General features: G+C 41.8%; 1 protein-coding gene and 1 long non-coding RNA gene across 9 annotated transcripts; both read right to left on the reverse strand.

Annotated features, from left to right (window-relative positions):
• Positions 1-4,722: 4,722 nt before the first annotated feature.
• LOC118967629 (uncharacterized) lies at positions 4,723-20,625 on the reverse strand. 3 transcript variants are annotated; one of them, XR_005054838.2, is made up of 6 exons: positions 20,450-20,625; positions 14,474-14,524; positions 13,584-13,746; positions 7,972-8,099; positions 5,112-5,268; positions 4,723-4,886 (listed from the first exon to the last, which is right to left on the reverse strand). It is a non-coding gene; the product is annotated as an uncharacterized lncRNA (long non-coding RNA). The 3 variants fall into 3 exon arrangements; XR_005054837.2 differs by lacking the exons at positions 13,584-13,746; positions 14,474-14,524 and having other exon boundaries at positions 20,450-20,623; XR_012124245.1 differs by lacking the exons at positions 13,584-13,746; positions 14,474-14,524; positions 20,450-20,625 and adding an exon at positions 11,039-11,377.
• An 8,283-nt stretch (positions 20,626-28,908) lies between these two features.
• On the reverse strand, positions 28,909-120,932 carry ALDH8A1 (aldehyde dehydrogenase 8 family member A1). Of its 6 annotated transcripts, none has more exons than XM_073219640.1 (8): positions 120,000-120,926; positions 116,347-116,494; positions 114,817-114,972; positions 113,159-113,308; positions 109,025-109,281; positions 108,468-108,507; positions 104,842-105,089; positions 28,909-29,412 (listed from the first exon to the last, which is right to left on the reverse strand). In XM_073219640.1, the coding sequence occupies exons 1-8, from the start codon at positions 120,135-120,137 to the stop codon at positions 29,320-29,322; spliced, it is 1,230 nt and encodes a 409-aa protein (XP_073075741.1). In that variant the 5' UTR covers positions 120,138-120,926; the 3' UTR covers positions 28,909-29,319. The 6 variants fall into 6 exon arrangements, with proteins under 6 accessions (XP_073075741.1, XP_073075737.1, XP_073075740.1 ...); XM_073219636.1 differs by lacking the exon at positions 28,909-29,412 and adding an exon at positions 97,193-98,383 and having other exon boundaries at positions 120,000-120,526; XM_073219639.1 differs by lacking the exon at positions 28,909-29,412 and adding an exon at positions 97,193-98,383 and having other exon boundaries at positions 116,347-116,526; positions 120,000-120,134.
• Between the last annotated feature and the right edge of the window lie 964 nt (positions 120,933-121,896).

Consider the following 121,896-nt stretch of genomic DNA (forward strand, 5'->3'; position numbering starts at 1 on the left):
CTATTTGCCAGTTGATGTCACACTGTCTGGGGTGTGGGATGGGAAGTGGTAGGGTGGGAGGGCTACTCAAGGTTGAACACAGACCTCCACAAGTGCGGAGTGGGCCGCCTGGGGTTTGTCATGTGCCAGTGTGCTGCTTCATCCAGTGTACTTTTCGTTGTCGTTGTTCTTCATGTTATAAAACCTGGAATTCTACATACAGATTGTGTGAAACTATGAAAACAACTCTGATCTTCCTTTCAGACAAAACATACTTTTTGAATTAGGTTACCTGTAGAGATAAGAAAATAAAATAACCCTAAAACTTCCAAGGTTTTGCACCACAAAAAAAGTCTTTTTGTTTCCCTTTAGATAGATGGCCTCTTTCAAACCTGAACCCCTTTATTTCCAAGAGAAGGCAAGACTGAGAATCCTGGCAGTTTGGCTCAGAAACAAATGAGCCATCCTTTTAAATAGTGGGAGGTATCAAGAGAAGCCAGAGAAATCAGAGTTATGACATAAACTCTGAGATTTAAAGAAAATATTGTCACTTTTATGTATTGAAAACTTAACATTTACCATAAAATTGGGATTCTAATTTCCTGAGAATTTATTGAAGACATTTTTTAAATTCCCACTGAACAGTTAGGTATGTGTTTATACCTTGTTTTAATTAGATTCTTTTAATTTTGTCTGTTACAGTAGTTATTATTTTAATTAAATTTTTTACTACTAGTGCTCATTTTAATGCATTAAATGTTATTATGTTATTCCTAATGAAAGGAAAGCAGTTTAATATCAGCTGAAATTCAGTAGAGCCTTTGTAAAGTTAATTTTTCTCCAAGGATAGATCTTAAAAATGCCTCAACTTCAAAGATTTGGAGTCAAAGTCGTATCAGGTTAACTTGAGTGCTCAGTGACCCAACAAGGGAATTACTAGCAGCCTTACTGGGCAAAGGAATATTACGCTGAGTCCAGTAAAACTCTTACTGTGCAATCAAGTCTTCAGCAATTGAGTCCCTCATTCTCCTCTTTCCAACTTCAGCAGAAAGAATAACCTTTAGATGTAAGTCACCACGGAGCCCAACTTGTGCAACACATGGCCTGGCACTGCTATGAAATCACACCCTGTGTCTATACTTTTCAGGGAAATATGTCAGTGTGTATAACACCTTCCCTTCACAGCAAACATCGCAGTTTGTAATCATACCTGGTGTGATTATTTAATTACTATCTGTTTGTCCAACCTAATATATAACCCAAAGGGTGAGCACAGTGTCAGTCTGCACACCACTGTGCCCTGCAGTGTGCCAGGGACTCACCAAGCATACACTGAATATTTGTTGATTGACTAGATGACAAATCAAGCTGGGAGCAGTATGGCTAGCTAGCTTCATTGGGTCTGCCTCATCCTTAATCCAAATGGTGGAAATTGAGAGAGATTGCAGTCCTGATTCTCATGTGCACTTTAAACTTTTTTAGTTATATTTTATGGAATATTTTAGTTAGAAAATTATACTTTGATTTTGTAAGCAGTGAGTGTGTTTATACTATTGGGTAAACAATGGATATGAGCAAGCCACTGCATAATTCTAAGGAGTGCATTAGCTAAAAAAATAATAACAATAAAGTAGGACACCGAGGCCTGCCTCAGAGTTGCTGAGGGACTTTACAGGACAACAGGTTTCACAACCAAATGATATCCAATATTGGGAGAACTGCAGTTTCACTCTGGGATTGTGCACCCTGGAGAACACCGTCTGATATTTTTTATTCACCTAAATCTTCTCTCTCATTATCCACCTCTTTGCACCCAGAACTATGGAGTGCTAAGGGAAAGCAAGAAATATTCCTTAAGATAAAAAAGTTCACATTTTCCTGTTTCCTGCCTTAATCTCTTAACAGGTGATCTTGACATTTTCCCCCTTTGGATTCTTTTTCCATATCGGTAAGTGAAGATTCCCCTCAATCTTCAATTTTTTAAGTAACATATATTTTTAAAAGATCAGGTTATCAAAGGCATTACATTTTTCTCACTATAGGAGAGGGACAGTCCAGCTAGGCAGTCAGAAAATGCTCATTTCACACTCCTACCCTTAAGGTGAAAGGCAGTTCTAGAGGGAATTGGGGAAAGGGTCACCTCTCTCTGCCTGGCCCACGTTTCCCCTCTCAGGGCTCCTTGGCCAGGCTCTCGGGTATTTCTGGCACTTAGTTCTCATGCTGATCACAGCACATCTGCCTATTTTGCCCTGCACTTTCCCGGTGAGTAATTCCAGATGCCCAAACTACCTTTCCCTTCCCATTCACCCCCACCCATTCTCTCTGCACACAGATCTGGGGTATCCAGAAAGCTAATTTGCAGAGGTGATAAACTGATAGGACCTAAGGGAGCTGGTCACTGAAAGTATTTGCGTTGGAAACCAAATGTGATGCCTTAAGCACAGAGAAGCAAATCTCTAAGGATGACATTTCAGGGAGTGCAGGTAGGAAGGTGTGCTTTGTCAGTGAAGGTGGGAGTATACAAAGGCTAACAGTGGTGACTGTGGGATGGGGGCCTGCACTCCTAGGAATGCACAAATGCATATAGGAAGGCCAGTTTACTGGGAAGTACACATAAAACTGGTGAGACAAAAATCAAGCAGAAACAAGCATTTGGGAAACACGACAGAAGCAAGCAAAGGAAAACTGTTCTGGCTGCTGGCATTCCCTACACTTTATTTATGTCAAGGAGTGAAAGGGGACAGTCCCCACCCAATGGACACACTGTTCATACTCCAACTGCCAAGTACTCACCACTCAGCCCCTCAGGTACTGCTCCCTTAAATCCAGGACACTGAAGCCTTACATTCCCCCCCAATTTATGCCTTTTCTTAAGCTTAGATCTTAGTGTAGGTGGTTTGAACTTTAGTAACTAAAGCTACAGAGAAATTTAATTTTCCATTCCTTGAGAGCATATTAACTTATCTTCCCTCTCCCCTTTACCTTTCCTCAGCGAATTTCCCAGTAACCTATGGGGAGAGGTAAGGAGGATTACTTTAAATAGCCTAAGAATTAGTTGAGTTTTCATCTCTCAGTGATCTTTAGCCATGAAGTTAATCATTACTATTAAAGAAGGTCACTGTAACTTGGAGTTGACAATAGACCTGAACTTTCTCTCAAAAGAAACTAAACTCTTCAATGCTAGCCAAGTTTTGCAGCAATCAAAAAAGCATTACCCTTTGTATTTTTCTCCCTATAGAAGAAGTCAGCAGTGGGAAGCAGGTGACAGGAATGGGCAGGCCCAGGTGAGGTCCCAATGAGCTAATTATAGGCCAAGAAATATGGAAAAATCTACGCCATTATTTTCCAGAACAGGCCCCTTTTGGTCTTAAAGCCAAATGACGGTGGAGCAGCAGCTTTGTATTTCCCCCTCCATGGCTCCTCTAGCTCACCACTTCTTATTCCTCAACCTTTTATTCAGAAGAAAAACCAGTAAGGAATGATCACATATCATCTTATGCTCAATACTTAGTTTACAAAACATGTATGATGCTGAGTCCACATTCCTCATGGCACATCTCTTCCCCTCTCTTCAGTTTGATCTTCCCCCCAAGTCCACCCAGCTTCTCTCCCTCTCCTGCTCCTTATCTTCTCTTCTCCCCACCATAGATATTTATTTTCCAGAACTTATCACCTGGCCACCAGGCCCTTCTTGGTCCCTATGCAGTTCACTCTCGGAGGGCCACATCAAATAGTCAGTTTTTAATAAATAACATTTGAGGAAATCTCTAAAACAAGTCTTTTTGATGCAAACAGGAAGAATTTTATACAGAAATGTGTTTATGGAGACAGAGAAGTCAAATAGTTCTAGCTTTAGGCATCAGTTTGGGCAGAAGAGAAATCCAGGTTTGTGAGCAAATGGCTAACAGAGTATTAATAATCCCCCTAGAATTGTAATGAGCCCCAGAAAGAACAAAGATAGAAAGGGACCACCCACATAGGCCACACATGCACCAGGTATGTTACATGCACTAATTCAGTTCCATCCCACAAATATCAGAGCTAACAATGTGCCCGAGTGCTATGATGTATACCAGATAAACAGGACTTATTTGTTTCCTGTCCTCAGAGAGCTTGTGGTTTAATATCATGGTGTGATATGGCATGAAAAGAGGTGTGAAGCTCATAGAATAAAAAGTTGCTGGTCCACCATCATTTGGCCTAAGCTACCCAGAAGAAATCAAAGAAGACTTCTGGAGGAAGTGACATCTCAGCTGTGGACTGAAGTCTGTGCAGGACTTATCTAAACAAAATCAGGTTTGGGCAGGAAGGAGAGAATTTAAATCACGATCACAACCCTGTGAGGTGTGTCTGACTGGCTCTGTTCTCCCAGTAGAATAACAGAGCCTCACAGGAGTTACAAAAACATTTCCTCGAGGTCTTAGCTGAGTCAGTATTTGATGCGGGCTTGGTGCTCAGGACAATTGAAGCTCAAGGCTGAGCTGGTTCTTTGTGCCAGACCAGGCTTCTGGCTACATCTCACCTCTTTACCTGTTTCACACCCTTGGAGAAGCATGAATGGAAATGTCTGGCCAGAAAGGAGGGTGGGACAATGTGGGGATGTTATTGCTAAGCAGCAAGGACCCCAACAAGGGTATGCTTTGAATCACCTCAGAGTTCCTAGACACTTTCTCACCTCAGGGCAAGCTCTAGTGTCCAAGTCACACACAGTTACTGAAAAAATGCATGCAAATGACTTTTAAACACAAAAGAGAAGCTTTATTTAGAGCAAACTTGTTACGAGTATATGAGTACCTGCAAAGCAAAGTCTTTTGTAAATGCTGTAACATCTCCTTTCTCTTACAATGAGGTGCAGCTGGATTACTAGGAGTGGGCTTTCCATATCACAGCAAATCTCACATCAGGGGCTGTCAGAGAAAATGGAAGAAAAAAAGACCTTGATAAAACAGTTGGCTTTCTGACCCCATTCATAGGTTGGAAATACCCTGACAAGAAAATTAAGTTACTGATGTAAACGTTCATCACTAAGTATATTTATTTAAAACCTGAATGACAAAAGGCAAACATTGCAGATATTAATGAAGAAAGAAAACAAACATTTGACTTTTTTTTCTTTACTCAGTGATACTAACCTTTTCAGAAGTCTGCTTGCCAGATTGGGAGAAAGCTTCTTGCCGGTCACACGAAGGCCTTTCCAGGCAATGAAAATTTCCTTTTTACGGGAATAGAAATGATGCAGATAATATGTCCAGGACACAGATGTAGGGAAGTCCTCTCTACTGGAAGTACCTTTGCAGTTTAGGTAACAAAATTAACACATTTAAAGCTTCACTTTTCACTCAGAGCCCAGAATGTCAACTTACAACCCAGCTGTACAGACAAGGCAATGAAGACCTCAGAAGGTGCCCATGCTTTTGAAGGGTATTAATGTAATGTGTGTGATATGTGCAAAGCTCATATACCTGCTGACTGGCATGGGTATTTCTAGAAGCCGCAAGAAAGCCTCATTTTGGTGAAGCACTTTTCTTTCTCATCTCCCTTGACTTCTTTGCACGGCAAAGGTTAATAAGCCCTCTGTTGGGGGATTCATTTCTGGCTGTGGCGTTTTGGGTCATTAGCAGGTTGCTGATGCAAACTTGGCTCCAGACAAACCAAACTACCTGATCTCTCTCCTTCCCAACATCCACCCTCACCTAATGCTCCTTACACACACTCCTATTCCCACAGAAATGGGAGTTATTTCAAGCCTCACCAAAGATTGGTTCCAACTCCCTTAAGTGTGAAAAAAGACATTCTTTAGTTCTACCATTCTACCTGCATTTCCCATATCTTTCTGTTCTTGCACATACCTGATCTTCATTCACCCCCCATCAGTTCTCTCCTTCCTTCTTTCTCTTTCTCTCTTTCCCCAGCACCCCCCAGAAAATGCCCCCCATGCCACTACCACCACCACGGTAAACTCTGAGGTCAGTCATGGTAAGTTAATGAGCTTAGAATGACGCCTGCTATTTATTGAATCAAGAGGAGTCTCATTCGTATTATCACCTTCTGGGGTCCTCATCTGGCCTAAATAGCTTCCTGTTTTCTACCTCCACCCTCTCTCCCACAACCCCCAACACATTCACACACTAGAGAGCCCTTGACTACAGAATAAAAAGAGTACTGTGTGCCACTTTAGGTCTTACATTTTAGTTTTAATTTACTTCTCATTCTCAGTGAGACAGAGATGGTGAGTAGCGAAAATTCAAAGCGTGAGCATAAGAAGGGACACTCTCCCATAATGATGACCTGTTTTGCCCCTGCTGCCTGTCCTAGGCTAGGGTAGTGGTCAAGAGCAGGTCACCCAAGTTCATTTGCCATAGCTGTGCCTTCCAACACTGACACCTGGGCCACTTTACTGGATCTCTGTACCTCTATGCCCTCATCTGCACAGTAAGGAAAGAAAGAGTGCCAATCCCCATGGTTGTGTGAAGGATTAAATGACTTCATATGCGTGAAGCACTTACACATGGAAGCCACAATAAACACTGGCTATTTTTACCCGAGGCAAGACAAGCTCTGATCTCAGCCAGCTGTTTTCCAAATTAAAAAAAAAAATCACAATTTAAACAATTCTTTGTTTTTTCTTGACACCACTTTCAAGTTTTCTTTTAGTTTAATGTTGCTTTGGAGGCATGGGAAGCATCGTGCAGGTTTATGCTCTAGAAAAGCTATGCATGGTTGAGAGACGTTTGCAAAGTGAACATAAAAGAAGGAGGATGGATCCTCCTTCTGTGGATGTGAAGAGACTAGAAATCAAGCAGATTCTCCTAGACATTTCTTTGTGAAAAGACAAATTTTTCCAGCCAGATGCTGAGCCCTGGTAACCTATAAATAAATCTCTTTCTTCAAATCACAATGTTGGAAGAGAGCCTTTCATATTGTGTCTTTTCATAGAAATAATTGATGTTGTTACATTTCTAGAATCCCTCATCCTAAGAAGAGAAGGCTTCCTCTTTAACTTGCCCCCACATTTACATTCTGTCCTTGTCTAAATGGTATTAAATGTCCAGATGCAGGAAAATCAGTGTAAATCTAATCTGCAAGTACATGAAAGCACCATGCCTACTAGATAGTGAGCACTCAGATTAAATGTTAAATGGATTGTTGAGTGGATGAATTTTTGAGTAAATGAATGAAATAGTTCAATGGTGCAGCAATGAGCTATTGTAGCCGAAAACATATTTCACTTTGGAATAATAAGAGATGATTTTCCAGACAATGCCTAACCTAAGAGTTATTATTTCCACATAAAGCCAGAAAGTTATGGAAAACCTCTCCCTGCTAAAACCATAGTACAATTTCACAGACATTCACAGGCATTTTATAGCCAACATCTGAGCAAAAGGCACCCACGGCACCAATCTGTATTGCAAAGTGTTGCATTTGCAGTGTCCCCAGTTTCACGTCAAGTGGTAGGACAGCCATAGTTTTATTTAATCAGTAATTCCATTTTCCTGAAATCAAGAAAATTAAGCCCTGAATTTTCCAAGCCAATGAGTACCTAAAAGCAGACTCTAGGACCTGTTCTTCAACATGATTTCTTTCTTCTACCTCCAACATATGCCGTCAACCTTTGGGATGTGGATCAGATGCAAGGGTCCCAGCCTCCCCATTTTTCATGTCTGAGCCTGACCTTAAAAAGCTCTCTGCTACTGCTATTCTGGCTCCTGGCCAGATCAACAGTTCACCTCAACAAACATTTATTTTATTACCTTATGATGGGCTCAGGCTCCCTCATGTACTCTTCTTCATACGCTCTCTAAAAAGCACTGACTTTCCCACCTAATGATAAACATCAGGCCACCTGGTCAACCACGGAGCCCCACCCTTGATTCCACAGGGTCAAAGTCTTCAACAATCAACTTTATCCCCTAAATAGTCTAGCTGAAATATATATATACCTTACTTTAGTCCATTTCATCTCAGACCTAGCCTCATGTTGATTATTACCTTCTTCTGGGGTGAAAATTCCCATCTTCGGCATTGCTGATAACTGGCATGATCCTGCTCTAGACTCTAGGCCCTCGTAACCTGCTTGACTCTTCTCAGCATATTTAGAGGTGCTTCTTTTCTTGCCCCTGTGGGTTTAGAAAGAAACCTTTGCTTCAGTTCAGAATCTCCTTACAAAGATTGTCTGCTCCTTTCTCTGTGTTTTTTTTCCCCATTTCCTTTACAAAAATTCTCCCTTTGCTTTTGTATGCCACTGGGGAAAAAAAGCCACCCAGACTGTCTCTAGCTGGAGAAACACCTAATGACACATTTAATAATGACATAGTGCTGTCACATCCATTGTCATGGATGGGATGTCATAAGAAGATGGGGAAGTGACCTCAAATGCACAGTAGAGCCATCCAAGAAAAATGGAAGGTTCCACAGTATGTGAAGTTTACCAGTTGAATTATAATTAATTTATAATCAATAATGGAATAGTTTGCTAGTCCATGTCCTAGGGAGGCTTCACGCTTGTTTTGGGTGGTCTTATACAAGAATGTAGATACCTCAAGAGACAGAGAAATCTTCTAAAAGAGGCTTTGAAACAGAAACAAGTGCTAACATCTGCCATTAATGTATATAGAAGGAAACTGAAATGGAAGAGATTTTCTTGGAATCTCAAATGTGTGTCTGAACTAATCTGGAAAGAGTAAATTCAGCAACTAAAGGGTTGATGCTCTATTTCTAAGACCCAAGCAATTTAAACTTTGCATTTGCCTCTGTTTTCCATTATTTTCTTCCCAACTTTGAGAATTCTTTGTATACCAATGACATTGTTGGAAGACCAATTACATGAAGATTCTAAAAAGGAAAGACCAGCCATTCATTAATAATGGCGACTCATTAAAAGCCAGATGCTTACTTAAAACATTCCACAAAAATGCTATGGAGACTTCTTCCACATGCTGTTCAAAGTTTAATGCTTAACCACATTACGGTCCAGTACCTTCAGCCCTATCTGCCCTGCAGCATGTACCCAAGCTTCTCATAAATTAATGGGTCATTCATCACACTGGGTTTTCTTGGTCACCCACTACCCTAGAATTCAAGATTTACTGCCAACATTCCCACTCATCCACAAAATTAATATATCACTATTTGGACCTAGTGCACCCTGAAAGCACCCAGCAATCATAATTCCATGTTTAAGCCTTTGAATCCAAGAAATATTAATATAAAAGGATAAATGGCTGTGCAAAAGGGAAGGCTGTATATAGTTCTAGCTCACCTGTTATAACTATTTCCCACTTTCAAAAGTTAAGAGATTGTTGACTCAAAATAAATCAAAGCATTAGAAGACTAGAAAAGAAATGACCTTTTAATGAAGACTTGTTTCATTCCAGTGTCATTTAATTCTCCCAAGAACCCTGCAAGGTAGGATTATTATCCTCATTTTAAAAATAATGAAACTGAAACTCAGGGAAGTTACTTTACTTGTCCCAATTTACATCTACTAAACAGATATATATATAAATATATGTGTGTGTGTGTGTGTGTATATTATACATTTTAATACCTTATAATGTATATATACATTAAAAGCTGTATATAGAATCAGAATTCAAGTCCAGGAACACCTAACCCAGAACTTTCTGTGAAACACATAAAATCAATTGATAGTGCCTTTATTGGAACCACCAATCAGTAGTTTCCCTTTCACAGGAATAGTCAAGTTAAATATATGTTATTGACAATGTTCACTCTTAACAGAGAAATTTCCAAGATCAGTAATTCCAAACCTGTTAACAACCACAATTACCTGGAGAGCACTTCAGATATATCCTAGGTGTAACTGCAGAGCTACTGAGTCAGAACCTCTGAAGATCTGGGCCCAGGAATCTCCATAAATACAAAGCGCTTAGGGCAATTATCATAATCAACCCATTAGGGAACCACTGACTCTTATGAAAGTAGTGACAAAAAAAAAACTTTGCCACTTGGAGACACAAAGGATTTCATCTAATCCTCAAATATATTTGCTGGGCAGGATGCGGGGTAGATATTCTTACCGTCCTTAGATGCAAGCAGAAACCCAAGTTCAATGAGGAAAAGAAACCTGAACTATATTCTAACTTCTTAGGCAAAAATGGATCACTTTGGGAAACCAAACTGACTTGGGATATACAGCATTAAGAATGTAAATGTCAGTAGATTTCCCTCTATCTTTTTCTTTTCTCTGGGATCACTGGTTGAGTAGTATTAGGGGTGAACTGTATTCTCACAAAACGTTTATGTGGTTTCCTAACCCCAGAATGCGACTTTACTTGGATGTAGGAGTGTTGCAGGTGTAGTTAGTTAAAGTGAAGTCATACTGGAATAAGGTGGGCCTCTAACTGAATACGACTAATGTCTTTCTGAGAAGGGGAAATCAGGACACTTAAGCACATACAAAGAATGTGATATGAAAATGAAGACAGAGATCGAGGTGATCCTATAAATCAAGAAATAACAAAAATTGCCAGTAAATCAACAGAAACAAAGAGAGAGGCTTGGAGCAGATTCTCCTTTACAGCCCTCAAATGAAATCAACACTTCCAACACCTTAATCTCAGACACCCAGCCCCCAGAACTAGAAGACAGTGAATTTCTGTTGTTTAAACCACCCAGTGTGTGGTACTTTGTTACAGGAGCCCCAGCAGACTCACAGATAGGAAATACCTCCCCCACGGGATGATTAGATCACTAGCTACCATTTCCATCAGAGGAAAAAATTTCAATAAGTAAGTTTACTTATCAATAGGTTTCTGAAAGACAGTTGTGACAGTCATAGTGCTTAGAAGATACAAATATCTCTGCAATAATTAGTTCAGGAAAATAGCATGCTCAGCCCTCTTTTTTTTTTTAAGTTTTGGAAAAGAAAATACTAGCAAAAGAAAGAAGTGGAAAAATATCCTTACACATTCTACCCTTAGCCCTTTTCTTCCTACTACATAATAGAAAAACATCAATTTGTATGTCTCTTAAGTTGCAATCAAGGGAGTTGTATCATACAGGTAATCATGAACCAAAGCTTCATTCCACTTACCCCTAATGTCACACCCAGGCTTCTGGGATTGAGGGACTTCACATCCATTCTCATTTCCAACTCTGGGGTGGAGAAGTAGTTACCCTTCAGTTATATGGTAAACATCATATGATGGGTCCCAAAATTCATGTAGATATTTCAGAAAGAATTTTGCCTCAAGGTGCAAATTATTTAATAAAATAAATTGACCTTCACATTTCTTGGTCTTCCAAACAAAAATACTCCAGAGTAAGAGCTTGAAGGGTTTGCCAGGCATTTGCCAAGTTCTTTCTCTCTCAGATAGCTCTGTGTGGCATTCTTGCAACCACACTGTTCTGGCTGACAAGTCCTCTGGACTGATTTCCCTTCAAATAATAAGCATACTTCCTAATGTTTAGTAGAATTTTTGTAAAACCAGCATTTTATGCATATTTTGATAACTCCCATAACATGAGTTGCTTTGGGGGCACATCTTAGAAGTGACTTTAATGGTACAAGTGATTTTTATTGACAAGCTATGTGACCAGCTAAAAACACCTGTAAATTTATAGTGATTATGTCACCATAACTAGTTTTCAGTCAGTTATGTAACGTTTCCAAATATATGAATGTCTGGCATTGTATTAACTAAATATACATGTGTATTTTCTCTTCATTTGATATATCACTGTCATGCTCTGTCTCAAAGGAACCCCACATGCATTACTAAACAAAAACACAGTTTACCCAATTCAGTGTTTGGTCTTAAATGGTGGCACCTGGGGAGAATGCACAGGCGACTCAGAGCCTGGCTTCGAAGTCCAAAGCCACTCCCATAACATCACTTCAATCACTTCAACCCAAAGTGCACTGATGGTGTTTCATGCTTTACACTTGACCTGTGTAATAAGCGATCAAGCCCGAATTAGGAGAACACACACAGAGGAAAAAGCCAGGTAAATCATCTGGAACTAGGCCACAGATTTAACATGCAGTCCACTGAACAAAGTAAAACTTTCCCATGGAGGAACCCCAGCTATGTGTATACAAATGCAGTTAAATCAAACAGAATTCCATTTTTTTGGTTCTGGATGATTCACTGCTGCTTATCTACAAAGCCACAGGATGGCAATAGAGAAATTCCTGTTGTGCAACTCTTGGCCAAATGGTTTCATGGAAATTTAAAAAAAGGTGGGGAGGGAAGACAAATGTTTTGGTTCTAGTCCAGTTTGCCTGTGATCTGGGCAGATTCATGCTTTCGGGAAGCCCTTGTTAACGCTGGCTACAAGCAGGTATAGCCAAGGTCCTCTCTTGTCAGCCTCTCTATCAGCCAACTCTTATCTTTTCGGCTTCCACTCCCACTCCTTCAATCAACAGCTTGTTAAAAATAATTAATAAAAACAAATACTCATTGGGGATCTACCAGGAACCGGGAACTGTGAACCAGGAAGTGTTCTATGTCCTGGAATTATAAGAGGGATAGAAACAGAAAAAGATCACTTCTCTACGGAGTTTACATTCTAATATAGGAACACTGTTACTGGACAAGTCAATGTGCAGTGTGTGTGGCAGAGGTGGCCTTCTGTCCACCAGCATTTCCAGAGTGAAGCTGTCACTGGCAAACAAAGGCCATGGTCCCTAGATTGCCAGCCTCCTTTGCATCCAACTGCATCCACAAGACTAAATCTTGCCAATGTAACATAAGCAGAGGTGATATGTGCCATTTCCAGAACAGGGTTTTAAGAACATGCTGTGCCTCCTTCTTGTATATTCTTCTTCCTTAATTCCTGCTGGATCCAAAAGACTATGAGGCCCTGGAAGGGCCTTCAGGTAGAAGGATCTGAATGTCTGAATCCCAGGGGAAGGAAAGTCACCAACAACTAGAGCATTAGCTTTGAGCCGGTAAGGGAGTATGTGATGTATCTGAAATATGTTAAACCACAGAAATGTCAAGACTAATATTTAGAGGCTCTTATCATTAATCTAACTAACATAGTATGCCAGGTAGCCATATCCTATTGAGAAAAATAAAGCACAGATGGAGAATGAGAGATGTAAAAGGTAAAGAATTGCTCATCTAAGAGTGGCCAAGGAAGACCTCACTGATGAAGTGACAGGAGCAGATACTAGAAGGAAGTGAGGGAGCAGTCAGGTGAAGCTCTTGGGAAAGGCTTTGCAAGAAGAAGGGCTGAGAAGCGAGCATGCCTGCTGTGTCCAAAGAACATCCAGGAAGCCAGGAGCCCTGAGTAGAGTGAACAATGGGGTGGCTGGAAAGAGTTGAGTTCAGGGAGGAAAACAGGAGGCCCACTCTTATGGTACTTCACAGGCCATTAGAGGTCGTTGGTGTTATTCTGAATGATATGGAATGTTGCTGGGGATTTTTAGCAGAGGAGTGACAAGATATTATTTACACTGTAGGAAGATCACTCCAGATATTGAGTTGAGATTATACATGCAGGGTAGGAGAGAGCAAAAGTCGAAGCAATTAGGAGCATGCAAGAATCCATGAGGGAGGTACTGGTGACTTAGACTGGAGTCATGGCAGTGGAAGTGGTAAGAAATGGTCAGATCTCTGCTATTTACTTACTAGTTAAGAGGAATCATAATGGGTTAGAAAGGAGGTGGAGGGAAAAGTGAGGAGCAGACTCAGGGGAATAGAATAGCAGTCCTCAGTTTGAGGACCTTCTTGATGATACAAATGTAAACACTGAGTGGAGAGTTGAGCCTGGAGTTTGGTGGAGACGTTCAGGCTGAAGAGAAAAACAAAGAAAGTTATCAGTGTATTATGGTATTAAGTCCATGAGACTATACAAGCTCTTTACTAGATAAGCTCTTTATTTTTTTTATGCATTCATCTAAGAAATGAATGTAAATAGAGAAAAGAAAAGGTCCAGGGACTGAGCCCTGTGGCCCTTCATCATGTCAACTTTGAAAAAGAAGATTTGGGTCTTAGGAGGAGACAAAGAAAGTGTTTCAAGGAAGAAGGATTATCAATTATATCAAATGTTGCCGCTCATAGTTACATCAAATAAAGAGGGAGTCTTCATATGGGATTTAGCAACATGCAGATTTTGGTTGGTGACAAATGGAGTGATTTCAGGGAAGTAATTGGAGTGAGAGAGAGGACAGCTGATTAGAGTGGGTTTAAGGAAATGGAAATTAGAGAAACTAGAATTAGCAAATTTAGTAGACCTTTGAGCAAAGTAAGAGGTCAGTCTCCAGGGATATGGAGTGGAGAGTTCATTTTTTTAAGGTGGGAAATTACACTGTGTTTCATGTTAGTGGAGGTGATTCAGTAGAGAAGGGGAAATTAATGAGGTAGTAAAGGAGCAGAAAAATTGCTGGAGCCATGTCCTTGGTGATGGTGGAGGAAATGTGCACAGGTAAGGGAGCAGCCTTTTGATAGGAGCAGGGTTGACAGTTCTTGTGCAGCAGATGGAAAGAAGTCTATGAGCTCAGATGTGAGCTTGTACTCACATGTGATGTAAGAGCATGTGGAAGTCTCTTCTGACTGCTTCTATTTTCTCACTAAAACAAGAGATAAGTCCTCAACTGAGACTAAAGATGGAGGTATTGCTATTTTCAGGAGAGAGTAGAAGGTGAACAACTGTTGTTTAGGAGCATGGGGGATGGGGGTAGTCAACAGACTAGGAAAATGCAACAGGAGACCCTGGCTACTGGAGAGCTCCCTTGAGTTCAGTGGTCCCAAATGAGACCAGAGCCTGTGAACATGAATTTTTCTCCAGCCACAGGTAGCTATTCAAGCCTAGAGTGAAGTAGGCAGAGTTGCAACAAGCCAGGGCTAAGGGTCATTGGATCTTTAAGACAAAGCTACGGAAGGGCAGGGGAACTGAAAGTTTTGACGAGGAAATGATGCTAATGACGCTTCATGGGATTTAGTTAGGGTAACTGAGGACATTCGAGGTTAAGGTGCAGTGAAGAGCTGGGGGATAGGATGGATTCCTGGCCCTGGTGTGACAAAAAATTACTGAATTCCAGGACCTAGAGGCAGCAGTCTGGAAGCATCTGATCTGGGCTGAAGGCAGTGTGGTTTACTGGCCAGGAGAAAACCACATCAGATGCTTCTCATTCCCTTAAGTTCAGGGCATTTCAAACTACCTTTAAATTTGCTCTTGCTGTTATTTCTCATTGGAATAATTCTGAACCTCCTCTTTGGCCTCTACTCATTCCTCAGGGCCCAGATGAGAAGATACCTCCTGGCACAGCTTCCCCTGGTCCTCCAAGGCAAAATTAATCGCCTCATCTACTGTGCTCTCATAACGGGGTTCACTCACCTTTTATGCAAAGCTCATCACAATGGATCATCATCATGTGTTTACAAGTCTGACTCCCCACAGCTTGTGTTCTTGAAGAGGATGGGATACTATTCTGCTGCTCACCTCCACATTCCCAGTTTATGGCCGAAAGGCTGGCCCAATGGTCTAATAGCCTCCATCTCCCCAGGGGCTGCAGGCCCTAGGGCCCTAACTCTAATCCATTTTCCAGACTCCAGTTAAAGTGACTTCCTGAAATGTGTAAATCAGATCATGTTGCTCCCACCCTCACTTAGAACCCTTAATAGACTTTCCACTTGCTCTTAAGATAATGACCAAATTCTTTCCATGGCGTACATGGCCCTGCAGGATTCAGCGCAAGCTCACCTTGCTAGCTTTGTTGCCCACCATTCTTCCTCTGCCCTTTACACTCCAGTTATCCTGGCCTATCAGTACTTCCAAAGTGCCATGCTTCTCCATGAATTCAGGGCTTCTCACGTCCACTTCTGTCAGTGTGGTGCTCTTCCTACCCTTCAGAGATGAGTTCAAACATCACCTCCTCAGGGATGCCATCCCTGATCGCAAGCTAGGTGAGGATGACTTATAAAAAAGCACCCTGTGCTTTTCTGATAGCACCTAGGAGCATTCATAATTGCATTGTCACATGGGTGCCTATTTAACGTTTACTCCCATTCTGGTCTGGAAGGCCCGTGAAGACAGTGACCACCTGGCTTTGCTCTTCACTACATTCACAGCACCCACAACAGCACCTGATGCATAAAAGTACTTCATAAACATTTCTTCACTGAATGCATGTATTAAATTAATAAATTAATAGAGCTTAAGTTTTCCTTACTATTCTATAAAATATACCCAATTCAACTCTCCAAGTACTTGTATTTCTTGCACCAAAAGAGAACATGTCCAGACACACACATGTACACATACATGCCCAACCAGACTGAATGAGTTTTCACACAGCTCTTTAAATTATACAACAAGTTGTATCAAGTTGTAGTTTGAAACTTACATGTTACACCCAATTGTTCAAACGAAGATGATGGGTATGTGGCTAAACCAAGAGAAATCCCCTCTTGAATATGAGTTACAAGGAAATCTTGCTGCACTGATGGGTTCAGAGAGCCCCTCAGGGCTAGAACCCATGCTCAGTGGAGGTTTCCTAAATAAGAGGCAGCTGTTGTAATGAAGTGTGCATACTTGTGAGTGTGTAGATTCAATCAACAGTCATTTCTCAAGCCTATCCCATAAAGTGGAAAGTGGACTCTAGTTCCTACTTTTCATTTTTAATGGAATTTTTCAGACTATAAACACAAGTGTGGTAAGAAAAAATATACAGTATCTTTAGGGAAAATACTCATTTGTTCACTTTCTCTTTCTTACACACTAGAAACAAAATAATAGGCATATATAAATGTGCAGAAATAGGCAAAATAACAGGTATATACAACTGAAATGTGTATTTCTTTTCTCTTAAAAGTTGGTTCTCAATCAAGAAAACCAATGTGAATATAAGAATTCCCTTAAATTTTCTTTTTATTAAAAACAATGGAACTACTTTGGAGAAATATTTTGGAGAGGTATTTTAACTTTTACAATAGAAAGTTATACTTTGGAGAAATATTTTAATTTTTGTAATGGAAAATTTTAAACAAAAGTAAAGATGGTATAGTGAACTCCATTTACCTGCCACCAAGCTTCAATAATTGTCAACATTTTGCTACTATGCTCTCCTCTGAAAAAATTTAAGGAGGGTGAACTACAAATCGAATTCAGAGTTGTTCAGTAGAGTTGTGCAAAACTGTGTCCTCACCATTTTTCTTCACCTCCACCCCTAGCACCTCTCTGGCCCAACTGGAGGCAGCATGTCACCAGCATGTCATGTGACCTGCTCCAGAAGCTCATCTAGTTAGAACATCTCCAAAATGATCCCACTCTTTAGCATAAGACTCATAGCAAAAGCATCTTGAGTTGCTCTGGCATGAATATATTCAAGATCAATGTTAGAGATTGATGTGCTACTCACAGTCTGACACAGACATGTTCGTGACTCATGATCCCTTTTTTTGCACAGGCTGCTTTACGAATCCATGCAAAATATAGTTCACATGCGCTGTTAAAATTCACAATTGTTCTTCTTTCTTGTGATGCTGGGTTTGAGCTTACATTGGTAATGTTACTTGTTTTTATGTCCAAGGAACAGTCTCATAATTTTTATACTTTGTTTTGTATTTTAGAAATTCCGTTGAATCCTGGCTATTACCTGATTTTTAAATAGCTTCTGGCCACCAATTGAAAAATTTGGCTTGACTAAAGGAAGAAAGATATGAATATTTGAATCACTCAGCATTAAAGTAACTCAGGGAGTAAATAGCCTTTCTGCCTTGTTCGGAGGAAGAAGAGAGGTCATTGGACCTTATCTTGAACTTGTTCTAGTTCAACCTTGATAAAATTAGTTCCCCTCTGACCTTGGAGTCTACAGCCACCAATGACTGGGCTTTGCACCCTGTACCCAGTCTCCTAATGACTAAGCTTGCTGGCAGGCACCCAGTCTGTCAGCCGCTGAAGACTGAGAGTTGTCCCTCAGATCCTACACACTCCCAGCTGCGTACTGCCTCCTTTTGATTAAACGCATCTACAGAGAAGACCCACAGTGATTCCCACTTGGATATACCTTGATTTAGGGCTGTTATATTCACTTTGCTTAAGGTATTCATGTCCTTACCAATTAGAAAGTGCTGGTCTACCTTCTTGAGCTGCTGTTTAAATTTTCTTCTTGTTTAAATACCTACCGTTACCCATACTTGAGCCTTCATCACCTCTTGAAGTCTCCTCAGATATGCAAATAGGGTCCATCCCACCAGCACCTTAGTCTTGAATAATATGAGGCTTAGGGAGTTCTTACTAGTACTCTTCCAACCTCTGCTCATTTATCTATACAGTTAGTGGTAAGATATGCGAAGTACTAGATGTTAGCTGGCCTCCAGCTGACTTTGCATTGATGACACAGCCTCTTGCTCATAGACCTGCCCTTGACACCTACCTCTGGCATCCATTCAGTGACCTTGAGAGTAAATATTTTGCTACTATGCTTCACCCAGAAGGCAACCTTTCAAAGAGCTGACTATTCCTCTTTACATACATTTCTACTCATCAAGTACAATGCTTCAAAGGTGGCAGGTCTTTCCCCCAAGCATCCCCTGGGAATGTCCTAGCACCCCTTCCCTCCCCCTGTGAATCTCTGCTCTCAGAGGTTCCAATGCCTGTTTAGTCCTAGTATTCTCAGGAACACTCCTTGTTTCTCTGAACCTCAGGAAGCCAATGCATTTTCCAGCAGACATGGGAGCATGGGGTGCAATGAATGGAACAGCTGGTGCAGGGCACCTACCATGTTTCAGAGGCACGGGGAGCCTGCCTGCCTGACCAGAGCCCATGTCCTAGGGTGACTGGAGCACCGACGAAAATCAAAGATAGATTCTGAATAGCACCATTCTTTATTCTTTCCTCAAGGTTAGTGCAAGCAACGCACTAACCCCGGTAAACTCTGCATCTGGAATGTGAGCCAAAGACCAGCCACAAAACGCCCTCCTCTCCCAGGCTGTGGAAGCGTGGCAGCAATAGTCCCCAACCTCTCGGTGCCTGGCGAGGGAGGGAGCCGGACAACAAGGCAGGTTGCTGGTTTTCTGCAGCTCCCTGATCCCCGGCTGAAACAATCTGTCACCTTAAGAGCTCTCTCTAGCTCCCACCCTGAGAAAGCATCGCTAAATACACACACATTTCTTGGATCATTTTCAGTTACTTAGGGAAGGTACCAATTGTTAAAGAAAACTGAAAAATAGCCAAAATGACTGTGAAGTCTTTTCATTCCCCACTCTTTAGGTAATTTGTTCTGATTGCAACTATTTCAGAAGACAAGATTACACACCAGGGAAGCAAAAAGATTTAAAAAAGGGCAATCTGTTCCCTGCTGAGGCCCTATCAGAGCTCAGCCCATGTTTGGAAGCAAAGGCAAGTTTTTTTCAGCCTTAATGAAATCTTGTTAACTACGAACACCAAGGCTGAACTGGGCTAGTGAGAGGTCTTGCTGGGTCACTGGGGAATCTCAAGGGGGGTGGTTGGTACATCCAGGGATCACTGCCATTCTTGTTTTCCTTCTTAAGCAAGAAGAAATGTTTCAGATAGAAATGTGTATTTGTAAGATATAGACTGAGTTTTCAAACTTTGCTCCTTTTTTCCTATTTTGCCAGTTCACTTTCACAGCCAGCAACTCTCTTGTCCTCCTGGAATAATATTTTAACAGTGATATGTAGGTTAAAGGTATGCTGCCATGTTTACAAGGAATAAATCATTGTTACAATAATGGTAAGAAACAGCAGACAAATGACCTTCAGGACTCACTGGGAAAAGTGATGAACTCTTCTCTGTGTTGAAATGGTCTGGATTCCCCGAATGATAAGCAGGAGGAAGAGACACGGAGCTGAATGCGTCCTCTGGGCTGGGGGAGGGGATGGATTTGGTAATAGTATTTGATGTACCACCATGTGCTTGCCTTGGGGCTCAGCTCCCACAGAACTGAAAATACTCAGAGCAAATGCGGAGCAAAGCCATGCTTTACTCACCCCTGTCCAAGAGTAGGCAAGAAAATAGCTCAACACAATAGCTAGGTGTTCTACGCCACTCATGTATTCAATGATCCAGTAAGTCTTAACAAAGCTTTCAGAATTATGGGTCATAGCTAATAGCTTGCTTAAGACAAAGCAGGACAGAGCTGACCTGTAGCATAAATACATAGTTCTAGAACTACAGCCCCTACAAAGGAGTGATAACTGGAAAAAATACGGTTTTCCCTCAGGACAAGCTTATGCTTGGCTATTAGGTAGGAAAAGTAAGGAATAGAACTGTACAACCTTTAAGATTCTTTCCAGTTCTACAATCCTTTGGGTAGAGAAATAAGATTTCACTTCAGATTGTTGTTCGGGCCCAGGAAGGATGCCAGTACACACAGGTGTGCCATTGTTCATTTGATACTTGCCTCATATCTTTCACAGGGTTAAATAATCTAAATGATATTTGGTTGAATAAAAATTGATATTTTTTCTACAAAGAGTATGTCTGCACAAAAGGCATCTCTAAGGTTTAAATTTAAAAACTATAAACTTACCCAAAAAATAACTGGAGAGGCTTCAGAAATCACCCAGTCCAGGGTTTCTTTGTTTAACAAATGAAGAATACTTGGGAGACTTAGAGGTCTGCTCCTTCCCAGACTCATTCTAGTGAAGGACAGAGCTAGAAGCAGGTCCCCGGCTAAGGCAGCCTCTTGCCTCTGTGATGTGGGGCGTCCGGGGTGCAAGTCGCATCTGCCTAATGAGGAAACAGCGTCATCTAGTGGCAATTTATCAGAGTTGTCTCCATGAGCCGTGATCTGACTCAAAAGAGGAGCTGAAAACCATCTTATGCTTCTCTCTGCTGCTCCCGATCACCCAAGACAACATTTCTGGACCATTTTCCCTTCCCTAGATTTTCCAAAGCCTAAGAGCTTCCCGCTGGGACACCCACCAACAATCCCCTTTTTCCTGGCATTTTTCAGTCTCTTCACACCAAACTTTCAACATGGCATCAGGAATCACTCACCTCAAGAGCCATTCTCGTGGGGACTGTTGTCCTTTGAGAGTTGCTTGATTCAAACTCTCATCAAAATACCATTCTTAACCATGATTTCAGGCCTTTTGCCAATTTATGTGTTTAACCAAAGAAATTTCCTCCTGGATTATGCTTTTCATTTAGCCATGCTGATACAACGCTTGTGTTTTCTCTCTTGCCAACAGATCAAGACACCTTTCATGCCAGTGAAATAATTCTGGGTATCTCCCAGGACAGTTCTGTAAACAAGTGTGTGGAGTCATTTCAGTCACGTACATCTCATCTATTCATTCACTTTTGAGGTTCTCCATCGTTTACCAATCTCTTACTCTGTTCCAGAGGCCGGACATATATCCCCACCCCTAGGACCCTAACTTTGGAGGTGGAAAAAAAATTATATTAACACATAAATGTCCTATATGATAATTGCTCCATTTCAAGTAAATTCAAAGGAAAGGAGAAAAATCATTCTGCTGAAGTGAGAAAAGTTACTCAAAAAGGAAAATATTGGATTTGAGTTTTACAGGTAGGTAGACTTTTGTTTTTTGAAGAAGGAGAGGTGGGAATGGCATGCTAGGCAAGGGGAACAGTATGGACAAGGGTCCATTGTCAGGAAAGTATATGGTATAATAAAGGGTCAGCAAATAGTCTGCTGTCTTCACCAAAAAGGAGACAAATAGGAAGTGATATGGAAAGGCAAGTTTAGAATTAGAATATAAAAATGCTTAGATGCCATCCTGAAGAACTTGGACTTAATATGTAGTGATATACCATTCCATTATGTGTCACAGAAGGATTGTATTTTGAGGTCTCTAGGAAATAAAGTCCATTATTCATTCCGGCCATTTTAAAGTTGCTCTTTCATAAAATGGCACCCTCATTGAATAGCTGGTAAAATGGAGGGCCTGAGCATGAACTGCCTGTCAGTGTTGGGGCTCAGACCTGTGGCTCCCAATCCATGTCTTTGTAATAAAGAGCAAGCCAAGAGCATGAAATATTTATTAGAAGAACAAAATAATTTTAAATAAGAAACTTTCTGGGTTTCTTTCCAATTTTCTTCCTGTATAAATCCTCTGAAAGTACATTTAAATATCCACAGTTGTCCTGTTAATCACATCATACTCATTCAGCATCTGCTTTATGAATGAGAAAATCACTTGACAGGCATTCTATTTAGAAGAGTCAGAAACCTTTCAGACTAAAAGATGTGATAAAGGAAAATAAGGCAAATGTAAACCATCATGGGCTAAAGAATAAAGAAGCAAGAAAGGTCATCTTAAGCAGCAGAAAAGCACAGCTGTGTAAAAATTTTTAGAAAAGTCTGTTTCCATTGTCTTAAGGAAGACATCAGTCCTACTGATGTCAGAGGAAAAGAGAGAACCATAGTAGGTGTCATTAAAAGACAGTCTTGGCAACCAATTCTAACTTGGTAATCAAGAGCCCTGTGTTTCTTTTCAAGAATTTTCTGTTTCTGAACTTGGGCCAGTGTTTTCTATTTCTGCTTTGCTTATACAAGTAGAGAATCAACCTACTAAAATCTTGACTCCAAAGACAGCCCCGCCACTCCTGCCATTGTTTCTCTGATTAACTATGTTCATTCAAGTGTCGGGTCCTATTCCATTTTCCACGCCATTGCAATAGATAATACAGGATATGTGTCTGAGCTGACATTTCTTTCCAAATGAATGCCAGACATTTCACATAGAGCTAAAAGCTACATTCAGATGATATAGTGCCTTGGCCAAAGTAGTTACAATAGTGTTTTATGTTGAGGCTGACATTCCACTCATCAAGTGAACACCCAGTGGGATAGGAAACAATGTGGACTGTCATGTTTCTGAAGCTGCCAAGCCACAAAGAGTAACCGGATGTACACAGCTTCTCCGTGGCCAAGCTTAAGAGTCAATGCATAGATTCGGGTGTATCATTTCTAAACTCTCCCCCTAGAAAAGTAGTAGCTGGGTGGACCACAGGGAAGTGGGACTCACCTGCGGCCAGGCTGCCTCCCCAGCTTCCCACCATAATCGAGCCAGCTCCCTTGGCACTCCACCTCTCAGATCTGCCTCAGGGGCCCGAAGCCCAGGTACATAGGTGTCTGCCAGCAGCCATGTTGGGTCACCTCTGTCTGTTGCAAGCAGAGCCAGATGACCAAGGAAGCCCCAGCTGGAGAATTTCTTCTCCATACTTGGCCTTCTGAGATAGGGTGTCTGCTCTGTGGTTTTCACTACCTAACAAGTAACAAATGAAAACCCTCAGCATTCAAAAAAGAGGGTGGGACTGAGTAGAGGAAGACTGTCTGTCAAGAGCCCTGGCCTAGATATCAGCACACTACAGGGCAGTTTCCAGACCTCAAGGGCAAGTAGAACAGCTGCTAAGCAGACTAGTCCACATACACAGGGGCCACCTTCTGTGAGATACATGCATGGAGAATGCGTTCAAACTGAAGAACTGCAAAAAACAAAAACCTTCCATGAGCCCAGCACTATGCCAGATGGTGATCCTGGTCCCATTACTGTGGAACTCACATATAACATCGAGCAAAAATAGCTAGTCTGGTGTAGAGTCTGAATCAGCAGGGGCCTCCCAGAGGAGCTGGTATTCAAAGAGAGACCAAGAGAAAGGGGTAGAGGGAACCAGGGTCATTAAGGAACAGAAATAAAGGGGCAAATTCCAGAAATTATTTGACGTCTTTGATTGACCTAGCCAGGGCTGCCATTCTAGATCAGCTGACATTCTGTCTGTCTGCCATTATATGGCCTGCTTAACCATACAAGATACCATCCCAAAACTCCACTCAAGTCTGACTAGCACATTTTTCAAGGGCAACCTGGAAAGGGTATGGTTGTATCTCAGGTATCTGCAAACCATGGCTCACCACCTGATTCCATAAACAAGTCTTGGGAGAATACAGCCATGACCATCCATTTACAGAATCTCTGTGGCTGCTTTTGCTCTACAATATCAGAACTGAGTAGTTACAATTTTGAAAGAAAGTATGGCCCATAAAAACTAAAATATTTACTATCTGGCTCTGTATAACAATGTCTGCCAACCCCTACAATGGCTGATAGAGACTATGTGAACCAAGTTCATGGAATATTCAGGAGTTCCCAGGTATGCCACAGTCCTTCAGACTAGGAGGGGATATGCCAAACATTAGGTGCTTAAGATAGTAAAAGGCAAGCAACCTGACAGGCTGCCTGCCGGCTCTAAGACATGGGGAGCATAATGACCCCCCTCTGTGAGCTGTAATCCACATATTTGTGGAAGGCATCAATATCACACTCTGAAGAGTATAACCTCCACTTAGCAGAAAAAGAGGCCATAGTACCAGCGTGATTTCACAATCGCACTCAGGACAATGGGCCAATTTTTTTTCCCTCTACAACTGGAAATGCCTTCCTATGAGGGACTTGCTTGACCAGAATTCCCAGCATGATAGTTTCAGTTGGGGTGAAAGCTATCTGGTCACAGAAGCATCATTGATGGAAGGAGGTGAGGGTAGGGCTGCCCTTAGGATAGCTGGCTCCTTGGAGGGATCAGAGGAGCATGGGCCGCTGTGTAGAACACTGCAATGAGTCTTTCCCCAGCCCACTGGTTTCCTCAAGCAGGAGGCAAGGGGCCTGCCTGCCAGGAGGTGGAAAGCAGTCTGACTGAGCAGCCCTTGGCTGATGAAGTCACCTGAGTTTAGCACTCCAGGACAATGGGACACAACTTTCCCCAACACTGAGAACTGGCATGTGATCAGCACAGGAACGAGTCTGACAGGGAAACCTTCATGGGCTGAGCAATGGAAAAGGGATCCCTACCTGGCAGAGGCGGGCCATCCAGTGTAGCAAGGGGTCCCTACTCTGGGTTCAGAAGGCACTGGGCAATTAGAGACACTGAGAAAACCCTGTGTGAGAAGAGCAGGAACCATACCCACAGAGGTGGGAAAAGAAGTCAAGAAGAACTTTTACTCTCATGAATTTTTGATATGAGCTTTAGAAAAGCTGGGAAGATCAGGGCTTGCGCCACTCCATCCAAAGTTTTTAGGAGGCCTTCCTGGCCTTTACTTATGGTCCCAGTTTTCATTCTATTTTTATTTCAGACTTCAAGGCATGGCAGGGCATCTATGCACCCCCAGTGGAGCTTCTGGTTGGTATTGTTGGCTATCTCTTGCCAAGTTATAAGATGTGGTATTTGTGGTCCTAAGAAGTAGTTGGCTGCCATGTAACTGGAAGGTGCTGGTAAACCCCTGGCAGCATAGGGTCCGGACCTCATCTCTGACTGGTAGTGACTGCAATCTAGCACAGTAGCGTAGCTACCACACCCCTTGTGTTCCCTTGAGCTTAGCGCACTCAGCTATATGAGGGACCAGCCCAAGGTGAAGGTGGATACCAGGCAAAGAATGCCACCATACATTTTTTTTGCAGCCACAGCCGCAGCCACAACCCCTGGCAGTAAGGTACAATAAATCCACACAACTGACAATTCAGAGATTGAATATCTGAACTCCCCTCCTAGAAAAATGAGAGTCTGGGTTGCCAGACACAGGCCAGGTTGAGCCAGTAGTGATTTGGCATTGGCCCACAAATCATGTAGCTGAGGATGATGGGGGCTAAACTGAGCATCAAATAGGCAGTCTGCATGAAACAGCAATTGTGATGGGCAAGGTAGAAACATGATCCTAAAATATCCAAGGCAAGAAGTTAGAAATCAGAAATGCCAGGCACTAGAGGACGGAGCTGGGAAGGGGCCCCAGGACTACAGGACCTTACCTGTAGCCTTCTCTGTAGGTGAGTAGCCAGGCTGTTGGGGACAGAACAAGACAGAAATCTGGGTGAATCCTGATCTGCTAATCCTACCTGACATCCTAGGTCTTAGTGAGTAGAACACTATGGATTCCAGGTGAGTATGCTGTGCAATGTTGCATAGAGTTCTGGACTGTGCACAGGGCTACCTGAAACTTTCCCATACTTACAAGGGACTGTGCATATCTCACTGAACAAACAATTTCTGAACCCAGTCTTCCTACTCTCTGACATGGAGATTCAGCCTCATAGGGAAGCTTTATGGAAGATGCAATCAAGAGTGTCTAAAGGCTACCTGTAGTGAACTGCTTGCAGAAATGTTTTCTATTTTTAAGCTGTCAGTTTTTATATCTGTATCCAAGGTTCAGATTCTGTGGATGAAAGATTCCACATACGTTTAGTGTAAAAGGCTTTGCAAAAGGAATCAGAAAACCTGACTCTGGCTGTTCCACTGTTTAAGTCTCCCTATTTCCGATCTGTGCTCCCTTCCAGAACTAATATCCTCCAGTTATTCATAAATCAAACTGTATATTATGTTGAAGCATGCTGGCAAAAGACAGGTCCATGTGGGCTTGTACAATCCCCCTAAAATCAATTATTAATGAACTCTTTGGCTTACAGATGCTGTGTACAAGAATTGGTCTGGTGCCCGCAATGTAATCTCCTATTCCCATGAACAAATCAAGGCTATTGTGATCAATAAAGCCTTGTTAAACATTAGTAAGGGAGTGGGCAAATGGCACTGACTTAATAACCTATTACCCATTGTTTTCCCCTTGAGCTTAAATGTCCCTTTCTCCCTCTGCAAGATCACACCTGCAGTACATGCTTGCATTAAACGTGCTGTAATCCATTTAGGCACTATTTTTTTTATGTTAAAATTCTGGGAGGGTCATTTCACACTGATTTCCTGAACTGGCCTGTTTTGTTACTAGAATACTAATTGGGACTTTAGCCAGCATAAGTAAATTGGAAAACTTGATATTTTAGATGGGACCTAGAAGTGTTAACTGAAGTGTTTATTGGCTCATTGTGAAAGCAATTATACTTGAACAAGAGTACCACACATTTTGGTGTTTGGTTAGTCAGAAAAATCATTGTCCACTAGTGGCACAAAATAGTCTCTAACTCAGCAGTCTGTAATTCAGTCACAAACAACTAAGGATTAACTTGGACCAGCCTTTGCCATAGAATTTCATTCATCAGAACTCCACAGCCTGAATGTGGGGTTACTTGAATTTGGTTAAGATGCAGTATTAACTTAGTACATCCCAGATGATTATAACAGCTAACCAATAGAGAAGGCTTACTTGTGTCAGGCCCTAGCCTAACATCTTTACATATATTGCCTTGTTCAGTCCTTACAACAAACTTTTAGCATGTTCTTCTACTACCTCACTTTATACATGTGGAAATTGAGAAATTAAATGTATTGTCTCATAAGAAGTAAACCCAGCAAGCCTAGTTCCAGAATCCAGGAACTTAGCCGAGTTCCTTCCTAATGTGCATTTCCACTTTGTCTTTGTAGAGAACCTCTTATAGGTGGTGGATCTTCAGATATTTAGAGACAAAGAAGACTGATGTTAATGAACAGAATCAGAGGATCTTTGTGTTGACAATTTTCACAGAAACCATCCAGTCCAGTCCCTACCACATGCCCCCAAGGGGAACAGCCACCCACTTCTTGCCCACCCTCAGTGACAGGGACTCTGGCGATGCTGTACCTAGCACTCTGCTCCCACTTCAGAGAGCTCAGACCATTCAAAGTGGCTTCTTTTCCTCAAGATGAAAGATAGCGTTTCTATAATTGTACCTGCTGCCAAAATTATGCTCTCAGAAGCCAAAGTAAAGATGTGTAACCCTTCTTTCTCAGTTCCTCTCAAACATTTGGAAGAGCAATTATGCACCATACTAAATTATATTCTTCCTCATTACTCAAGTGATACTATTTCAAAGTCCAAATATCTGGGCACTCTTCACTGGACTTCCTAAATTTTGGTTAAGTCCCATCTGAAATGTAGGGCTTGGAAATAAAGCCAGTTGTCAGAAGGTCTGAAGATGCCACAAGGATTGCCCCCATGGCTGTAGGGTACTTCCCTCAGGGCACCCGAAGACCACCCCATAGGACTGACAGCTGAAGTCCACTGCTCGCTCACCTCTGCCTGCCAGCTCGCCACTAGCATGGAAGGATCTTTTTTTATGTTAAACTGATCACTCAAATATTCCCCCATTGTATATATTTTTAAGTTATTCTTTTAAATATAGTGTAGGATTTAATATTGTCACTAATGAATGAATCTCTCATGAAACCCTCAGAGAGAGACAAAGAGAGAAACAGAGATATAGATATTATTCTGTGTTCATTCCACCCCATAAGTTTTTCCTATGGACAGTAAAGAAATTCAACTGACCTGTCAATTAGCTCACAGATATAATGAGTTATTTTAGAAGAGAAAAGCAAAAAAAGGCCAAGAGCAAAGCTGGACCCTAAAATATGAAAAAGCCAACCAGCCAAAGTTCCAACAGCTTTCAGAGCCTCGGGCTATTTTCCTACACTGCTTCCCTTGTGGAAAAGTGATCAATTCAGTGTGCTATAATTTTAGACATTTACTGAAACAAGACTCAGCCCAAACATCATAGAGGCCAACCTGAAGTTTGTGGAATGCGGGTCATTGTTTTGTCACATGTGACACTGTTTTTCCATGAACAGCAGGGTTGAGTTTGGAGAAAGTGGCTCATTGAGGCTGCCAAGCTTAGCCACAATTCTAAGCAAAAAGCAAGCAGAGCACTAGGCTTGTGGAGAATAAAGCTTCCCTTATATGACATCAGCAGCATAGATGCATTTACCACACAAAAGAAGAAAATGATATTCATATTTTCAGACAATTGTTCTTTATGTTGCATAAACTTTGTTTAAATAATTCATAACTACATAATCAAGATCCCACACACAAGCTACGGTAGATTTTGTCTGCACATACCAAAAGGATTTAAAATGTTTGGAGCCATATATTCAGAGATGTTTCTTTTTCTTTCCAAATCTTTTCGTGTTCCTTGTATCACAAAACAGGTTTCAAGTTTAAAAACCAACAAAGAAAAAAATGGAACACAGATTTTTGATAATAATAAACTGCCTAATATTTAGAACAACCCTCCCTCCCCATACTTTTTTGGTTCAGGTTGGAACTGGTGTTAGCAATTTTTATTAGATCTTTTCAAATTCAGTGAGATAATATGAAATCTAAACAGGACATAATGGAAAAGATCCTACTTTCTGTTGACTATTCAAGGTATCGAAGGCATCTAGGCATCTAGGTAGACCTACTATCCCCAAGCAAGAGGGAAACTGAGTCAAATAAATAGCATTTTCCAAAGATATTTAAGAGATTTGCAGAAAATTATAATGTGAAGCTCTCATTTGCTTGACCCCCATTGTTTTTCTTCAAGGACATTTTGAATAAGGATTTAGGAAAGCTTAACATTCCTTTGCTGTAGTAAAGAAAGGAACAAGATGACAGCCACTGGTGAGCTGATAATCAGGAAGCAGTTGTGGGCAGGGGAGAGGCAGCCTTTCCCAGGTGTCCCACAGTGATATTGACTAAGTCATCAATCTCCCTGGCAAAGATGGACAATCTCTGCTTTCTGTTTCCCTGGAGCACAGCCCGCATCTGTATCTATGCCATTCTGTTAGCTGCAGGAATAAAAGAAAGAAAAATGAGATTAGTACTTAACACACATAATTCATTATAACCAATTTTAATACAGTGTTCATAAATGTAAGCAGGAAAAAGGAAAACTGTCTTGCTATTATCTAGAGAATTTAATGATAATTACATGAGGAAAAAGACATATGGAAATTCACAGTATTCAACAAAAGGGATACACAGAAGAGTTCTTCCAAGAATAGTCTGTCCATAGGCAGTAAAAAAGAAAATACACACACACACACACACACACACACACACACACACATCAGGGAAACAGCAATGTGTGTATATTTCTACTTTCTAGTTAAGGTTACCCAAGGTTTCTATCCTTTCCAATTCTACATATCTTTTCCTCACCACCTATACCTACTAATTCCACAAGGGTGTGATTTTCATTTTAGACACATTTTGAGTGTCTGAACACTACCCTAAAATTGCAAATCCAAAGCAGATTGCAGATTCAGTTAGCAAAGGTCTTATTTTTAAAAATCGAATTTGTGAACTCTGAAGTGGTCAAAATATGTATGCAAGTCATCTCCTTATATTAAACAAGCTTATCTCCTCGAGATTAATGACCTATGAGAAGTTTTGTTTGCTGTCCAGATGATTGAGGAACCCAGGAAGGAATGCTGTTGGGGGAGATCTTGGCAGGGGGGTTTGAGTACAAAAGTACAAAACAAAAAAAACACGCAAGAGGAGTAGGAAAATATTTAGAAAACTCAAAAACAACAGCTTGTGTTAATTCTCAGCTGGTTTGTAGTTAGCTTTCACTTTTCACCTCATTGAGACTGATGGCAAAAAAGCAACACAGCAGACCCTGTGGCCTGCTCTGGTTACAGATGTTTTATTGTAATTCCATTGTTAAGAGAAACATGGGCCATTGTGGGTGAGATGTATGTTGATTAGGAAATAGAAATATGTAGCAATTAAAACAATCTGATCTGCACTTAAGAACAGACAAGTGCAACAGACTAGATTTATGAATTTGGATCCTCTGACATGATCTACATTTTCCAAGGTTAAAAAAAAATAAACACAGAGAAACACCCTATAACATACAACTGCAGCCAAATACTTACATTTAAGAAAACACTGCATGTGTTACTGATATTTGAACTAGTGATTTCAGAGATAATGAGGCTCTAGAGCTCTTTCTGAAATTCCGGGTGTAGGTCAGTGTTAGAACAAATCAGGGTAGTGCTGTTGTGGTTCACCCAGCAGAGAGGTGGCCGGGTCTCTGTCTGCAGGATTGACACAACCGTTGGGGGAAAGGTGAAGAGGGAACAGATGTGGCGATGTTAAAGTAGGACCAGCAGGACTTAGTCACCTACGGTTGGTGGGTAAAAAGGAAGATAGGGTTGAAGTGACGAAAGTGGGGAAATCATCAACCAAGAAAGGAGATAGGAAGTAGAACCAACTGGAGGGGAAATAGGAGTTTCATTTTAAATGGTGAGTTTCTCAGGCTGTGGAATGTCCGAATGGAGATGCCCAGTAGGTTATTGGTAGAAGAGGCTGCTGTGGGCTGGACTTACAGAAATAGAAAGCAATAGCATAGCATTTATTGTCACTTGAAGCTGTAGAAATAGATCTGTTCAGCTGGGAAAACAAGTAAAGTTGAAAGGTAGGAGAATTGAAATAAAAGAGGAGGAACTTCTAAGGGATAGGGAAAGGGAATTTACCATGGACGGTCCCCAACTTATGTTGGTTCAATTTAGGATTTTTTGACTTTACAGTGGTGCAAAAGCAATAAGCATTCAGTAGAAATACTGAATTGTGAATTTTTGTATTTTGTTCTTTTCCCAGCCAGTAACATATAGTACAATATCTCATGTGAAAGCTCCATCAGCCATGCAATCACAATGGTAAACAACCAATATACTTACAACCATTTTGTACCCATGAAGCTATTCTGTTTTTCACTTCCAGTACAGTATTCAATAAATTACATGAGACACTGAACACTTTGTTATAAAATGGGCTTTTTGTTAGATGGCTTTGCCCAACTATAGACTACTGTAAGTGTGCTGAGCATGTTCAAGGTAGGCTGCGCTAAGCTTACCTTGTGGTGTTTGGTAGATTCAATGTATTAAACGCATTCTTGCCACAATTTTTTAACTTGCAGTGGGTTTATTGTGACATAACCCCATCATAAGTCGAGGAAGGTCTGTGTGTGTTTACGTGACTAAGTCATTGGCATAAATATCTTAATAATAAACCCTCTAAAGAAGAGACATTGAGTTAATTGCAAAGACGGCTGGAAGGTATCCATCCTGCAGTTCTACATCCAGTTCCACTGAGAAAAGGCCTTACAAGGACTATTGTGTTTGGAATCATTTACAAAATAGTTTAAAGATTGTCCTGGTATCAGAGAATATATCTGAATAGGCTAACTTTGAGACTTCATTTTAGGAGAGTGAAAGTCACCACGTTTCTGTGTAAACATCTCCGGATAATTCTGTAAATAAACGAATGCCTTAGACCATAGTATTAAGCATACTTCACTTAGTTGGAGATCACAGAAAGTGGTGGAGTGCTGAAATGGTTCAAGTAAGTGAAGTATATTCTAAATTACTTTAAATAGGTGATAACCATAAATATTCAAGTTGGGAAGGCAGGGGCAATGAAGAGGAGAAGATTGGTGTCATCGATAGGGAGACAGTAAGATAGAGGGAAATGTACAAAATAATCCAGCAATTTTCTTCATACTCTCTCAAGTAGAAACTAATTGACTGAATTTTTATGAACATATTCTGATATATTAAAGAAGTTCTAGAACTACAAGCATACATGATGTGTAATAAATAAGTATAATATTTATTGTACATTTGTATGTTAAAGTTATCTGTAGATTTTAATTCTGCCTTACAACTCACCCACTTCCCCTGTCCTACACCCCCCAAAAATCACTTTCCTCTCAGATTCCTCAATTTTATCATCTATTCCCTTGATACATTTAGACTATATGAAGTTACCTTGCTTACTTTTTGTTTATATGTTTGTTTCTACCCTACCCCTAAAAAAGGAAAGCTCTGTAAAAAGGAGAGAATTTGTCAGTATTGCCCAATATTATCATCCTTTCTCGCCACAAACTACCTGACACATAGTAAGTACTCAGTAGTGTTTAATGAAATGAATAAATCAAGTGATTTTTTTTAACCCTGTTGTTATCAAAGAGAACTTCCCTATCTGAAAGACTACCCCTCAGTGCTCCCTGTACCTTCATTTTCCTCTTGACATTCATTACCTGATATATTCTGTATTTCTGTATTGGCTTCTGTCCATCTCCCCTCATCAGCAAAAGCTCACTGGCAGTAGGCTGTGAGGGTCACTGCTCTGTGTAACCCCCGCCATGCCTGTCACGGAGCATGTTCTCAAAAGAAGTGCACAAATAAGTGGATTTAAATCAATATCTGGATGAGACATACCAAGTTCTTGTCATGCATGCAGCACATTATTTTTCTCCTGCCTTCCTTGTGATTGAAATAGTGACATTATCACCCGCATTCTATGAATTGTAGTACACACACATCACTTAGGCATTTTGAAACACCTGAGGAATAGTGTCAGTGACATTTGTGTCTGGTGTCCTTTTCCCTTGTCCTGTGTTCCCCCCCCTGCCCTCTCCCAACGCTCTTCGCCTGCTCACCGTTCAGGCACCCGCGGCCTCGTGCTGCCTCCTGGCTTCCAGAGCTTCCCATCCAGGCAGGAGCCCCTACTCTGGACTTTTGCCTTCTTCTGTCATATTTTACCTCTCCATTTCTCAAGGAGAGAACAACTCTGACAGGCAATTCTGTATTCCCTACCTCAAAACCATCACATAATTTAATCCTCATGCCAACTCCATGGACTAGCCTATTAAAATCAGCCCTCATTATAAATAAGTAAACAAGCCCCAGTAATGTGAATCATTTGTAGAGACAATACAATTTTTTAAAGGCCCAGTTTTAAGCCCAGGTATCTCTGACTTTCCACAATCCCCGTTGCCAGTGTCCAAGACAACCTTAGGTGACTGTAGCTAGGATTGGCTGAATGTCCTCTTTCTCTTTGGGGGATGGGGAGGGAAATGTGCATTTCAACCTGGCATTGCCAGAGACCTTAAACCTTGACACAAAGGAGGGTGTCTCTAATGGTGGGCTTTGTAGGCACTGCAGCAGATATGTGAGACATAATCTTGAGCAGTGACACCTTTAGGCATCTCTCTTTTAATCTCACTGTGTAAGAAACCACTTTACAAGCATCTTGCCAGGCCTAGTGGAAAATAGAGCAGAAAGCACGTAATGAATGATGTTGCTCTACCTCTGCAGCTGAGCCAAATAATGCTCCAGGCACACGACAGTCTATATAGAAAAAACTGGCCAATATAAGCTTGAGCATTTCCCAAATTATGAACATTTCCATTGCTTTTTATATCTCTTAAGTATTTTTCTATTTGCTATAAAATACTAAATTTCAGAGTGAGGAAGAGGCCTCAGTGAGATCTAGCCAAACATTGTAAGGCTATCAGCTCTGCTTTCCTTATTCATGAAGAGTCTTGTTTTATTGAAACATTTTTTTTTCAGTGAGGCTTAATTAAAGAAGATTTGTTGAACAACCCAAATATTAGTAGGTGCTAGACCTAGTTTGTTTCCTCTCAGATTACGACAATTATTACTCGTTAAGAAGTGTCATTCTTAACCAGCTCTTTAAAGTCATATAGACACAAACTCGTTCAAAAAAAAAAAAACGTAACTCCTGGGAGAGTGTTATGCAAGCACTACATGCTCAGAAGCTCTCTTAAGTGTTACAATACATTTCTGAGGGAGGTTTTTTTCTTTTTAACCCTTCATTTTACAAACAAGGAAACTGAGGCCCAGTGAGGTTAAGTAAATTGCCCAAGGTCACACAGCTAGTGAATGGCATGACTGTGACTTGAACCTAAATATTCTGATAACATCAAAGTTTCATTTTTTTTAATTAAGGTATCATTAATATACAATCTTATGAAGGTTTCATAAGAGCAACATTGTGGTTTCAACATTCACCTTTATTATCAAGTCTCCTAACGCCAACCCCATTGCAATCACTGTCCATCAGCATAGTAAGATGCTACAGTCATTGTCATCTCCATGCTATACTGCCTTCCCTGGAACCTACCTATACTGTGAGTGCTAATTATAATGCCCCTCAATCCCCTTCTCCCTCCCTCCCCACCCGCCATTCCCCACCCTCCCCTTTGGTAACCGCTAGTCCCTTCTTGGAGTCTGTGAGTCTGCTGCTCTTTTGTTCCTTCAGTTTTGTTTTGTTGTTATACTCCCCAAAGAGTGAAGTCATTTGGTAGTTATCTATCTCCACCTGGCTTATTTCACTGAGGATAATACCCTCTAGCTCTATCTATGTTGTTGCAAATGGTAGGATTTTTCTTTGTATGGCTAAATAATACTCCGTTGTGTATATGTACCACCTCTTCTTTATCCATTTGTTTACTGATGGACACTTAGGTTGCTTCCGTATCTTGGCTATTGTAAATAGCACTGCAATAAACATAGGGGGGCATATGACTTTTTGAATCAGGGATCTTGTTTCCTTTGGGTAAATTTCTAGGAGTGGAATTCCTGGGTCAAATGGTATTTATGTTTTTAGTTTTTTGAGGAACCTCCATATTGCTTTCCAAGGTGATGAAACTAATTTACATTCCCACCAGCAGTGTGGGAGGGTTCCCCTTTTCTCCTCATCCTCCCCAGCATTTGTTGTTGCTTGTCTTTTGGATGTTGGCCATCCTAACTGATGTGAGGTGATATCTCATTGTGGTTTAATTTGCATTTCTCTGATGATTAGCGATATGGAGCATCTTTTCATGCATCTGTTGGCCATCTGAATTTCTTCTTTGGAGAAGTATCTGTTCAGATCCTCCACCCATTTTTTAATCTGGTTATTTGTTTCTTGGGGTGTTAAGGCATGTGAGCTTTTTCTATATTTTGGATGTTAACCCACTGTTGGATATATCATTTACAAATATATTCTCCCATACTGTAGGATGCCTTTTCGTTCTGCTGATGGTGTTCTTTGCTGTACAACAGCTTTTTAGATTGATGTAGTCTCATTTGTTCATTTTTTATTTTGTTTCCCTTGCCCGAGGAGATGCATTCAGGAGAAAGTTGCTCATGTTTATATTCAAGGGAGTTTTTACCTATGTTTTCTTCTATGCATTTTATGATTTCATGACTTACATTCAGGTCTTTGATCCATTTCAAGTTTACTTTTGTATATGGAGTTAGACAATAATCCAGTTTCATTCTCTTACATGTAGTTGTCCAGTTATGCCAACACCATTTGTTGAAGAGGCTGTCATTTCCCCATTGTATATCTATGGCTCCTTTATCATATATTAATGACCATATATGGTTTATGTGTGGGTTTATGTCTGGGCTCTCTCTTCTGTTCCATTGATCTATGGGTCTGTTCTTGTACCAGTACCAAATTATTTTGATTACTGTGGCTTTGTAGTAGAGCTTGAAGTTGGGAAGCATAATCCCCCCAGCTTTATTCTTCCTTCTCAGGATTCCTTTGGCTATATGGGGTCTTTTGTGATTCCATATGAATTTTAGAACTATTTCTCTAGTTTGTTGAAGAATGCCATTGGTATTTTGATAGGGATTGCATTGAATCTGTAGATTGCTTTAGGCAGGATGGCCATTTTGACAATATTAATTCTTCCTATCCATGAGCACAGGATGTATTTCCATTTATTGCTGTCTTTAATTTCTCTCATGAGTGTCTTGTAGTTTTCAGGGTATAGGCCCTTCACCTCCTTGGCTTAGTTTATTCCTAGGTATTTTATTCTTGTTGATGCGATTGTGAGTGGAGTTCTTCTCCTGACTTCTCTTTCTGCTAGTTCATCATTAGTATATAGGAATGCAACAGATTTCTGTGTATTAATTTTGTATCCTGCAACTTCGCTGAATTCAATTATTAGTTCTAGTAGTTTTGGGTGGATTCTTTAGGGTTCTTTATGTGCACTATCATGTCATCTGCAAACAGTGACAGTGTAACTTTTTTCTTACCGATCTGGATGCCTTTTATTTCTTTGTGTTGTGTGATTGGCATGGCGAGGACCTCCAGTACTAAGTTGAATAAGAGTAGTGAGAGTGAGCATCCTTGTCTTGTTCCTGATCTTAGAGGAAAAGCTTTCAGCTTCTCACTGTTAAATATAATGTTGGCTGTGGGTTTGTCATAAATGGCCTTTCTGATGTTGAGGTACTTGCCCTCTGTACCCACTTTGTTGAGAGTTTTTATCATGAATGAATGCTGAATTTTGTCAAATGCTTTTTCAGCATCTATTGAGATGATCGTGTGATTTTTGTCCTTTTTGTTGATATGGTGGATGATGTTGATGGATTTTTGAATATTGCACCATCCTTGCCTCCCTGGAATTAAATCCCACTTGATCATGATGGATGATATTTTTGATGCATTTTTTAATTTGGTTTGCTAATACTTTGTTGAGGATTTTTGTGTTTATGTTCACCAGGGATATCGATCTGTAATTTTATTTTTTTGTGGTATCTTTGTCTGGTTTTGGTATTAGACTGATACTGGCCTCACAGAATTAGTTTGGAAGTATTCATCTTCTTCTACCTTTTGGAAAACTTTAATAAGGTTGGGTATTAGGTCTTCTCTAAATGTCTGATAAAATTTAGCAGTGAAGCCATCTGAGGTAGATTTTTTATTACCAATTCAATTTCAGTGCTGATAATTGGTCTGTTCAGATTTTCTGTTTCTTCCTGGGTCAGTCTTGGAAAGTTGTATTTTTCTAGAAAGTTGTCTATTTCTTCTAGATTATCCAATTTGTTACCATAAAATTTTCATAGTATTCTCTAATAATTCTTTGTATTTCTGTGGTGTCCACACTGATTTTTCCTTTCTCATTTCTGAATCTGTTCATGTGTATAGACTCTCTTTTTTTCTTGATAAGTCTGGCTAGGGGTTTATCTATTTTGTTTATTTTCTCAAAGAACAAGCTCTTGGTTTCATTCATTTTTTCTGTTGTTTTATTCTTCTCAGTTTTATTTATTTCTGCTCTGATTTTATTATGTCCCTCCTTCTACTGACTTTGGGCCTCATTTTTTCTTCTTTTTCTAATTTCATTAATTGTGAGTTTAGACTGTTCATTTGGGATTGTTCTTCTTTCTGGAGATTAGCCTGTATGCTATATACTTTCCTCTTAGAACTCTCTTCATTGCATCCCACAGATTTTGGGATGTTGAGTTGTTGTTTTCATTTGTTAGGGTTCCAAATCTGAACCACTACAGTTAACAGTATACACATACTATTAATGTTAATTAATTAGTAAGCATTTGCCTCGTTCTCATAATTCATTTTATTTATAGCCCCATGTGTGTATTTTATTTATTGGTGGAAATACTGGGAGGATGGGAAGGGAGAAGATAGCATATGAAGCAATTCAGTAAATCTACCAGCTTTCCAGCTCCTGAATTTCAGATAAGAACTTGCACAATCCTGTATATTTGCAAATGCAAAGGGTCCCCTTACCTGAGTAATTGGCTCACCACATTACCAACTGCCCTACTTTTAAAATGCATTTATCTGAAAATGGCCAGTAAAGATGAAATCTCCTTAATGAGTCTAAGATAAAATTCAGAGTCACTCAGCTCTATAGAGACAGAAGGTAACTGCACCCAGGAACAGAGTCAGGGGAGAATGGTCAGATGAATTCACACACTTTGAACAAGAAACACATCTCAGCAATGAGACAGGGAATAGTCAGCTTTCTTCCCTAGAGAGACCTTGAATGACATTCTAATCTCTGCTCCATCCCGGTGGCAGAGAATAAGATCTATCTGGGACTATAAGGATGTGAACATTTGAAACTGCTGGGCTGGTTGCCATTGACACATGAGACCAGCCAGGCAGCCCTTTAGTGCATCCAAATGCATTCCCTTCTAAGCACCCAGTGCTGTACTCAGAGTTGGGGGTTCCATGTGAGCAAACACAGATAAGGGCTTTCCCTCCAAGAGTTTAACATTTTGTGTTGGAGACAGAATTTAATCAAATAATCTCACACATGAGCATATCATTACAAAACCAAGTAAGTGCTATGAGGCAAAGAGACAAGGCTCCGTGAGAAAATCGAGCAAAGTCCTCATGGAAGAAGTGACAATTTAATAGAAACAAGAGCAGATGTTGGCCAAGGAGAAATAAACTACCAGCCATAGGGAACAGCATGTACAAAAGCCCTGTTGAAGTAAAGTCACCACTGGCTGAGAAGCATCTTTGGGCAAATTGGAAAAATGGCACCACCTCCTCGAGACCCTTTGATTCTGTTAGACAATTGTCATAACTTAATGATTTTGTTAGAACAAGACACTTTACTGTCAACTTCCAGAAAACGAGTTTATTCAACTTTACATTGTCCTGAATGTCAGTACACAACCACATGCTGCCCAGTGTCACAGTGACTAGTCACATTTGACCACTGAGCACATAAAACATGGCTAGTCTAAGTCGAGATGTGTTATAAATATTTAATACACTCTGGATTTCAAAGATTTAGTGTGAAAAAAAAACAACACTAATAATTTTTATATTTATTGATTACATGTTGAAATGGCACTATTTGGATATATTTCAGATACAATAATTTATTGCTTTCACTTTCTTCTTTTTACTTTTTTTTAACATAGCTATAAAAAATTTTAAATTACATATGAGGCTCAGGTCTGTCTGTGGCTTGCATGGCATTTCTGGAATAGGACAATATTGGCACCCCCTTCAGTGGGGTGGCCTTTGTACAGCACGACCTGGCAAACCAAGTACTTGCCCTGGGTGGTAGGAATGGGCATGGCAAGCAAGGGGAAATGAAAGGAGACTGGTGTCATTGCAGCGCACAGGGCAAGAAGGAGAGCGGGTCATGAGAACATGAGGCCAGGCCCAGCCAAGTCCTGTCTTATAAGCCCGGGAAGTTCAATGACATTCATCTTTGCCTTCATGATCACGGATGCTTCCCTTGCTTTGAAGTTTGTCTAATCAATGACTTACTTTTAAAGCATTTACTGAGCACCTTCTGTGTGCTGGCCACTGTGCTGGGAGCTATAGATGCAAAGATGAACCAGATATCTCTCCTGATAAGGGGCCTATGATCTGTGGGAGTCCCAAGCAAGTCAGGGAACCACTCAATACAGGGTGGTAAATCCTATGATGGCATGAGACCTACATGAGAGACCAGTGTGTGCTGTTGATGACAGAGAGGCTGGCAAGAGAATATGGAGAAAGAAAGACCTGCACATACTTCCTAAGAAAAGGCAGAGCGCAGCACACTGGGTGGGTGTGGCCAAAGAAGACAGGACCTACCTAGCCACCAATCCTGGAGACCACTCAATATCCACAGGTGGATGCTTCTTTTCAGTAGGAGGCATGCACAGTTCTCTTTAGCATTCTGGCTGAGTACACTGTATGTCTCTTCTCATATCTTCTTATCAGATAAGAAAACAAACCAGTAACTTTTGGGATTCAGCAAAAAGATGTTAGTTAACCACATATGAACCACACCTAAGTATATGCGAGATATGCTAGGTCATAATAGTTTTTTTGGTTTTGGGGGGGAGGGTTTTGGTATCATTAATATGCAATTACATGAGCAACATTATGGTTACTAGACTCCCCCCATTATCAAGTCTCCACCATATACCCCATTACAGTCACTGTCCATCAGCATAGTAAGATGCTATAGAATCACTACTTGTCTTCTCTGTGTTGTACTGCCTTCCCTGTGCCGCCCCCCCCGCTTTATGTATGCTGATCATAATGCCCCTTTTCCCTCCCTTATCCTTCCCTTCCCACCCATCCTCCCCAGTCCCTTTCCCTTTGGTAACTGTTAGTCCATTCTTGGGTTCTGTGAGTCTGCTGCTGTTTTGCTTCTTCAGTTTTTTCTTTGTTCTTATACTCCACAGATGAGTTGAAATTATTTGATACTTGTTTTTCTCCGCCTGGCTTATTTCACTGAGCATAATACCCTCTAGCTCCATTCATGTTGTTGCAAATGGTAAGACTTGTTTTACTCTTATGGCTGAATAATATTCCATTGTGTGTATGTACCACATCTTCTTTATCCATTCTTCTCCTGATGGACACTTAAGTTGCTTCCATTTCTTGGCTATTGTAAATATTGCTGCAATAAACATAGGGGTGCATGTATCTTTTTCAAACTGGGCTACTGCATTCTTAGGGTAAATTCCTAGGAGTGGAATTCCTGGGTCAAATGGTATTTCTATTTTTAGTTTTTTGAGGAACCTCCATACTGCTTTCCACAATGGTTGAACTAATTTATATTCCCACCAGCAGCATAGGAGGGTTCCCCTTTCTCCACATCCTCGCCAACATTTGTTGTTGTTTGTCTTTTGGATGGTGGCCATCCTAACTGGTGTGAGGTGATATAGGTCATAATAGTTTTATTAGCTCATTTCACCACCTTACAAACCTCATGAGATGAGTGGAATTGCACTTATTTTACAAGTGGGAAAACTTATTTACATCACCAAACATGCTAGTAAATGGCAGAGAAGATGCTGCAGGGATGCAGGAGAGAGAAGTCTCTGTAACGACTGTGTGCATGAAGATGAGCCTCAGTCTTCAAAAAGCATTGCAGGCAGACCCTGTGCAGCCTGCAGCCCCTCCCCTGGAGAGGACCTCATCACTGGGAGCTGAAGTGGGGCAGGGAGGGGGCCCAGGAAGAAACAGGGAGGCTGGCACGGCAGCTGTTGCCTGGTTCTGACACAAGCAAAGTGAGCTCTTTACCCATGAGAGGCAATGTGTTCAACAGGAAGGATACCAGACTTGGAACTAGACCAGCATGTTGGATTTTGGGTTTTATATTTGTTTTTTGGTCTCAATAAAGTCATAACAGCTTTTTGGAAATGTTTCTTGACCCATAAAATGAAAGGTTCATATTGATTATCCCTACTACCTCAAAAATCTACAATCCACAAACAAGCACAACAGAACAGAAGCTCTGACTTTAAAAAGAAGCTATAGTTCTAGACTCAGGTTCTGTCTCTCAAACAATGCACTTTGTTGTTTAATTTTTAATTATTTTTGATATTTGAAACACACCTTCATTTTTTTTAAATCCCTAAGAAATTAGTGACAAATTATATACAGAAATTTATTTTCAAAAACAAATAAAACTAATTTAAAAATAAGGAGAATTGAGTTATGGGCCCAGTAAACACATTAATTCCTTGTGTGATCTTGAACAGACCCTTGTCACCCTTTCCATTTCCCCATGCATCAAATGGGAATCATATTAGACTCTAATGAGATAATGAAGGAAATGTTCTGAAGTATATGAAGTTTGGTACAAATATATGACATACTATTGCTTTTTTAACTGTTAATTTATCATATTGAAGTATCCAGATTTAATGTGGGTAACAGGCGTATTGTACTCTCAATGCATAAGGCTAGCTCCTAGAGGCCCTTCAAGCCTCACACCACTGCTCTGAGGTAGGCATTATGATTGTCCCATTTTACACTCAGGGAACAGGAACACGAAGAAGCTCAATAAACCTGCCCCAGCGCACATGGCTGCCAAGTGGCCTGGCATAGCTTCAAACCCAGTCAATGGGTTCTTCCCCATGACTCTGCGTTGGCCTCTCAATCCATATGGCTTATAGCTCCAGGTGCTAAATAAGCACCTATGTTTCACTAGTTAGGAAAAAGAAGAGATTCTAAAGATAAACTAGAACATTGGAAATTACACTTTTTAAGTATTCATCAAAATGGAAAGTAGCAAGATCCTTATTTCTACATATCGTTGACTTGAAGTGGGGATCATTTTAAAATGTCCAAGATGATTCATTTTTCCTTCCTTCACAGATCCGTATGTTTGATATTAAAAGCATAAAACGGTATACAAAATTGCTTTAAAGCTTCTTACCAAAGACCTAAATCAGATGGTGTTATTGTAACACATTAACTGACTAGTGCCTATGCATTGAGACAGCTTCCAGTATTGCCTCAGAAGGGAGCGCCCAGCTTCCTCCACCCCACCCAGTGAGAGGTATCTGGTAGAGGTAGAGGCGTGTCCGCACAGACCAATCCGCAGCCAGGGACGGCTTGAACAAACAGGGGCCGGAGTAGGCTGATGTCAACTACGGGTTGGCACGTCAGCTCGGTGGGCTAATCTGTTCGGGCAGATAACCTTTGCTACAGGGAGCTCCTGTGCCAACGTCCAGACTGGGCCACCCTGAGCTGCACTCATGTAGCCTCTCTGGATTTTTTTTTCTTTTTCAGTATCCTGCAGTAACCTTACTAGAATCCAGATGGGAGCATAGCACCCAGGTCCAGATACAGACTCTGGAGCCAAGCTGGCTGGTGGGGAGCCTGGCTCTGCCCTGCCCCAGCTGTGTGACCTTGAATAGGTCCCCCGACTCTCTGTGCCTCAGTTCCTTCCTCTGCAAACTGTGGATGACAATCCTGATTGTGAGGATTAAACAGGTGAACAGGTGTCAGGCCCTTAGAACACTGGCAGAGGCACAGCAAGCCTGAGCTGCTGTTATCATGCAGAGCATTTCAGGACCTGCCACCCCCAAGGCCAATTTTCCACAGTCATCATCTTAAGATGACACACTATATGGTAATTTGTTTACTGAGGTATTCACATAACATAAAATTCACCATTTCCAACTAGACCATTCAGTGCTCGTGGTATATTTGCTATGCTGTGCATATCTTCACCATATCAAAAACAATCCTGCCCAACAGCAGTCACTCCCCCTTCCCCCAGCTCCTCTCACACTCACAAATCCACCCTCTGCCTCTGCAGATCTTCCTACTGGGGACATTTCCCATAAATAAAATCTTAAAATATGTGGCCTTTTGTGAAGATGAAACACTATAAAAGAAGCTTTTACACCTCAGAAGTGAAATAACAGGACCACCTCCCCCCCCACCCCCTGCAAAAATAATAAAGTGTCAGCTGCATTTGCTCGCAGTTACAGCCTCTCAGTGGGCTGCCAAGAGGGGGCTCAGCTTGATCTGGAGTTTGAACCGGTTTAAGCTTTGAAGCTCATTTTCCACCCCACATCACACGACAGAGATGCAGGGCAGCAGGCCTACTGGTCACCGTCCATCCTCCTTCTTCCCCAGTTCGCCTGCAAAGATAAGCTCTCATTACCAACCAATTATCTCCCCTGGCAGGAGGCTTACACCTCCAGAGCTGACCTATAGGAGGAGACTTAAGACAAAGCTTCACAAAATGACAAACAGTTCCCCAAGCTCACAGAAACCCCAGGCTAGGAACCCCCTTGGGCTTAAGTCACACCAGCAGTGGCTCTTGCTTTAAAATACACTAAGGCTGTCCTTTGGCCTGCGGGGTGCTGTTTAATTGCTTAAGGAGAAGAGAATCCCAACGTTGCTCTTAGAAACAAATAATGCAGAATAAAGGATGTCTCATACTACTTCCGAGTTTGAGAAGAAAACTGGTACATTTTATTGGTTTCTCAAATCCTTGAGATCTTGCGGCAGACACTGCTGGCAGAGCATCACAGGACAGAGGGGAGGAAATGCTACTGGCATGCCCAGCCACGAGCTCAGAGAAGACAGCATCACCCGCTGGGCTCCGGGTCTAACAGGGACTGCTGGGCTACTTCTATTTCACTGTCCTGAACTTTCTCAAACATAAAACAATGATGATCCAAAACCCCTCCCACCCCAAGAACCTACCAGAGTTCTCTCACTCACTAATTACTGTGGGAATGTAGCACCAACATGCGGTCTCTCTGGGCTAAGCCCTTCCACACAGTCCAGACTGACGTCCAAGGGAGGGAAAGTTAAGTGGTAACTTTGGCCTCCTGAGCTCTGCTCATCTGTAAGGGGTTTGAGAATTGAATTAAAAAACTCCAGAATGCCACTGGTGCTCAGTCAAATGAGGATATGATTAAAATGGAAAGGATTTTATCAAATCATGGTGGGAATAGAGAACAAAGCTGTACTCATCACCCCTGCTTTTTCATTGTTGTCACTGGGGTAGGTGTGTTCTAACATCTCTTTGGGAAAACCAGCATCCTTCTGAAGATGTTAAGCCCCAAGCTGGCTGATGGTCGAGCAGCAGGAAGGAGCATGGCGCATAAGCTGTGAAACTCCTCTCTGAGTAACAGAGAGCTAATCACATAAGGGGCCTAGGGCTGGGCCCCATTGTCAGGGCTCACTTACTGCCTTTCCCTGGTGGGTGACCTGGTAAAGGTTGCTTTGTTACCCGAGTGGACCCTGCCTTGCATGCCAGTGGCCAAGAGTCCCACAGCCTGTGTGGTTCCTCTGATGATGTGATTCCTCAGGTTGACTGGGATTTCTTTCTTCCACATCAGCCCTTTTTATCAAAGGCCCCGGTGATGACCTCTGGACATTCATTTCTTCGCTGTCCCAAGGCTCTCAGTAGTGGTAAGGTCACATTACATTCTGGCCCAGGCAGAAGAGGTGTAAAAGGCCCCCCGTGTGTACTGCATCTACTTCTAAGGCTGGGAGTTAGCCCTTCTGTAACTTTTCTGGAACTGAGACTCCCAAGCACACTGTAAAAACTCAGAAACAGATCTGTAAATCCCACACGTGTTTCAACTACCTTTTGGGATTAAGTGCAGCTGGCATATCCAATTTATAACTGGTGACCTACATCAGTAGAACTCATGACTTAAAAGCAAACCCTAATCCATTTGGGCTTCTTTTCTATCCCCAAGATTTTTCACATGGTTTTGTTTCCCAATCCATTTGAGCAAAACAAGATCAGCTTTCACTGTAGTCAAAATATTTTGCAGGAGCTGACAAAAAATTCTCATCATGAGGCAGATAAGAGGATACACATGATGTCAAAACAAGGTCAAGTAAACTTGAATTTAAACAAATAGTTCTCAGTGGGATGTTTTGAACATCCCTTCCCTTTAATTGTAAGAAACACAGTTTTTAATTTTGTTAGCATTCTCTTACTTGCAAATGCTCAAAAATGAAAATCTCACTCTTCGCTTATGTTTGTAAGCTTATCTCTATGGAGCAGCCCAGGTGGTCTGGGGGAAAGTGTTGATCATTTCCAGAGTAAAAGGAATTAGAGAAGAAATTCACCCCTGGTCTAGGGTCGGTCCGTCACCAGTATTTACTGAGTACCCACTGCCTGACACCCAATTTGCCATCTGTGGGGAGGCTGCAGCCGCTGGAAACAAAACACAAAGGTTCTCCTTGAATCCTGTAAGGACATGGCTGCGGGTGGGTGTTGTCATTTACACTGAAGCAGGTGCTTGGAATTTTATGTAAACTGTTCTCTGCTTTTCAAAGAATCAGGGTGATCACTTTTACTAAGTATCAGATGAGAACTGTCAACAATCCTACAGTAAAGGTCAAAAGAGGAAAAGTGTGAGGCACCAAATTGCCTTTTAATGTGGTATCCATGATTGCTACTTATGAATTCCTTAATCAGTATTATCCCTCTCTGGGGGGAAAAGGGCCTCTGTTAATGTTACTTGCAAGTTCTGGAGTGATTTGGTTTCATTTTAAGAGTACTTACAAGAGGGGCAGCATTTATAATCTGAAACTAGGCTAAATACTTGCACTCATGTTTTTCTGCTGAGAACACAGATGCTGCCTTTTATTTTTAAAAGCAAAGAGTGAATTAAGAATGGACAACTAACCAGACATCTAATACAAGTGAGACTTGATACATCTACTTAGACCAGCATTTCTCAATTTTGGAACTATTATTATTAGGGACCAAATAATTCTTTGAAGAGAACTCCCCTGTGCCCTGTAGCTTCAGATCTCACCTGAAGACTTTTCTGAGTATTTCTCTCTGAAATGAGCTCTGCCTCTCTTTAAGACCCCTTGAAATCTTTGCATTGACCGGAACTGAATCATTACTTTGCCTTTGAATTCTCCTCCCATTATTCCGATGAGTAGCTTAGTCACAGGATTACACCTAAAGGACAAATTCCCTAAGAACTTATTTTTCCCCTTTATACCCTACAGTTTGGTTATAGGACTCACAATAATGTTTCGAATAATGCTTGCTAAAATATGATTACATATACAATTTTAAAAAATGGATTGTGATAAACCCAGATATAAATAGGCCAGTCATGGAAATAATAGCTCACTTAGTAGGTAAAGTGTTATGGTTAGTTTTATGTGTCAAAATTGAATACCTACAGGAAGTTCATATATGTGGCCAGACATTATTCTGCAAGTTTCTGTGAGGGGGTTTGGAAAAGAGATTAATATTTAAATAGGTGTACTGATTAAAGTCAATTTCCCTCCATGTGGGTGGGCCTCATCCAATCAGCTTAAGGCCTGAGTAGAATAAAAGTCTGACTTTCAGGTTACAGAGAATTCTCCTACCTGACAGCCTTTAAACGTATCAGCTTTGCAGACTGAAGATCTGCCAGGCATCATAACAGTATAGGCCAATTCCCAATAACAAGTAAATGAATAAATGAATAAAATATCAAGGTATATATCCTACTGGTTCTGTTTCTCTAGAGAATCCTGAGTAACACACGAAGGAAACTAAAGAATTGTTAATAGCTATTACAGGGTCCTGTCTGAGCATGAGATCTGTCAACCTAACCAGGCCCTGAGGAAGGAGCAACAGAAACAGAATGTATGGCCAACCTCAGCTTCCTAAGCCAGGAGAGGCTGCCTGCATTACAGGAAGGAAAACAACACACAGGTCTAGAGGCCACACACATAGCTACAGGGGCAGCGATAGACTCAGGTTTTATGGGACTTGAAGCTTAGACTATTGTGTATGGTGGGAGTGGCCACTTTTTAAGAAAGAATGTGAAAATACAAAATTTGTCACAACAATAAAAATTCAGATAAACACATTTGAGTACCTTTCACAGCCTTGCAAAGAGTTCATCTAAGTGATGGGCTCTGGAGTTTTAGGTTTCATTCACTTTGTGATAACACCAGTTCTGCACAGGAAAATTCAGCTGAATGACCCAGAATCCTTTCACTGAAGATCCTGGTTCAATGCTTACCCAACTTCAAGAGCGCTGAGGAAGAAAGACAGAAGGGAGAATGAGGGCTGCTGATGAATTTTGACAGCTAACTTTTGAAATTATTTCTAGACTTAACATGAAGTAGCAGATGCCCTCCTAAAATAAAAACAAGTCACAAGTAAAAAGGATATATGTATTTTTACCAAGAAAAAATTCCCTTAATAAATAAAATATGGTTAGTAGATACAAATGAAATGGCAGCTGCTTACAATCCTGGAAAATTGTCAATTTCCAGTCAAAGAAAGGCTAGGGGCATATAGAGTATCTGCATCCCAAATTTGAGACAAGGGCACCAAAATTGGCTCTTTTTCAAGCTACTCAAGCAAACATAAACATTTATGCTCTATATGTGTTGATAAATGCAAGCTGGGGTACAGAATATTTCTTGTTTTTAATGCTTGCAATGAACAGAATGGGCTGGTTTTCTAGAAAGTATTGAGAACTAAAAAATTTTATGTTTATGCAAAAAAAAGGCAGTTTGAATGTTTGGTTTACCTGAGAGTGGGGGTTAATTTTGGTTAAAATTGACCATATTTCTTTTGAATTTTACTTAAACTATGGTAGGAAAATAGCTATTTTGTTCTCTGCTACAGCGATATGGATTCCATTTCTTCATTTCCATCATCAGAATCTTAATTGATGAATGAAGTATTCACTACGATCAAAACTTGTCACAGCTCTTGTCTTTATTCCTGTCAGAGATGAGGTGTTCTGGAGCAGATGGAACTGACAACATGGCTTATTCCAAGGGACCTGGTTTCCCTGTTCTTGCTGATCAGCTAGAACAGGACTGAAGACTACCAGGTCCTCATCTCATCTGCCATTGACCATCACAGTCTCGGTTACCAAAAGAAGCACAGGCGTGTCCTTCTTCTCCCCAGAGGAATGTAAAGATAGTGGACACTATGGTGGGAAAGATGATACCATTAACGAGTGATATGTTTATCTTTGTTGAAAACCTATTGGGATAAGCATGGTGAACACTGAATTGGTGAATTCTAAGGAGAATTGCTCCTAAGGAAGAATTCAGGGTATATACAGAGTTAGGTTGCTGTGAGCCTCTGGTCACATATTCATTAACCGATCAATATATAATCTTGTTTCATGCATGTATTTGTTTATAAATAAGATACCTTATTTATATATGGTTGACTCATTAACACTGAACTCACAGCCAGCAACACTGTAACTCATGACTGAGTAGAGCTTATCTAAAACATGTATTTTCTCTGTAAGCCTTCTTGTACTTCGAAATGCAAGACAGCACTACACCATCAAGTTTGGGGGCTGTTTGAAGTAGCAAAATCATCAATGAAAAGCACAAAAATTCAAAAAATGGCAATTAATAGATCATTGCAAAGAACACTTGTTTACAACATGACAGCTGAAATAAGAAAGCAGAATGTCACCCTGTTCTTCTTCAGTTGAGAATGTGCACAATGGATGACTCCAATTTGTCACCACCCTGCGTGTGCCCATCAGACAGTGAAAACACTGTGAGTGTTAATTTGGGGGTTACAAATAAATTTTGGTGAGTAGGTAAATTCTCAAATACAGCATCCCTAAGTAAGGATTAACTATAAATGTGTATGTATTTATAAAATAGGTGTCACCACTTTATAGTTAGATTGTGATTCAATCAATATTTATTGTTGCTCCAAGACTTCAAAAAATATATGCAAAACATGATGTCAAATGTATGTCAAAGCATTTGTATGTAAAATGGCAAAGCCAGGAGAAGAACAGTGGTTGATTGAGTGATAGAGATAATACATGTTATATAAAAGGTACACAGACTTCATTTCCTATTACAGATATTTCATGAATTATTTTCTCCATAGACTTGGGAGGGAAAAATAAATTAAGAGTTTAGATCTTCACTGTTCAATTATGGTAGATGCTAGCCACATGTGGCTACTTAAATTAAAATAAAATCAGTTAAAAATTCAGTTCTTCAGTCCCACAAGCCACATTTCAAGTACTTAATAGTAACATGTGGCTAGTGGTTACTGTACTGGACAGTGTAGATATAAAACATTTCCATCAATACAGAGAGTTCTACTGGACAGTGTTGATTTAGAGTCTCTAATTTATATGTGTGCAAACCAATGGGGAAAAATCACAAAAGGCAAAATATTTCCCTTTGGGAATTATTAAAGCTATAAATTATATGGAATATTTTAGATTTTTAGACTTACACATTTTGAAGGGGAGAGTTTTAAGCTTGTAATTTGTTGTATGCCAACAATGTTTTATGCCAACAGCCTAGAAACACCACAACCTTTCCACAAGGTCTTTATATAATAATGAAATATCTACAATAAATAGCCATCTCCAGACACTGTACTCAATGAAGGTTTAGTACACATCAAAAATAAACATATTCCATTTTTTGACTGTTTCTCCCTCCTTTGTTAGCTAATTCTCTTGGAGAGGCACTAAAAGTTTCCCCTGTCCTGTATGAACCCTACAGAATGAAGCAGAAGACAGAAGTTTGATCACAATTCTGTCAATCACTTACTAGGTAAACTTTATAATACAAGGATCAAGAACCTGGGTATGAGCTGTGCTGTCACTCACTTTTCTGCAGCTGCCCAATTGCTCCAGAAATCTGTCCAAATGTCGTTTCACTCACTCAGGGTCTCTGGGAACCTGGGTAGCTTCTCCGACTCAGATGCCCCCAGCTCTCTGCACCGCAGCCAGTCTGTGAGGGAGTGGTGGGGGGGAGTTCCCACGGGACCCTCTGTGCTTGGGCTTTAACAGGAAGAAAGGCACAGATACCTACTCAATCTTCAGAACCCCAAATAGGAAAGAGTACTCCATGTTACAGTTCACATCTCCCCCTTTCATTTCCAAGCTCTCTTTTCACTCCCATCCCAGCTTAGGCAGTATTTCTCCTGTCTGCGGGAGATGGAGAAATAAACAACTCCAGGTTGACACAACAGTGTGCTTAAGATAACTTTCTATCTTGTACTTGGATCTGCAGCTTTTAAGTTTAAAAGATTAAGAACTCGTGGTCTTGCTCTCAGGACATTCCCGACAGCCTCCCCGCATCTTCCAGCCCAAAAGGGGTATGGTCACAGGAAGAAAAGAGTATCCAGGTTGATTTCTCAACTTCATTATCTGACCACAGCACCATCCTGAAGAGTGAATGTAAAAGATTAGTTATCCATTTTACCTGACCCAGTATGTCAGCTTGTCCCAGTATCCACCCCATTATCATGTAGCCATAAAAGATATAAAGAAGGAACTGACTTGGAGCCAGAAATGCATTTGATCAGATCAACATCATTTATATAGCCCTGTGGTCAAGCAGTGGGCCTTGGGATAGTTCTTTCATGCCCTGGTCTATATTATATTTCTTTTTGAAAAGATGACGTGGTTTAGTCCTGAACTTCTAAATTTACATTCAGAGAATGCTTAGGAAAAGAAATTAGAAAAATGGAGATAATACTCCCTGAAACTTGTGAAATGTTCCTGTCTTCCACCCCCTGCTTTAAAAAATAATCTGACACACCAAAGAGTTCATTTTTTTTCTTAAGCTCCGTCATTCAAGGAATGTTGCCAACCTCTGATAGATTAAATTTTTGGAAAGAAATAATACAGATTCCATATGTGATTAAACTAAAACATATTAAATTGGGAACTCAAGGAACCTGCCTCAACTAGTACTAGGAATTGAACATACTGCCCTAGAAACAAACGTTCTTCAAAAGAAAGAGAAACACATAAAAGATTTTATATTAAGTCCTGAGTGTGCAATTTTTCTGAATATGCAATTTTTTTGTTATGAAAAATGCTTTTCAGCACCACTAACATTTTCCAGTGACTGAATACAATTGCACCATTGCCTGCCCTTACCTAAAACATGAAAAGTGATTTTCATTCAAAACTATAAGACAACACACAGAGTAGGAAAATATGAAATAGAACAATAGCAACATTTTCATTTTGCTGGTTTCTGGTAAGAGACTCCAAGGATGAACTCCATCTCCAGGTATTATATTTCACAGGAAACAATAAATTGAGGTTTGATCAGTAGTTTCATGGGTGAGATGGTCCAATTCCTCATATCACTCATTTGTGATTTACAGATGGGCAGAGTTCAATATGGGTGACAATACTGTCAAAGGAGGAAAAGATGCCATCTTCCCAAAATACGATTGTTATGTGCATGTGTGTGCATACACATATGAGTGCATGTGTGTGGCTCAGCAGTTGGCCCAGAAGGACGTTTTCATGTGCCTCTTTTTCTCTCGGCCTCTGACGGTGTAGCACTGGAGTCACGATCTTTGAGGGACATTCAGCCTCTGAGCCTGCAGTGACCACTGTGTGAGGGACAGGGAACGGGGCTGTGCTCTGCCCTCTCTTCCCCTACCAGCTCCTGGGAGCAGATCTCATTTCTATTTGTGTCACTTTACAGGAGCCCACCTTGCATCCTCTAAAGTAGGGTCTTCATGCTTATTATGGAGGATTTTCTTTCAAGGAATGTATGAAGCATTATAGTAAAAAGCAGGCATAATAGGAGGTAATTATACAACTTGTACAAGTCTCATATGCACCCAGCATATTTACTTGCGTAGTTCACACTCATAACATAGCATTTTTCACTCCCCTCCTCTATGTGACAAAATTACTTTTAAGGCAAATGTGAAATAAAATAAATAATAATAGATAGAAAATAAATGCAGTTTTTGTAAGAAAACATATACAAGAAGTACCAGAAGAGGTAAACAGTGGTTGCCTGTAGAAGCTGGGATTGTGGGTGTTTAAATGTTTCTTTGTTTTTCTGTTTTCTCATTCGTTTTATAATGAAGAAAAATCTAAGTTACTTAAAAATAACATTAGAAAACTGTATCTCTAAAAAAGGAAAAGAAATGTAGTTGCATTTTTCTTCTACTCAACTTTATATATATAATCATGACAATAAAATCTAATATGAAGTGATTTTAATAAAGCTGAAACGTCCACAAAAGTTAAAATTTAGCTGACTTCTAAATCATACCCTTAATTTCATGTTTTATTGCCTTTGTTTTTTTCCTCAGTTTTAAAGTAATTAACAACTAAAAAGAAGAAAATTATCTTTTAAAGATATTAGTCAAATTTTGAAAACTATACCAGGTAAGAATTAAAACTCTACTAATCAAAAAAAATATTATACTTTACAGCAAGCACTGGTTCACTGTTTCTAATTTTAAACACAAATACAAAGCAGTTACAAAGAATGAAAAATTGAAGGAACTCGAGTTCTGTTTCTTCTTCTTTATAATCTCTGTACTATCATTGTTCATTTCAAATTACCACTTAAATTCCAGCATATATAGTACCCTAGGGGCTAGGGACACCAACTTTGTCAGCAGCAAGTTCAAACAATTCCAAACTGTTATGAACTTAATCTGGAAAGAAGCATGTGTAACTAAATTCACATGTGTTGGGGGCCAACAAGATAGCTGGTAATTCCTCAGACTAGCTTCCATATAACATATATATATAATTAAACTTATTAGTAACCGTAAAAATTGTTTGGAACTTAAACCAACAACAGATTTTTTTCAAGGAGAATTCCATCACAGACACTGTTTAGAATTGCTACCATATGGGATGATAAAAAGCAGACTGACCTAGAGTCAGTTTTATCATTGTTTTAAATTCTCTACAGACAATGCACTTCCATGTTGCTGCCCAGAGGGCTAACTGTTCCCAGTGCCTCACCCTCAGAACACCACTGAGTTCTACTGGTGGGTTTAAAATAGCACCTAACTGTAGAAACCCAATTTGCGCACAAGTTAAAAAATATTGAAATAAATTCCTAGTGATCTATCCAGTCCTCCACCAAATTTTTGACAGTCTCGTTTGTGGATAAAGTGAAGGTTCCTGTGGCCAGGATTCTCACCTGGCCCTGGTTGGCTAGCTCACTACACACGTGTGGGCAATACGTTGTTACTGACTCTATATAAAGAGCTCCACCCAGTGGTCTGGGCGACACTGTGGCACAGCTGCAGGGCTGCAAGGCTGTAGGAGAGCAGAGATGAGACTGCAGTGGTGGCAGCGCCAAGGACAGAGACTGAGACGGCTGCAGGCGTAGAGAGGCCCAGAGGCAGAGACCGGCTTGCTGCATGCAGACTTGCTCTGAGTGGGCAGGATTCTTGTGATTGACCTGCCACAGTGGGAATAAAGTTGGGTATAAACCCTTTCACCCCAAGAACGTTCTCCTGTTGTTTCTTTGGTCACATTGGATCCATAATGAACTTGCCCAGGGCTGAAACCCTTTGGCAAGATATTATTCAACAATATAATGTGTAGGGATGGCTGAAACTTATTCCACTTCAAGAGTTTGGTTATTAACTTAAAATTTAACTAGTTTTCTATTATAACTTATGCTACTCCCTTCATTCCAGAATTTCTCTAAGCATTTTCTTTACATTTTTACTATGGCCCACATTAAAGGGTTATAAATACTGTACCTTTAATATCTGCTCTTTATGACTTCTACTCATTCTCTTTGAACTTTGGTCTTTTGAGCTTAAGAGTTATCTCACCGGCTGTGGAGTCCAACATTTGGCTAAATAATTTTGGTCATATTTCAGGACTACATTCAGGGACCATGAAATGAAACCACTATAGTAGCTCCACCATTTTTAGATTTTTTTTTTTACCACTAGCACATGTTTCTAATTAGACATAAAATTGAATTGAGAGAGGAGAAAAGTAAACCTTTAGTCTATAACTGAAGCTTTGAAATTACATGGCAGCACACTCAATAGTTTACACTGTGACATGTTCCAGGATACTAGAACCATGAGGCTGCCTTTGATTTGCATTTGAAACCTGGAATGATTGAACAGCAGTTGTATCCCCCACTGAGAACACAAACACAGCTGTGCTTCCTATTTATGTTCACCTGCTAACTGATTAATACCCCCATTTTGTCCCATAATGACTTTCCCAACAAACTACTCTACTATAAATGTTTTAAACTATTAAATTCCCACTGTAATATAAATATGTTCATCCTAATCTGTCTATAACTGGATAGAATCAGTGGAATGTGGGGCCAGCTTGTACCAGCTCACAAGAGCTGGTCGTTAGATAGCATCTCTTCCCAATTTATGTTCAATAATGACCCACTTGTGCTTTGAAATTGGCCGTGGTGGAAATATTTACACCACAGAAAATGCCAAATGCCATAGATCAGGGCCCCCCATTCATAACAGAGCTGTGTTGGGTTTTTTTAACACTTACCAGGGCACCAGTGGATCTATATACATCCACTATTACTTCACATGGGGAACTTCATCCTCACTCCTTCCTAGGATGGCTCATGTGTGCCCAGTGAAAACCACAAGCATGTATATGCATGAATGGTTAGAAAGGTGTAAGAATTCACTCAGAGATTAGTGATGGCACCTACTCTGTATCACCTCTCCATAAAATATGCAGTAGGAAAAATCCCAGACTATATGGTTCTTCTATAGGTAGCTAATAGAAGAAGGCAAATGTCCCCTGAGTCATGAGTCTGTGTCCATCATGGTCCCACTACTGACATTCTTAAAGGTTTGTCTTTAATGAAAAGACTGTCTTGCAGAGTGGTGGGTAGTGTTGAAGGAAATGACAAGTTACAGTGAAGCACCCAGGGACAAGCATCAGAAGAGACAGGAGCCAATACTACTCCTGAACCTGAAAAGGCAAAGGGAGAGGAAACTCTTCCTGGAACCAGCCAACAGAAGCTCTACCCGCAAGTAGAGAAACTTCCAGAACTGTGGCAAGGCCTGCAGAGATAGGGAAGGGTAAATGCCCAAACCTCTCTCTATGCGTCCCTCTTCCTCCTCGTAGATTCCATTGGCCAGGCCAGCCAGAAAACAGAGGCCAAGAGTTCAGGGGACCCAGTCCACTGAGGTGCTCTCCCAGGGCTCAGAGCAGGGCTCACAAAGGCAGAGGAAGGAGCTGGGGAATGGAGTCAAAGGCAAGTAACCCACTGAGGCTCAAGCGCCCTTCTTCCCCTTCATTCTGCCCCTTCTTCTACTTCCATGCAGTCCCAACACTAGCAGGGAATTGAATCACTTAGCTCTGCTGTCACATGTTTTGAAAAATTTAAGACTTTCTTTTTATTCTGATGAAAAGGAGAACTCCTGAGAGAGCAAGATCTGGAGGTAGTCAGCCTGCGGTGGCTAATCTTTCAAACAGAACTTAGATTGCAAAGCATTTTTCATATTTTACGTAGAAAAGCTATATAGATTTAAAAGCACAGAATAAAAGAATAGTGTAATTGTACTCTGGAACCATCTTTAATGGGTGACATGAAGATAAGACATACCCTTCTTCTGACACAGAACAGCAGAGTCATTCCAACAATTAGGGGACAGTTAAGCCGGACGACTCAGGGCCACTGAGCTTGACTGTGTTGAGGATACTTCCTTCAGGCTGGCCCCCCAAAGTACCTGCTGAAAAGGCACCACCCCTTTCCCTTCCCTCCTGCAGGCATGGACATAAAGGGAATGCATTTTAAGATCAGGAAGTTGTTACAATGTCCTAGCCTAAGAATATTCAGTAAGTTTATAACAGCGACAAACTCAGGCCCAGACGCATAACAAGTGACATAATAAGCAACACTTCCGCTCATGCTTTCAGTTACTGTGAGTGTGTTAGGGCTGCTTTAACAAAATACCACAGACCAGGTGGCTTAAACAGCAGAAGTCAGTTTCCTCACAGTTCTGGAGGGTTGAAGTCCAAGGTCAAGTGTCAGTGGTGTCGGTTTCCTCTGCAGCCTTTCCCTGGCTTGCAGGTGCCTCCTTCCCCCTCTGTGTGCATCTGGGTCCTCGTCTCCTCTTCCTAAAAGGGCACCGGCCATATTGGATTATGGCCACTCTGAATTCCTCAATTTTTGCCTCTTAAAAGACCCTGTCTCCAAATACCATCACAGTCTGAGGTATTGTGGGGTAGGACTTGCGTATGTAAATCTGCAGGGGGACACAACACAGCCCCTGACAGTTAATGTTCATTGCTTTTCGCCCACATTATTCATGCCATAGCTTCCTCCAGGGACAGCATTTCTGGCCTGGTCATCCTTACTTCATGCACTCAAAATGCATGATTCCACGGTCCCTGTCTTGAAGTCCATGCTTTCCAACTTCAAGTATTATAGGCAAATTATCTGACAAATTAAAAATCACAAGCATTGATTCCTTCAATTTGTTAAGTATATCATCTCTCAGGTAACAGAAGTCTTTGGGAGATAATGCCTGAAAAACAGGACTAGAATGGCAAGAATTTTGGGACTCTTTAAAGCTGGAATATGACTGTTTGAAGGAGAGTGGAGATTTGCACTTGGCATCATTTAAAGAGCTGGAAGGTCCTAGCGCAGGACCTGGTACACAGTGGGGTCTGAATCCTTACGCGTTCTCTTCTGTGCCGAGGCAGATGTCCTTAGATCCAAGAGCCACCTTCGTCCAGCCCACCCTGGTCCTTCTGGACCACTGCTCCAGCCTAATATGCCTCTCCATGTTCACTCATGGCCACCTATAACCACTCTCCAAATACACTCCAAAGTAGTCCTAGAATGAAACGGTGCCATAAACACCTCCCCACACCCCTTTAAACCCTCAACAAATTCCTATTGCTTGGAGGAAAAACTTGACTTCTCATCACGATATTCAAGCAGGGATCAACAAACGAAAGCCCACAGACCAGAGCTGGCTCACCGCCTGTTTCCACACAGCCCATGACATGAGATGAATTTTCCATTTTTGAGTGGTTGGAAAAACTCAAAAGATTTCATGACCAAGAAAATTATATGAAATTCGAATTACAGAGCTGAGAAACAAAGTTTATTGAAACAAAACCACACTCGTTTATTTACATATTGTCTGTGGCTGCTTCTTATATGTACAATGGCAGAGTTTAATAGTTACCATGAGATCATCTGGCCTGCAAAGCCTAAAATGTTAGTGTCTTGCCCTTCACAGAAAAATTTTGCTGACCTCATCTTAGAAAAAAGGTGATCTGACATCTTCTGCTTTCCCTCCTCATCTCTGATGCCCCTCCAGGACTCACTGCATTTCAGCCACAGGAACCACCTGCCTGTTTCTCAGACAAGCAGAGCACACTTGCAACTCCAGAGCCTTTGAACTCCTAGTTACCTTTGCCTGGAATCTTCTGGCTCAGCTCTTTATTGGCTGGTTTCTCTTTCTGTAGGACTTGGTAAAAAAATATCATTTCTTCCCAGCAGTTTTCCCTGAAGACACTATCTAAAGTAGCTCCTCAAACCATCTTCCATGTTCTATTTGAAATTAAATAATTTACCTCCTTTTATACCAAGGCATTAAAGTAAGTTTTAACTTTTCAGCAGTTGAAATATACAATAGCATATTGGTTCTAAGTTTTAAACAAAAATTCAAGGAAAATTTAAGTCAGAGCATCATAATGGTTTATTATTTTCTCAAAGTGATTTGTGCCTATTGAGATGATTTTGGGAACTAGAAAAGTGTAAAGAAGGAAATTTAAAAATCACTCCAGAAGACCAGATTATTACCTTTATTATTTGATACATATCCTTTGATTTCACCATATAGCTTTGTTATTTAAACTAAGGCAACATAACTATGCTGGGACTAGATTTGCCTAAGTCTAGAATATGCATGTTTATTTGGTGCTGTAGTACATATTAGAGAATAACGTTTTATCAATACAGGAATTAAGATACTGTTTATGTGTATTGTAAGTAAGGATTATGACTAGACACATATAAAGCATCTGAATTTGATTCTGTGTTATGAAATGCTTCTACTACATGCTTAGGGAGTCCAAAGTGGGAGGCAGGGAGGGAAGGAAGGAAGGAAGAAAAGAAAGAAGGAAGGGAGGGAGAGAGGGAAAGGAGAAAAAGAAAAAAGAATAGAGAAAGAGGGAGTTATTTTTCCTGAGTTTAATTTTATCTCTACAGGAAATTGCATGCCATTCTCATTTCTGTGTATTCTCTTTAAAGATTTATACTAATTAGCCTTTGAACAAACATTGTGGAACACACAAATTGCAGTGTGCCCTTGACCTGGCGTTTGCTGCGGCCTCGTGTTTTACTTCCCCTCCTGCACTAGCAGGATTAGATTCGTTTTTGCCTGGAGTGTCCCCCGCAGGAGGCGTCTGCTGGGAGGCATGGTTCAAGTGCCTGTCACTCTGAGTGACACCAACAATGCTGGGCAGAAACGTACTGTATTATTTCTGAGGCAAGGCCAGAAAAGGCCAGGAAGCTTCCTTCTAGTGCTCAGGATGTGCCGGGATGTAGTCAACCACATGTGGAAAGTGCAGCTACTCCCAGGCCACCACATGAGGCACTCGGGTCAACGATTCAGCTGAGCTTCTAGCGGACAATCGACCTCAACCACCAGCCACATGAGTGAGCCATCCTACACATTCAGCCTTGACCAGCCATTTATGTGTTGAAGCTTGTCCCCCAGAAAGATTTGTTCAAGTCCTAACTTCTGGAACCCGTGAATCTGACCTTATCTGGAAATCGGGTCTTTGTGGATATAATCAAATTAAGGTGAAGTCATCCTAGATTAGAGTGGTCCTTAATCTAATGACTGGAGTCTTTGTAAAAAGAGAACAGTTTGGATGCAATGACACACAAAGCGAGAAGATGATCCTGTGAAGAGGCGGGCAGGGAAGAGAGCCAAGTGAGGACAAAGGCAGAGACTGATGGAGTCCATCTGATAGTCAAGGATTGCAGGCAACCCCCAGAAGCTGGACGGATGCAAAGAGTGATTCTCCCCTAGACTCTTCAGAGAGAGCATGGCCTTCATGACACCTTGATTTTAGATTTCTCCTTGCCAGATCTGTGACAAAATACAGGTCTGTTGTTTTAAACCACTCAGTTTGTGGTACTTTGTGATGGCAGCCCTAGAAAACACACACACACACTGGCCCTCAGGAGACAGCAGTCCATCGTCATCTGGCTGCCAACATGAGAGACCCCAAATGCAAACTGCCCAGCCAAGGGCCTCTTAGTTTCCTGGTCCCCCAGATTGTGAGCAAAATGAAGTGGTTGTTCTAAGACTCTAAGCTTTGGGTAATTTGTTACAGAGCAATAATATCTGCAATACCCGGATAAGTTGCATTCATTCTTCTTCAGGTTTCTACTTAGCTGTCGGTTCTAGGAGGACTTCCCTGATGTACTCAAACCCTCTCTGTCTCTTCAATGTCCGTAGAACCCATATGTCAGCTGTCTACCCAGGATAGCTTTTCCTTTTGCCATATCCCAACAGCTCTTCACAAGCACCCCAACACACTGATCTACCCTCTTTACCTCAAAGCATGTGAGTACATAGTTGATTTTTACTACTGCTTTTGCAGAGGAGTAGAAGAGAAAGATTATAATACACACTCACAAAGCAGATAACTGAAATACTCAGCAGTAGACATTTTTTGGTTTAGCCTGAAGTCCTCCAAGGGGTTCTTTACTGCAGAAATTCTGAGGACCCTTCAGATATCAATGATGCTCCATAAAGAGAGGAAACTAAAGGTTTCTCCATAAAGAGGACTTCCCAAGCTGATGAAATTACTGAATTAATTTTCATGGAATAGCTTCAAAGGCATGGGAATTTCCTAAATTTGGTGCAATCATAAATGCCAATCAGTATTAATTCCTTCTAATATATTGCATTATTTCCCCCAAAGCTATGGACTCTCTGAAGAAGGGGCAGGACCCCAGGCATTTTACCTTGGCCTCTCTATTATCATTAATAAGTTCTGCAGTGAATTTCCAGAGAGACCCTTGAAGAGTCTTATTCTGACTCACATTTGATGCTTCCCATACTGAGAGTATTAGAGAAAAGCCAGAAAATTCCCACAGTTCCTCTCCACCACCCAGAGCAAGTATTCAGTTTTCCTGCCCACTATTTCTTTTTTTTTAGATTGAGGCATAATTTTAGTAGACTATTAGAAAGTTGATGGCTCCTAGATACATTGCACAGGGAAGGCTGAATCAAAACAGAAGGAGTTTCTGCTGGTGCACCAGCATTTTTAAGTACAGTTCAGTCACCTCCCAAATGACCATCAGCACTGAGGAAATGTTTGGCCAGGAATGCTGTAGGGTCTTGCAAATAAGCTTTGTTTGTAGATAATAAAGCAAGTGATGTCATTTTCTAGCCCCTGGAAAGCATGTACCATGTGTGCACGACAACAACCCATTTGTGAGCCCTGGCCCTGCGCTGGGTGATGCCCATGGCGACGAAGCCTCCCACAGGACCTGTCTCACGGTTCCTGTTACCCTGTGGGCTCTGTGTGGGCTAGTTCTCCTCAGTCCCAGTCTGTGCGGTTTTCCTTTATTATAAGAGCTTGAAATGCAAAAACCGTGCATATTTGGCCTCCTATAGGATGAAGAGAAAACTAAGCATGGCCTTTTAATAATTGAAATCTTATGACTATGATAAAGATTGCGATGTGTACTGTATTCCTGGTTGCTAACAGTGAGAGCTCTTGTGGCTTTCCTTTCTTCAGGCTCAAAGTCATTAATTCCCTGTACTGAAAATATACCATCTCCAGTTCCCAACGCACTCACAGTTTCTCATACACAGACACACTTTTGTGTGACCTTATCATAGGTTCCCCCTGTAACTAAACTCCCTAGTACTCTTCATTCTACCTACCTGGTTTCCAAAAGAAAACAGAAGCCACCCTTGATTCTTTTCTTTCCCTCTCATCAGCAGTAGGCAGCTCTACTTGCTGCACTCCACCTCTTCAGGGACCCTGAAGTCTATCCCCCTTCTCTCCACCTGCAGCACCCTGAACAATACATTATAATCACCAAAACTCTTGCCTGTCTTTTTCTTAAAGGCACAGACCCACCTTCACATAGTATTTGAGCCTTAGGCCCTGACAACACAGTGCCTGGCAATAGCAGGTCCTCAATCATATTTGCTACACGAATGATTTTCTCATGCCACCTCTTCACACATTTGCCAGAACATAGGGCTGCCCAGGTGGTGTGACCGGCAGGCAACCAAATGGAGTGCAAAAACAATTCAAACCCAGCTCCCTCCCAACAGGATGTAATGCCAGAAATCGACACTGGCCAAACAGATGTAATTCCTAGGCTAGAGCCGTGTGGTTCCAAGAGGCCTGTGTTAGAAAATCAAACATGTCCTCCAAGATAAGAATGACCCCTTCAGATCAATGAATTTGTCCAGTTAGCAAGATTCTGAATGAGGTGAATTCTGATGGGTGACTAGGTCAAGTCTGATCCATGGCATGAGACTTTGCCTCATGGAAGGATGGGGTCTGAAGGGAAATCACAGAACTAAAACTCAGGGCACTTGGGCTTGCCTCTAGGAACAAAAAGCCAATAATTCATGTTTGAGTCAGAAATAGGGAAGTGGTACTTCCTGTTTTGGGCCACAGCCTCTACGCTTGGCTTCCACTTAGAGCGATAATTCTCACTCTAGACATGAATCTAATAAAACCAGGTGTTTGGATTTCCCAGAAATTTTCCGACTCTGCATATGGACTTGTTGCCCAAACTTCCACGTTCCGTCTGCCTCAGGAGCAGGCACTTTCCACGATGACACGCAGGCAGCTGCCTGATGCCTGATCACTGCTGCCAGACTTGACGCAAGTGGCAGGTCAAGATTTATCTTCACAGAGATAAACTAGCTGCTGAATTCACCTTTTTATTTATTGCATGTGCCAAAACAGGATGAAATGAGAGCTAATAAAAAAGCAGAAAGTGGTGTACATCTTATTTCTAGAGTGCTCCAAACTAGGTTGAATCATCTCACGATCTACCAGATGTCACTGGTGATTAGAGCTGTGATCAGTTCATTGGCTTCCTCCTTCCTTCTCTCCTCCTCCGCTGCTCCTCCTCCATGTTTTCTTTCCCTTCCTTCCCTTCTGTTCCTCCTTCCCTCGATTCCTTCTTTCCTTCCTTCCTCTCTCCCTATCCTTCCATCCTTTGTTCATACTTGCTGACAGCTTACCTCAAGCCAGATGCTTCAAAGAGGAATGAGACAGATACATACATGTACAAATCCCTATTACACACATACACACACACACACACACACACACACACACACACACACACTCCTGTTTTGGGACTCCCCAGGACATCTTCTCATACTGAGACAGACACTGGCTTTTGTCACATCACAGTTACTCGCACAGCACATCTGATGCTAACAGGCACGCCGAAGGCCAACACAGGATGAGACAATGCAGGCGACTGACAGGAGATTAGGGTTTGACTCCTGGCTCTGCCTTTGATTTCATGAATGACCTTAACCAGGGATCTTGGCTCTAAGATCCTCACCTGAAGGAAGGACGGGTGGGCCTCAATTCCTACTCAGGTTCTCTCGGTCCCAGCTGACTGTAAGATCTGAAAAAGCCTCTCAATGTGTGAAGGGCTCAGGGATGACAGAGATGAACCTGGTCTTCCAAGATCAGAAATGTGAAAATGAAAGGCATAAATAAAGAAAAAATAAAAACCTGACTCTATGAAAACCTTGTCTGTCAAGGAATATATAATAATTTTAAGCACCTCTTATTTCCACTAATGTAAGATACTCAGATTGCTCTTCGGGGTCTGGCCTTTGTAGAAGCAATGGGAAGGAGAGTCAGGGTGCCTGCAGAGTAGAACAAGAACAATTTCTTCGGAGAAGCAGCGCCACCTGCTGGAATGCAGTAGTGCTACATGTTGTAAATATAAACCGTGATGAATCGCCAGTCTGGGGTTTCACTGAATACCCACTAAGGAGCATCAGTCTCAAGAAGACGCTGAGCCTTTAAATTTTGACAAGACCATTAAACTGTGGAAAGATTTCTCCACAGGTTAATTTTAGCTATGCTTTAGATTTATTTTTGCATCAAATTGCTCATCCATACTATGCATCTTTCTTTATAAATCAACTTCAATAATAAGTACTAATAAAAACCACTTAGTCAAAATCTGTTATTTTGAGTACATAGCTAGACACAAAGTGCTCAATAGTCTTTTGGTTCAGCTTCTATTAATCAATCAACCAGCTCTCCAGATCTCCAATCTCCTTTCAGGTCTAGAGAACTCGGCCACCTGGAGAACACATATATTTGTTGAGTTCTGTTAAACACGGGGCATTTTATATACTGAGGGGTAGAGACAGAGAAGATGCATTCTTGATCTCTCATTGTGCAGAACTGGCATGAAATCATACAAACATAAATTGTATTTATAAAGAGTAACTAATCTTGCCAATCAACAAATAGAATACGTCCCAGGGTGGAATGGACCATACCTGCTTTGAGAACCAGTGCTTCAGGCAGGGGGCCAGAGGAGGCTTTATAAAGGAAGGGCTCCTTGAGCTGCACTGGGCAAGATTATTAGGATTTCAACATCCTTCAGGGATGATGGACACAATGGAGGAAGCACCAAAAATGAATGCAGAAAACATGTTGAAAGTTTTTGACTTAAAAAAAAAAAGAATGAAATGTGCTTGAGAAACACCAGGAAGATCAACTTAACCTGAGTCAGACTTTTTAAGAGAATGGAATGAGATAAGGCAGGAAAAGGAAATTGAGACACGATTAGGTGATTCTGTAAATCTGAGGATAAGGAGTTTGAGCTTGTTCCTGTAAGCAATTGAAAAGTATTAGAGATTTCTGGGAAAGAAAATCAGTCAGAACTGTGTTTTAAGAAGACTCACCTGGCAAGCAGATATGGGATGAAATGATTCTCAGATGTAAAAAATGCCCTATGTAAAAGACACAGAGGTTAAAAAAAAAAAAAAGAGGGCTTTCATGGTCACAAATATGTAGGTAAAAGCAGAAAAGGCATCTGACTCAGTGATGCTTTTCTGTATCAAGGAACATGTAACTTAAATTATTTGGGATGTTAACCTTATAATACAGGAAAGAAAAAGGAAAGAAGCCACACAAACACACACACACAGCAAGTCAAAAAGGAGCTACTATAAAGGAAAAAGGATCATGACCAAAGGCTGAGAGAGGCCATAACAGTATTAGGGCCCCAGAGATGAGTAAAAATAGGAACTGGGAATTGAAATAGACATGGTTACACATTGTAGCTATTGCATAAATAATGAATAACTAACTGATTGGTTAACTGTTAATATTTTTTCATGATAAGAGGTTTGGACAGGAAAGGGAATTTAGAAATCATCTCCCTCTCAATGCAAAAACAGGTCATGCAACATCCTTATAAGCAGCCTTCCAGTATCAGGGTTGTACCCAATGACATGAGCTCACTCCTGTTCTAGGTGGACCATCAAGAAATCTGCGAGCTCTCAGAGGCAGACATCAGACCTCACCCCCACATTTCCCAACACCTGTTCTTTTCCCTAAGGCTAGATAGATCATGACAGTCATTCCAGATAGCCTCTTTTGCCAATGTCCTTCTAAAAATGACAGGCCAGCCGTGAGCACATTGCTCTAGAAATGTCCTAAAAATCAGAGTGTCGGACAAAACATCTTCCTGCTCTGGTTCATAGAGCAGAGCCTGTGATTATACTCGGTGTGGGCTTGTGCTGGGCTCAAAATGGCTGGGACTCTTTTTATTAGGTACTTGAATGAGCCAGGTCATATCAGTCCTATCCTTCTATACTTGGTTGTGTTGAACCTTGTGGAGTATTTTTTATGTTACTCTCTATACAGTTTTATTTTTCTGACAGCATTTCAACCCAGACCTGGCACTGGATCTGGTAAATATGTAGTGTTCCCATTTAAAACTTTAAATTTGGTCACTTTGGCATTCCACATCATTTCACTTCTCCCCCTTTTCATTTCTCCCCCTTGTGTCTAGGCCTATTCCCCCTCTAAAAATATGAATTGGTTTAGGGCAATGATCATGTCCTATGCATGCCTATTTCACCAAAACCTAGCACAACACTTAGTGTGAGCAAATGAATTTCTTTTAAAAAATGATATAAGTTATACCTTTTTTATTACTGGATATATTATAAAAGGACTATTATTACTGGATAGAATATAAGTCATATGGATTAGAGAGAGTATTATAAAATAAAGGTTCAATTTTGATTATAAGGGTTATCTCGGAAATACATTTTTATGGTGCCACTAAAATTTCAGCAGGTTGATTTTATTCTTGTGTGTACTATTTATTGAAACTATATGCATTAGAGTCAATTTACCTATCAACCATAAGTGGAATATGATTCAGCAATTAGGAAAAAAGAACAAACTACAGATATGTGCTGTGACATGAATGAACTTCAAAAATATGCTCAGAGAAAGAAGACAGACACAAGACACTGCATGTTAGGTGATTCTATTTATATGCAATATCCACAAAAGGCAAAGCTAGGAAGACAAAAAGTAGATTCATGGTTGCTAGGAGTAGGGGGTGGAGGGAACAATGGAGATTAGCAATAATTGTGCATGTTGGGAGAGATGAAAATGCTCTAAAACAGATTTATGGTGAGGGTTGCACAACTTGGTAAATTTATAAAATATAACTTGACCGAGATGAATTATAGGATATGCAAAATAAGCCCTGACAATATTTTTTTTTAAGTCAATTTAGGTGTCTGGAAAGTTTCCAGCATTCTTGAGAAGGACCAGCAGCCATCTGCGAGGTTCCAGGTAGACATGCACACCTCTCGGGGGCAGGGCAGTTTTGAATGCAGAGAGCGCAGGGGCATCGGAGGAGCACATCACCCCTCACATCATCCTGAATGGACTCTTGGTCATACCTAGATTGAAGTTTCCAACACCAGCCTTGGCAAAACTATAAAGACTGTCTCCACAAGACCCACAAAAACTGTGCTCTGGGTTTCTGCACCCTCCCCGACCTCAGACCCTCCTGTGCGCACATACTGGACCCTCTCCCCACCCAACCCCTGCCACCCTGTGTCAGAGTCACCTCTTAACGCTGTGGGCCCTGAGGGAACGAGAGATGTAAAGTTCTGCCTTGTTTTGATTAATGGTAATCAACATCTACACACACACATGCACGCACGCACTGTAAAAAGAGAGCTCTTACTTTGTCCAGTGTGACCACCTCTCAGCATGATTCTTACCTGTTACTTGTCAGTGGGCTTGTCCCGTCCGGTCTCCATCTCCCCCTCCCCCTCCTTCCTTTCTCTCTTCCTACTTTGAGTTAAGGACTCCCTTCTATTAATCTTTGTAGGTGCCCAGCCTGTCAGGGGAGAGAGAAGTACTTTCAGGAAGGGAAAATGGGAGGAAAAACCAAAACCATCATGCCACTTAGAGTGTTCACACTGATTCACCGCTTTTTTTTAAATTTTTCCACATTATACCACAAACATTCCTTGAATTAAAATTCATGTTTTGTTTTGGCAGGAGCTCTGCATCTAGAATTCACCCGTTGGCTCGTCGGCTTGGAGAAGGGTGTGAGATGCTTGGGTCCCCCACCCTCAGCCTCCCTGAGATGGTTGCATGAGACCCCTGGGCTGTAGGCAACACCGTTGGAGAGGTGGTGATCACAGCATCCATTTTAATGACTGATCAGCATTCTATTTATGGATGATCCATGATTTTCCAAACATACTTCTTTTGTGGACATAGAGCTTATATCCAAGTTTTCATTATGTTAAATAAGACTGTAGTAAGCAACTTGCAGCTAACTAACTCATTATGCATGTCTAGGATATTGTCTGGAATAAACTCCTAAAAGTGTTATTGCTGGTTCAAATTTTTGCATATATGCACACAGATGGAAAAATTAAACTCTAAAAACTGTTCTGATGAACTCTTAAGTGGCAGTATTTTAAAGTGTTTGATTCCTTGGTCATCAGATATCAGATGCCTTTTACTTGTCAGTCTGATAGGTGGAAAATTATATTCATTGTTTAAATTTACAATTCTTTGCATAGTCATGAGGATGGATGACTTTGCTTATTAGCTCTGTATGCTGTTATGTTTGTTTAGTTCTTGCTTTTTTTAACTGACAGTTCAGTTAAATTTTTTTAGAAGAAAAAGCTTTAGTTCACCTTCAGCTTTCCCAGAGCACAAAGTAACGTTTGGAAAGCAAGTACCAGCCAGCAGAACAGGCTCCAGGGTTTTATTTCAGGTCAGAAGCCATGTAGATCTGGATCACTGTCCCTCACTTTCAAGCACTTGACCAACTCTTGAGGCTCAATCAAATTTCTTCTGCACAGATTGACCTTGGACATGTAATTTAAAAGAAAAACTTCAAAGAGTTCTCTCTGGGCCACCTTGCTCTGGGGAGCAAGAACCAGAGGAGGCAGTAATCAGATAAGTACCTCCTTGTGGAACTGAGTATCCCGCTTGCAATAGAATCTTTGCAAGATAAATTTACCCAACAATGAACTCTTTTGTGTGAAGGTGAAGAGGAGTCTTGGGAACACGACAGCCCAGCTCACCTCTGTGCCATCCTGTGGCAATGGTGGGTCTATTCCCTTCCTCATACGCTTCCCTCCCTCCCTTCTTTCCTCGCTTCCCTCCTTCCTTTCCTTCTGCCTTTAGCAAGTCCTATGTGGGAAGATCTCTACAAAGTACTGTGGGATTTCATGAAAGAAAGTAAGATAATAGAGTCTATTCCAAGGGTGTGCACAGGAAAGGCATTCAGAAATAATTTCAAAATTAGCCCTTTCCTTTTGAAAGAAAAATTTTTCAATATTTTGATGCTTTTACTTTGTACAATCTTCTAAAAAGGAGATTCCCAAAGGTGAATTTTTCACAATTAAATTTTTGTATATACTAAAGTAACAAATGCTTGCTTAAAAATATAAGCAATAGAAAGCTGTATAAAGCCAAGAGTAAAAGTAACCCCACACATGCACAATAACGCAGGGACGAAGGCGCAGATGGTCCATCCCCCAGCGGAAGAGCAGGAGTGTTCCCTTGCCCTTGCGGACAGTCTCCCAAAGACACGTGCAGCGTATATGCAGCAAAGTGCTGCATGGGCTTTCTTTACTCTTGAGATCCCGGCAAAGCTCCAAAGCTGAGGCCAGTAGTCTTAACAAAGCCACATGTACATACAGAGTCAAGGAGCTGCCCCAACTCCCTTCAGTTTTATAAAGAGTTGGCCAAACTGGCCCTTCTACCCTCACCCTACCACCCTACCAACTCCCCAGAAAAAGAGGTCAGCCTACGGAAAGAGAGAAGGAGTCACCCAGATAGTGAAGTGCAAGCTTGGGCGCAGGTGCTTCCGCAAGAGCGGGCATGCTCCCCTTGGATCCTCCAGCCCACTCCATTTGGAGGGCTTCAAGAGCAGCAATCTAGAGAAGGAGGGGATAAACCTGCATGTTTCCTCAGTCATGGGACTTTGTAAAATAGCCTGCAATGCGTCCCTTAACATGTGAGCACATAAAGACTGGCTCCTGCTTTACACCCGGAACTTTAGAAGGCACTGCTTGTGATGGCAGAGCTGAGAGAGAGGCAGCAGCCAGACAGAGGGACAGCCCCCATTCAGCACAGCAATACTGAGTGATCTGAGTCCCTGGTGACTAGAAAACACTCACAGAGGCATTGAAACACCATGGTCTGATGGGTAGGCAAAAATTTTAAAGACTGACAAAATCTTGTGTTAGCAAGAATAGGTGAGAGAGGGCACTTTCAGACATTATATATAGGACTAAAAATTTAAATATTTGTAGAGGAAAATCGGCAGTATCTATCAAAATAGTAAAGACATATGCCTCTTCACTGAATAACTCCACTTCCAGTGCTCTAGCGTATGGAAAAAAAATTAAAAACCGTAATCTCCCAAGGTTTTGGGGAGATGGGAGCAGAACTGTTGGGAGGCTTTGAACACCCCCAGATAAGGACTTGAGCTGAGAGAATGGCAGTGAGGATGAAGAGGAGGAGGACTTGAGAGACAGTTAATAGGTAGCATTAACAGGACACTGTAACGCACTGAGTTTTATCCCTCAGAAAGGTATATGATATCTCAATACCCGGTACCCATGAATGTGACCCTCATTGGAAATAAGGTCTTTGCAGATGTAATCAACTTGAGATAAGGTCACACCCAGGGTGAGTCCTAAATCCAATATGACTGGTGTCCATATAAGAGGAAAGAAGACACAGAAACACAGGGGACAGTGTCACATGGTGGCACAGACAGACATTGGAATCTTGAACTACAAACCAAGGAATACCAAGATTACCAGAAACTAAGAGAAAGACATGGAACAGATTCTCCCCTAGAGCCTTGAGAGAGAGCACGACCCTGCCGACATCTTGATTTGGGACCTCCGGCCTCCAGATCTGTTAGGGAATAAATTTATATTTCTTTAAGCCACACTGTTTGTGGTACTCCTAGGAAGCTGATATGGGGGCTAATTGGTGTTAGTGGTCAATGAAGGCAAATGCTGGCACGCTAAGACCCCCACCCCTAAGATCTAATCACCAATGCAGAACACACCCTACCCCAACCCTACTCCTTAAAAACATACTTACTCACCCACAAGCTGCTGTTCCCTCTCTCTGGGCACAGTCATTTTCTCTTTCAGATAATAAAATCTCTTGCGTGGGGTCATTCTGGGGTAAGGATGGTCGTGGTGAGATACCCTTTCATTGGTGCCGTGACTTTGGATGAGGCTCTCCCATTGACTTGCTCTTCCTCCGGGAACCTGAGCTGCTCTGGGAACCCTCACTGCCCGATCCTCCTCCATGGGCTCACCGTCCATTTCTCCAGTCACTCGTCTTCTCACCCAACACCAGCTTTCAATTTGGTAAGTCTCCCCTTCACAGTCAACTTAAATGTCCCTTTGGAACCTGGGAAGAGACCTTTGAGTGTCCAGCACCCCCAAGGGCTCCTCTGAGACAGGGGCACCCCCAACCACGACTTTCAGAGTCACGGTTGATCCCCATAGTTGACCCTCCTCTGCCTCCTCATGGTGAGAATCCTCATTCACTGAGGCCCGGTCTCCCTTCATCTACTCATAAACTCCTGGTACCAGATACTGAGCCTCCTCGGCATTTTTGCCTCAACCACTCATTTAGAGATGGTGACGACCCCCTAACTGTGTCTGGTCTTCTCCGCAACCTTCTCAATCGCTCTGGGATGCCTCAGTGACTTGTGAATGGTCTCATTCTCACCATGGGATCTGGCCCCTCCATTCCCACAGATTCACTGCTAGGGTGCTTACTCAATAATCTAAAACCCCTCCACCTCATTCCAGACCTCAGGCCTTTTAAGCTTATTTGCTCCTGTAATGAGATCTGGCCACAATATTCCTTGGACAATCAGTCTAAATGGCCTCCCAATGGCTCTTTAGATCCTAAAATTCTCCATGACTTATGCAACTTCTGTGAGCACATGGGCAAATGGAAAGAGATCCCATATATCCAGGCTTCCTCCTACCTCCAAACCAAGCCCACTCCCTGTCTCCCTTGAAATTCTAAACATCTTCTCCTCGCTCTAGAAAACTTCACCCCACCACCCACCAATTCCCACCATGACCTCTGACTTTGACCCTGCTGTTGAATCTCCTCCCTACTGATCTCAAACCCCTACAGCTCCCCGTCAACCACCAGTTCCTCTCCCGCCCCAACCTCCTTCTCTGCAAGATCAAAATCCCAACCCTCCCAGCTCCCCTAGTGCCGTTGCAGAAGCTGCAGCACCTCCTCCTCCTTCTCCTCCACAACCAGTTCCCCTTCCCTCACCCAGTCCTGCTCCAAGCCCTCCAGTCACTCATTCTCAAACCCAGATCCTAGCCCCACTATGGGAAGTAGCCGGTACAGAGGGCATTGTCCGGGTCCATGTCCCTTTCTCTCTCCAACCTATCTCATATTGAGAAAAGATTAGGCTCTTTCACCTCCTACCCAGCTACTTACATAAAAGAGTTCTAGTACCTAACTCAGTCATATGATCTTATCTTTCATGATATTCACATGATCCTATCCAATACACTTTTGCCCAAGGAGCATAGGCAAGTCTGAGAAGAGGCTAGAACTCATGCCGATGAGGTTCACCAAACTACTCCAGCTCATCCAATAGGTGCTGAGGCGGTTCCTGACAGAGACCCTAACTGGGACTATAATACGGCAGGGGGAGTCACCAGTCAAGATCAATTCATCAGCTGCCTCATGGCGGGTCTCAGGAAGTCAGCCAATAAAGCCATTAACTATGAAAAACTCCAAGAGGTTATACAGGATAAAAATGAGAATCCCTCTATGCTCCTAGACCACCTCACCAAAGATCTTTACAATATGCAAACCTAGACCCTGAGACCCCAGATGGGAGACAATTATTAATGACCTACTTCTTCACCCAGAGTTTCCCTTACATTAAGGCTAAACTTAAATGTCTAGAGAAAGGACCCTTAACTCCTCAGGCAGAAGTCCTGGCAGTGGCCTTCAAAGTATATAATGGAAGAGATGAAAAGGCCTGTAAACAAAAATATCAAATGCTGGCTAAGGCCTCTCAACCTACCCCAACCACTGGTGCTCGGGTATCCTCACTTCCTAAGCAGCAGCCAGGAGGACCTCCTGATCCATGCTTCAAATGTGGTCAAAGGGTCATTGGGCTAGAGCCTGCCCAAATCCCCAGAAGCCCCCCGGTCCATGCCCTAAGTGCCATCAGGAGGGACACTGGGCTGTTGACTGTCCTCACACACCGAGAGGTGCCAGGCCGTCCAGCTCTAACACTCCACATATAGATCTTCTGGGTCAGGCAACTGATGATTGAGGGGGCCTGGGACTCCTCCACCCAACCACTACCATCACTGTACAGGAGCCCAGGGTAACCACTGTGGTAGCGGGTAGCCCCATCTCTTTCCTTTTGGACACTGGGGCCACCTACTCAGTACTGCAGGAGTTTTAGGGACCTATCTCCCTCTCACAGTCCTCTGTAGTCGGGTAGAGACCACACCTTATCAACCTTTACAAACTCCCATGCTTCACTGCATCCTTAGAGGCATTGCCCTCTCTCACTCCTTTTTAGTGATCCCCCATTGTCCCATCCCCCTTACGCGAAGAGACCTATTACACAAGATTGGAGCTTCCATTACTTTCACTTCCGGATTGTGCCTCAACCCTGACTCACCTTCAATCCCACTTTTACTCATCCTCCAACCCGCTGCAAACCCACCTACCTCTCCCTTTCCTCTGCCACCCCATCTGATCAACCCTATAGTCTGGGATACCCTCAGCCCCTCTATCACCACCTGCCCCCCAGTAATTATCAGACTTAAAGACCCTGCCTCTTTTCCCTCTCAACCTCAGTACCTGCTACCCCTCAAGAGTTTACTGGGCCTGCAGCCAATTATCTGGGAACTTTTATACAAATGGCTACTATGACCAGCTGATTCCCCTTACAATACCCTGATCCTGGCTATCAAAAAACCTAATGGCTCTTACAGGCTAGTTCAAGATTTAAGAATTATCAGTGCAGCTGTTATTCCAATTCATCTAGTAGTCCCTAACACCTATACTTTATTATCCACTATCCCCAACTCTTCTACTTACTTCTCCATCCTTGACCTCAAAAATGCATTCTTCACAATTCTCCCCCATCCCAATGGGACCACTTACACCTTCAACTAGAGTACAAATCCTCCAGTAACCTACTCTACAACCCAAACAGGACCTCCTTGCAGCAGCATAAGGCGGCATGTGCCCTACTTCAAGACCAATGCTGCTTCTAAACCAACACATCCAGTCTCATCCGGGATGGCGCAAAATACCTCCATGAGCAAGCCTCCAAACCCCTAGAAAACTCCCCTAACAATCCTTTCCCTTACCCCTTCAATTGGCTCCTGCCCCTCCTAGCCCCTATTACCTTTATTATTCTTCTCCTTTTCCTTCCCTGCTTCATTAACCTATTCCAAAAATTCATTCAAAATCAAATTTTAAAAATTTCTGACCATACTGTCAATCAGTTACTCCTCCAGGGCTATCAAGGCCTTCTCATGAAGAATAACAAAACCAGCTAGATGACATCATGAATCATCTCAAGATGCCTGCCCTTCCCCAACTCTACAGCAATGACCTCGCTGTATGGCCAGAATCTGCACCTCCTTCCAGCAGGAAGCAGCTAGAGAATGAGATTCTATGCCCAGTTCCCCAGAAGCCCAATTAAGAAAAGAAAAAGATGGGAATGAAGGCAAATTCTGGCGGGCTAAGACCCCCACCACTTAATATCCAATCACCACCAACCAGATGGTTGCCCACCCCTTAAGATCCAATCACTAATGCAGAACACACCCTACCCCTACTCCTTAAACACGCGCTTCCTCACCCACGAGCTGCTGCTCCCTCTTTCCAGGGGCAGCCATTTTCTCTCTCAGATAATGAAATCTCTTGCGTGGGCCCGTGTCTCCTGAGTCATTCTGGGGTGAGGAGAGTCGCGGCGAGATACCCTTTCAGTCAAGAAGAGGGAGGAATCAAAGATGAACTGGATGTGACTGGCTTGGGCCACTGGTTAGAAGCTAGTGCCAGGAACTATGATAATGGATATATAAAACATACAAGGAGGAGGACTTGGGTTGGGACGTGGCACGAGTAACAGCAATGCCAGACATGGTAAATCACTGCCCAGTGGCTTGCCTATTTGAATACGTCCAGTCGGCATTTAGAAGGAGAAACTGAGGGGATAAAAAAAAGCCTGGAGGTGTAAGAGAGATGTCAAATTTGTTTGAGAAGTGTGCGGATTAGAATGAAAAGCCTTCCTTCTCTCCAAAGTGAGAGGGACTCTACTCTGGCAGAGACATTAGCCTCTTGGTAGAAATAGAGAACCATTTCCCACCCAATCTTGAACTGACTCTCTAGAGCTGATGTGGGTCTGCTCTGGCTCTCTGGGCCCCCATGTGAGCACGTCAGCATGACACTCCAAAGTATGTGAACATACTACAGGAAAAGCAGGAGGTGGGGACTGGACTGGACCTTTCACTAACTAAGGGGACAGCCCTAGCCAGGACACTTATCCTTCAGAGCCCATGTGAAACAACAGTAGGACGATACAAAAAGGAGTGTGAGAACTGAAGTAACCTCGAGTCAGTTCAAGCATTTTATTTCACAGAGGAGGAAAATCAGATGCAGAGAAGTTAAGTGGTTTATTCAAGGTCACGAACAATCGGGTTTCAGAGCTGGAACTGGAAAGAGCTCCTCTCATTACAGCATTTCTAAGGTCTCTTTCAGCCTTTATATCCTATGCTTATAAAAGCAGTTTATAAATAGAATGGGTGCTGAAAGTGTCTAAATAGCACCACACACCAAACATTGCTATTTAAAGAGAGAACTAATTGGGATTCATCAATCTCACAATTCAGAGGTCCCACTTTAATTTTGTGCTCTGGAGCAAAACCTTTTTGGCAGATCATTTGAATACAGGAGGTCAGACAGATAGTTTCTTCAGATCTTCGAGAACATTCAAGAATGTTGTCAAAATCCTTTCATTTATAAATGTTCTCATGTGGGATATTCACTGATGTTCCCTACTTCACAGCAAAGAGGTTGGCTGAAAATTTTCCTCAGAATGCCACCACCCCATGTCAAAAAGGAAATCAGATGTGCTGATAGCAGCCTTGTCCTAAAGTCAGTATCGAGAGCCTGAGAAGAACAGCACCTGGCCGCTTTCCCAGGTGATGTATTCACTGAAAATGAGCTTCCCTCAGGCCAAACCAGAGCGGGCTCCAAGGCCAGGCTTGGACTCTGAGCATGCTGACAAATGAAGGGAGCGGTCCGGAGAGGACATGCCTGAGGGCGCATCCGCCTGCCAGCTGCCACCTCCAGATGCGATCACGGACCAAGGCCCTGCTGCTGCTGCTGAAAACTGCCAGCTGTAGGACAGAAGGCTTATTCCTGGCCGAGGGAGCGGAAGACCGGAAGGCAGCATGCTCACTACCCCACCCACTCTTTTCCACTTACTCTTTTTTCCCTCTTGGGCATCCAGTTTCCCCCTCCTTACCCTTTTGTCTTCATTCTTACTCGTCCCTCTCTGCCCTTCTTTCTCTATCTTTCATACTTTCCACTTTACCATGCTTCTCCTCCCTAACCTTAATCCCGACCCTGGTTTGTCTATTACTGGATATATGGATACTTTAAGTCAGTGCACATCAATTGTTTCAATGCCTTAAAATGACTAGTCCTATGGTAATGATGTCCTTTCCTCCTAAAAGGCTGCCCTGAGGAAAAACGGTGATGGGCTGGCCCCTGTGAGATCGTCAGCTCCAGGAGGACACACCAAGCTCCGTAAAGGCAGCCCCATCGCGGCTCCCTGGTCCCCTGGATGTCCAAGCATCAAAATCAGAATTTAACAATACCTATTCCAAATTCCATTCTCAAGCTGATGGTACATTGAGAATATATAAAAAGTACCCCTTCTGCTCCCAACCTACAGAATGTGTTTAGTATTTAGTAAAAATACTAAATAAAATACATAAATGTATATCATAACCAAATTCAAGAGAAAGAAATAAAACCTTGTGAATAAGACCTTCGAGGACATAGCTGTGCGAAGGTATTGAAGCCAGGTGGCCATCAAGTGTGTTGGGAGGACATACTTGCTTTAGAACCTAGAGTTCAGAAGTTCCAGATTTGAAGCCCCAAACACCTGCTCAGGAGGAGGTTGGAACAGGGCTCCCTGTGTGTGGCCAAGTGCCAACCTGATGAGTGAATAGAGAACTCTACCCAAAAGCTGTAAAGCTATTAGCATCGCTTCTAATAGCTTTTGAAGTTGATCAAACTATAATGCTAATGGATCCTCTCTATGGTTTTAATCTAGGCAGATGACAACCAGGGTAGTCTTGCATTCAAACCAGCTTTCATCCTGTAATTGTGCATCTTATGTTAGCAAATAAGCAGTTAGCAGAGACATAGACCATTGGTTTCTAAAACCAAATATTTGGAATTTTGCCTGGAATCAATCAATTTTGTATTTGTTCAAACCCTATACCAGATATAGATCATATGTATCCAATAGGCACTCCTTATTGGTTTCTATGGATGTTAATTAAACACTCCATTGTTGGCAGGCCATTTAAAGATATTCATCTAGAAATACAGACTGCTTCACTGAAGTTATAGATATTTCTGTGCCTTCCCCTGAGGCACTGAGGGTTATAAAAACTTCATGGAGCAGCAGCTCAGGAGGGCACGTCAGGTCCATTTCGATTTTGTAGCATGTGTATGACCATCTCCCATCTTGCTCTTGTTTTTAGTCTACCCCTTTCCATCTGCCTGAGGCAGCCACCTGCAGAATACTGACCTAAGAAAGTGCCAGTCTCCACTTAATCATCCAGATTACTGAAATAATGATTTACATAGGGCTTCTTCATTCCCTCAGGCAGTAATGCCTTCATTTGTGGCATTACTGAATCTTACAGTTTACAAAATCCTTTCACAGATAACCCAGTTCTTATGAGGAAGATAATGGGACCAGGGTGTCTTTCCACACATGAGGAAAAGAAGTTCAGGGAAGTTTGGTAATTTACTCAAGGTTACACAGAAGAACTGTGGCCTGAGGACAGGTTTCTTGTCTCTACACATGCCCGGTGGCCTCTCCTTTCTCATTATCCCTATCGTGACACTGATTGAGTTTGGTTATTCTGCATTCTTTCTTTCTATTGTGGTAAAATACACATAACATAGATTGCCATTTTAACCATTTCTAAATGTATAATTCAGTGGCATTAACTATATACACCTTGTTGTGCATCAGTCAATGCCATCCATCTCTGGATTTTTTTTCCCATCCCAAACTGCACCTCTGTACCCACAAACAATAACTCCCATTTCCCCTGCCCCCAGCCCATAGTAACCCTAACCAACTTTCTGTGTCTATAAAGTTGATTACTCTCACTGCCTTATATAAGTGGAATCATGCAATATTTGCCCTTTTGCATCTGGCTTATTTCACATAGCATAGTGTTCTCAAGGTTCCAGAATTTCAATCATTTTTAAGATTTTTTTTAAATCTGAATAATTTTTTGAAGCTGAATAATATTCCATAATATGTAGACACTACATTCTGTTGACTCATTCATCTGTTGACAGTTCCCTGAACACTTACTTCCTTTTTGGGAAAATAGCACTTCAATTTCCCTTCAAAAACATTACATCTTCCCACTGGGAAGTCTGGTGGAGGTATTAATGAAGATGCTCTGGGCTGGAAGCAACCCAAGCACGTGCTTTCTCCTAGACTTTGAAACCCGGACAACATGACAAATAGAATAAAAATGAAACAGGCTTCTAAAAACACAGCTACAAGAAGGCAGAACTGAGTAGTAGCTTTGGCTACATAGAGATGTTCCAGTTCTTATTAATTGTCAAGCCTGGTCTTGAGCCTTCTAGTTGATTATGTGACTTACATCACAGCCAACACTAGATTCTGATGCTGGAAGCCAAAGAGGACTAATGTTCATGGAAACCAGCTGAGGGATATCCTATGGGCATGACTTATTTCCCCCTAAAGAATCTGTTCGATGTTTATTTTTATTATATTTATCTACATAGATGTATGGGGACAGGATTCAGAATGTAGGGGGTAAGAAGAAGGAAAAATCGGGTAGGAGTTTGTCCCCATGTACTTGCCCTATAAATTTCCTTAAAGAACCTACTTATCTTCATTTTTGCATATTTTTATGTCAAACCTGGGCCTAACATATAAAGATTAAATTGTTAGAATCTGGAGATCCTTTATAACTCCCTCCAATCTGGTTTCCTAAGTCCCTTGGGGGTCTTTGAAATGTGTTTACAGAATGACTGATTTTCATAAGGGCTCTACAATCCTGAGTATGACCATCATGCTCCTATTCACATCTACAAAAAAGTCCAATTTCTCTCAAAATATTCAGTCATTCAACAAATCATTATTGAACCCCTGAATTATATACCAGGCACTGGGCCAAGTTCTAGGGAACCAGCAGCAAACAGGACAGATATGATCTCTCCTTTGTGAAGTCTACCCTCCAGTGGAAGGGATCAAAGATAATTAATTGATCAGGCAAAACCGTGTGTCATTCTAACTCAGCTGAGTGCTCTGAGAAACTCTGAAGGAGGGTGTCACCAGATCAGGAGTGCAGAAAAGCTTTCCCAGGAGAGGGGGATTGGAATGAGTTTTGAAAGATAATTAGAATACAAAGGGGTTACCTAAAGGAATCGTGGGCAGGGAGCAAGGGTGTGTGTGTGTGTGGTTGTGGCCGAAGAACAGACAGCACAGGAAAAGGTTCCAAGGTTGAAGACAGCCCCGCATCTCTCTCACGAAATTTTAGTTCTCCCATTCTTATTTTACCTACTTGTTTTCATTTGTATTTTCTTTTTGAAATGCTTTAATCTATCATGTCTAATGCTGAACTCACAACAGCCCTGTTAGACTAAGAATTATCAGGTTAGGGTGAGGTCCCAGCTTCTGCAGCCCAGTTCTCACTCCACCTCCTCCCCTTCCTCCCCACGCACAGCATCTGCTTGAACTCAGTGAACAGGTCCAGCCCCACTGGGCTGAGCACCCTTGGGCTGAGGAGAAAAAGGTTAAAGGAGCTCCAGGCTCAAGTCAATGCAGTGACTTGTTTAACCCTGATTTTGTACCTCAGTTCAGAAACGCAGACCACTATGATAAGACTCTATTTTGCCTCCAGGCCTGGTGACAGCACCCTCTCCGGGGAACCTTCCTAGCTCCCCAGCACTGCCTAGCATTAGGGTTCTATCTTGCTTTCTCCTATCTCCCTGCTGGGAATCAGAGCCCCACTTCTTAATTTCAGCAGAGCCCTTCTGTCAACAACCACGTGGCCTAAGGCTACCCTCTGCTTGCCATAATTTGGGAACCTCTTTGCTTGGTATTTCCAGTTGTAATATCTGCAGCTGCCAAAACAATGCCCTTCTGCTTCCAGCTGTTTGCAGTGACCAACCCCTGGTGGCCAGTGGCACAGGCGAGCTCTCAGTTCCTAGCCCAGCTCTACTGGGCATCTAGCCCTTCAGTACCTTCCCACTCCTTGGGGAATACCCAGTGCAGGGTCCTGGCTCTTTCTAGCCTACAATTAATCAAGCCATGCTCCAGTCATAACAGACCCTACAGCAGAACCACCTCTCCTAACCCCCCGGGCCAGGGCTTTTCACACCCCATCCGAGTCCTGTAACTAGTAAATAAAACTAGCTATGTTAACCAGGATTTGTGAGCTCCAATTCAAATAGAAAAAATAATTAGTGGTTAGAGGGATATTTTATTTTCACTACTTGAGGAGACTGTCATCCTTAGTATGTATATCCTTGGCTGATCAAAAAACATTTGTAATTTCTAAGCCATCTCCGACCCGATGAAATTATCACTGTCCACAGATTGAGAGAGACCAGGAGCCATCAGCCAGAAGGCCAGGATGTATGATGATTAGATTAGGGTACACAGATAGATCTCACCGGGTCTCACCCACCTTCCCTCCCTGAAGTCAACCAGGATTCCTGTGAGAACAGCTTCCCATGGCTACATCTCTGCCCAGCTCACAGGGCACCTCTCTGCAGCCCAAGGCTCTCCCACCCCAGGGCACTCAAGGCAGCAGGGGAAGAAAAAGCATCAATTCTTCCCAATACTGAGCAGCCTTGCGTATGGAAACACCTGGCCGCAAAGAGACCCCCGTGTCCCCACCCCTCTTAGCAATTATGCTACCAGGAGACCTTTCCGTCTACATTAGCTCATGTGCCAGGCCAATGCTAAGGCTGGCTAGCCAGGCTGGACTTCTCTTTTTCTCTGTTCCTGCTCTTGGCACCAAATGAAGAGGAGATAAGGTGACTGTCCCCTAATATGTCCCCATTCCCTGCCACTTGACCAGAACAAAACCACTCAGCCATTTCTTTGAAAATTGCACAGGTTGCAGAAAGACCAAGCTTGGAAAACTGTGCCAGGGAACATCAGCTGTCATGCCACCTCACTTAACGTCCCAGAATCTGTAACCTAATATAAATCCTCATAATCTTAACATTTCATCTTACTTAGCAATACTCAGTGACATAAATGCGTGCACGGATTGCTGCAGAGCCCATGAGGTGGGTTCTGAGGACAGGCTGTTCCGACGGTATCTGAGGAACACCTAAGGGACACGGAGTGGGTAGAGAATGTTTGAGGATGCAGATTTTTTTTAAAACCCAGAGATCAGCACACTAATAAAGTTACTGTATAAAACGTGCCAAAAAATAAAAAGAAGGAGCAGGACGGAAAAGGAAAAAGACGAAGAGGTGGAGGGAAAGGAATGCAAAATGGGAGAAGGCAACAAGGCCTACCCCATTCCCACGTGCGGACAAGGGGCCCACGCAGGCATCACACACCATGACGGCTACTACTGCAGGCCACCTGTCAGCTTCTAGAGAGTTTAATAATGTTTTTTAAAGTATCCACCTCCACCCACTCAACTCTGGTAAGCAGATGTCACCAGGATTTTCTGCCATCACAATGAAGCTCTGGATGCAAAGCTCACGGGAGCTGCTCGCATGGCCCCAGAGTTGCAGAACGCATTTCATGAATGTCATTCTGACTGAGCAAAATTTGGACTTGGGAATAACTAGTTCAGTTCAGGCTTCTATTTCCCATTGGCTAAAGCTGCTTGCCAGTTGCTTCAGCACTGCCCAGACCTTGGTCAACCAACTCTGTCTGAGCCTGCCAAGGATACTGTCTGGGAGCCTCTCAGGGTCAGTATTTTCCATCTGCAGAGACAGCGCCGGGAGCTGAGTGAGTCTGCAGTGAGTCAGGTCAAACAGAATTCAGGCTTGGGTGTCCCTTAATCTGGCTAGTTCAGAGACATCATTTCACATCTTGAATAGTGGGTGGTAGCTATGGAAATATTTGCATTTTAAAATCCTATGCTGACATTTTTAAGGTAAACCCTGCTGGATAAATTTAACAGTTTGCAAATTTAAACGATGAAGGACTTGAGAAGTTGTTAAATGAAAGTAAGTTTTTCCTATAAAGCTTGCTTTCAAGGATGTGATTGCTTAATCAAGGAAAGTTATGTTCATTTAAAAATCAGGTCAAGAATAATACCAAAACGGGGAAACTCCACACAATAAAATAAATTTCTAACAGGGGAAGCAAAAGTTAGCAGGAGATTAGAAATTCCTGGAGCAAAGAAAATGAAGCTGTGAAATTCACCATGAACCACGGCTCCACAGAAGAGAGCGAGAGTTCCCAAATTAAATAAGAAACTCCAGGACCTGCTTCAGTCACCCTGCCTCAATGTGCTTGGCTTCTTTAAGGAAACACACGGGACACAATTCACTCACAACTACCTCAGGCTGGGCAAAGAGATACATCTGTTTAGAAGCACTTGTCTTCTTTAAGCACCAGAAAATACACCTATTCCTTACAAATGGAATCACCCTCCAGAAAAGGGTAACATAATCACAAAAACATTTTAGTAAAATTGTTTCCATGCTTATAAATGCACACGTCTCCATAAATGCAATTCTTTTTCTAGAATTCCAGGCTGCCTCTTTGCCAGCAGTCAACTAAACCCTGTGCTTCTTCAGATCTTCCTGACATTTTCCCATAAAGGAAATAACAAACCACGATAATTTCCACCTTGCTTGATAGTTTTATTCATGAGTTTACATTATTTGATTTTGCTTCTATTTCTTAGTCATTTTTCCTTCATTTTCCCTCATTTAGCTCTGTCCAGAGTCTGCTTTTCTTCTGTGTGCCATTGTAAAATTCTGTAAATGTAATGGACATTCACAATGTTCTTATTGAATATGGAAAGTTTATCATTTAAAACTAAACATTTGATGAAATCTTTGTTCTGTCATTGTTGAAAAGACTCCTTTCAGATATAACGTCTTGAGAAAAACTGAAAAATGTCCCCTTCCAATTCTGCACTCATGGCTTGAGCTTCCTGTCCACTTTATCATGATAGACTAATGAAAGTTAGAGTTGTGTGAGCCCTTGCAGGTAAGTTCAGCTCCTTAACTCATAGACCTTCTTAAAATGATGACTCTACCTGCTAAAACCCACGTCTTCGTTTCTGTTCTAGAATAAGCATGGAACCGAAAAGTGAGGAATTCATACTCCCACTTGCATTTTATCCTTGTAACAGGCTGCTTTCTGAGCACATAGGCTCTTGAGGGTCTCCCTGGGGTTTAGAATCCTCAAATACCGACAGCATCCACACTATTCACCCTCCAACTGGGTGATCGTTTCTCCTAGAGTATGCTCACCCAAACACAGCATCCAAATATGTCTTCACTTAGACTGTAGTGGTTTTATTTCCTTTAAGAGGTGGAAAATATATGAAAAGAAGAGGATCAGAATATGCCACCCCACAAAAGATCATTTTGGCATAAGGATTATTTTGAACTGAAAGCAACCGGGAAGAGTAGATGCAGGAAGATCTCCCTCTGCCCTCCTCCTAACTACTAAAAGCAGAGCCTAAGTTCCCCTTTAAAAGTGTCCCCCATTCTCTCCCACACCAGGAAGAGGAGAGCAATCCTCATCCCTGGGAATGGAGACAGCGTCTAGATGATTCTGCATTACAAACCTTACTACATAACCCTTACCTGCCCATATGTTTACCTTCCCACAATTTACCATTCCTAGAGCCCTAAACCCCCTTTCCCTCCTTTAATTATACTTCCACAATTGATTACCCTCTGTTAAAATGGTACCTAAGCATACACTTCCTCAAGTCTAACTGCTACTTTTGTTTTCATTCTTTTCTGTGGAGTCACCATGCTTATACAATTTAAAAATAAAAAATTTGTGCTTTTTCTCTTGTTAAACTGTCTTTTGTCAGTTTAATTTACAGGCCACAGGCACAGAAAATTCAGGAAGGTAGAGGAAAGGTTTTTCTCCCCTACATAAACAAGATTAAAGATGTTTTTCACTTAATTTTTTGTTTCTCAGGCCAAGATCAAATTCAAAACTCTGCATTTTCCATACTAACAAAACTAACACAGGAATCAAGATAAAATGGCTTTGGGTCTTTAGGTACTAAAAGTAGAAGTTGTAGATGACATGTCCAACACTGACCCCAGAGAATTTTCTGGAGATGTCACCTCTTTATTAAATGGTCAGATCATCTCATTAGAAGGCTTCATTTTATAAGATATGAATTTCATTGCTTTAGTGAGTTTAATTCCAAACATTTGAGTGAGTATATTTCTGATTTTAAATTCCCATGAAAATGCTAGTTTGTGATCCCAATTTGACTTTATTCTTATTATATTAATTTATTGGTACCTACTCATTCTGCTAAGTGTTCAACTGCAGTGTTTTACACTCTTTCAGATCACAGTGTATACTTTGGAAAACATTCAAGAAATTCTAAGATTCATTCTAGGAGTTATAAGGCAGTGGCGACACCACCACAGCCTTTCAGTCACACATGGAACATAGGTCCCCAGGGAGTGGTGCTAAGGGGTTACATTTATGAGCTCTGAATACAATGCACTTGAACAACAGACTGGGCCAGACCATGCCTGTCTGAGTGGTGATCTGAGGGCCCTGGCTCTGGTCCCCACTACTTGGGCCACATCCCTTGGCCAAGAAACAAGAATCTGGCATCAGATTTGCATGACACCTGGCTTCTGGATTCTTCCATGTGGGATGAGCAGGCCTACTCAGGAATTAGTAGAGACTAACATTATTATTATCACAATTTGGTTTTAGCCTCATCATAAACAAGTGTGTTATTTCTCCAAGACATAAGACAATTCATAGTCATATAATGATTTTAATTTTTATTAAATTCAGTACAGCAAACTTAGTCTCCACGCTTAGGCACTGATCTAGGATCTATAGGGATAAAGAAATCTTGGCATGTGGCTAATATGAAACACAACCCCTGACTTCAAGGAGCTTGCACTCCATGGAGAATGGAAGAGTATTGGAAATATTTCCAGAGCACTTTATGTGAAGTGGAGAGACGATGATTATGTATGTCTCAAAGTATATACATCACTAAAAAAAAACAATTGCAGGGCCACCTTAAGATCCTTCACAGCTTGAAAATTAAGTATTTCTTTCATAGATTGCCTTCTTAAGGCAATCAAAATAGGATATAAAAATCTACCTATTGCTGCCAAGACTTAAATCATTCTTTTTCAAAATGGGTTTGCCAAGACAAAAGAGGTGTTGTCTGCAGTAAAGGAGAGGTGAATGAGAGGGTGAGCGTGTTGAGTATTTCCAAGAAATCATTGCATTTTTTTTAGGTTTCTGCAGCTATCTGGCCCTTTGCTTATGATAATAGCGAAGCATAATGAACAAGTCCAAAGGCAGAAATAGCAACACTCACTTTATCATACCATGGGATGTTACATTCTTTCTATGAACAATATGGTGCAAAGGTTCAGGAAGAGTGAGAAGTCTGACCTGAAGAAATTTTTCCACCACTCATCATTTTGGATAGTTACAAGAAATCAAGAAAAGGGATTTTCTTGTCTAATTATTTCTAACCTTAAAGTTCAAGGACTTAGTCTTTCTCAAGATTAGAATGCACTGAATACATCCTCAGGAAAGGGTGCAGTACATTTTTTGTGACTACTATCCTGGAGATGTGAACTCTCTCTCTCCCTTTATTTAGGATGTCAGCGGGAGGGGAAGGAAACTCAGGCATCTCAGCTCAGAATAAGTGCTTCAGAAATCACTTTAGATCACTTCCACGGGGAAGCAGGCAGCATCCGTGCTGATGATGGGACTCAGTCTGCCCTCAGAACACTAACTCACTCTGTCCAAGTCTGAGCCAGTGGCCCGCAGGATCCCAGAGTTATAAATAACCCCTCGGAACTGCTTTCTGGTGATTTATTGCTGCTAAGTGAGAGAGTGCATTTCCCAAAGACACCTAAAATGAATGAGAAAAAGCATGTATTTTGCTGCACTTTCTCAAGGCTGTTGTATAAAAATCAGACTTCTCCTATTTAGAAATCTGTGCGCTTCTGCTGCGCATTTCTCAGTGGCACACCTTGTGATCTGATAACGCCAACACCTTGACGAAATGCAGTAGCAAGAGCGTTTGATGCCACACAGAAATCTGCTCCCACGCAGGCAATCCGCAGCTGGTGCAGGAGCGCCCCCCGCCTCGTGCTGTCACAGAAACTACACAGCCTCAGAGACTGCTCCCCCACCCTGTCCGCAGCAGCTCCAGCACCCTGATGGGAGCACCACCTGTGCTTAGAGAGCCCCCGAAAAGTCCACCCTCTTCCACCACTCACTCTTTCTGAGCTCAGACATTAAAATAAAGTACTTCTAATTTTATATAGAAACTCAAACTGTAATTAAGAACCTTTTTTCTCCCATATCTTGTCCTCAGTGGAGACAGAGGCCAGCTGCTTACCATATGTGGGAGGGAACTCCAAAATACTTACCAGAATTTGCAATTATTTTTCATTGTCCTCAGAATACCTCTACTCCTTGATGCTTATATATTTCTGTCCCTCCAGTTCCAGTTAGAAGGGCTACTTACTATAAGGCCTTTGGTAAGTCACTTAACCTCTTTGTGACTCAGTTGTCCTTCTGAGGGTGGGAAGCTACCCAGGGTGATCCCGAGATCCCTGGCAAATGTACCTCACTATGATTCAGTGACTCCACCAGTCATTGATTTTTTTTTTGTAACAAAGAGTACATTTCGATGCTTTGCTGAAAATTGAGTCACAGTGGAATGGCAATTATAAGATGAGGTCGGAGTATCATGCTATCTCCTGAAGTAAGGTGGGACCGAGGAATGTGATGAGGAACACAAGGAGGTGTGGGATGGGGAAGTGCAATCAGAGTGGGGATGGCACATCCTCGGCCAACAGACAAGACGAGGCAAATTCCCGAGGCCTGAAGGACGGCCAGCTGCAATTGAAAATCTGACTCTTCCCAGAAGGGCTGTTTATCGTTTGTTTGGCACGAACTACAGGGTAGTGACTCTGATGGTTGGCGAGGCTGTGGGGTGAGTCAGCACTGACTCCGGTTCTGATGAGAGTGGCAGCGAGGTTGCCAACGTGAACACTAGAGACTGTTAGGCTGATGAACACGGGGCACCCTCAGAACATTGCCTTAGAGACCCACGAACAAAATGGTTCTTATAGCTGCCCTCTGAAAGCCCAACTGCAAAGCCCGAAGTGACTAGTCCCTGAAATACCCTAGGGTGGACCCAGCGGCGCTGATGGGGTCACAGGCAGCCACAGGCACCTCCAAGAAAAGGACACCAGAAATTCCCAGGAGATAAGCAAATCCAAAGCAAAGAAGGAACCTAAGCTGAGCTTCGGAGTTTTCTTTTGAAAGACTTAACTCAGGTTTAGGAAACCCAATATGGGTGGCCAGAAGCAGGTGAATTACGCTGGACCATCATCCTCCATGTGTGGGCTGCAGAGAAAGAACAGGTGCAGTGGGAGGAGGTGTCCTGGGATCTGCCTCCCTAGGTCCCACTGCTGAGCAGACTGGCAGTGCAAGGAAGAGAAGTCTTCCTCCTTTGACCTCACCTGCAGCAGGTTTCAGGTTCTGTCCAATCAGCTTGAGTTCCCCAAGACACCAGGGGACCTCAGCTTTCTTAAGGCAACCAGGGGTCAGAGGACTAGGGACCTGGAATAACCCTGGATAACACGGAGCACATCCTTTCCAATTACCACACGTGTGCAAAGGCATCACTAAGAGAGCTTTAAAATACATATGTAATTATAAAAGGCTGTTCACAACATGTTAGAAAAATTGTGAACTCCAAGAGGACCAAATAATTCAAATGAGAGTGTGCTATGCTAAACACCTCCTCTGCATCTTTAGTTCTGCTTCTCAGAAGTAACCTTTTTAAAATACTTCTCATTTTAATTCTTCTGTACCATTGAACTAACCCGTATGTGTGTGCGTCTGCATTTCTGGCCTTATCAACTTCAAATAATATTTATCGGTTTCCTACAATGAAAGCTGTATGAATTCAGTACATTTAGTAATCTCAGCCCATCTGCATTTCACTTTCCAATTTCTACCAGTCACATTAACATTTTAAGATCTTCAAGAGCTACAAGTGTAACTTTAAATAATACACATAAGTCCCTATTTTTAATTCATCAGCTTCTGACGTTACGGCCCTACTCCCTGTTCCATAAGATGAGTGTAGTACTTCCCTGGATCCCCATCCTCTCGTCTTCCCAACGTGTCAGCCAATTAACAATATTCTCCAGGCTTGAAACCTTTGCACTCTGTTCTGAATTTTAATTTTCTGTACTTTGTCTATAGCTTAACTTTTTAAATTGAAAACCAATAAGAGACATTCATAATATTAAGATTATATAAATACTAATTGCTACATCAAGTAGTATGTAAGGCCCATAAAGATGGAAATGGGATTTTATCTTACCCAACATATCCATCCAAAAAATAATGGAAAAGTAGACTCATCTTACTTACACCTCTTCTTTTTTTTTGAGTTACATCACAGTTTTGTTTGCTTCCTCTTATCATGACTTCTGAATAGTATATTTTGTTTCCTTTTTTTTAATGGATAGGATATTTTTACATATCTAAGATCTCTCATATTATTAAACATTTTTTCTAATTACTGTTCTTCAATCACTACCTCCTGTCTTCCTTCCAACTTCTTTTTAGGCCTGTTTTACAGTTGACAATTTGAAATTTCTTCTCCTTTCATTCCTTGTGCAGTTCTGTTTGTTGGACTAATTTTTCCTTGTTCTGCATTATATCCCCAAGTCACACCAGGAAGAGTAGATAAGAGAAATTTTCATTAGACTGTTTATTTTGCCTTACTTCTTAAATAAAAGTTAGGCTAGCTATAAAATTTAGGTTCAAAATAATCTTCTCTGAGAACTTTGAAGTCTTGTTCTATTATCTTCCAGCATCAATATTATGAATGCAAAACAAAGTACGATGACAATCTTAGGCTCATTTTTTGTAGACAACTGAGTATTTCTTTCTGCAAGCATTATACTAGGAATTTTTAAATTTCAACAGATTAGTTCTTCCCATATGGTGCCTATTTTCCATCTGTAAATCTTTTTTTTTAGTTTGGGCAAATCGCTTTTATTATTTATTTGATTATTCATCTTTGTTCCCTCTACTTAGATGAGTTACATATTAATATCTTCCTAGATCTATCCTCCATGTCAACTTGTATTTGATATTTTCCTTCTCTGTCATTCCCTGTATTCTCAACTATTTGCTCAACTTTATCTTCCAATGACTAATTTAGTTCACAGTCATACCAATAATTCAATTCTACAGATTTTTGAGCTTTATTTGGGGAACCAATGTTGAATCTTTCAAGGCCTCTTTCACATTCCTTTCTTGCTCCTTCTTCAAAGTAGTTAATTCTTAGGTATGAACACTCTCTCCTCCCAAAGCTCTCTGAGAAGAGTCATTCAATTTTTTTAAGTCTTTTCTTTTAATTTATTTTGTTGTCATTAATTTACAATTACATGAAGAACATTATGTTTACTAGGGTCTCCCCTACCCCAAATGCCCCCCCCACAAACCCCATTACAGTCACTGTCCATCAGCATAGTAAGATGTTGTAGAATCACTACGTGTCTTCTCTGTGTTGCACAGCCCTCCCTTTTCCTCCACATTATACATGCTAATCATAATACCCCCTTTCTTCTTCCCCGCCCCCATCCCTCCCTACCCTCCTATTCTCCCCAGTCTCTTTCCCTTTGGTAACTGTTAGTCCATTCTTGGTTTCTGTGATTCTGCTGCTGTTTTGTTCCTTCAGTTTTCCCTTCATTCTTATACTCCACAGATGAGTGAAATCATTTGGCATTTGTCTTTCTCTGCTTGGCTTATTTCACTGAGCAAAATACCCTCTAGCTCCATCCATGTTGTTGCAAATTATAGGATTTGTTTTCTTCTTATGGCTGAATAATATTCCACTGTGTATATGTACTACATCTTCTTTATCCATTCATCTACTGATGGACACTTAGGTTGCTTCCATTTCTTGGCTATTGTAAATAGTGCTGCAAGAAACATAGGGGTGCATCTGTCTTTTTCAAACTGGAGTGCTACATTCTTAGGGTAAATTCCTAGAAGTGGAATTCCTGGGTCAAATGGTAAGTCTATTTTAAGCATTTTGAGAAACCTCCGTACTGCTTTCACAATGGTTGAACTAATTTACATTCCCACCAGCAGTGTAGGAGGGTTCCCCTTTCTCCACAACCTCGTCAACATTTGTTGTTGTTTGTCTTTTCGATGGTAGCCATCCTTACTGGTGTGAGGTAATATCTCATTGTGGTTTTAATTTGCATTTCTCTGATAACTAGTGATGTAGAGCATCTTTTCATGTGTCTGTTGGCCATCTGAATTTCTTCTTTGGAGAATGGTCTGTTCAGCTCCTCTGCCCACTTTTTAATTGGATTATTTGCTTTTTGTTTGTTGAGGTGGGTGAGCTCTTTATATATTTTGGATGTCAAGCCTTTATCGGATCTGTCATTTACGAATATATTCTCCCATATAGTAGGGTACGTTTTTGTTCTATTGATGGTGTCCTTTGCTGTACAGAAGCTTTTCAGCTTGATATAGTCCCACTTGTTCATTTTTGCTTTTGTTTTCCTTGCCCAGGGAGATTTGTTCATAAAGAAGTCACTAATGTTTATGTACAAGAGATTTTTGCCTATGTTTTTTTCTAAGAGTTTTATGGTTTCATGATGTACATTCAGGTCTTTGATCCATTTTGAATTTACTTTAGTGTATGGGGTTAGACAGTGATCCAGTTTCATTCTCTTACATGTAGCTGTCCAGTTTTGCCAGCACCATCTGTGGAAGAGACTGTCATTTTCCCATTGTATGTCCATTGCTCCTTTATCAAATATTAATTGACCATACATGTTTGGGTTAATGTCTGGAGTCTCTATTCTGTTCCACTGGCCTGTGGCTCTGTTCTTGTGCCAGTACCAAATTGTCTTGATTACTGTGGCTTTGTAGTAGAGCTTGAAGTTGAGGAGTGAGATACCCCCCAACTTTATTCTTCTTTCTCAGGATTGCTTTGGCTATTCGGGATCTTTGGTGTTTCCATATAAATTTTTGAACTATTTGTTCCAGTTCATTGAAGAATGTTGTTGGTAATTTGATAGGGATTGCATCAAATCTGTATATTGCTTTGGGCAGGATGGCCATTTTGACGATATTAATTCTTCCTAGCTAAGAGCATGGGATGACTTTCCATTTGTTAGTGTCCTCTTTAATTTCTCTTAAGAGTGTCTTATAGTTTTCAGGGTACAGGTCTTTCACTTCTTTGGTTAGGTTTATTCCTAGGTATTTTATTGTTTTTGATGCTATTGTGAATGGAATTGTTTTCCTGATTTCTCTTTCTATTGATTCATTGTTAGTGTATAGGAAAGCCATAGATTTCTGTGTGTTAATTTTGTAGCCTGCAACTTTGCTGTATTCCGATATCAGTTCTAATAGTTTTGGAGTGGAGTCTTAGGGTTTTTTATGTACAATATCATGTCATCTGCAAATAGTGACAGTTTAACTTCTTCTTTACCAATCTGGATTCCTTGTATTTCTTTGTTTTGTCTGATTGCTGTGGCTAGGACCTCCAGTACTATGTTAAATAACAGTGGGGAGAGTGGGCATCCCTGTCTAGTTCCCGATCTCAGAGGAAAAGCTTTCAGCTTCTCACTGTTCAGTATAATGTTGGCTGTGGGTTTATCATATATGGCCTTTATTATGTTGAGGTACTTGCCCTCTATTCCCATTTTGCTGAGAGTTTTATCATGAATGAATGTTGAATTTTGTCAAATGCTTTTTCAGCATCTATGGAGATAATCATGTGGTTTTTGTCTTTCTTTTTGTTGATGTGGTGGATGATGTTGATGGATTTTTGAACGTTGTACCATCCTTGCATCCCTGGGATGAATCCCACTTGGTCATGGTGTATGATCCTTTTGATATACTTTTGAATTCGGTTTGCTAATATTTTATTGAGTATTTTTGCATCTAAATTCATCAGGGATATTGGTCTGTAATTTTCTTTTTTGGTGGGGTCTTTCCCTGGTTTTGGTATTAGGGTGATGTTGGCTTCATACAATGAGTTTGGGAGTATTCCCTCCTCTTCTAGTTTTTGGAAAACTTGAAGGAGAATAGGTATTATGTCTTCTCTGTGTGTCTGATAAAATTCGGAGGTAAATCCGTCCGGCCCCGGGTTTTGTTCTTGGGTAATTTTTTGATTACCGTTTGAATTTCTTTGCTCGTAATTGGTTTGTTTAACTTTTGTGTTTCTTCCTTGGTCAGTCTTGGGAAGTTGTATTTTTCTAGGAAGTTGTCCATTTCTTCTAGGTTTTCCAGCTTGTTGGCATATAGGTTTTCATAGTAGTCTTTAATAATTCTTTGTATTTCTGTGGAATCTGTCATGATTTTTCCATTCTTATTTCTGATTCTGTTGATTTGTGTTGATTCTCTTTTTCTCTTAATAAGTTTGGCTAGAGGCTTATCTATTTTGTTTATTTTCTTGAAGAACCAGCTCTTGGTTTCGTTGATTTTTGCTATTGTTTTATTCTTCTCAATTTTGTTTATTTCTTCTCTGATCTTTATTATGTCCCTCCTTCTGCTGACTTTAGGCCTCATTTGTTCTTCTTTTCCAGTTTCGATAATTGTGATGTTAAACTATTCATTTGGGATTGTTCTTCCTTCTTCAAGTGTGCCTGGATCGCTATATACTTTCCTCTTAAGACTGCTTTTGCTGCGTCCCACAGAAGTTGGGGCTTTGTGTTGTTGTTGTTGTCATTTATTTCCATATATTGCTGGATCTCCATTTTAATTTGGTCATTGGTCCATTGACTATTTAGAAGTGCGTTGTTAAGCCTCCATGTGTTTGTGAGCCTTTTTGCTTTCTTTGTACAATTTATTTCTAGTTTTATACCTTTGTGGTCTGAAAAGTTTGTTGGTAGGATTTCAATCTTTTTGAATTTACTGAGATTCTTTTTGTGGCCTAGTATGTGGTCTATTCTGGAGAATGTTCCATGTGCAGTTGAGAAGAATGTGTATCCTGTTGCTTTTGGGTGTAGAGCTCTATAGATGTCTATTAGGTCCATCTGTTCTAGTGTGTTGTTCAGTGCCTCTGTGTCCTTAGTTATTTTCTGTCTGGTGGATCTGTCCTTTGAAGTGAATGATGTGTTGAAGTCTCCTAAAATGAATGCATTGCATTCTATTTCCTCCTTTAGTCCTGTTAGTATTTGTTTCACATATGCTGGTGCTCCTGTGTTGGATGCATATATATTTATAATGGTTATATCCTCTTGTTGGACTAAGCCTTTATCATTATGTAATGTCCTTCTTTATCTCTTGTTACTTTCTTTGTTTTGAAGTCTATTTTGTCTGATACTAGTACTGCAACACCTGCTTTTTTCTCCGTATTGTTTGCCTGAAATATGTTTTTCCATCCATTGACTTTTAGTCTGTGCATGTCTTTGGGTTTGAGGTGAGTCTCTTGTAAGAAGCATATAGATGGGTCTTGTTTTTTTATCCATTCAGTGACTTTGTCTTTTGATCGGTGCATTCAGTCCATTGACATTTAGGTTGATTACAAACACAATCTAAGGGTTCTTTTCTATTTCTCCTCCTTTTTCTTCCTCCTTCATTCTTTATATATTAGGTAACAAATTCTGTACTTTTTGTCTATCCCTTGATTGATTTGGGGGATAGTCAATTTAATTTTGCATTTGCTTCGCAATCAGCTGCTCCACCCTCCCTACCGTGGTTTTACTACCTCTGGTGACAGCTATCCAACCCTAGGAACACTTCCATCTATAGCAGTCACTCCTAAATAGACTGCAGAGATGGTTTGTGGGAGGTAAACTCTCTCAGCTTTTGCTTATCTGGAAATTGTTTAATCCCTCCTTCAAATTTAAATGATAATCTCACCAGATAAAGTAATCTTGGTTCCAGGTCCTTCTGCTTCATGGCATTAAATACATCATGCCACTCTCTTCTGGCCTGTAAAGTTTCTGCTGAGAAATCTGACGTTAGCCTGATGGGCTTCCCTTTGTATGTGATCTTATTTCTGCCTCTGGCTGCTTTTAACAGTCTGTCCTTGTCCTTGATCTTTTCCATTTTAATTACTATGTTTCTTGGTGTTGTCTTCCTTGGGTCCCTTGTGTTGGGAGATCTGTGGATCTCTATGGCCTGAGAGACTATGTCCTTCCCCAGATTGGGGAATTTTTCAGCAACTACCTCCTCAAAGACACTTTCTATCCCTTTCTCTCTCTCTTCTTCTTCTGGTATCCCTATAATGCGAATATTGTTCCGCTTGGATTAGTCACACAGTTCTCTCAATATTCTTTCATTTTTAGAGATCCTTTTTTCTCTCTGTGCCTCACCTTCTTTGTATTCCTCTTCTCTAGTTTCTATTTCATTTATTGTCTCCTCCACCGCATCCAACCTGCTTTTAACACCCTCCATTGTGTTCTTCAATGATTGGATCTCTGACCTGAATTCATTCCTGAGTTCTTGGATCTCTTTCCGTACCTCCATTAGAATGTTGATTATTTTTATTTTGAACTCCCTTTCAGGAAGAGTCACGAGGTCCATATTTAAATCTTTCTTGGGAGTTGTATTAACAATTTTACTCTGGACAAGGTTCCTTTGGTGTTTCATGTTTGTATATGGCACCCTCTAGTGTCCAGAAGCTCTATTCTGGAGCTGCTCAGCCCCTGAAGCAATGTCGGGGGTAGCAGAGGAGCGTTACTGGTGCCTGGGGGGAGGAAAGAGCTGTTCCCTGCCTCCTGGCTCCTGTGCCTGTCTCCACTGCCTGAGCCAGTGGGCAGGTCACACAGGTATAAGTTTTTGTGCCAGAGCAGCCAGCTATGGATACCTGCTTTCCACAAGCAGCCGGAATCCCAGTCTCCCCAGGAACTCTTGCCTGTATTAACGTTCCAGCCCGGTAGTCATGCAAGTCTCATGAAAGCACCATGAAATGTAGGTTTGTGCTCCCAGAGCAGATCTCCAGAGCTAGGTATTCAGCAGTCCCAAGCCTTCCACTCCCTCCCTGCTCCGTTTGTCTTCCTCCCGCTGGTGAGCTGGGGTGGGGGAGGGGCTCGGGTCCTGCAGAGCCACAGCTCTGGTACGTTACCCCGTTCACTGAGGTATGCTCTTTTCTCCAGGTGTGTGCAGTCTGATCCTGTGCTGTCCTCTTTCCTGTTCCTCTCTCAGGATTAGTTGCACCAATTAAATTTTCTAATTGTATCCAGTGTTAGGAGGAAGCCTCTGTCTCTCCTCTTACACCACCATCTTTAATCCCATCTGAGTCATTCAATTTTGAAAGTTTTCTTTCTTTCTCTTACCTGTTTCTCCCGTGGTTAGATGCTCTTTCACATATCTTAGTATTCCTCTTTTACCAAATATTTGATGATCCTTGATTGATCATTAATTTTTTAATAGAGACCATACTGACAAATTATTATAGGTAGTTAGCAAATCATTTTTTATGGTTTGGAAGAACAGTTTACCCATGAGACCCATCACTGAATGGGGGACTAACTGTACATTTCTGTGTGTTAGTGGATCACAGACAGGCTTCTTTTTAGGACAGGTGGACAGTTCATAACTATCAAAGGGAAGAGGTCTTTACCTTGGGTGGTGAAAATTTTTAGTGGATTTCTAAAGGTGGAGTTGCCTTTCCATCCATCTCCTCTGAGTTGCATGTGAAGATCCTGAGTTATCTCAGGCTTTGTGCCAACTACAACACTGGAGTGTGGTGTATAAATAACACACTAGCCCAAACCAGCTAGTTTCAACATAGGGGAGAAATTGACCCAAACTTCACCCCACTCCATTAGCATAGTAAAAATCACACTACCCCATGCCTTGCCAGTTCCAATGGCGACTGAATATAGTCATATCCCTCCACCCCACATGAGGGTGGAGAAAGCCCAAACTCCAGGAATAGTCCACCTGTCCCCTGTGAAGCCTGATCTCATTTGCTAAATATTTATCTCCCTTCATATAAAAAAAGCTCCCTATTGTTCTCTGCATAACCCCTTCTGAGTATGCCCTCTCCCCGACTGTGGATTGTACTCTCTTCTTTCTTTTAAACTCTTAATTCCCAAATAAAATCTTAATACTCAACAGCTTTTCTGCATCTGGTTTTGAATTCCTTCTTGCAGTGAGACCAGGACCAATCTCCAGTAACATTTCCACTCATGAAGTAGTAGTATGAACACACAAGTGCCCATCATTCAGCTTAGAAATAAAATTTTACAAATTGCAAATTGTAATTGTAATACTGTCCTTTCCCACCCTACACAATCCCATTGCTCAGCTGGTAGAATCAGTAGCTATAATGTCTCAGCACCCAGTTGGACCTTTCCTCATTTGTTATAGCCTAACCAAATAGGAGAGTATAGTTACAAGAAGTCACCCCTCCAAGGCCATCCTAGGCTGTCTCAGGCCCCAAATCAATTTACAATTGTAAATTGTAATACTTGTGACCATTCCCCCTGATTTTCTTCATCATCAGTTCTAAACACAGAATGCGTGGCTGGGGCCCCAGCAGCCCTGGAGCTGTGGAGACAGTGCTCTGGTGAGACTCTGTCATGATGCAAGCACAAACCCAAATGGCACCCTTAGCTGATGTGGGGCCTGAGACAGTCTGGGATGGCCTGGGAGGAGTGACTTCTTGGAACTAAACTCACCTGCTTGGATAGGCTATAATAAATAAGGAAAGGTCCAACTGGGTGCTGAGACATTATAGCCACTGATTCTACCAGCTGAGCAATGGGATTGTGCTTAGGGTGGGAAAGGATGGTATTTGGCCAAATATGCATTAATGAAACTGCCTTGTGAGCCCAGGAGGAGCTTCTAGAGACCCAGAGAAATGGCAACAGGAAGCAGGCCCCTCCCCAAGTCAGGAGCCCAGACAAGAAGTGACAGAGCAGGGCTGGCTCCAAGTCCTAGAGAGAACAGTCTCCCAGGCAAGCAAGTAGGGAGGGAGATGGGTATTCAGGCACAGGCAGCAAAGACATTCAGTAGCCAGAATTTGGTATCAAATCTAGTTTAGGTCTCAGAAGTGAGGATGAACTTGGGCCTGGATTCTTAGAAACTGGAGCTGCTGACATTTCTCCTGCTGACACTCAGAACTGGTCTGAGACTTAACTGATCAAGGTCCAGGGGCATTGGTGAGGAAAGAGGGAAGATGAGAAAAGGAGAGGGAAGGGGAGATAGAAGCTAAGAACCATATATGATCTGACACCATCACTTGACCTCAAATGGGCTTCTATTTTTCAGCATTTGTGATCAAGCCAATATAGCCAAAACCCTGAACAAAGTGATAAAGATTATTCTGTATGCCTCAACCCAATCCCTCTGTATACTATGCAACAAGTACCCCAGGACACCAGGAAGACCTCACTCTATTCCTAGGAATCATTTTTGAGCACCTTCTGTGTGCTGTGAATCAAGACTTCAGAGGGGAGTAACACCTGCCTTGACCAGCAGCAATTCCTGTCCAGTCACAGAGTCAGACCTGCAATCAGATCCCTGTGGTCACTGTGGAAAGGGCCATGCCAGAGTTACTGGGTTGCATGGCTTAGTGGAATGGGGCAGGAGTGAGGAGGGGAGAGGCAAAGCAGGAGGGAGACACAGGAGGGACCCAACATGATGTGTTCCATGAACCCTAAGTACATGGCTGCTTCCGGAGCACAACCCAAAGCACGGATGAAGTGATCAGAGATCGTGGCTCTGGAGTCTGACAGTCCTGGGTTTGAACCCTATCTCTGCTGCATAGCATTTGTGTGACAGTGATCATGCCACTTAATCTCTATAAACTTCAGTTCTCTCCTCTAATCACTGGGGGAATCCAGAGAAAAGGGTGCTGGAAATCCTTTGTTGCATTGTATAAAGACCATAGTCCTAAAAGAATGGGGATAAGGAAGAATAAAGGACAATTCAAGAAGGTGTATATCATACTGGTTACTAAAACTGCTTAATATTTATTCATTCAGGATTAGGAAATTGTACACCTGCTGGGATACATACACTAAGAATTTGAATTGCTTAGATTCCACAATAGGAATGGATCAAACTATTTCCTCTTCTTGTTCCAAGTTTCCTCCAGTAGTAGTTATTTTATTTTTCTTTTTCCTTATACAGATACATTTAGTGGGATCTGCCATATGTGCCTTCTCACGACAAATTCCATATTATGTTTGTCCATAGTATTTATGGCCCTCTTACAAATGAGGTACAATTAATTACCAATTAGCCATGCTAGTGGCTGGTAATGGGAAAGCCATCTCAACAACCCACCAAAGGAAAGAAACTATGATTATTTGTTCCTCTTTGGCTTTGTAGATTTTTTTTCTATAAACTCACAAATTAAAAAAACTAAGTATCTCTGAATTCAATCACAATGATGAAAAAAACAACATACTATTAAGACACAACATAGTTGGAACCTGATCATTATTCTGCTTCCTTTGTGCCTTCCTTTTCACAAGTCCTCTCTTCCTTGATTCCACATTTTAAATAGAATCTCTTCCACAGCAGGTGAAAGTACTAACTACTGAGGATAAGCTAGAGATAACCTTCAGCTGAGTCAAGATGTGGCTGGAAATTATGCCAGGATTTCTGTTCACTACTTTGGACGACCAATTCTCTGCAGCCGGACAGCGACCACAACAGCTTCTCCTTCAGCCAAGGTCAGTGCTTAACAGTGATGGTTTTGATTTCAGTGAAGAACCTGTAAGAGTCCTTGGCTCCTTCCCTACCTACCCCAGAACTCTTCATCCCCCCAAAAGGAAGGTTCAGCTCTCTAATAAGCCAGCAGTTGGTCCAGACCAAGCCTGACTGCAACTTCTTAGCCACCCGGTGAACACGGCCCACGTTGCTTGACCACACTGTGGCTGCCAGCCCATATTTAACACTGTTGGCTCTTTGAATCACTTCCTCTTCACTATCAAAGGGGACAACACACGTCACCGGACCAAATATCTCTTCCTTCATGCAACAAGATTCATCTTTAATGTCTGTTATCACTGTGGGAAGCATAAAGTAGCCTGCCTGGTTCCTGGGGGGAAGATTTAACTTATCCACCCCCTCACCACACAGAATTTGAGCCCCTTCAGTTCGAGCTTTCTTGATGTAACTTCTGACCTGCGTGGATGAAAACCTTGATTAGCAACATCTTGCCATTTGGTTTCACACAAAGCAGAGAAAATTCAGTATTTTCAAATCATCTAGGAAACTGTAAGGTCATTGTTAAAAATCTACACACAAAGCAGAGAAAATTCAGTGTTTTCAGATCATCTAGGAAAGCTGTATAATGTTATTGCTAAAAAACCTAAGGTTGATTATTTTATCACTCAGCTGCTAAGGCTGGGGGCACAAGTGCACTCACCATCATTTGGGCATTCAGCTCTCCTACATAAGAAGGGAGTGATTTATTTAATGTCTAAGTGCCAGGCACTTCAGATACATGCTTTTCATACAGTCTCACTTAATTCTCTCAAAACTCTATTAGCGCTGTACTGTTATCCCCTATTTGCTGATGACATAATGGAACCTCAGAAAGAATAAATGTCTCATACAATTAACAAACAGTGAAGCTAGAATTTACACTCAGTATATTCAGTAGTTAAATATACAAAATAATATTTTCTCACTTTTCAGGAGAGCCATGTCTCTTGCAGGAAATGAGAAGTTGAATGTTGTATGAGATTCAGTTAAAGGCCATGAAACCTGTCAACATCTAAGCTTCCAGAACAAATCATTTCTCATTTCTAGTATCATTGCTGATTACATTGAGGATATATGTAGCTAATATAGTATAGCCAACTAAAATGGGAAGTAAATTATATAATAAGTTAACCCAGTGACTTGGAGATAAGGCAGAGACTTATTAATAATAGTTGTAGAAGGGACTCATTATAATATGATATATATATTTACATATGGAAATGTTGAGGTCACAATGATACATTATTCTACCCCCTATTATAAGCATAAGAGAAGTAGAAAAATAATTCCCAAAATTAAAAGTATGGAACAACAGTCACCTAGTAATCAAAAGCAGGGTAAAACTTTGATGACATTTTGGATTCCTACTTATCATGTATCTATCTGAATCCTCTTCGGGCCCAGTATTAGATTGGTATTTGAAAGTAAAACCATATTCAATGTAGATCTATATGCTTGCCATGTAAAATAAAGGTAATGTTATTTTATTATTAAATCTGTTATATTTAACTAAGCCAAAGATTTTTAAAAGTCAATGATTTTTTTTAAATAGAACATTTGGTACAGCTTTATATTCCCCTCTGTTACACTTCCTCCCCCAGCATGCACAAGGCTCTCAGAAGTTTCCCTAGTCTAGGTTGTGGGCAAAAGCTAAACTGGGTCTGGACCCCTCTTCTACTCTCTGGCTCTTTTTGGAAGAACCCACTCAGATTAACTAAAAGATGCCAAAGGTGGCATCCGGTATGAATAGAAGTCAAGGTCAGGGGAAATCCAGAGGTTCCTTCCGGAGGCAGCACCAGAACTTCACCAGTGATTCAGACAGTGTAAGGAGTGCCCTGGCTTTAGGTTATCATTTCGAAACAGAATTACATGATTATCTCTTAGAAGCTCTCAGGATAATAAAATATGAAGAGACATGTCAGTTTTCAAATCATTAAGTTATCAAAATATTGGCTGTGCAGGTGACTCACACTAAACTGAATTTATTTTCCAGAGAAGGTATCACTGGATGAGAGAATGATATCTACACTACTAGCTCAGGAACTGAGATTTTTAGTAAAATCTGAAAAGAAAATTAAAGCCCTTGTGACTGGTAACATGTTATAAAATGTAATGGAAAAAATTTTTTTGAGAGGATAGAGCTGTAGGTAGTCAGAAGCTTTGCCCATAAAATCAGAGCAAAGAGGTTAGAAGAGTGGGCCAAAGAGCCCAATTGTGTTCAAATCCCAGTCACTCTGCTTACTAGCTGAGGGATTTTAAATGCTCTGTGCCCATTTCCTCATCTGAAGAATACGATTAACACTGTCACCTTTTCATAGGATTAAATAAAATACTGTGTGTGAAATATTCAGTGTAACGCTTGCTGTGTAGTAAGTCTTTGGAATGTCAGCTGCTCTTGTGACTATTGCTGAAGATGATGATACAATCCATGATCCATCACTTACTGCCCAGGACACTTCAGGGAGGCCCCCCACTCTGCATGTCAACTTTTTTATCTAAAGGGGACAGGAAACCGCAAAAGTGGACCTTGGTCAGACCCAAAGCCTGGCCCTTTTGGGGGATGCACCTGCGGGCCTCCTCGGCATTTCCCCCAGACTCACTGTAAATACCCAAGACGTCTCTCTCTTCAGTGACTTGGATCTTTGGGAAGGCTGGCATTGCGCCAGATTCTCCAGACAGTTGGGTAGGGAAGGACTCAGGAGGGTAAAGAAAAACAAAAATAAAAAACACAAGCACCCCGTAAAACAGGTGAGCCGTCTTTTCATCATTCCCTGAGGACAGAAGCGTCCGCAGTTCACTGCGCGACCCCCGCCGCCCCAGGGAACCTGGGAGGTCACGTGTCCACCGAGGACCCTGCCGTATCTCCTTGCCTTCTCTCGGAGCCCCTTGTCAGTACAGAATAACGCTCACCTGTCCTACTAGGATTCTTCTGGCAACCATCTGTTGTGACAACCATACAGAAGTAAGATGGAGGCCAGGGCCCAGGCTCTGCAAGGCTCGTGTGACTGGGGAAGAGGACTGATGGGACGGCTAAGATAGCAGCCGCACCTTCCCGGGCGCGCAGTCCCCAGGCGCTCTGCTGAAAGGCGAGCAAAGATGACCAGCATGGAGCTGCCTGCTGCCTCCATGAGCCCAGGCGGTTGGGCACTGAACGAAAAACAGTCGCCATCTGAAAAGGCCCACGTACCCTTCCCAGCTGCCTCCATTAGCTCTCCCGAAGGGCAGCGACGCCCAGGCTTCCTCCCAAGAACGGAGATGAAAGCCTCCCTCCCACCGAGGGCCCCCTGGTGGGAGCCTCAGAGGGAGGAGCTGTGAGCGCTTACGTCCGGCACACACGCTCCGGGCTGGGGAGTGAGGCTGGCAGGAGCCCAGCGACCCTGGAAGCCTCAGTAGGATTGTTCCGAGGCTTTCCATGGGGGAGGAAATGGGAGAGGGCCGAGGGCAGCTACTCCAGGTAGGTGGGACCCAAGCCACGGGGCCAGCCATGTAACAAGGGAGGCCTCAAGGACGCCAGCAGTTCCGCATGTAGTGGGACACATTGGGAGTCCTGGGAATCCACCAGGATGTCCCCCTGCCTGCCTGGGACCAGTGTCCTTGGACCCCTACTACCAACCGACTGAAAAGAAGGTAATTTGGATCTTCTCTGTGGAGTCACTCAAAGATGCAAAGTTTAGGGTGTATTTTTACTCTAGAGAAAAATTAGGATATTTTATACTGAAATATTCTGATACTGCAACTTGCTAAATTCTGTGTGTTCATTTTAGGGGTAAATTAAAACTACTGGGAATGACCAAGAATGAAAAAGAAAGAAAAGTTTGATAATTCAGAGGGCATCTAAAGGCAATGTGAATATGGTATTTTTAACTAAAATATGTTGTAATTGAAACGTTGGGGTGCCTTTTTTTAAGTTGCTTCTTGAGAAAGCAAGTGCATTGGAGAAAGGTAGACGTGCAGAAAATGTTCCACTTGCACATCTGTAGTAATGCTGTAAAATCTCGAATGACTTTAGGAAAAAACAGCCATATATTTTGGAAATTCTACAGTGGCATTTAAAAAGTTAAATTTGTATAATATTGAGGTAGTGAACACCCATATTTATCCAAAGATTTTTAAGAACCTAGGATTCAATACTCAAGTTGCCTGTGACATAGCTGAAATAGCCAATGAAGAAGAAAAGACAATAAGTTAAAGGAGAGTTGTAAGCAAAACCTCAAAGGCTTGTACGTGTCTATATGGTCCCTTTATTGTTATGGTTTAATGATCAGTGCTACCGGATGCTCCGTGCTCCATGCTTGTGTTCAAGAGTTCAAAGAAAATGGACACTTAAAGCATGGGGGTTACACTGTAACTGGAATAGGTGATGCAGTGTTAATTCAGTCATTTGTCTATCAAATACTGTGTACCTACTATGTTCTGGGCACTCTTCTAGGGTCTGAGAATACAGCAGTGCATAAAATTGACCATGAAGTTTACATTTCAGTCAAGGGAAGAAAGTCAATAAAGGAATAAATAATATGTTATATAGCAGATGGTGTTAAGAGTCATGGAGAAAAATGAAGCAGGAAAGAGGGAGAAGAAGTTCTGGGGGATACGATTTTACACAGGGGAAGCAGGAAAGCGCTCATTCAGAGGGTGGCATTTGAGCAAAGCCAAGCAAATACCTGAAGGAAGAGCAATCCAGGCAGTGCAGACATCAAGAATAAAGGCCAAGAAGAAAGAGTGTGACTCATATTTTCAAGGAAGAACAGGGTGGCCAGTATATACAGCAGCAGAATGAAAGAGAGGAAGGCAGAAGGGGATGGCCGCCTGCGTCATTCTAAAGACTTAAGCTTGACTGTGAGCAAGATGGGTTGAGCAAGACACATCACAGCCAGTGAGGAAATAACTATGATACCAGAACAAAGCTCAAACAGGCACCTGGAAATATCAGTATGGATGCAGAGTCCTCTTAAAATGGTAACATGTGAGCTCAGCACAGCCAGATTTTAAGTGGCCTCCCCTTGGATGTCATCAGACTACTTCTCATTGCCATGGGGTGTAATCTCATGGGCACCTGCAGGTCCAATACTGGCCTTGATTATTCTTCTCCACAGAAAGAACCAGGGCTCGATAGAGAGGTCCTACTGCCCATGTGGGGCAGAACAACTCAGATGGCTGAGGCCACTTAATGTCAGAGAGTGGAGAAGTCTACAGGAGGACCTGGGGTGCAGGCTAAAGTGAGGGCCCCTGTGTGTAAGCTGGGACAAGCTGAACATCAAAAATATTGTATAAAACTCACAGGAATTACAGTACATTGAAAGCTGGTGAGCCTATACCAATACAAGTCAATGTGTGGCATCAGTTTGTCACACACAAAATACAGTGTGTGTGTGTGTGTGTGCGCACGCAGGGGTCCACAAATCATTCAGTTGATACAGAAAAGTCAACTTTTTTTTATTTGCTTCATTAACAAATTCCCCTCATTGAGTAAATTAAATAGCTATTGTGGCCTACAATAGAAAAAATAGTTTTTTTGCTGAGTTGACATGCAATAAACTTTGAATCTCAAGTGAATGGTGAATTACGAAGGGAACCTTAGACCTCACCACAGACTGAGCACCCTAGAAAATGCACCTTGGATTTTAACTTTTGCTCCACAGGAGGCATTCAGGAATGTGCTGAAGTTGGTTTTCACTGTTATTTACATGTTGAGTCAATAGGCCTGAAGTCCTGATGTCCAGAACAGCTAGACAAGAGAGAGGACGGGGAGCCTCTTGCACTTGTGACTCCTTGCTCTGTGAGGACGGGAACATCCACACCTGTGGGTCCCAATGCACACAGCTGGGGACTACTGCTTATGTACCTGCAATCTTGCAGATGAACGTAACTGGAGAAACACAGCTAGCTGGCCTCACTTTAAATACATGGCCACAAGTCTCAAGTGAGCTCCTGGAGTTGCTCAGCGAACAGCAGTTATTTCAAGGTCCCTTCTCTTTCCTGATCTCCTGCAGGACTATTTCACACCTTCTTCTCCCTCCTGAAACTTCAATAGCTTCTCCCCTTCTTACCCTGCTTTTCTAGTTTGTAGAAAACAGAAGAAATAAGAAGCACCCATCAAGCTACTATACTTTCCCACCTATGAACATCTGTGCTTCATAATATTGTGAAGGTCAAAATTAAAATGTAAGTCTAACAGATCTGTGTAGTGTCAGAGGTTTCTACAAACTGAAGCAAAGGCTCTGTCCCTCATTCTCTAACTGATGGGGGCATATTTCCCTTGGTAAGCCTTACTTACTGCAGCTGAGAACAATGTCCTTCTAGCTGCAGAATTCTATGACTTATTCTTGGAATCACATCAGGTAACAAATTAAAATTATCTTAAAAACCCAAATTCCATAAACCATCCAGAGACCATAAATGACTTCTCCCATGTAGGCTACCACTAGCCCCCCCATCAGTTAAGAGCATAATTTGGATATTGCACATGGCACTTTGGGATCACACATGCTGTCAGGCAGAGGCAGAATCCCTTCCACCGGCACATTAACCTATGGAAATCCTGGCCACCCGTAGTCCACATCATTCTTATTAGCTGACCTTTATGTTTTGAAATTTGCCTTCCTCAGTCTGCTTGTGGTATCTCCATGCTGAATTCTCAAGGTCATACATTTTTATGTAGATACTACTTTAACCTGGACAACATCTGCATATTCAAATCTAACATTTTTAGACATTTTTAGATTGTATCCAGAGACCATTTTCCATGGGTCACAATTTTTCAAAAATAGGGTAGCAATTAATAATATTTCAAAACATGGATGTGTGTGATACCCAGTACTGAGCTTCTCTCCAAATAGGAACTCTTCCTATAACTTACTTTGCAGAGATTTACTTACTTTCTCCAAATGAGCTTTACTTATCAGAGCTCCCATGCTGGCTGATGGATCAGAGGGAATGCCAACTTTCCACATTCTGGTAGCTTCCACAAACTTCTTTAAAAACTCACTATAGATGCTCTTCTGGACAAAGATCCTGCTGGTACAGAGGCAGATCTCACCCTGCAAGGATGATGCATGAGGACAATGACAAGACTGAGGGCACCCTCCTTCATGGATAGAGCACCTGCCATGTGTCTCACGGTGGTCTAGGCAATGGGAGACAGTGGGAAACAAGACCAAGTCCCACCACATGAAACACACAGTCTTGTGCGGAAGACAGACAATAGTACAAGTAAATAAGCTCAATAAATAACAGAACTTCAGGGCATGACCAACACAAAAAAAAAAATTAAGCAGAGGATCAGAATAGAAATTAGTGGAGGGGGGCAGCCTTTACTCCCTTTCATTAAAAGGAGTACTGAAGGCACTTGTGAAGGGGGGATTTTGAATTGACATTTGATTGATGTGAAGGACCTGGACGGGTGAAGATTTGGAGGAAGGGAGTTCTCAGCTGTAAGCAGAAGACCTTCTGCAAGAACGAGCTTGGAGTGTGAGGAAAGGCAAGGAAGTGACTGGGACAGAGGGTGGGAGTGGAGACAGAGAGAGGGTGGCAGGGCCAGAGGGAGGAGCGAGGCAGCACCACACAGTCTCCTAGGCTCACAAGGAGCTTGCATTTTATTCTCAGTATCATAAAAAGGATCACAGAAAGTTTTAAGCAGAAGAATGATGGATCATATTTACATTTTTAAATGATTGCTCTGGGAGCTGTGTAAACAGAATGGCAGGGAATGAGAGTGGGAACACCATGGAGACTTAAGAGAGTATTCCAGAACCCCAGATAAGTGGAAGTTGCTTGGACCAGAACACAACCAATGGAGAAGAGGAACATGATAGGAGCCTACCAAGATCAGGAATTACAGTACATTGAAAGCTGGTGAGCCTATACCAATACGAGTCAATGTGTGGCATCAGTTTGTCACACACAAAATACAGTGTGTGTGTGTGTGTGTGTGTGTGTGTGTGTGTGTGTGTGTGTGTGTGTGTACCTTAGAGGGGCATGTGACCCCAACAGGGTAAGGAAACTGGCATAGATGCCTGGAGAAGTTACAAGATTCAGGATATGTTTTCAAGATAGAACTAACAAACTGGTTGCTGGGTTAGTAAGGCATAAGGAAAAGAGAGGGTAAGAACAAGGATGAGTCTGAGATTATGGAGGGAACTTGAAAACGCTAGTGCTCTTCCTGGGAAGACAACCCAAGGCAGGGAGAGGAGAAGGAGGAAAATCTAGAGGTCTGCTTGGTACAGGTTAAGTTTCAGATGCCTAGCAGACATCCAAAGAGAAATACTGAGTGTCCCATGAAGAGGTGCTCACATGTTTCTGAGTGAAAAATCAACCTAACTATCATTTCAATATAGCATGTAATAGTTTACCAACCACATCCTAGATACGTCAAAGCATCATGTACGAATGACAAGTATGCATGTGCATAAATATTTTCATCAAATTTACATTTGATCTTCACAACAATTTTATATTTGATCTACACAAGGATCCTTCCAATTATCTTATAGTTGTTCAAAGGTGCATTGTCCAAATTAAATACTCAGTGTTCTGAAACAATAAATTCTTTCTGCAAACCAGGATCATGTTAGAACCATCTGCATATCTGGCTTAGGAAATCAAACGCACAAGAGCCCTATACCATTGGGGGGAGGGAAGGCATGTAAAGAGGCTTGAGGGTTTAGCCAATCAGGGGTTTCCAGATTACCCAGTGCCGGGAAAACATAGGTAATACTAGGATCTCTAGTCACATGCCTTTAGGGGAAATGAGAAAAAGACAGTATCACCTATTGAGCGCCTATTGTATGCTGGGCACCCTGCAGAATTCTTTCCTCATAGTAATTCTGTAGTGTGTTAGCTTTCTCAGTTTACAACTAGGAAATGGACTTTTTCAGCACAAACCAAAGGCCACCGGCCACAGGAAGTTTCAACCTTAGACTGCGTGATGCTGAGGTCCAAGTTCATATCTTCTGTCTCGCAGCGTCTCTTAGCTGTGAGTGTGCTCAGAGCCAAAGGAGACCATGCATGACAGAAATGCGTCTATAGAGCCTGTGAAGTTCAGCTAAGGAAAAAGTATGCACTACATGGAGCTTGTCACTCAGCTAAGTAAAAAGAAATAAGCCACTTTTTTTTTTCTTTCCTTCGCCTAAAATTCATTTGCTGTCTTGGATTAGCAAATCAGTCATGCTCAGATCCTCTTTCCCATGGACATTTTTTTAATGTGCCCAAGAGGAAGGCTCTCTGGGCAGTTTTAAATTCTTAACACCACTCTGGTAGCCAAGAAGCCTCAGTCCCTGTCCCCATTCAGATTTGTTTACTTTAATGCAGGGTTCACCTAACTTCCTCTAGTCTCTCCTCTCTGTTTCAGTCCAAAATTTGTACCTTTCTTATCACTTGACCACAAAACACCTGATTCCATTGTTCACTTTGATATTTAATGGTATTTGTTTAATCATAAAATTGCAAACCTATTTTCTAAAATCTAAAATTTAAATGTACCAATTCAGACAAATTCTCTCATATAATATATATGGTTGGCCCTTTAAACAACATGGGTTTGAACTGTACGAGTCTACTTATACACAGATTTTTTTCAGTAAACATAGTGGAAAACTTGGGGGAGATCTGTAACAATTTGAAAAAACTTGCAAATGAAACATGTAGCTTAGAAATATCAAAAAAATTAAGAAAAAGACATGTCATGAATCATTAAATACATGAAGATACCAGTTTATTTTATCATTTACTTCAATAAAATCAACAGTAGGTTATTAGTATGTACATTTTTGAAGAGTTGAAAGTTAAATGCAGATTTGCAACTGCACAGAGGGCTGGTGCCCCTAACCCCATGTTGTTCAAGGGTCCACTGTATATATATTTATCAGCAACTTTCTCTAGGAATTACTGTGAGAGGAATAATTACAATTATAATGATCATGAAAATAATCATTGTCATTCAAGAATGTTTTTCACTCTGTGCCCACAAAAGCCCTATTGGAAGGCATTATTTTTGCTTCCATGATTAATTTTACAGGTAAAGAAATGAAGGTTCAAAAAGTCACTTATTCAAGTTAGGTAAATAAAGATATTTCTCATTTCACGCATCTTTCCTTTTATGGATGTTCTCTTTGGCTTAAGTCTTTATTCCTGCTAAAATTTTTTAAGACATAACTTTAGAGAAAATCACTCAGTACTTATGCACACCTGCTCCGTCCTAGGCATGTCCTGGGCATTGAAGAGAAAATGCCGCACAAAAGCGGGTATGGCTTCCTTCCTGAAGCGTGCAGTCCAGTATTCCTGAACCAGTGTTCTTAACCCCCTGGGATGCCATAGATCTGAAGAATCTGATGAAAACTCTGGACTCCAGAGAAACATCTGCTGCACAATTTCAGGAGATACAAAGTTGCCCTGAAGCTCGCCCATGACTCTAAGGTCAGAAACCTACCCTCGATTGGTTCAAGTATTTAATTCTAAAATGTGTGAGTGCATTTGCGATGATTTTGGTGGGGGAGAATAAGATTACCTGGAGATAAGACAGTCAGCAAGAAGAGACAGGGCCAACTCTATAAATAAAGGGATAGAAAAGCAAAAAAAAAAAAAAAAAATCAATCATTTGCCCAAGCCTAGTACTTGATAAAAGTTGTATAATCAATAGCATGTATAGTGTGGTGGGGGGGCACAGGGAGGGCTGTGCAACACAGAGAAGACAAGTAGTGATTTTACAGCATCTTACTATGCAGATGGACAGTGACTGTGAACGGGGATGTGGGGGGGACTTGGTGAAGGGGGGAACCTAGTAAACATAATGTCCTTCATGTAATTGTAGATTAATGATACCAAAATAAAATTTTTAAAAAAAGTTGTAATCAAGAAGGGGAGCTTTCTAAACAGAAGCTGTGACTCTCCACAGCCACTAAATAGACATTAAGACTGAAGAGATTGTCAATGGAATAATGTAATATAATGATGCTCCATTCACTGAAATAGCCCTGGACTGAACTCCTATGCCAGCTTTGCACTAGGACGAAACGGATCCAGCTTGACAGGACCGCAAAGTTAAAACAGAACAAAACAACCTACCTGGTTGGCAAAGCTGGACCTGACGGTCGTTGGCACACACTCCTCCAGGTCGGCATCCTCAAAGATGATGGCAGGATTCTTGCCCCCCAGCTCCAAGGAGAGCTTCTTGCAGTGGGGAGCACTCAGCTGTGTGATCCGCTCGGCCGTGGGCTGGCTCCCAGTGAAGGAGATGAGGGGAACCTCTGGATGGGATGCCAGGGCTTCGCCTGCCCTGGGCCCCGTTCCGAACACAATATTCACCACACCTGGTGGAACACCTGGATGGAAAGAGCATCAGTTACAGGAAGTCTTCTCCCTATTTTGAGGACTTAGGTTATATGGAGATGGTCCATTAGTTTGGATGGCAGTTCGAGTAACTTCTACAGCTGTCTCCAGTTTAGCAAAGCAAAGACTATATAGCATTGTGTCTGCCTATAGGACACCCTAGGTGGGATTTCTCTGGATGCTTTATCCTAGAAAAATGCAAGGTAGAACATTCTACATAATTCATTCCATAATATTGACTAGGCTTCAGAGGCTGAGGATGCAGAATATCTTCAGGCAGGTCAGGCCCCATGAGGGAGAAGAATGCCCCCAAATAGGTGCCCCGATCTTTTCTATCATGAGACCCTGCTGCCCTATGTCTGCATTATTTATTCATGCATTTTATGGATTTACTTTTATTACCTATCCACCCTAGCAGGTATACTCACTGAGGGCAGAAGTGGTATCTGCTTCTTGCTCCCCATCATCTCCTCTGTGCCATGGCCTAGTTTGCCACATGGAATTCATAGCAGCAAATGCTTGTGTTTTTCTGAATGTTCACTGTGCAGCAGCCATTGTGTTAAGTGATTTGCTCCCTTTAGATCTCCCAAAAACCCTATGAGGTGAGAAGTATTAGTTCCCTCACTTCACCCTTGAGAAAACTGAGGCAGAGTGAGGCTAATAACAACTAGTAAGGGGCAAAACTGGGTGTAGAAAGTTAATAAATAATTGTTAAGTAAATAAATAGATGAATGCTTCATGTACACTATGCACCTTAGAAATGTTGACTTTGGGAGGCTTTAAGTATCCAGAAAGAATATCTGTGTGCAACTGTGTTGGGTACAGAAAGCTCTTAGGGCTTGTTTGGTGGCAGCTTTGTCTATTTCCTCCAATTTTTCAGGCTTGAACGACAGTAGTGGCAGAAATCCCCCAATGTGTAAGGTTTGTGAACTACTTCCCTGCCCGTTATCTTTCTCTCACTCCAGGAAAAACAGTCTTTCCTCCATGGAAACACACTCTTTAATTAAAACTATCTCTTCAAGAATACGATTTTAAAGTATCAATAACAAGTTCTCACTGACAATCATTATCATTCAGAACTCCTTCCCAAAGAACTGGAGCCTTAGCCCACCACCTTGAGGGGCCCGTGTGAGTGAGCCCCTAAGGAGACAGAGGAGAAGAGGCAATGCCTCCTGATGGTGTCTGGCAGACCCTCTCCTCTAATGGTTCCACCTCTACGCTCCACGAACATAGTCATTGGAATCTAGCTTAGGTCAGTCCTGGATCATAGGTCACTGCCCAAGGAGGGCAGGCCTAGGGCCAGGCGCCATGTGACAGCAGCTAAGCCCTGGGTTAGGGCAAAGAAGGGGCACAGGGGAGAGGCCCTCCCAGCAGCTGATGATGGAGGAATAAGGACTAGTTTCCCACCATTTGCAGGATGGCGCCCTGAATCCCCATCAAATACTGGGCATGTGCATATCTGCCTCTTATTTGGTTGGGAATTTGGGGGCCGACGAAAGTGGATTACTGGACTTTATAAATCCTGAAAGCACAGAAAATGGATCAAATCACTTCTAATGTTCACAGTAGCTTTTTAACAAAGGGTGAAAGAAAACAGAGAAACTCCGCTAATGAGCTCATTTCATCGGGCTGATTGCCTTCTACACAACAACATTTACATTCTGATTACGTTTCCCTGAGCTCTGATGTTAATCTGTTAAGAGTTATCTACTGGCCATTAGTTCTCAGTACCAATTTGCCATTTGATCCAAACATTGATGAAATTTTTCTAGAGACATCTGCCCTCTACCCTTAAGAAAGTCTAATTATAAGAGAAGGGAGGCAGCTTAATTGACAACTAACAATTCAGTAAAACTCAGAGTAGGCGGCTAACAGACAGCGATGAGAATGAAGTCCCCCTAAAGCTAGGATGTGGCAGGGTGACAACACAAAGAACTTGAAGCTTAAATAGAACAGAACAAAAACAAAAGGAAGGGCCAGAAATCCGTCATCAGTGGGCTCTCCGGGATAAGGGCAAATGTTTGGTGCCTCCAAGAAAAAAATGAATATTCTCGGACTCTCAAAGAGGTATTCACAGTGTACTTTCTCAAACAATTTTGTTTCAAAGGAAGGTCATCTGTCAAGTCTGTTCAAATGCTCAGTACCAGAGGAGCCAGCTCTTTAAATATCAGTTCCTTTCCTTACACAGCTTAAGGTTTCTCTTCCAGTGCAGGAGTGGGTAGATGTGACTCACACCTCCTCCCAATTCCAGTGAAGAACCTGAGGACTGAAGGCCCGTGCAATCTGAGAGTCCCACTCTCAGTGTTTGTCAGAGGAGGAGGTTTGGCAAAGCCAGCCCTGGGTAAGAGGGAAGAACCAACAAAGCTTATTTGTTCACAAGAAATAAGATCAATACTGTGCAAATAGATGGAAACATAAAACTCTCACGCAGGTGCAGGTTCTGAATATATGAAAGGAGAGAGTACTTTGGACAGAGAAACCGTCATAGATCAAGATGTGGTGGATGTTAGGAGAGAACGGATTTTGGGAAAATGGCTCTGTGGCACTACCCCACCTCCAGGTGTGCCCTTCCCAAAAGGGATGGAAGCAAAGAGCAGACCCCATGTCTATCCTACTCAGGGAAACTTACAGGCAACAGGCAGGGAAGAAATGCCTTGGACCTTTGAAGACACTCTGAAGACTCATTTTAGCAAAGAAAGGGATTAGAATGTGATCCCTCATAAAAAGGACGGATGACACATTTTGGACATGAGACAGGTAAGCACACTCCTATCAGACACCCTCCAGAGGCCTCACTTCCATTCCAGAGACCTGGGCTGGGGGGCCTCGCTTCTCTGTAGGACACAAGGGAGCTGGCCAGCCACCCTGGAGTCCTAAGGCCCAGTGTGCTTCCCTGAACAGGCACAGAGTGAAAACCTGGCTCAACTTGCCTGGAAGACAATATGCACAGCTTTGCATAAAGAGAAAAGGTATCCAGAAGAGGGAGAGATGGGATCTGCCCAACCACCCCCACTGGGGATGCAGACAGGCGAGGCCGGCAGCACTGCCCTATGGCCTTGCAGGAAGTGGCACAGCAGAGTGAGAGAACCACAAAGACAGGCTGTCCCTGCCACCCACCCATCATCCCTACCCAGGAGGTATGGAGACCTGAGCTGAGGAACCTCATAGTGAGGGGCTTTCCTGCTGTTACCTCCCACCCTGGTGCAGTGTCAGGCTGTGCCCGGGCCAAGTTACTAACTGACTACTAGTCCTGCCCAGAATTAAGCCAGGAACACACCCTGAACATGGCCATTAGAGTACTGGCAGGAAGAGGACAAGGAGCCGTATTTTATCAGCTTCTGAGTAGCGGCTCCAAATGCAGAGAAGGCTGAGGGATGTATATTCCCATCTCTTGAAAATGGGCTGTTATTATCAGGTATTCTGCAGCCATATGAACCAGAGATGTACCTAGCAACATTCTTATTTTTATCAACATTAACTTGTAGTTCAAACATAAGACTTAAATGGGCTGTCGAGGGCTCCCTGGAGCAGGATCGTGTCTGATTTGATCGGGCTCTCTGCGCCTGTGGTTGCATTACTCTTGTGTACCCCTCCTGTTGCCAGCCAACCTCCCACAGGGAGGAACCCTTCCTGCAGCAGCACCTTCTAGAGTAGAATAGAGGAAGCACTGTGAGCCAAGCTTGCGGATGAAGGGGACTTTGCAAAAAGAATCAGAAAGACAAAAACCAATGTCAATGGGATTGATTTTGCTGCTGAACACATTTCTATCCAAGTACTTTTCTAATGTCAGTGACCCTAAGGTAGCTGAAGCCCACAGAACTGACAAGCCAGAGCCAACCCTGTGCCTCCCTTAGCCCCATGCCTTATTACCTGCTCTCTCCAGGAGTTTGCACATCATCCACGCAGTCACTGACGTCAGCTCGCTGGGCTTGGCTATCACAGTGTTGCCAGCGGCTATAGCTGGCGCTATCTTCCAGGTCAGCAAGTAGAGTGGCAAATTCCAGGGACTGATCAGACCAGCTGGAAGAGGAAAGCAGACACACTGCCACCAATGGCCTGCCCCTCAAAACAGACTGGCCCAGCAGGGCTCATGACTGTGCAACTCCTTCATGCTGCAGGAAACTACGCTTATTCTTCTCAAACCTCAAACTCTTGCTTCTTTGTAGCAAACTTCAGGAAAATACTTCTAAAATGTATTATTAAGGCCAATACACTTTACTCTTTTCCTGATGACTTACAATTGTATTTATGAACACCAGCAATATAAATTCCAGGGCTAAAGGCTGTCACTTTTCTCTAACCAATTCTAGAATGTGATGCTTTTTGAGATTTAAAGACTGACCTTCACAGTTTTTTAAACTTCTCCCTCCTTCCTCATTATTATACTCTCTACCTACTATTTCTTCAGAGCTTCTCCATCACTGCTTCTAGTCTGTTGTGGCCTGAGACATAAAATCTCAAGAATTTTAGAATTATTTGTAAAATAAGAGTAAATGTGGAGGCCCTCCTATTAGCAAAGCCAAGGAACTTTAATGCATAGACTGCAAAATCCATTTTGGTGAGCCAACGAGTGTTTGATAAAAATCTCTCTCTAGGTTCTCACCTGTAACCTGACCAAATACCTTTTCCTGGATAAGTAATAGAACCAACATCTTGAGGCTTCCAACCAAATAAAAACACAAAAATAAATTTTACCTTATGAATAAGTAGATTCACCTTATTTTCTACTCTCCCCTCAAGCCTGTGTTGTGAAAGTAAGCATATATTTTATGTTATTAAATTTGTCATTGGAAATTCTGCTCTTTAGAGAGTAACAAGATTTTTTTAGCATATGTAGTAGCATAGCTCTTAGGGGGAGGCTTGAGCTTTTTATAATGCCTTGAATATATGATTTCTGAAGGGTTCAAATAATCAAGGTGGTACAATGTCCCATTTTCTTTCCTTTTAGCTTCTACATTCTTTTATTGATTCATAAAATGTAATTAATAAAATTGGGGGTTTCTGAGGAAACAGTGACATCTAGTGGGTATTTTGAGTCATTGGTAATAAGTGCATGTCCTTCATAGGAAGGAAGCAGCTAATTAAGTCATTTATTCACCAAGTACCTGGCGCTCTTCTAAGTTCCATACACTTATTAATTTGTTTAACTCACATAAAAATATATAAATTTAAGATTAAATTATTCTCCCAATATCTCAGGTAAGAATATTGCAGCACACAAAGTTATGAATTTGCCCTGCACATATTCAAAATCCATTTTTTAATCACTCTGCAAATTGACTTCTTTTTCTTTTTAATTTTAAGGGCAAAAAAATCCTGGCATGTGAATTTACTCTCTGCTGAGAATAAGGGAATTTGACAGAAGGAAAATAGAATAGAAAGTGATTTTTGAGGCCAATTACTTTTCAGTCAAAGTAGAAATCGACTATCCCTTGTCTTAATTTGTCATTTAGATCAATTCTACAGGACTGATGACTGAAAGTCCCTGTGCACCAGTGTGGCCCAGGCTCTCACTGGACAGCACCTACCGATGCCCACAGGGGCCTGCACAGTGTAATGCAGACAGCCCAGGGGGTCCATCTGTGTGCACTCCGACGTGTGGTGCAGGATGGAGGAGGCAAAGAACCGGAAGTTCTGTACAGCCCGGGGGATGTCCATGGTTCTTGCCAGCGTAATGGTTTTCCCTGTAAGAAGGCAACCACAGAAAGCACTGTTACTTTAGTGGCCATGGAGACAGAATATTATCACACACACATCCCAACTCACAGTAAAGTAGCCTAGTTCCCTCCAGCCTGGGATGGACATCCCTTGGCTACACGGACAGTTGATCACGGTTTGATAAAACTATAAAGTAATGAGGTAGGACATTATACGATGAGGTGGAGGGGGTTGAAGTTGAGTCAAATCATCTTACTTTGTGGGCTGAACAATCATTGCTGTCATCATGAATTTGCCAGATGCTACCACTTCACCCACACTAACTCTTCCAATTCAAAAGTAGCAAGCTTTGTACATGCTAGAAAGGGGCTGGAATAATGGGTGTTAGGACAGCTATATTTGCACATCACAAAAAAAAAACTCTGATAAACACATGATATATATTAAACGTGCTCCCAACACATGGAGTCTTTAAGATGGACAGGTGGCAGAACCACTGAGGGGAAGCCCTGGTGCAGAATGTTGTGTGGCACTTGGTCACCGGTTGCATGCCCCGTGACTGAACTAGATCCTGGATTGAACAAAAAGAGAAACATATGCTTACCTCAATTGCTCCTTAGGTTATCTTTAGTGATACAGGGAAGACTGCACAATTCAGGAGCACCAGCAACAAACATTTTCATCTAAAGGGTTTGGAGTCAGGTTGCTTCCCAATTTTAGGCTGGTTTATGTACAATTTTTTAAAACATTGGCTTTTTCTAACAGATATTACTGCAAAGACTTACAGACATGTATTCCATTATCCTGACATCTGGGAAGTTTAAAACATTGGGAGATTGTGTTGGGTAGGGGAATAGTGCCTGACATGTCAGAAATCTTTCTAAGCAGCTTGACCCTTAAGTGCTTTTAAAAGTCTCTTTGCTCTGAAATGCCCCCTTAAACTTGGGGAGGATCGCTAGCTCCTCCTCTTTCTCCATATCCATGCCCTGTGCAGCTCCTTCCACCGAAGGGACAGTGTTTATTTCCCTACCCCTGGAACTTGGGTTCAGCCTGACTAGCTCTGGCCGTGGGAGTGATGCAAGCGCCGGCCTTCAAAGGCCCGGGACTGCTTTGGTCTCCAACTCCCCCTCTGCTGTGAGGAACCCAGGTGTGGGCTAGCCTGATGGCCCAGGAGGGGGCGACATGAAGAGAGTGCCCTGAGTGCCACTCTTCCTTTAGAGGCAAGAGATCATGTGACAGACTGGAATGCGGGTAGGAATCGCCCTCTGCGCAATGCATTGCACTTTGCAGGGAGCTGTTCCTAAGAGCCAGCTGCGCTCCAACCGCGGCTGCTCACGCGAGCGCGTTGGGAAGACGGAGAGGCCGCTGGGACGGCTCTGCCCGGGGCCCGCGGGGCTCACCTTGGTCTTTAGATTCCGCCTGGGCGAACTCCTCCAGGGACCCCTCCAGCAGGTCGGCCAGCCGCCGCAGCACCTGCGAGCGCTCCTGGGGGCTGCGGGACGCCCAGCCGGGAAAGGCTGCCCTGGCCGCCTCCACCGCCGCTTCGATCTTCCAGGAGCAAGCGGAGAGGGGCTGTAAGACTGTCGTCCCGAGAGGGTGGATGAATCCAGAATCCGCAGGTCCATACCTAACTTTTTTCTGCCTAATCGCAAATACCCTACACTTTCCAGAGATGAGTACCCCCCAAAGTAATGTTTACGCGACGAGCAAAGCAGGGGCACCACAAAAATAAAGAAAAATGCTCTATTTCGACAGAGGTATCCAAAATGTGGCCATCAGAGCATTAAAAATAAACAATATGAATTTTAACAGATGTGTGCATTTTAGACCATTTCAAAACACAGATATTTTTCAATATATGAGAGGAAATGTAGTCTAGGTGTGTGGAATCAACTCAATATAACTCTGACATATCTGATGAGGTCTACAAGTCTTAGGCTGTTACTCTTGTTTGGGATGATTAACCATAATATTCATTTATTACCTAATTCTTATATATAAAGGAATATGCTAAATATTTTACACGAATTATTTCACTTAACCTCTTTTAAAATTCTCTAACATGAGCATTGCTGTGCCCATTTTACAGATGATGAAACAAGCACAGAATTTGCCAGAGTTCACACAGTTAATAAGTGGCAGAATTAGGATTCAAACCCAGATCCTCACTCCCAAGACCACACGCTGGCCTGCTATGATGTGACCACTGCCCCTGCTCCCTGTCTGGCTCCACCCAATGAAAGAGGCTCTGTGGGAGAGGGGGGCACTTGTGGCTGACCAGGCAGCTTGGGACCCTGGCTTTAGAGCTAAGTCCAAAAGGAAACAATATATGGAAAGGTTCGGGCATGGCCAATTCATGCACATAACATGAATTTTTGGGTTCTCTGCTGCCTTTCTTCTCTCTTAGGCACTGTCTCAGCAGTGCCTTGACCTGAGATAGCAAATCCACAGCCTGGGGCTCACCTCTCTGCTCTCTCACATGCATGACAAACATTTATAATCACTCACAGCTGTCTTGAATTACTGGGCCCAGGCCCACCCAGTCTCAGACTCCTTTTTCGCAGGCTTTAGGCAACCATGAGCATCTTCCTTGTAGCACTTCATCTGACAACTCAGCCACCTGAGCTATGCTAGCTCTCTTGTCCAAAATCTGATCAACACATCTTCCTTGTGTTCTTTATGCATTTTCAGCTCAGCTGATGTAAAGTATAAAATGATTCTTATTTTGATTATAAATTTCTGGAAAGATGGAGATTTCACCTTAAAAAACTGAATCTCTAATACAGACCTGCAGACAGGGTGAGGGAAGAGACATGGGCTTTGGTGGGTTCTTCCACAAACTGCAGCCTCACGGGTGCCCCACGGCCAGCCCACAAGAGGAGGGGTCATTCCTACAGCCATCCACATAAAATCTAATCTGCCTACAGTTGTCAATGTAAAAGCTAATCGTTTTGTACAGTCATGTTTCTAAGTTGTCTTATGTCACATCATATGTCTATTAATATAGAATACATGATGATCGAATATATACAATAATATTAGCAAAAGCTAATACTAAGTAAAAAGCATTTACTATATTCCAGACACACTAAGGGCTTTACATGCTATTAGTCTGTTTAATCCTCAGAACAGCACTGTAAAGAAATTATTATCCACCTTTTATACCTAAGGAGACAGAGGCACAAGGAAGTTCAGCTCTAAGTCAAGCCCATAGATGCTAAGCAGTACTACTGGTTTTTGAAGCCAGACAGTCTTACTTGAGCCTGTGCTTATGACAACAATGCTACCATGTAAATACCACCACAGGTGTGTGTGTGTGTGTGTGTGCACACATGCATGTGTCATTGATCAAAACATCAGAGATGAGAGTTTTAGCACACTGTCATCTATAAAATAAGCATGAAGACAGTCTTATCTGTAGGTTGTTACAACTCGTATTTGAAACAAATCATGTTAAAGGGCTTAGTGAATACAAAGCACAGAGCAAAAGCTGAGTTAGTGGAGCCATTGTTAGCAGCCCCAGCAGCATTGCCTGAGAGTGTACTTGTGGAGAAACTGGGCATGCAGTTCACATGGTGACCTATTTTTCAAGCCAGATGAAAGCTTGGGACTTGTGGGATCAGATCACTTTTGCAAGTTGGATTGGCGGAAACCCGAAAAATCTATTCCTCTGCTAGCTGGGGCATCCATACTTCATTCTGCCTTCTGAAAGGAATGAGCCAGTAGTTGAAGAAAATATTTCAGCTGAATTTGGCATTTTTGTCCTTTTGAACTTCACTTTGAAAAACACTCTCAGACAAGGAGGATTAGAAAACACAGAGCTGAACTTTGCACTTCTGTCCTAGGTCTTTTGAAGCAAACAACATTACAGGTTACAATTTAGCCAGCAAATTAGCCAATATTTGCCAACTCTGATCCACAAGTCTAAAGGTTTTCTCTAATGCAAGACAGATTTAAAATATTAACAATAGAGAAATAATAGCCCAGTTCCTTAAAAAAAGTTGCATATAATATTTATGTATGAAGGCTACACTTATCTTTTAATAATCTAGTTCCTTATGCTTTAAAAAATAAATTAAAATCCACTAGGCATTAGATGAGTACATCAGCCACATTTATCACCCCACATGTATTTACATTCTTGGTGCAATAATTGATAAGCAAATTTATCTCAAATCTTTTACAAAATGCATCAAATAAAGTTAATTCTATGTCATTAAAAAATTTAATATGTGCAACATTAAGCACTTCAAGTAAGAAAAAGGATGGTGTTAAATTTTGTATGAAAAAATGGACTTTGACTTTGCATTTCATCATTCAAATCATCAATTTCACTTTATTAGAAATTTTGAAGACATGAAGAACTATTAAAGGATAACCTAAAATACCTAGATTTTTCAATTTTACTTATTGTAGAGAAATAACACACTTTTTACAAATCCATTAATATAGTGGCAAATTTAGGCAACACTTGGTAGAGAAAAGCGAGCACTTACTAATATTGATAATTCTTATAAACAATCCTTTTTACTAGATACCTACAAAGGAATGTCTGAGAATAGCAACTGTGTGTTAGGCTGCCTAGATTAATGACTGACTTCTATGTACAGTAAGCTGAAACTTGTTCTGGTTACAGATATCCCCTCCTTTCAGAAAGTTCATATTACACCACTTCACCTGTACAAAATATCTACATTAGAACTTTTGGTAATGTACATTACCTACATTAGGTAATGGCTTTTCTTGGAAAAGTGAAAACCCTTTGGACTTCTTTCAGTTAACAAAAACAGGTACTAAGGTAGTACCATAACTTTACAACATTTTGACTTAAAAAAGGCTTGTAGGAAGGTTCTACTTTCAGATATCGGGGGGAAACCTGCGTCATATATGTCCAGTTACAAAGTAGATCTTCTTAGACCTAAAATCTTCCTTCTGCTAACGTTTAATCATTCTACACCTATTCCCAACCCACTTTGCTCCTAGAAAGTAAAATTATGCATAATTCACAACAATTTAAGACCATTTCAGTCTTCTCTAAATGAATATTACTCACCTCTTCTTTTCCACTATCTGGCACTCTGCAGTACACTTCCCCTGTAGATGGATCATAAGAATCTATATATGAGTTACAAGGCACAAATTTTCCATCTATGAAGTTTTCCAGCATCAAAAGTGCCTTCATTCCAGCCATGTTAAAGGAAACTCCCTGTCCCCTTGTCAGTGAGGTATCCCCACTGCTTTCCCCTGACTCCAGTCAGTCTCCTCCTCACGTCCTGCCCCAATGTCTTTGTTTGCCAATCAGTGAAAATGGGAAGTGACTGCCCATCTCAGTGGGTTTTCCAATCTCCAAACTCTGATCAAGAGTTTCTCAAATGTTTCACCGACTGCCAGTACATTAAGAGAAATGGATAATAATATATTAAACCAACACCAGCGTATTTTCATGGCCCTTTAAAATTGACAAAAGGTGTTTGTGTGTATTATTTTACTGAGTTCACAGTGGAAACTGTTCACTGTTCAACAACACTGATTAAATGCCAGATCCTGAAGCAAGTCCTTCACATGAATTTGTTCACAACCATCCTATATAAAGTACATGTCATTACTTCCTCTCTTTTGTAGAAGAAACTTAGCCTCAGAGAAGTCAATTTATCTAAAATCACATGGTTAGTAAGGGATGAACCTTAATCCTTTTGTCTCCCAAATCACGTGCTTTCTCCTCAACACATCACTGCCCTGGCCCACAGAAGTGACTGAAGGCAGGTCCTCTCTCTCCGTTTGCTCATCTGTTTCTCTTTACAGCGCTGCCTCCTCCCTGAACTGTCTCTCCATCTGGAAACCAGGGCTGCCAGCAGCAGTTCACATAGTCCCAGATATGCCATGAGATGAAGATACAAGCAAAAATATGTATGATACACAACACACAAGGGATCTGTATCATCATGTATGTAAGAATTCCTGCAAATTGGTAAGAGAAATAAACAGCCTAAAAGAAAAACTAGGCAAAAGCCTTAAAAAAAAAGCAATTCATAGCAAAAGGAATACAATTGGCTAATGAATGTATGCAAGGATGCTCCGCCTCGTTGTTACTCAAAGAATGTGCAACACAAGGAGGCGCCCTGTCTTGCCAGACTGGAAAACATTTTTAAAGATCAGTGACATCTGCTTTGTGAGGGATGTGCAAAACATGTGCTCTCCCACTCCACTGATGCCCTCCCTGCTTCCAGTTGAATCCGTCTCTCTCTAGATAATCTCCAAAATTCTTGCTGATCAACAAATCAAAAGCAATGACTCCCCCCCCCAAAAAAAAATTCCCTGTGCAACTAAGCTTAAGTTCTCCCTCTGTGGATCTAAACATGACCTATGATGCTCTGCTGAACAAGGCCACTTTCCTGGTCTTTTCTCCTTTGCACCTCAAAGCTCCTGCCGAAACTTTGAAATTGTAACTCATTTTAACACAGTCAAATTCCTGAGGCTCCCTCTTCCCAGCCAGTAAGAAGCAGAGAAGCAATATAAAGAAGAAATTTTTTTTCTCAGCTTAAAATTCTTAATATTTCCTCTTCCAGGATACTTTATTTTCCCCTTCGCTCTTTTGTGAATGATTTTGGGTTACATTGATATATATGACCAGGTTTTCTGTTGAAAACCTGGTCATATATAAATGAATATATATGTACATGGACCAACAAATAGACACTATACACAGCAGCCAGGGTCCATTCACGAAAACAGAAACCATGGTGGTTATTTCAAAATTGAATGCAGGGAAATGGCAACATATGTTTTGGAAGGTATAAAGAGCTACCAGGCTTGCTGAGGCATCCCAGATATTAGTAACTGCAAAAAGCAGCTTCCATCTTTAAAATAAGGGAACAAAAAGGAAGAGATGGCCTATCAGGGTGTGAAGGAGACCTGCGCCCCCTTTTCTCCAGCCGGTACTAGTTCCCCTG

This window comes from Manis javanica, chromosome 13 (assembly GCF_040802235.1).
Source record: "Manis javanica isolate MJ-LG chromosome 13, MJ_LKY, whole genome shotgun sequence".
In the NCBI taxonomy this organism is placed as follows: Eukaryota; Metazoa; Chordata; class Mammalia; order Pholidota; family Manidae; genus Manis; species Manis javanica.

Excerpts from the sequence above, each read along its gene's own strand:
- ALDH8A1 (XM_073219636.1), bottom strand. The coding sequence starts at position 120,137 with ATGGCTGGAATGAAGGCACTTTTGATGCTGGAAAACTTCATAGATGGA. Across the intron at positions 114,973-116,346 it reads GGCGGAATCTAAAGACCAAG|GGAAAACCATTACGCTGGCA; the intron begins GTGAGCCCCGCG and ends GCCTTCTTACAG. Across the intron at positions 98,384-104,841 it reads GTAAAGCTCATTTGGAGAAA|GTCAGAAGTTACATCAAGAA; the intron begins GTAAGTAAATCT and ends TCATCCACGCAG.